At 42.0% G+C, this 143519-nt stretch overlaps 3 protein-coding genes across 3 annotated transcripts in view; all 3 read left to right on the top strand.

Moving 5' to 3' along the window:
• Positions 1–2517, top strand: part of LOC119826017 (C-type lectin domain family 4 member E-like) — a 17752-nt gene extending 15235 nt beyond the window's left edge. The window contains 2 exon segments of the mRNA XM_042055940.1: positions 1836–1925; positions 1928–2517. Coding sequence (XP_041911874.1) covers positions 1836–1925; positions 1928–2517 — 680 coding nt within the window.
• Positions 2518–55347: 52830 nt separating this feature from the next.
• LOC119826781 (pyroglutamylated RF-amide peptide receptor) lies at positions 55348–83583 on the top strand. The gene is made up of 6 exons (XM_038348266.1): positions 55348–55687; positions 74737–74895; positions 76593–76654; positions 80604–80839; positions 82410–82507; positions 83177–83583. The coding sequence occupies exons 1-6, from the start codon at positions 55348–55350 to the stop codon at positions 83581–83583; spliced, it is 1302 nt and encodes a 433-aa protein (XP_038204194.1).
• Positions 83584–105153: 21570 nt separating this feature from the next.
• Positions 105154–120263, top strand: Samd7 (sterile alpha motif domain containing 7). Its single transcript, XM_038348425.1, has 7 exons — positions 105154–105254; positions 106383–106507; positions 107489–107567; positions 109149–109759; positions 111885–112003; positions 115982–116092; positions 120147–120263. Exons 1-7 carry the CDS (start codon positions 105154–105156, stop codon positions 120261–120263), a joined length of 1263 nt encoding a protein of 420 aa, XP_038204353.1.
• Positions 120264–143519: the final 23256 nt, after the last annotated feature.

Here is a 143519-nt window from a genome sequence, read left to right on the forward strand (position 1 = left end):
GCATCTTCCACAAATGGTGTTGGCATAACTGGATGTCAACGTGTAGAAGAATGAAAGTAGATCCATATCTATCACCATGCACAAAACTCAAGTCCAAATGGATTAAAGACCTCAATATCAATCTGAACACACTGAACCTGTTAGAGGAGAAAGTGGGAAGTACTCTACAACATATGGGCACAGGAGACTGTTTCCTACGTATAACCCCAGCAGCACAGACATTAAAGGGCAACATTGAATAAATGGGACCTCCTGAAGCTGAGCAGCTTCTGTAAAGCAAGGGACACTGTCACTAAAACATAAAGGCAGCCTACTGACTGGGAAAAGATCTTCACCAACCCCGCAACAGACAAAGGTTTGATCTCTAAAATATATAAGGAACTCAAGAGACTAGACTTTAAAATGGTAATTAACCCAATTAAAAAATGGGGCACTGAACTGAACAGAGAATTCTCAACAGAAGAAGTTCGAATGGCCAAAAGACACTTAAGGGCATGCTCAACCTCCTTAGCTATCAGGGAAATGCAAATCAAAACAACATTGAGATACCATCTTACTCCTGTCAGATTGGCTAAAATCAAAAACACCAATGATAGCCTTTGCTGGAGAGGTTGTGGGGTAAGGGGTACACTCATCCATTGCTGGTGGGAATGCAAACTTGTGCAACCACTTTGGAAAGCAGTGTGGCGGTTTCTCAGGAAATTCGGGATCAACCTACCCCAGGACCCAGCAATCCCACTCTTGGGAATTTACCCAAGAGATGCCCAACCATATTACAAAAGCATTTGTTCAACTATGTTTATAGCAGCATTATTTGTAATAGCCAGAACCTGGAAACAACCTAGATGCCCTTCGGTGGAAGAATGGATGAAGAAAGTGTGGAATATATACATATTATAGTACTACTTGGCAGTAAAAAACCATGACATCTTGAATTTTGCATGCAAATGGATGGAAATAGAAAACACTATCCTGAGTGAGGTAACCCAGGCCCAAAAAGATGAACATGGGATGTACTCACTCATAATTGGTTTCTAGCCATAAATAAAGGACATCGAGCCTATAATTCCTGATCCTAGAGAAGCTAAATAAGAAGGTTAATCCAAAGAAAAACATATAGTTTTCCTCCTGGATATTGGAAGTAGACAAGATTGCCGGACAAAAAAATGGGAACTTAGGGGTGGGGTGGGATGGGGGGATGGGGGACGGGGGATGGGGAGAGAAAAGTGTGAAGTGGAGGATGGGGAGAGCTTGGGGGAATAGGATGGTTGGGATATAAGAAGGGTGGATATGGGAACAAGGAATTATATATCTTAATTAAGGGAGCCATTCTAGGGTTGGCAGAGACTTGACTCTAGAAGGGTTCCCAGGTATCCAGGAAGATGCCCCAGCTAGTTCCTTGGGCAGCTGAAGAGAGGGAGCCAGAAATGTCCAGATCCTATTGCCATACTCATGAATATCTTGCACATCACCATAGATCCTTCACCTGGTGTTGGATGGAGAAAATGACAGAGCCCCACATTGGAGCACCGGACTGAGCTCCCAAGGACCTGATGAGGAGCAAAAGGAGGAAGATCATGAGCAAGGAAGTCAGGACCGTGAGGGACCTTGGTGTTTGCCATCTACCCCATCGTTTCCTCTTCTGTGGTCTGGAGTGAGAAGTGGCATGTTGTCCAATGAACTCCCTGTCCTTGTGCAAGAAGGGAAACTCTGACTTCACTGTACAAAGCACATGAACACTCTGTTATATCGGATCTGTCAGGGTTGTACTGTTCAAAACAGGGGAAGAAGTCACCTTTCAAGACTCACTTTCCACGGGCTCTTATTAAACTGAGAGGAGGAAGGAAGGGAAGACAGAGAAGAGAGAGAAGTGTTTTCACCGAAATTGTCTGCCTCCCAGCACACAGAGAGAGGATGCTTCAGGAATCCCAAGTGCTTCCATGGACCATGGCTTGGGCCTCCATCCTGTTTCTCAGTGTCTGTTTCATCACCAGATGTGTTGTAACATATCGCAGCAGTCAAATTGACGAGCAGAAGAAGCTGCTGTCCCATGAAACTGTGAAGGAGCTCTCCTGCTTTGGTGTCACGTCAGGTTCTGTCAGGAGCTGCTGTCCTTTGAACTGGAAACGTTTTCAGTCCAGTTGTTACTTTTTCTCTACGACCACCCTGACCTGGCCATCAAGTTTAAAGAATTGCTCAGAAATGGGCGCTCACCTGGTGGTTATCAACACACTGGAAGAGCAGGAATTCCTTTTTAAGACAAAACCCAAGAGGAAAGAGTTTTATATTGGACTGACAGACCAAGTGGTGGAGGGTCAGTGGCAATGGGTGGATGACACACCTTTCACAGAGTCCCTGAGCTTCTGGGATGCTGGGGAGCCTAACAATATAGTTTACCTGGAGGACTGTGTCACCATAAGGGACTCTAGAAATCCCAGGAAGAATTGGAATGATATACCGTGTTTTTACAGTATGCCTAGGATTTGTGAAATGCCAGAAATAAATCCTTTGGACTAAATGCAAATGAACACAAAAGACATGATTTGAATGCATAAGGAGGAATAAGAGTATAGCAACACCCAAAATCTAAAATCTAGCATGAGAAAATATCTATTATAGATTATAAGGACCATATATGTATGTGTTACTCTAATATAAGTAAAGGTGAGGGTTTTTGTTCCCATTGTTAAAATCCATGGTACTGACTGATAATCTCAACATAACCTGCAAATACTATTTTCAGAACATGTGGAGTAATCCACTAATAAATACAGCAAGAGGAAATGGAAAAAAAAGAATCTACAATATAGCTCCTCCCAACTTCATGTCTTTTTTAAAAAATTAATAATCCAAACTTCCAATTCATGCTGTCCATATATGCTCAGGTATGGGGCCATTCCCTGGGATATGGTCAGCCTACCTGTTGTCACCCCATCCAAACAGTGGCTTTCCCTCTGTCAGCAGGCTTCAACTGCCAATGGCTCCCTTTTGGGAATTAGGCTTGGAAGCCAGTGTTCTCATCTATGCTGAAATTTTAACTGTCTGATCTTGTGCAGATGACCACAGAAGCTACAAGTCATGTGTGTAGCAGCCTCGCCATGTCCAGAAGCCAGCATTTCATAGTCTCATCATTATCATTTGGATTTTGCAGTCTTCCTGTCTCCCCTTCCACCATAGTCCTTGAGCCTTGGGTTGGAGGAGGTTGGTGTAGATGGCCCATCTGGGACTGGACACTCGTAGTCACATCCTCTCAGCACTTCTGACTAGTTATCAATCTCTGCATTATACTACCCTTAAAAAAAGAAAGAAACTTCTCTGACCAAAGTTGAGAGCAGCACAAATCTCTAGGTAGAAACATAAATATTTTGAAGGCAATTTAATAACGTGACCTTTAGAAATGCAATAAAAGTTGGTTCAACTCTCAAGCCCTCCCCAGACAAGGACTTTTGCTCAAGTTTACAATACAAGACATGAAATCCTTGCTGTGTAATCTGTCTCAAACCCAAGGAGAAAGTGAGTAGTTAGCCCCATAATGGTCATGCCACTATTACACTACTGGGCATATCTTTCCTGGCCAGTCTGTACTGTAGCATGCAGAATCCAGTGTTAGGTAAGACTGTTAGTGACTTTTCTCCCCCAGATACCTTCCCTTTATGGAAATTACTGGAAAGCTATAGAGTTCCTGGTCAGCTTGAGATTAATTTCTGGAAAACTGTTGTTATTCAGAGAGTATAATGTGGGCATCTTAATGTTCAAAGTGTTTTTCCCATAAGGAGATTAAATTGCTTTTAATTTTCTACTTACTGAAGGGATGTCAGTGAATTCATCTAGAACATTTGATAATATCTTGGGCCATAGCATTTTAGTGTTATGGAATATTTAACTACGCAAAGATGTGTTACACTGGTTAATGCTTTGGAATATTACCTTAACTGTGTAAAGGTATGTAAGTTACATTTTTATCTTCTGCATTTGTTTAATTATGTAAAGACGTGGTGCTCTTTCACCTTGCCTAGCTAAGGTACCAGATTAGTCTAATAAAAAGCTGAATGACCAATAGCTAGGCAGAAGAGGGGTAGGTGGGGCTGACAGGCAGAGAGAATACATAGGAGGAGGAGTCTAGGTTCAAGAGAAGAATAAGAAGAGGAGAAGGAGAGAATGAGGGAGAAAGAGAGGACCACGCCCAGGGCCAGAAGCAAGGCAGCCACCAGTCAGATATGGAGACAGCAGGAAAGCAGGACACACAGAAAGAAAGGTAAAAAGCCCAGAGGTCAAACACAGATGAAGAGAAACAGGTTAAGTTATAAGAGTTAGCAAGAAACAAGCCTAAGTTAGGCCGAGTATTCATAACTAAGAATAAGTCTCTATGCCATGATTTGGGAGCTGGATGGAGGACCTACAAGAGAAAGCCTGGTGTATTTTAGCATTGACTTTTTGTAGTATTTTATTTTATTTTTTTATTTTTTTTCCTCATGGTTTATTTTTTTATATTTAAAAATTTCCATCTCCTTCCCTCCTCCTCCCCCCTCCCTCCCCTCCTTCTCCCCCTTCCCTCCCCTCCCCTCCACCCATACCTCCCCTCCCTCCCTCTCAAGGCCAAGGAGCCCTCAGGGTTCCCTACTCTATGCTAAGACCAAGGTCCTCCCAACTCCCCCCAGGTCCAGGAAGGTGATCGACCAAGCTGAGAAGGCTCCCACAGAGCCCATCCAGGCAGAAGAATCAGAGCCCAGCGCCATTGTCCTTTGCTTCTCAGTCAGCCCCCGCTGTTGGCCACATTCAGAGAGACGGGTTTGGTCGCATGTTCCATCAGTCCCATTCCAACTGGAGTTGGTGATCTCCCATTAGTTCTGTTCCACCGCCTCCATGAGTGAACGCACCCCTCACGTTCCTGACTTTCTCCCTCATGTTCTCGCTCCTTCTGCTCCTCATCAGGACCTTGGGAGCTCAGTTCAGTGCTCCAATGTGGGGCTCAGTCACCTTCCCCATCTGTCGCCAGCTGGAGGTTCCCTCACGGTCCTGACTTTCTTTCTCATGTTCTCCCTCCTTCTGCTCCTCATCAGGACCTTGGGAGCTCAGTCCGGTGCTCCAATGTGGGGCTCTGTCATTTTCTTCATCTATCGTCAGGTGGAGGTTCTATGGTGATATGCAAGAAATTCATCAGTATGGCTATAGGAACTGGCCTTTTCAGGCTCCCTCTCCTCAGCTGCCCAAGGAACTAATTGGGGGCGTCTCCCTGGAAACCTGGGAACCCCTCTAGGGTCAAGTCTCTTGACAACCCTCAGGTGGGTCCTTAAATTAAGATATATGCTTCTGCTCCCATATCCACCCTTCCTATATCCCAAGCACCCCATTCCTCCGAGATCCCCCCATTCTCCCCTTCACACTTTTCTCTCCCCATCTTTCCTTGGCCCAGTCTCGCCTAACCCTCAAGTTCCCAATTTTGCCTGGCGATCGTGTCTACTTCCAATATCCAGGAGGATTACTATATCTTTTTTTTGGAGTTCACCTTCTTATTATCTTCTCAAGGACCCCAAATTTATAGGCTCGATGTCCTTTAATTATGGCTAGAAACCGATTATGAGTGAGTACATCCCATGTTCATCTTTTTGGGTCTGGGTTACCTCACTCAGAATAGTGTTTTCTATTTCCATCCATTTGCTATCTTATATTTCTTTAATATTCTTATTTTAAGCTTTGGAGAGAAGAACAAGGTGGTTTCCAGATTATCAAATTTTGTTTTTTATTCAGTTTTTATGTATACCCACACAATTTTAATAAAAAAAGAGGCATTAGGTAGGGACTAGTTATATTCATGGAATATTTCTTGTCATATAATGTGACTGCCTTGACTCCTGAGAATTGACTTTTCTAACCTAAAACGGAGAGGGAATTACTGATGCATGAAGTTATTGTTTTTCTGAAATTAATCTACTTTGGGCTCCCGTGTGATAACATGGGTGGAGCAAAGTCTGCTCACACCGTCCCCCCACACACAGGAAAAACAGAATGGGGTAGGAAGGAATTGGGATAAGCAACGTAAAATTAATAAAAATTCCAAGCAGTACCATAGCAAGTACACACGAGGAGAGATGTGATGGTTTCCTGTAGCTGTGGTTATAGAGCAAAGACCATGTGAAGAGGAACATCAGGAGCTCTTCCACTGAGGAACACAGACTCAGTGCTTGGGCTCCTCCGCTATTCCACCATCTCGCTTCTAATTTGCAAAATGGTTTCCCTCTTACTTGGGCAAACTGTAAATAGCCCAATTTTCCTTTATCAACTTATATCATAGTTTAAGAGATTGAAGGTTTATGAACCTTACTGTCCTCATTAACATGAGAGTGAACTGAAAATTTTATAGAGGAAGGGAGGGTGTTGGTTAATTACAACTCTGAGACAGCACCAGTGCCACCAGATCAGCAGTATGTGTGTCACTGTGGCTCTGTGAAGCAGCTATAGGTGCTCGGACATCATTATGAAACTGTCCCCGAGGTGCAGTGAGCTATCTTCATGGGTTCTACAGCAAGTCTGTATTTCTTATTTTATAGCAATTAAATTATTAATAGGGGCAATGACAGGAACTCTAAAGAGAGCCTATGTGCTTAGACACTACGCTACTTAGTGTTGTACAAGGAAGAAAATGGATAATTATTTTCTCCAAGAATCTCGATGGGAATAAGCTCATGGGCTTAGGCAGGAATCCAGACACTCCACAGACGAACTCTAAATACCAGTTGTACCATGAGAAAAATTAGGAAGGTCACACACCGAGCTCCTCTTACGATGATGCCGAGTCAATCATTCCCTGTGTAGAGTGTGTTTGACCTCTCTCCAGAGCCAGCTACCCTGTCTACTCACGGCCTTCTAGGTGGCATTGCCAGAGCCGATTTCCCTAGCTTCTTGGGGAAGAGAGAGTTGCTTTCGAGATGAGTTTGAGTGAGAACAGGATACAACCTCCCCATCAGGGGTCCCCTTGCTCTGCTAAGCCTTTAGCACCTGTTCACTGAAAGGTGTCTGTTTTGGGGCTCAAGGGGGACTCTAAGGTGGAATGACCTCTTTGGTAAGCAGTGACTGAAGACCACAAAAAGTTAGACAATAGATTCTTGAGCATCTTGTGAGGGACCTGGTGGAGAGTGCTGGCCCATATGACCAAGTGGGGTCCCATGTTACACATTATAGAGGAATGGAGAGGGTCCATGCCACATGCCGATTAGTTATCTAGAGTACATGTTGTTTTTATTTTTAGTTTTTTCCTCCTATTCCTGGGTAACAAAGAAAGGGGGAAATTGCATTACAAAGGAGAAATGTGTGCCCTTAAGGATATGAAAAACTGGGAAAGAGGACCGTATTTAATCAATGTTTGTTTATCATATAGAGAGTGGTACCAATGACCCCTGACAGTTTAGGGTCTGGTAGCCTGGGACCTGCACATAGAGTCAGCTGTGAAGTAAGAGAGAGACACAGTAATCTGAGCAGTGTCTGGCCTGGATTCTAACACTCAACAGCTTCTCTCTTCCTACAACGTCTCAGTGTGCTGTTGGTGGCGGGTACCATTGGCTCTGTGAGGGTGGTGCAGGAGGAGGCCCCAGTCTTCACACAACAGGCACAGCGTTCGCTGCCTCTCCATAAGTTTCCAGAGTACCACTGCTCACAAACAGACATCATCAGGTGACCACTGAAGAACAGACTAAAGAATTACAACAGAGAGAAAAGACCGCCGATCTTATCTTATGTGTAAGGACCAAATGAAATCGGAAATCAAGTCAGGATGAACATCATGTGATTGCTCAGGTTAATCCTGACTCAATGTTTATAAGTTGTTGCTATCATAATTGTCATTTTACCCCTAAGGAAACTGAGGGGAAAGTGATACACCCCAAGCTTTTTTTTAGATTATAGGAGATTCTGTAAATAAAACCTGGTTAGAAGAACATGAGATAAAAGACAAGTAAAAGCAAAATGGGAAATTATAAGGAAAATGGCAGAAAAAAATAATCTTTTAAATCATCGCCCCCCTGAAGACCAGCAGTTGTATAGTTATGACAAAGCCTTTGTAATTGGTCTACAGTAATAAATGTGTGCCCTTTGGATTATAACACCAGTATTCAGCAGGCCCACGTCTGAGATGAGAATGGCAAACCTGGCCTTACAGAGAGCGTGAACATATGATAGCAGGATGCAGGAAGCTTCTGAAATAGTGCGCAGAAAACGTTCTGCAGACATACACAGTATCTCCTCATAGGATGAATTAATAATTATGGCAGTAATCACAGTTTTACCATGAGATTCCTTTTTTAAAGGAACAGGGTAACTCTTGTTTTAAATTCTCTTCAGCAAACCTATTTTATGCACATTGCTCAAGTAGAGGCAGCTTCTTTCCAGCCTCCTGGCAGTACGTGCCCTTGACCATGGTCTTCCCCGGAGGATTCATGTCATCTAGACAGGCACAGTCATGAAAACATCCTCACATCATGTCTGCAGAGAGTAATTATTGTAAGTGCTGCCTCCCTGGGCTGTTCAAGGCGTTTCAGAACCAGTTCGTCACAATTGCTACTTAGAGACTGATAATGGGCACCTTCTGGACATTAATCTTGTCTCTGTTAATTCTTTTTTTCTATGGGCCTATAAGAGAAAAATATCCATTCAATAAGAAAGTTTTAGTCTATGGCTTGTGTTACTTGCTGTCCTTGTTGGTTTTCAGTGGGATCCTTTAGTTCTTCCTTAACCTTAGCTTAGATTTCTCATCAGCGCACATAGAGAGATACAGCTGCCTGTAGCATTATCATCCTCTGGACAACCTAACGCTTCCCTGCATTTTTTGGGGGGAGGGGAAGGCTTTTATGTACTTTCTTCTATTCCCTAAGATTGCGCTTTGGGGAAATTCATTAATTAGACCACACAGAAGAGACACACCTCCTTAGTCCTTTGATTTCTGTCTGTGGCATGAGAAAAGCACTTTGTGTTCATTTGATTTCAGTTGGTATCATGCTTTTAGTGGAACAGGATTTCCAGTTGCTGTTCTTTTTCTTTTTATAAAGCTCCATGCATTGAAAAACTATTAAAATAAGGATCATGCTTCTCTTCTGTGTTAGGAAAACCAACCAGCAAATAGTTATTTAACAAGGCATTTATTATTCTAAATACCCTCTCTCAGAAAAATATTAACAAATATGTCCACCTCCTGAGATTTTAAATTATCTCAGTGGTGAACAGAACGCCTCCATGCTTCTGCCAACGTGGGCTGCCAATGAGATGGCACTGGCGTTACCAGCCTGGATGCCTTAGTTCCTTAGCTCCATCTGCCAAGGGATGCAACCCATCCCCAAGGCCCCTGACATCCCTGTCATCTTTCTCCAGGAGACTCTCAGTTGTGCTGGGAGCCAAATCTCCTCCAAGAACCTTTGGCCTTATTCTTCTCAAAGTAGAGATGGGGATCCTTCCGGCCTTCGCTCTCTCTAATTTCAGTTCTGTCCTATTTAAACTCAGTCTCCTGTACCGTGCTTGGTTTGATAGAGAGCTTCAGTTGTAAGAACAAGACTCTTGTGAGGTTACGGCCAGCCTTGCCAACCTCGCTCAGCTGCTGAGATGGCCTTTTTCTCAAGACTGTCTGTCTTGCTGAAGCGAACAATTCCAAGTAGAGACCAGAGATCCATCTGCACGCAGCCCCCACAGTTGTATCACCCCCTCATTTTCAAGCCCCGCCCCGCCCCTGTAAGGGTCACAGCCAACTTTCCCCCTGCAGACCCATTGGTTCCCAGGGGAGAGAGAGACTGCCCCGTGTGCTAATAGACACAGGCTCATCTGCTAAGGCCAGACTCTGTCTCTTTACTGTGAGCTCAGAAGGCTAACAGGTTCCCCATACGTAATAAATCCTCCAGTCTACCCCAAGCTGCTTCTCTTTCTTGCTCTCTCCATGAGACTGAGAAACAGAAATAATGGATTTTCTCCATGTCTCAGACTGTCATCCCAGGAGCTTACGTAGGTGTTTCTGGTCAGTGTGGTTAGTGAGTGAGGATGGACGGGAGTTGGAGATTTGCCAGAGGCAGCTGGACCCGCCATGCTACACCGGTGTAAGCAACTGTTAAGTGGTCATCACTGTGAATGATTTCCAAGAGATCTTTGTTTTTATTACACTGTTTTTGTTACACTGTTGCTTACTTAACCAATTTTACTTTTGCCAGTGACTGTCAGAAATAGATAAAAATCTAAGAAAACTAGGAAGGAAATAGTAAAGCTGCTTAGTAGTTTTAGAGAAAAAAGCAATAATTACTAAAAATATTTTTAAAATAATGGAAACACAAGGCAATAATTATCTCTAGATAATCATCTCTAGTTAAAACATTTTATTTTCTCAGATTACTGCCCAGTTCCTTTCTTAATGCTTCCATAAGGTGCAATTAAACCTGTGAAGAGATGTAAACAGAGGCCTTTCTGGGATCAAGATATAGTCTGGGTATTGTTGGGTCCACAGGCGTCGCACAAAGATGGGGGCAGACCTCCAAAGTCTACTAAACCAGAAGCAAACTTTATTCCAGGAAATAAATTAAAAATTAAACAATAAATCTCCATGGGGCACAAAAAGCTTAGCTAGCTGAGACCACAGCCAGAGATGGACTTGTAAGGCTGTGGCAAAACCGGTTTCTGAACTCCCCCTTTTTATAGCAGGAGGCAAAGACATTAGGTATAACAAAGGAATTTTTACAATCTTGAGGTAAAACTCAGATACAAATTTCCTTTTTTACAATTTCCATGAACAGAATTTTTGGTTAGACTAGTGTTTGTATTTAGTCCATTGTTTCTCTCTGGCACCTCCTGATGGTGTTTACTGAAGCTCTGCACTCTCCTGATACAGCCAGGTTTGTGTAGCAGCAACACACAACCAAAATGTCACGTACATCCCGTCATTTAAAAGTTAGCTCACATCAGTGGATGGCCATAAGTGGCCTGGGGATGTCTAAAAGGTGGCCCTCAGTTTGCAGAGGGAGCTGTCAGTTGTCAAGCAGAGTAACCACTGTTAATAGTTAACCCTTAAACTGCTGAGAAAGCTGCTGACAGCCTGCTCTCATTCTCCTAGGCTTACAATTTTGTATTTTTTTATTTCTACATTCATATTCCTAGAATCTTTATTTCTCTATTCTCATTCTTGGACTCTTCAGGCATTATTTTCATTACTAGAGTTTTATTTGTAAATATAATCTTATATCAAAGCTTTTTCTTCTTTATCAAATTCTACCACCTAAAGCATGACTTGAATATATATATATATATATATATATATATATATATATATATATAAATGTGGGGGTATCTTATATGTAGTCAAATCATGCCTTAGGAGATGGGATTCAAATAAATATTTTAATAGGTAGGTAGGTACGTACGTAGGTAGGTAGATAGATAGATAGATACATACATACATACATACATACATACATACATACATTCTCACTCTGTAGTCTTGGCTGCTCTAGAACTTGCTGTGTAGCCCAGAATGGCTTCAAAATTTGTGGCAGATCCCCTGTCTTTGCATCCTAAATGTTCAGATTACAAGTGTAAGCCATCAAATCCTGATATATAGCTTTTGTTTCTTGACTTTTAAGCAGACATTTAATGGGTTTATTGTGAAAAGAATTCTCAGTTTCCTCAAGTTTTTCTTTCTCTTCCAAAGCTACACCTAAATACATGAATCATCTTGATGTCTGTTGACACATTGTCTTCCATTGTCACTATATAAATAAATAATAAATAAATAAATGTCACTGTATAAATATGGTCCATCACTACAACCTAGCAGGAATTCTGAGTATGCTGCCTGCATTGTCTGAGGCAGGCACCTGTTCTCAGTCTGAGTGACTTCCCTGAGCCCCTGGATCATCTTTGTGTGGAAAAGCTGCTCTTGATCACAACATCATGTTGTTTTCCAGTGGTGTGGACTGAGTTAAGAGTCAGGACACATCATGCACAGCTGCTTCCCTGCAGTTCGTCCTCTGTGTTCCTCTCACTGTGGCTTTTATGTTGCCCTTTGTGCCCGTGGCACTTCAGTGACTGATGTATTCGTGCCACACTTTGTTATGCTCTCTGATACTTTGAGATTTAGTTCAGGTGTCTCATACACATTAGTTTGTTGTTTTTGTTTTTGTTTATTCTGGAAGGTCAGAGGTGTTTTGAACTGGGCTAGGAAAGAAGGATGAGAAGAAAGCAATTCCTTTGTTCCTTTAACTGATGTGCAAGTATGTATGGGCAGATCCCTACGGCAGAAGAAAATGCTCTCTGCTCTCTGAGAAGGTGCTGTCTGTGGCAACTGGGTTTGGGTTTGAGGAGACACACACAGTGTGAATGCAACTCATTTACTGGGATTGGAGTGGACCTGTGGCTTGTTTTCAAAGTAAAAAAGGAATGCAGCCACGGCCTAGGAGTTAGGGAGGTCTCCCCAGTGAGAGAGAACACTCAGGTCAGGGAAAAAGGCCCTGAAATGGGAGGGCCCTCAAGATGAAGGACCTTATCAACAGCGACAGATGTTGGTGTGCAATTCCTCACCCACAGTTCCAAGGTTGAGGACTTCTATACATGTGTTTGTCATGAAAATGTGTTTGAAGAAAAAACTGTCACAGGAAAATTTAAGCCATTTTAAGTCTTTGTCTTAATAGTGTGATTATTGATTTTTCAGTAGGAATACTGACATGTTCAGAAGTAAGAAAATCTTACTTCATTAGTGGCATGCAGTGATTTCTGGTGTTTCAGATTTCTAAGTTCAAAAAAGAAAACCTGAATTCAAACCCACACCTGCCAAGGTTTGTGGACCTGTGTGAAGTCTTGGGAACAGATTTCTCAAGTGACAGTGTCTTAGTTATGGTCTTTATTACTGTGAAGAGACACCATGACCACAGCAACTCTTACAAGGGAAAGCATTTAGTTGAGGTACTGGCTTACAGTTTCAGAGGTTTAGTCCATTATCATCATGACAGGGAGCATGGAGGTATACAGGCAGACATGGTGTTGGAAGTAGACTGAGATACTGGGCATAGCTTGAGCATATATGAGACCTCAAAGTCTCCCACAGTAACACACTTCCTCCAACAAGACCACACCTACTCCAACAAGGCCACGCCTCCTAATAGTACCACACCCTCTGGGGGCTGTTTTCTTTCAGACCACCATAGACAGCATGAAAATTGCTGTGATGTCTCTGCAACACCCTCCCCCACCCACCCTGTTTGGCAAAAGCTAGAACGTTCTAGACTGTGTAACTTTATCCACTTTAATATGTAATTTCACACAGCAGGGAAGCTCCTGAAAGAATGGCAGGAGAAAGCATGGTTGAGATTGCTCTGGCTGTTGGCTGAAGACAAGCCCACTCTTGGCGTGAGGGACAAGACTTCACCTGAACTGTGAAGACCCTCCATCATGGGGACATCCAATGCAGCCCTGAAGGCCCTGTGAATACCATCTCCACCCTTGTGAGCAGTGACAACACCAGACCTGTAACAGTTACAGAGTAGTCTTCACAGTGCACTGTTAGTGTTAGTAGGAAGTGCATATTCCATACAGCCACACACCACAGAGTGACACTCCTCACGTGATGGTGGCCCCATAGAATGGAGCCAAAATGCTCCAGTAATTTCTTGACATTGCAGCAGTAGCACAGCTTGTCACTCACACAGTGACAGCGGCACTGATAGCAACAAAGCCATCTAGCTGCCAGTCTATAAATATGTAGCACGGGTGTTGAGAGTCTGTAATGTGATGATACGTATTTCTACTAAGGTTGATAGTATGTATTTCTGATTTGTGTGTTTTCTACACTTTCTGTGAGCATTTTACAGTGTATTTATCTTACAATGAAATGTTTTCTGTGGACCAGCATTCCCCGTCACACTGACGCTGCCCCACACATCCACTTCCCACAGCTCCTGACTATAGCAAAGGCCTTCTCCAAGGAGGCCTGCACCTCGGAGGTTTGTGTGATGAAGCTGCCTGGTGACACAGCTCTCAGATGCCATCATGAACACAGCAGCACTGGGCGCACTGTTCTTCAGTCACACCTTCTCCTCCACTCCCATTTCAGGGGGGTTTGTTGTTCTGTTTGTCTTTCTTTTTTGGTGTGTGTGTGCATATGCATGTGTGTGTGTGCGTGCACGTGTGTGTGTGTGTGTGTGTGTGTGTGTGTGTGTGTGTGTAAGCTGCGATGCTAAGGCAGGAACTCACTAGGTAACCCACCTTACCTGTAACCCATGGTTTTCCTGCTTCGTTTTCCTGAATGCTGAATTCACAAACATGGACAATGCCCAGCCGTCCCTTCCCCTTAGATACAGAATATGCTAGCGATCGCCACGTTTGTGGTTTTGTCTATAGCTACAAGACAGCATGGTTTTATGTCTGACCTAGAGAAGACCCAAGTGCCACGCAGAATGGACACAGCAATGTGGTCACAGAAGTGAAAGGTCCGCCTCTCTGTGAGGGAGCTTGCTGCCTGGTGGAGCATGCGGAGAGAACACAGTGGTTTTGCCAGTACTCACATGGTGGTGAAGTGCGCCTGTGTAGGAGGAGCTAATGCAGTGCAAATTCAGTTCAACCTAATCCACCACCCTTGCTTCAGAGATGAAAATAATAAAACCACATGACCTGCGCTTTCTTACGACTAGGAGTTCAGATTTGATTTTGGATTTGCTAACTGGGTGTTCTCCCATGAGAAGTGGAAATTAAAAGTGAGGGTGAGCAATTCTGCTGCTGCTGACTTACTTCAGTCTTGAGCTTCCTGATTTATGCCACTTTCCCTTTTTGCTACCTGACTGCTCTGGGGTTGGCAGCAGTGCTTTAGGGTGTGACAAATGGCGTTCTCATCATGAGTGCCTCTCTGTGTCTTTTAAAGTATTCCTGAAAGTTCATCCTCAAGTTGGTCCTTGAGCTAATGCAGTTGTCGATGTAAAAACAAACAAACAAAAATGACCACTCTAAACTAAAAGGGAATGTAAGAGAGTTTATTTAGGAGCCAAATTTGAATCAACGCAGCCTGGGAACCCAGATTTAGGTTACCCCTAATTCCATGTTCCAATGTAGAAGAAGCATTTGCATGAAGTTTTAGAGTTTCACAGAATGAACAAAGTCATAAATGAAGGCATTTTTCAAATACATTGGTAGTAACATCAGAAAGAGAGTTACAGCAGGACGGTGGAGCTCTCTTATAGGCCTCAGATGCCGTCTGATGACATTCTTAGCTTGTGGGCTGGTGGCAGCCAGGGGTCTGCTAAATTATTAGGCTCCAAAAGTCTTTATTTTTCAGTCACATGATGTTACCTTTAACAGAGAGGTGAGCAAGAGTTGGCTCTCCAGGGGTAAAGTCAGCCAGAGATGAGATAGTAAGCCTCTGGGCCCGCAGCCTCTCAACCTCTCCACATCACAGGCATTCTAGCCAACATATTTGCAGAGCTCTGTTGTTGACACAGGGCTTCTGGAGTAAATCCCTCTCCACTGTGCTAGCTGGAGAAATGACACTTTCTCTACCAAGTGCTGATTAACAAAAGTACCAAGGAAAGCAGCCTGCTTAAGAATTTGTAATACAAGACAAGAACAGAGAACCAAATAAAATGATGTGAGAAGAGGCAGCAAGAAAAAAAAAGATTGGGTGCAAAACATGGTCATTAAGAGAAACTCACTGTTGTGAGCTGAAACCCAGGGTGTAAAGGTATGACCACAGAGTGATATCACTAGAGCTCAGAGAAAGCCAAAAATAGGTACCCTCACTTTGGGGGAACAAAAGTAGAAAGGCAGGCATGTTTCACCTCAGATGACGATGGGTAGAGGCTCAAAGACCAGATGAGGCCATGCAGGAAAATCCAATTGCTAATCACGTATTATTTAGACGAAGAAACTAAGACAAAACTGGCAAACAAGGTGACAGAAATGACTCAACACAGGAAGACAGTACGGCTGGTGTCATGAATACCCATAATGCCAAGGCAGTGGGTCATTCTCAGAAAGAAAATAAAGAAAAATTAAGCCAATTTACAGATTAGATACAAAAGATTATTTAAAGATATAAGCATTAGAAAGAAGGATCATCAAATGAAGAAAAGCTTCAGAATAAAACCATTGCGGCATTTTGAAATGTTTTATATGTTTTCCTTTTTGAAGATTTTGCAAAAATAAGCTCCATATACAAGACCCATTGCTTCGGCCTCTCTCTTAACCTTATGTGTCCTGGCTTTAGGTTTGGGGAAAGATAAAGCAATTCCGCAGAATTCCCCCGTGGTTCATGTCTCTGCATCTGCCTTGAGTTCCTGCCCTGACTTCACTTGCTCACTGTAAGCTATACAAGAAAATAAACATTTTCTTCCCCAATTGTCCTTAGTCACACTTTGCACAGGGATAGGGCAAACTGGTGCACTATCCACGTACTAAGAATGAGGTTGGGCGAGTGGCATTCTCAGCCTGTTTAATTGCATCAGTGACATTCTGGAAACCTGAAGAGATGGTTTTCTGATAGGATGGCTGCTTGTTTTCTTTTTCTCCCCTTCAGAATGCCAGAACGGAGTCTTTACATATCAAATCAGAAGTCCTGGTTCAGAACCCCACACAGGAAAGCAAGTGAGAAAACCTAACGAGATTCTATGCACATCTATCTAAGAAACATTTCTACAGCTATGTAAAAATATTATCTCATATGACTCACAATGTGAAGGTGACTCTGTCCTTACAGCAGATTTTAAGGTAAAGTGCTTTGATGGTCTCTCGGGGACTACGCTGACCAGGCTTCCATGTGTTTGTCGGGATCCAATTCAAATGAGGAGTCTGGGTCCGTCATGCTGTGTTGTAGTCGCCAGTGTTGCCTCACACGGTTTGCCTGAAAATAGAATCCGTGATGGGAATCACAGGCGTGTAATCATACCTGATGTCCGGAGGGTTATACAGTGCTTGTGAAAGCACCGGTGGGATCGTCAGCGAGTGTGACCCCAGCATCCTCTCTGCTAGCGGGGCCATCTAATGGATGCCAAGGTCACTTTCCACTTCAGCGTTCCTAAACCAAATTAAAGAAAAAACTTCCTGCCTTGTTTATTATTCTGGTTTGACTGTCGAGTCGTGTAACAACCGTTTCTTCAGACAAGGTCGCTTCCAGCGGGAGCAGGGCCTTGCTCACCCCAGGGTTTCTGCAGTTCCTGAGTTCTAAGCAGAGCTCCCAGCGTCTGTGCGATTTTAGAGTTGCGGTTTCTGTAACCATCAGATTCTCCAGCGCTAATGAGCAAACTGTTGTTTTGTTTTCTTTTCTTTTCCTCTGGCCAGAGTAACTGTCTGCTCCTCAGAATCCAAATTAAAAGCTGACTTCCAGTTCTGTGACTCTTGGCACTTTCAGACATTTTTTAAAAATTCCTCCGAAGTGGCTCCGAAAACCTTAAACAGACTTTCTGTGGTTTTCTTGCCAAAACATCTGCTTGACCAATTATTTTCTCCAGATTTAGCAGCTATTTATCAGTTTACTGTATTTTTGTGGTCATTCCCGTGGGTTGAATCCATAAAACAAATATTACAGGTTTAACTCTGTCATCTCCCAAACTTAAACCAAAACTTTGATGTTTTCCCATGAACTCTCAGTCTGTGTTTGCTTAGCTGTCATCAGTGGATAGGTTATCCATGTATGAGTTCATTATAAAATTATCTGTTTAATCATCAACACTTTGCTCTTACAGCAAGAGAGTCAGTGTTGATATAAGGAGTTCTCAAATTTGATTATTCTTGAGTCCTCAGGGAGTTCCCTCTGCATCTGATACCCACAGTCACCCCTATCATGACAGCGCCTCAGGAAGGTCAGGGCTGCATGCCATATGTGTTAGGGTTGTCCAGATTCCCCTGCCTGCACGCTGGTTTCTCACTATTGTGAGAACCATCTGCTAACTCCAGCTTGGCCTTGTGAAAAAGGGTTCATTTTCTGAAGCGAGAACATTCAAGGTGAAGTCTCCTAGCTACAGCTGAGCTCCCGCCTGCTGAACCTGCCTGGGATCCCTGGTGCCATCCTTCATGAGGAACACAAACATCCACTCACTGTAGAGGTGGAATTTGTAGTGTGCAGTCCCTGATCTTCACTTCAGCATTGGTCCAGCCAGTGTGCTAACTTATTTCATTGATGACACTGTCTATTTCTGTACTCTCTGCCCTTACTTTGTATTCAAACCTGGCACGCCATTGATATGAATCAGTGGTCCCTTTCTAAGCCCCATTGGATTGTGTTGTTCAGGATCCTATTTCCACCTCCCAACCTGGACTGGCCAGCCGCTCTCAGATCCCCCGATCCCATTGCCTCTTGGACCTAAGTCTACTTCCGGGTTGTCCTCAGTTCATTTGCCAACCTTCCTGAGTGTTTTTTTTTACTTTGTTGCTCCTACTAAGACTTATCCTGGTGGCCAACTCTACCCTAGGGTCTAGGTATTCCTAGGTCTGTCTGAAGCTTGACAAAATCCTCCCTGCTAGAGCTATGGCTGTTATTATTCATATGGCATCTGGCTTTGGACTGAACTATGTCATATGCTTCATATGTGAGGAAACTGGCATAGGCTGCACTGTTAGTACAGGGTCTGGGTCCTGTGTGGTAAACCATGCAGGACCACATTGCACACAAGCACACAATCTCTTTCCTGTCTTCTCTCTCCAACTTTCTCTTTTCTCCTCCCCTCCCGTCTTCTTTCTCTCCCCTTCTCTCTCTTCCCTCTCCTCTCCTCTCCCCTTTCTTCCCTCCCATTCCCTCCCCTTCCTTTTCCTCTCCTCTCTTCTCCTCTCATTCTCTCCTCTGTAAGTCACTCAGGTTGGCCTGGAACTCATGATCCTCCTGTCCCAGATTCCAGAGTGTTGGGGCTACCAAACCTTACTAGATATCAACATTGTTAACCTCCATATTTTAAAGATTTAAAATGTGCTCTTTTGTGTATATATTTGTTATGAAAAAGATATAAAATACAACCAAAACAAAAAAGATAAAAAGATGACATTTATACTGTTCAGAAATAATAATTCTTTAGCTCTTCAGTTACCATATTTAAGGATTAATACACCTATTAAATTGAATTACATCATCTTTTCTCAGATCAAACATTAGATAAGTTAAAATATACTGTAAAAGTCCCCTAAAAGGACACCCAGACCTCTCTAACATTCATTATGGTATCCCTTTTGTACTTCTGAATGATTGGATCTTTAAAATTGAGTGCATAATTGAAATAATTGATGTGAGCAATAGCAAAATAAGTTTGCTTTCCAGTAAATAAATGTGGGGGATAGGTTAAAGAATTATTTTATGTATATGAATATTTGACTGCATGTATGTCTGTGTACCACATGTGTGCCTGGTGCCTGCAGAGTCCAGAAGAGGGAATCAAAGTTCCACACAGCTGTGAACTGCCATGTTTGATACTCAAACCAGAGGTCTGTGGACAAGCACCCAGTACTCTTAACCACTGTACCGTCCATCTTTCTAGCACTTTGTGGAGGCGAACTTTAATAAAATTACAACATTTTCTTTCACTTTTCAGTACCAAACTCACAGAATTCTTTTAAGTCTGTCACTGATTTTTGCATTTGACAGAAGAAATAACAGTAGCTACTGTCAACAAACCTGTTACATGTTTGCTGAGCTGAGCCTTTTACATCTTCATATTGTTACTATCTAAAAAACGAGAGAGAGAGAGAGAGAGAGAGAGAGAGAGAGAGAGAGAGAGAGGAGGAGAGGGAGGAGGAGGGGGCAACTGCTTCCTAATTGTGGTGGTTTAAATGAGAATGGCTCCCATAGACTCACATGGGAATGCCTAGTCACCAGGGAGTGGCACTCTTAGGAGGCGTGGCCTTGTTGAAGTAGGTGTGGCCTTGATGGAGGGAGTGTGTCACTGTGGAGGTGAGCGATTTGAATGCGCAACATCCTGCCCAGCATCTGAGTCCATCTCCTGTTGTCTTCTGATCAAGATGTAGCCAGTACCATGTCTACCTGCCTGCCGCCATGCTCCCTGCTATAAAGATAATGGACTGAACCTGTGAACTCTAAGCTGCCACCTCAATTAAAGGTTATCCTTTACAAGAATTGTTGTGCTCCTGGTGTCTCTTCACAGCAATAGAAACCCTAACTAAGACACATGGTCTAAGTAATTATATAGTATATAAAGTTTTTGTTTGTTTGGTTGGTTGGTTAGTTTGTTACCCAAACAGTGCCACCAATGTAAGTTACTTTCCTAATTGAACCACAGTACTTAAAAGTGGTTCTGTGAGCGCCATGGTAACATAACGCAGACACATGCCTTTGGTGATTTACCTAACAGGAAAGAGTTCAGCAAACATGTAGCCATTCACAGCTCATAAAACCAACAGGCTTGAGGGAAACAGTCCTTGTCAGGCTTGGGACAGGAGTTAAAGAGCAAATGGCTCTACACTGGATAAGTGACATCTTCACAATATTAAATTGTCTAACCCATAAATATAGGATATTGTTTCACTTTTTTGTCTTCTTTAACTAAGCAAAATTGTGTAGTTGCCTGTACATTTTTCACTTCTTGGTAAAGTACAAAACTATGTTTAATTATTTGTATTGATGCAATTGCTAATGGAATTATTTCCCAAATGTGATTTTTTTGCATTAATTTGGAATCCTGCAACTTTCCTGAATTCATTTATTAATTCTAACATACAGCGTTTAGGTATAATAATTTTAAGCATAAACTAATTCCAAACATCTCATATGGATATTAATTTATAAAATATTTTTTTTAATTATTTAATCTTTCTCTCCCTGTGGAAGCACTTTTCACAAAAGGATTCCAGTTCATCCTGAAGTCACTGTTCTTACGTGGTTCTGTATCTGTTCATGTGAATGTGTGACTTTTCTAGAACTGAGTGAACATTCGAGATCAATGCCTTACATAGCAACAGAGCCTGCTCTACATGCCCCATGACCTTATGATGTTTTAGGATGACACCGCAGGAAATTTAATATTACATCTCCACCTTTTTTGTCAGCACCTGCTTTAGAGACACTGGACAAGAGATGATGTGCTTTCTCTAAATGATGTTGCCTTGGTTCGTGAGCATCTCTGATGCTGTATGGAGTGACCAGAGGTCCCTCCTAGAGATGGTAGCAGTATTTTCTCAAGTTTCTTACAGTCACATTTTCCACCACCTCTCTCCTTGTTATCCACAATTCAGAATAGGGAACTAATTCTCCTGCCCATTTTTACCTTTTCTTATACATAGTTCCAAACAAATGCTGCTTAAATAAAGCAATATTTCAGCAACAGTTCTTCTGTTTTTTCTCCAGGGGGTGTTCCAGATGTCCCAAGGAGATTCCAAAGTAACCTCTGCTTCTCTCCCTCCCTGACTCCCTTCTCCTGTTTTGAAGAGGGCTGGGTATGCCTGGGTTGGCAAATTCAATTCAACACAGCTTCTGCCCACAGTGTCTACAAAGCAGGAGTGGATGGTACCCATTCCAGGGTGAGTTGGCTTTTAAGAAAGAACTAAATTTTCCATATTTCTTCTGTCAGTTGAAAACATGGCTCTTCCCTCAAATGGAATAACAAACACTTTGTTTTGCACCAAATACAAATGATGACAGTCTCAGCACACAGATTCGGGTTATCACAAAGACTTTTTACCTGCACGACAGTTACATGAGATTTAATTAGTTGCAAAAACGAAAGCTGTAAATCAAGGTCTTTATCAAATACGATGGTAGGGGGAGTGTGCTGGAGAGGTGACTCCATGGTTCAGAGCAAAAGCTGCTCTCTCAGAGGACCTGAGTGTGAATCTAAGCACCCATGCCAGCCAGCTCACACCTGCCTGTAACCCCAACTCCACAGGAATCCTATACTCCCTGAATCAATTGAGCAAAGCTCATGTGGACTCACAGAGACTGAAGCAGCAAGCACAGGGTGTACATGGCTCTGCACCAGGTCCTCTGCGTATATATTATAGCTTTCAGCTTAGTGTTTTTATGGGATTCCTGAGTGTGTGAACAAGTGGGTTTCTGATCCTTGTGCCTGCTCTTGGGGTTCTTTACCTTCTGTTGGGTTGCTTTGTCCAGCCTTAAAATTATGGTTTTTATCTTGATATATTTTATTTTGACATGTTTTGTTGTTATCTCTTAGAAGCCTGTTTTTTCTAATGACAGACAGAAAGGGAGTGGATCTGAATGGAAGGGGAGGAGGGAAGAAACTGGGAGAAGTGAAGGGAAGGGAAATGAAATAAGGATATATTGTATGAAAAAGAATCAATTTTCAGTAAAAGAAAAAAAGCCTATAATGTTGCGCTCAGGAAGTAGCCACAGGTCATCTTCCACTATATAATGAATTTGAGGCTAGTCTGGGCTACATCAGGAGTTACGCTCTCTCTATAAAGGTTTTCTTATAATTAAAAGACTATTAGACACATGGTTGGGTAGGCAAAGAATGCCTATTAAGTGGATTAAAGATTCCTTGAGATAATATGACTATGAATCTCCAACATTCCACTCTTCACAATTAAAATTATTATAATTTTGTATAATCTTCAACTCCAGTGTGTGCAAGCACATGTGTGCATATGAGTGTGTTCTGTGAAGTCTACCTAGCAGTTCTCCCTGGTGTTCATGGTCATATTTCGTGGATGTGGATGCCAAATGTTTTTCTGGGTCCCACAGAACTAGGGCTGCTCATTTGTGGGATCTGATAAAATGGGGCCACCTTAGGCAGAAATAGTTGCTCAGTCATTGAGGAAGAAATTCCCAAATCATATTCCTATTACTAACTGCGGTGATGCAGGTTTGATGTTTTTATCCTTTCAGCTGGTGATACACTTCATCTGTAACATATAACATCCTGTGTTATCCCTGACTTACCGAGAACACAGTCTGTCCTAAAGCAAAGGTCGCAGGTGAAAGAGGAGGACCTGAGCCAAGCATGTGTCCTGAAGTGCTGCAATCTGTACCAGACTGACATGTGGTTTTTCCCTCTCTCTGTAGTCACTTGCATTCTATTGAATATTGTGTTCGATGCATGGAAAGTTTGAAATAATTTATTGTTATTTTAACATCAAGGAACTTTTTAGAGTTTGCTTGCTGTCCTGATGTCATGAGGAGTGGCTTGTTCTGGTTTTGGAAAAGATTTGTCTTTAATAGCTAAATTTTAAGAATTCTTATTCATAGAGTGCTGGGCAATAGCTCAGCTTGTTAAGCGCTCAGCGCCAGCGCAAGCAAGGTCCCGAGTTCGAACCCCGGGTCCGTGAGATTCTGTCACAGAGCGGTTCTGTGTCCCGTGTTTGTGTGTGTCTGTGTGCTGTGTGTGTGAGCGTTTTCGCACTGTCTTGTGGGGAAAAAAAGAATTCTTATTCATAGTTAATACTTACATTTGATTTGTTATCTGGGTATTACATCATATTCTAGCACAGAGGAAACAATTGGATAGTCATGGTACAGAAGAAATCAGATGACAATGTGGTGTCATTTTGAATTTCTTAATAAAATTGCCCTTTTCCTATTTATCAAATATTATTAGTGGCAGTTATAAGAACAAAGAGCCAGGTGTATAGTCAATTGGGATTTTCTATATTTCGTGGGCCTAACTAGATTTTTTTCACAATAGGAAAGGGAAACGTGGCTCCAGAGGTGTTTGAAATCCTGCCCTCTACTTGCCATTGTCAAAATTCAAACGTGACTATTACACTCCAGTTTTGTGTAGCAATTTCTCCTGAATTGAAATACTTTATCTTGGAGGGAGGACAGATGCACATGAGACCCAGGAAGTAAACAAACTGACAAGTTGAGGGGAGGGTTAGGACTTAGAGGATTCACAGACCCATCTCTCCCCAGAGTGACATAAACAGTAAGAAACGCTGAGAGATTCTCCACCCTGACCTGTCCTGGGGACCTCAAGGGATGCGGGGAGGGGCGTGGCTTCTCAGGGATGCCTCTGCCAGAAAGAAGCTGTCTGTGTTTGGTGAAGAAACCCGCACTCAGACTCTTGTAAGAGACTCAGATAAACTAACTGGCTCATCAAACTGGACTTTGGAGGAATCGTTCCTTTTGTCTGTCACTGGTGTCTGATGTGGGGTGAAGAAAGGCTTCTCCTCAATCAGGAACAGTCCCACAAAGTCCAGGTAGTTGTATGATGGAACACCTTGAGGCGTGTTTAATTTGGAAATGAGTTAGTAAGGCATAGTCTCTTAGGCTACAAGCTTCCTTTTCTGAAATAACCATCTGAATATATTTTTAATGTTTGTATTTTTAAGATGAATCCTTTTTTTGTTTGTTTGTTTGTTTTTCGAGACAGGGTTTCCCTGTAGTTTCTAGAGCCTGTCCTGGAACTAGCTCTTGTAGACCAGGCTGGCCTCGAACTCAGAGATCCACCTGCCTCTGCCTCCCAAGTGCTGGGATTAAAGGCATGCGCCACCACCGCCCGGCTAAGATGAATCCTTTTAAGAGATTAATTTTTATTATTTTTGGGATGTCAGTGGGCCTAAATTTTTTTATAATTTTTTAAAATTTTTCCTCAGAAAGGGTAAGGGGTAAGTTGACTCCATGGGGAGTCGACTAAGCCTGGCACATCAAGGTGAGACATGACCAGGCGCCTCCCCACTGCATAAAGGCATCCCACCATAAGGAATGGGTTCCAAAAAGCCAGCTCATGCAGCACATGTTCTTTTGTCTTGTTGACTATGTCCTTTGCCTTACAAAAGCTTTTCACTTTCACTTTTCAGGAGGTCCCATGCACTGATTGTTTCTCTCAGTGTCTGTGCTGCTGGTGTTATATTTAGGAAGTAGTCTCCTGTGCCAATGAGATCAAGGCTACTTTCCACTTCTTCTCCTATCTGGTTTAGTGTAACTGGATTTGTGTGATTATTTTGATCCATTTAGACTTGAGCTTTGTGCATGGTGATAGATATGGCTCTATTTGCATTCTTCTACATGCTGACATCCTGTTACGCCAGCACCATTTGTTGAAGATGTTTTCTTTTTTCCATTGTACATTTAAACAATAGGTAGCCACAAACCCAGCCTTATAGAAAGTACTAGAAGGAAACATCAACCCAAGAAATCCAACAACACCCAAAATAGCACAGACATCTGACAACCCTCCACCAGCACAACTCAAAGAAGGAAAACATACAAACACTACCACCAGAAAAAAATAACTGGAAAAGAACCACTGGTCATTAATATCACTTAATATCAATGGACTCAATTCACCTATAAAAAGGCACAGGTTAAGAGAATGAGTACAAAAAAGGATCCAACATTCTACTGTTTAAAAGAAACACAACTCAACCTCAAAGACAGACACTACTTCAGAGTAAAGGGCTGGGAAAAGGCTTTCCAATCAAATGGACCAAAGAAACAAGTGGATGTGGCTATCCTAATATCTAACAGAATTGATTTCAAACTAAAATGAATCAGAAGAGATGGTGAAGGACACTTCATACTCATAACAGGAACAATTCATCAGGAAGAACTCTCGATCCTGAATATCTATGCCCCTAATATAAAAGCCCCCACATATGTAAAAGAATCATTACTATATCTCAAAGAATACATTAAACCCGACACTCTAATAGTAGGAGATTTCAACACTCCTCTCTCACCAATGGACAAGTCAACCAGACAGAAACTGAACAGAGAAATAAGAGAACTAAGAGATATAATGAACCAAATGGACTTAACAGACATCTATAAAACATTCCACCAAAACAGAAAAGAATATACCTTCTTCTCAGCATCTCATGGAATCTTCACAAAAATTGATCACATAATCGGTAACAAAGCAAACATCCATAAATACAAAAAATTTTAGTAACTACCTGTGTACTATCAGATCACCATGGAATAAAGTTAGAATTCAACAACAATTCTACCCCCAGAGAGCCTACAAACTAATGGAAACTGAACAGTCAACTACTGAAACACCCCTGGGTCAAGGAAGAAATAAAGAAAGAAATTAAAGTCTTCCTTGAATTCAACGAAAATAAAGACACAACACACCCAAACCTATGGAACAATGAAAGCAGTGCTGAGAGGAAAGTTCATAGCATTAAGTGCCCACATAAAGAAAACAAAGAACGCACATATTAGAGACTTAATTGCACACCTAAAAGCTCTAGAAAAAAAGAAGCAGACTCATCCAGGAGGAGTAGAAGACTGGAAATAAACTGAGGGCTGAAAACAACAAAATAGAAACACAGAAAATAATCCAAAGAATCAGGGAAACAAAGAGCTGGTTCTTGGAGAAAATCAACAAGATTGACAAACCCCTAGCCAAACTAATCAAATGGCAGAGAGGGAACACGCAAATTAACAAGATCAGGAATGAAAAGGGAGACATAACCAGAGAGGCAGAGGAAATTCAGAGAATCATTAGGTCTTATAACAAAAGTCTGTGTGCCACAAAACTGGAAAATGTGAAAGAAATGGACATTTTTAAATAAAATATATTAAAATATAAATACCATATACCAAAATTAAATCAAGACCAGGTGAACAATTTAAATAGACCTATAAGTCACGAGGAAATGGAAGCTGTCATCAAAAACCTCCCTAGATGGTTTCAATGCAGAATTGTACCAGAACTTCCAAGAAGGGCTAAATCCTATACTCCTTAATGTGTTTCACAAAACAGAAACAGGAGAATCATTACCAAACTCCTTTTATCAAGCTACAGTTACCCTGATACCAAAACCACACAAAGACTCAACCAAGAAAGGGAATTACAGACCAATCTCACTCATGAGCATCGATGCAAAAATTCTCAATAAGATTCTGGCAAATCAAATACAAGAACACATCAAAAAAAGTATACATTATGATCAAGTAAGCTTCATCCCAGAGATGCAGGGCTGGTTCAACATATGAAAATCTATCAATGTAATCCATCATATAAATAAACTGAAAGAAAAAACCATATGATCATTTCATTAGATGCTGAAAAGGCATTGACAAAATTCAACACCCCTTTATAATAAAAATTTTGGAGAGATTAAAGACACAAGGTTCATACCTAAATATGATAAAAAGCAATATACAGCAAGCCAACAGCTAACATCAAATTAAATGGAGAGAAACTCAAAGTGATCCCACTAAAATCGGGAACAAGACAAGGCTGTCCACTCTCTCCTTATCTCTCCAATATAGTGCTTGAAGTTCTAGGAATATCAATAAGACAACATAAGGAGATCAAGGGGATTCAAATTGGAAAGGAAGAAGTCAAACATTCGATATTTCAGATAATATGATAGTGTACATAAGCGACCCCAAAAACTCTACCAAGAAACTCCTACAGCTGATAAACACCTTTAGTAATGTGAACATCAACTCAAAAAAAAATCAGTATCCCTCCTATACACAAAGAACAAAGAAGCAGATAGGGAAATCAGAAAATATCACCTTTCACAATAGCCACAAATATCATAAAGTATCTTGGGGTAACACTAACAAAGGAAGTGAAAGATGTATTTGACAAGAACTTTAAGGCTTTGAAGAAACAAACTGAAGAGGATACTAGAAAATGGAAGGATCTCCCATGCTCTTGGATTAGGAGTATCACATAGTAAAAATGGCAATTCTACCAAAAGCAATCTATAGATTTAATGCAATCCCCATCAAAACCCCATCAAAAATTTTTACAGACCTTGAGAGGACAATAATCAACTTTATATGAAAAACAAAAAACCCAGGATAGCCAAAACAATCCTATACAATAAAAGTACTTCTGGAGGCATTACCATCCCTGACTTCAAACTCTGTTACAGAGCTACAGTAATGAAAACAGCTTGGTATTGGCACAAAAACAGAGACGCTGACCATTGGAATCGAATCAAAAACACAGATATTAATCCACAAACCAATGAACACCTGATTTTTGGCAAAAAAGCTAAAATTATACAATGGAAGAAAGAATGCATCTTTAACAAATGGTGCTGGCATAACTGGATGTTAACCTGTAGAAGAATGAAAATAGATCCATATCTATCACCATGAACAAAACTCAAGTCCAAATTGATTAAAAACCTCAATATAAATCTGAAAACACTGAACCTGATAGGAGAGAATGTGGGAAGTAGCTCTGCAACACATGGGCATAGGAGACCACTTCCTACATATAACCCTAGTAGCATAAACAATAAGAGCAACAATGAATAATGGGACCTTCTGAAACTGAGAAGCTTCTGTAAAGCAAAGGACACTGTCATTAAGACAAAAAGGAAACCTACTGAATGGGAGAATATCTCACCCACCCCACATCAGACAAAGGTCTGATCTCCAAATATATAAAGAACTCAAGAAACTAGACATTAAAACTCTAAATAACCCAATTTAAAAAAATGGGGAACTGAACTGAACAGAGAATTCTCAACAGAAGAAGTTCAAATGGCCAAAAGACAATTAAGGGCATGCTCAACCTCCTTAGCCATCAGGAAAATGCAAATCAGACCAACATTTTTATTTGGATTTCTGACTTCCCATGCTGATTCTTCCTGAAGAACTCATTCTAACATCTTCTATACAGCACTTCTGCTGCCTATGGATTTCTGCAGACTTAGTTTTATCTTTATTTCTTGCTTTTATCTTAAGGACAATTTCTCTGAACATAAAAATTCTAGACTGGCATTTCTTTTCCTTTCAAAATGTTGATGGTCTCACATCACCTTTTTTCTTTTTCTTTCTTTTTAATCCAGCTTCTTGTGTAAAGTCTATTGATGTGACCATCTGTGTTCCTGGGTAGGGCAGGTGCCTAAATTTGTCTTTGGTGAAGATATTTTTTTCACATTTGTTTTTCTATAGTCGTTTGTGATTAATGATTAAAATCAGTTGCTTAAGAGAAAGGAGAGACATAGCGAAGAGAGGACATAGTTCCTGTTGGTGGTGTTCTCTGGGTTGATAGGTCTATGCACTAATATTTATTATTGATTTTAGAAACTTCTCAGGCATTAATATTTTAAATGCTTACATATCATTCTCTCTTTGATTTCTTTCTGGCATTGTTACAATATAGAATGCCATCAGAAAACGTCTATGGTATCTAATATTTCACTCTGTTAGTCTCATTTTTTTCTCTGTGGTTTTAAAGTTAGTGATTTTTCTATTGAAATTTAACAATGATCATTTTCTTTTATGCGTGGTTGCTGGATGAGTCTATATTTTAGAATATTTTTGTGCTTTATTGTAATGTTTTTATTCTTACTTAAAGTCCTCAGATCTCTGTCCTTATTCCTTATCTGTTAATATATGTTGCTAACTTTTCTAATATAGCCCAGAAGATATTTTACCTTGGTCTTATGAATGCCCAGTCTAATGATATAGGTGCCAGAAGATTCCAATTCTTGATGTGTCCTTATTTTTGTCTTTCTTTTGTCTTTCTTTTTCATCTTGGTCTATCCCAAACATTTCTCACAGAGAGTCTGACTGTACTGTTCTTTTGGCTATAGTTTACTGTGGTCACACTGGAGCCTATAAAGGGAAGGAGTAAATACTTCTGTCACAGACTGATTATATCAGTTCCACAATCATAGAAATCCTGTTGCCCCCTGTCTCGATTTCTTCTGCAGTGTAGCCATTAAACCTTCTCTAACCCCCTTGCTTGCCTTCTCTTTTCCCAGGCTTCAATGTTCCCAACATTATTCTGCTGTAACCAATCTTAAAATAATATTTTACATCATTTTTCCATTTTGTCTAAATAAAATTAAAAAGTTTTAACTTTAATATAATAAAACTATACAGTAAAAACAGTTATTAAGTAAGAGTTTTTAAAATATTCAATCCACTTGTATTTACCAAATTCAGAGAAAATACTACATTGTCTATCTTATATTAGTGAGTCCAAATTTTTATATCTAACTTACTTTCCATCATTATAAAGAAAATTATAACTCTAATTATTTAGTCTTAAACTCCCTCAAAGACCCAGAATGATGTAATATTACCTAACAACAGAGACACCCTTCTGCCTGTACAGTCACCCAAAGTTCCTCTGCAATGCTAAGACATTTATTGTCATCCTACAGGCTTGAAGTGTCTATCAGATTTTCAGTGAAGCAGGAAATTAAAGAACTATCCTACCTTGTATTGTCAAAGTTCATCAGTCACTTCCCTCTGCATCCTGCAGAATGTCTGACAGACTCTTCCACAAAGCAGGGACTCTGAAGGACCATCCAACTTTGTTTCAGCAAAGTTCAGTAGTCAGTTTCCTGTGGGTCCCACATGTCCAGTTTGTACAGCATATTGTCAAACAGTCAAGGCAAAAGCAATTTCCTGCCCAAATGGCTAACTTGCCACAATGAAAGCAAACTCTCTAAGGAGTCTCCTTGATGCCCATTATTACCTCCAAAGGAAATACATGCTACCAGGAGCAAATGTGTCTCCTGAAAAACCTTAGGTTATTAACCATCTTAAATGCCATAAACTGTGGATCTTTGAAAAATCATCTATATGTCTAAAATATACCTATTTAACCTTGAAAACATAATGTGACTACAAGTTTGATGATTATAGATTAACTACTAACCTCATTTCTTATTTATACATTGCATTTTAAATGAGCTGCATAAGCACAATATCTAAACAAGAGTAGAAATGTATATACAGCATAAGAAAAATAATTTAAAATTTGTATCAATATACCAAAATCTATGTCAATGCAAAATATCTGGGATTAATAGTTGTCTTTTTGTCCTATATTCCTGCATTCCCCTAAATTATATCAAACACTCATAACCTACCAAATAACCAAAGGCAACCATCCTAACTATTGGGAATGTGGGCATCGTATTCTCTAGACTGCTTCTTGTTGTCTGTGGGCAAAAGCATTTCTAGGGGGCCCTGGGAAAATTAGATGATGACCAAGTCCTGGAAGACCAGTAATAAGCTTTGTTCATAGATATCACCTGCCAAGATTCAGGAGGATTCTCTTAATCAAACCCAGTTCATATTATTCCATAAGGAATCCACAGTCTTTTGTCTCCTGTGGGAATAAAACTCCAAAACATTTTGATTTCTATTTGACAAGTATATTTTTGACTTCTTTTTAAAAGATACTCCTAAAGAATCTAGGTTGGTTCAACTCTGCAGTCCTGTTCACAATCCCATGTCTCTCAGCACCTGTCCCTTGCCCAACAGCAATAAAAAAAATTCAAACTCAACAAGATACTATATAGGATCCAGACTTCTTGTGTATTTCCCATCTCTACTCGTGGCTTATTATTTTGTATCACTTTACTTCTCTCTTAAAGACATTATTATAGTTGTGAAGTACAATAGACAAAGCCCCAGGGCACCACCAGATTCATCCAACCTCTCTCTGTGAGACAGCAGGCCTGGAAACAGAGTGTGGAGGGTGAAGAAGAGCTAGCTGTTGACCATTAGAAGTCTAAAACCTCTCCTGAAATGGTGAGACAACACAAATAAGTCACACCAGGCTAACCCAGAGCAGGGCAGGTCTGCCCTCTGAAGTCTTCCTAGGGCTGCTTCTTGTCTTTGGCAGGAAGTCTTCCCACATCTACAGTCTTGATGTAGGTGTGTCTGCATGCTGTCTTTTCTCATCTAGCTCTGCTTCCTGCTTTATGGGTCTGCTGAGCACAATAGTACTGAAGCTAAGATCTAATGCCATATGCTCAGAGACGCTATATCTTGTTTAAATCTTCTTTAGCTGACCTTTTCTGATCTCAGTCTGTGGGAGGAGGAAGAAGCATTGCTTTATTGCCCCTCACCTTACCAGATGTGGGCTGGCTAAGAGTGAATTTGCATCCCCCACATGGCATCCAGGCAGAAGAACAGGACATGCTAGTTCTGCAGGCCTCCTTAGTCCTTAATGCCTCCAAAGTTGAGGATTGTTCTGCTGCTATGGGTGAGGTGAAGACCCAAGGTCTCTTTCCACACAGTGCTCACCGACACCAGAGTGTGAGAGGCCTTGTTCCTAGCAGGTGAAGAAAACATACCAAGCCGTAATATGGTCTTGTTCAACAGTGCCTGGTGGGGATCATGGGATCCTCACTGTGGCCCACTGGAGAAGGAAGACTTGACTGCCCACTTGGGCTTCAGCTATGTGTTCAGATGTTTGGGAATTATGAAACCATCCTGCCCCTGTTCTGGTCCTGTCAGTTGGAGAGCAACTTCAGGGCTTTCCACATCATTTCCTGTTTGCATTTCCACATTCCTTAGTTCTGTACCACATTTGGATTAGAGAAAGCAGAAAGTCAGCCCAAGAACTCACCAGCAACTTCTTTGTTTTCCAGGCCCCTCGGCAGATCCATCCTCTCCTCCTGCCTCGCATGGTCACTTTGTGTTTGTTTTGTAGAAGTTGCTCATGTCAAGATGAAAAACTGAAACCAGGGAACAACAAAGGGTAACAGCTCAAGTCTTACTGCCAACATAACTTCTTTCTTCAGCACTTTCACTAGAAATCCCTTCTCATTCTTCAGGGGCGCTCTGCTGTGCAGGCCTCTTGGGCTTGCAGAGATTCTGGAACAAAGCTTTTCTTTAGCATTCCTTAAGACTGCCTCAATTCCACAAGGAACTTTATACTCCCGCCAATGGGCAGATGCCACTCTGTCTCTGCATCCCCACTCAATCAAACTGCCTCTCTATCTGTCTGTCTGTCTGTCTGTCTGTCTATCTCTTTCTCATTTCCTTTTAAATTTCATTGACTTTACCTCCACTAGTGTATAATCTGCTGCTATGTATGTATTTGTATTATGATATCATTATTCTTAAGAAAATTTGAGAAAGAGAGAGAAAGAATATGATGATGGATGAGTAGGGAGATGTGGCTAATCCTGGAGCAATTGGGGAAGGAGGAAAACACCATCAAAATACAATGTATATAGAAATTTTAATAAAAACATGGAAAAAGAAGATGCTTTCTGATGCCATCTAGTTTGACAGTTTTAGTTACAGTGTCCAGGTGTAGGAGGAGGAACCAGAAATCGTGCCTCCACTTTGCAGAAGTCCTGGGCTTCTTTTGCTTCTGTTTGTTTCTTGCCTGAGGCAGAAGGTGAAGGCTTCCCTTCCTCTAAAGGCCTTTTGTAAAAATTTCTATTCCTCCTTTTCTTTCTCATGATAGAGACGATCAGACATCCCTTCTGGGTCCTCATCTGTCAGAAATGATGTGGAGGTTCTCTTTCTTCATTTGCATACTCATTACTATACTGGGGACATGTAAATTTTTCTATGTATTTTGAATTTCCTTCCCTATGAAGCTGCCTGTTCATGCAGGACATCCATTTTGGTAACAGGTTGCGTCCATTTGTTTGTTTTCCCAGGGGTTTCCCACCATCGACAACACAGTTCCCTTTTGAGCACTGGAGAGGGTTGATCACTGTGCTCATTCCCTGTTTTCAAATGTCACCTCAACTCTGGTTTCCAGCTAGCCAGTAGTGACCATATTCACGGAGCTGGCCACAGCCTCTTCTTTGTCAGTATGTTTGCTCTTGGTTATAATTTTTCATTTCTGTGTGTGAGTTTAAAGAGACGTGTTGTAATTTTTCATTGTTCAGCTGTGAATCACCAGTCCCCAGAGCACTGCAGAGCATCTCTGGCTACCTAATTAATATACTGAAGTGTATGGCTGAGATTAAGACATGCACCTGGGCTATTCATCAACTATCAAGAATCTCTATACAAGCCCTCGAGGATCTGTGCAGCTTTGATATTCTGTGAATTCTCAGAAGGCACGGCTTGACCCTTCTGCTAAGTGTTTCAATCAGATATTGTAATCAGTATGCTTTTTAATGTACTTTGATCCTGACACCTGGTAATGCTGATTCTAACAGCCTGAATACGGATAACAGAATTATGTTAATTACAAAGTGCATATGATATGTACGCAAATAAAATCTGAAAGATCCTCACACTTGCTTTTCCTGGAGAAATCCACAATTCAAGACCAGTTATTCATCCACAGGCAAATGGTTATTACTCTATCTACGAAGTCTCTCCTTGTCCCGGAACATATTCCTCAGGTTTTCATCCTGTACTTATTCCTCTGGTTCTTTCCTATGTGTGATCCTGAAAGTAAGAGATATTGAAAAGAATAATACTTAACCAGATATAAACATTTTAAAGGATGAACCTATACTAAGATGTCAAAATGTTAGAAATTAGAAAAACACTTTCCACATTCCAATAATCAAAGGGCTTTGCTGTATTAATATTGAATATTTAAAGTACTTGTAATAGTAAAGGAATCAAAACTTCCAAGACCTATCTATCTATCTATCTATCTACCTACCTACTTACCTACCTACCTATCTATTTACTTATGGTTTTATTGAGGCAAGGTTTCCCTGTGTAACAGTCCTGGCTATCCTGGAACTCACTGAGATCCACCTCCCAAGAACTGGGATAAAAGGCATGAGCCACCAGCGCCTGGCTCCGAGTTTTGTATTTTGTAACTATGAGTTATCAAAAGGTATCTTTGTTCTTAAAAAATGAATTTTTATGGGCCAGAGGGATGGCTTAATGGCTAAGAGCACCAGCTGCTCTTCCCTCTTCCAGAGGACTGGGGTTTGATCCCCAGCACCCACATGGTGGTTCACAACTGGCTGTGAATCCAGTCCCCCTGGATCCAGGGACCTTCTCTGACCTCCACAAGTGTGCAGACACATATGCAAGCTAAACACTCATTCACATTGTTTTCATCAAAAAATGAAAAATTAGTCACAAGTAAATCTGTTTTTTTAAAAAAATAAATATTTACTGTGATGAAAAGATAAAGCTCAAAACTATCTCTGGACTATAACCTGTTTTTTTTTTAATGACTTGAAAATTTTATGCTTTAGCCAAAGAATCAAAGCCTGGCTTAAAAGTGGAATTAGGACATGGTCCTTACCCTCTGTCTTCTTGTTTTCACAACCAATTTAAGGCACATGGAGTGGGAGCTGAGGGTGTTGAGGAAAAAAATCTTCTTTTATACATTTAAAATCATGATGTATTAAGGATTAAAACCGATTATTTGGATAAACTTACTTGGTTTATTGATTTATTTTGGGGAGAGAAAGTCACTCTGGTAAGAACACATTGATCTCCTTTGAACCGTAATAAACAAGGACATAAATGAATAGTGACCATGTGCTATGGAACAGGTATTCAAAGTTGGGAGGACTTGCCTTCCCATTTCTGTGTCCATTATAAACGATCATTTAGTAATGGCACTGATAGTAAGGGAATGAAAGCTCAATACACTTAACACGTTTTTCTCTTTAAGACTGAGGGTGATGCAGGAGACTGAAGAGCTGCAGAAGCCTGCTCTGGAATTCAGGGCAGACTTTATTGGTAGCTTGGTGGTGTCTGTGCAGCTTGCTGTGGTCTTTCTTACCTAGCAAGTAGTGTGGAAATCATCCCTTGCTAAACACCTTTCTCCAAAGCACACCCCCACCACGCACATACCAAAAAGTCGAGTTGGGCCCTGATTTTGGAGTATGGGGCTCTGAGAAGGGGCTGTTCTCAGTTGATTAAGGGACAGATCTTTTAGAAATACTCGGTACACTGAAGAAGAAAGAACAGATGACTCATCCCAGACAAAGGGAGACACAAGAGGAAGCTTGCCATGTCCAGACAGAGGGGATGGAACCTGGATTGTCCCTGTGAGGTACACTCCCCTTGCTGCTATCTGTCTTCTGGGGCTTGTCCAGTTCCTCCTGGACAGTTTCTACATCCATACAAGAGACATGAGGGAATTCAGCTCACTCACTTTTCCACAGATCAGTGAACCATTAATTTTTAAAGTTATTATTGAAATCTGTGAGTCAATTTTAGTCATTGTATTGTTGACTTTTGGTGGTGATGTGTTCCTAGTGGTACTTGGTTTCAGTAATTATGGCTTTATATTTATTTCCATAGTCTCTTGGCTGTGCTTATTCGTCTTTTCAGCCTAGAATGTTACCTTTTATATTTTCTTTAGGTTTGAATTGTTGGATATATATGTTGTTTATATTGTAGAAAGATTTTCTTTCTCCTGCAATTATGGCTGATAGTTCTGCTGGGTTTATTACTCTAGATTGGCTGCCACAGTCTTTTAGGACTTGGAACACTTTGTTCTTGGTTCTTCTGACTTTCATAGTTTCCACTGAGAAATCATGTTATTATATTTCCTTTTCATGTGACTTGTATTTTCCTTTCAGCTTTCAATACACATTTTTTGTTGTATATACTTAGTATTTGAACTATGATGTGCCCCGTTTCTTTTTTCATCTTGTCTATTTAGTGTTCTCTGTGCTTTTTGTGTCTGTATGGGTATATTTTACCTGAGTTTTGGAAAGTTTTCTTTAATGATTTTGTTGAAGATTTGATCTAAGCCATTGACTTGAGATTCTTCTCCTTCTTCTAGGCCTATAATTTGAAGGTTTGGTCTTCTTATATTGTCCCATATTTCCTGTGTTTTCCTTTCTATATTTAAAAAGAATTACACACTCCATGGCTATTATATGTAGTTCTTCTACTTTATCTTCAAGTCCTGATATTTTATCTCTTGTCTGATTCTTTCTACTTGTCGGGTTTTCCTAGGTTTTCTAATTGGTTTAATGCATTTTCAACTCTATCTTCATTTTAGCTTGAGTCCTCTTCAATTTGTGTATCTCTTTATTGAGTTCCCTTTTCAAATCCTGGATTGTTTTTGCCACATCTATCAGCCTTATTGGTGTGTTTTCCTGGGTATCACTCAGGAATTTATTCTGATAAAAATCTTTTTAATTTCATTGAGGTGTTTCTTTGTATCTTCTTTATTTAAGATCCTTGAATACTTTGTCAAAGGTTATGACTATAGTTTTAAATTATGTATCCAGAAGTTTATCTACATAATTCTCCTTGACAAATTGGATTGGTAGATTGGGGTGGAGGGTTACTGTCTTGATCTTTCATATTGTGGTGTTTTGGGGTGATATCTGAGCACGAGAACTCATTTTATTAGTTTTGTGTCTGATATGAATAGAGCGATTTGGTGCAAAGGGATGTGTGGAGCATGTTGGGTCTAGAGCTTGGAAATGATAGAATGAAGTCAGATGTATAAAGGACACTGAGCTGATGTACAGGATGTACATCTTAGCCCAAACCCAGAGTGTGGGAGTGGTTCTGTGAGTTGGGGAGGGCACATGAAGGGGAGGGCCAGGTAGACTCCACCTGGTTATACTCTGGAGAAGCATAGGCAGGGTCTGGCTGGATGCAGAGGTTGGATGTGGTATGGAATGTGCCTGTGAGTCCTTAGGAATATTTTAAGCATTTTGATTTTTTTCTATTTTGAAGGCTTATACAATGATTTTACAGCATATAAAATGACAATAAGAGAGATACTTTTATTATTTAACTGTGTTACAGCATAGAACTTTTCCAATAGCATCAGGAGGTAGATTTGTAGAGGCACAGCATGTACTTGAATATATATACCTAAGCTCGACCTTGTCACTTGAGGATGTTAATTTAAAAGAAACATGGTTCATCTATGTTTTATTTCTTAAGAGTTCTGGGGATTTTGAATAATGGAAAAGCTATTTTTATTCTTATTTTTACAATCCTCTTTGCTAATAATCAAATTTAAAAGCTAATACCATAAAAACCACTGTTTCTGAACTCACCATTTTTTTCATTTTTTTTATGGGTCTAAGACTAAAAAAGAGCATAGCAAAAGCATTCAAAACACCTCACAATGAACATATGGGAACTAAGGTGCCTGTCATTGACTGGTCCTTTGGTATGTGAAGTCATGGTCAGAAGGTGTGTGTGATCCTAACCCCTCTCCATGCCTACAGCATCTTCAGCCAGCCCTCCTCTAGGAATCTGAAGTTGTGTTGGGACTCAGTACGTAGACAATTATTGAATTGTCCAGTTTCATGTCATCGTTCTCTACTATAATGTTATTTTAAAAATCGTGATGCCTATTTGACAGCAAAAGCCGTTTTTTAACCAAATAGAGAGAACTATGTTTCCCTTTAAATGAAGGATATCCTGTTAAACCATACAAATCAATAGTCCGTAAATCCACAGCATCATATATGGCTATAATTTTTATATATTACTGTCTTCTTGAAATTTCCACAAACATGTCTGTGCTTACAATTAGTAACATAAAGAGAAATCTAACCAGTATGAGATGTATGTAAGTGTGTTTAAAGAAAGATTGAGTTCTTTTTATGTTTTACATTTTATTATTTAGGTTTAAAAACAGAATCTCTAATTCAGGCTGTTCTGGAACTAGGTATATAGTGATGAACTTGAATTTCTTTTTTAAAAAATTGAGAGTGTATATGTCTGTCTGTCTCTCTCTGTGTGTGTGTGTGTGTGTGTCTGTGTGTGTATGCGTGTGTGTGTGTCTGTGTGTGTGTGTGTGTGTGTGTGTGTGTGTACAGATGAGAGAACAATTTGCAGGAGTCAATTCTTTCCTTCACCATGTGGGTTCAGGAACTGAACTTCTGTCAGCCATCTTGACACACTGAGCCATCTCAGCAGCTTGGATTTGAGCTTCTGACCCTTTTTCATCCAGTTTCTGAGTTCAGGGTTGCTGATGGGTGCTGCTGTACCCATTTCATGAGTCTGGGGCCAGGGATGGAGTGCAACACTTCATGCATGTTGAGACAGGAACTCCATCTACTGAGCTACATTCTCAACCTGAGGGGTGATTTCTAATAAACATTTGGAATTTTTTATTTATATCGTGGTGTCTCACAGTCCCAATAACCTCTATTAATATCTTAGGCTGAAGTATTTACATGCTGTAGGAATGTGTACTTCAATGTACAAATGTCATTTTATTTACTGAATACATTTTGAAAATACTGTGGTGACTCAAAACTCTACTCTCCAAGAAATAATGTCAACGACATCACTGTGTGCAGGCAAGGTAATCAGGAGCCACTACCTTGCATAGAAAAAAAAAGGCACTTGTCCCATTGGCCAAACTGCAGGTCTTCCAGGCAAATATTTGTCCCTGAAACTCTGGAAAGGTACTGAATAAATGTGAGGCAGGTGGATTAAAATGACAGAGCCTACTGGGACTGGGGAAGGCTTACCATTCTCCCTTACTCTGGCAAAACTACAGTATAAGTCTTTTCAGTTCTGCTCCTATTCATATAGAAAGGGAAGGATGCCTTCCCAGCCAGCAGAAGAGAGGTCAGAGGAAGACCACCACTGTCCAGGAAGTTAAAATGGGTAATAGAGGCTGAACAGATCTACTGAGGTGAGTAAGTGGCCACACAGCCAGACAGTCCTGGGGGACTGAATCCAGGCCCCCTCCAATGCCCCAAGCTTGGCTCGCCATCCAGCAGGGTGTGTTCCCTGCTGATGGCTTTCTTTACCCCATTCCACCTTGCCCCCAAGCCTGCCTTTTTATCAGCAAGATCCTTAGAGCCCTACAAGAGACCTGCTGCTGTGCTGAGGGGATCCAGAAAGGAAGAGATAGGCAGGCGCCAATGCAAGAATTTCTCCAACATCCTGAAAAGCAACATAACACCAGAATCCAATGAAAATGCAACAGGAAGACTTGAACATCCTAACCCAGAAGAAGTAGAAGAAATCGACCTTAAACGTAACCTTAAGAAAATGATGGAGACCCTTAAATATGAAGTAAAAAACTAGGAAGAGAAGATAAACAAAAACTTAGAAGAAATTAATAAATCCCTCAAAGATACCCAAGAAAACCAAGAAAAAGCAATCAAACAGGTAAAGGAAACAGTTCAAGACTTGAAGACTGAAATGAAGAAAAGACAAACTGAGGGATGGCTGGATATGGAAAATCTGGGTAAACAATTAGGAACTACAGAGACAAGTATAACCAACAGAATACAAGAGACAGAAGAAAGAATCTCAGGCGCTGAAGATACTATAGAGTAAATAGATGCATTGATCAAAGAAAACAGAAAATCCAACAAATTCTTAACACAAAACATCCAGGAAACTTGGGACATCATGAAAAGACCAAACCTAAGAATAATAGCGGTAGAAGAAGGAGAAGAATTCTGGCTCAGAGGCACAGAAAATATATTCAACAAAATTATAGAAGAAAACTTTCCCAACCTAAAGAAGGATATTTCTATAAAGGAACAAGTAGCTTACAGAATACCAAATAGACTGGATCAAAAAAAATCCCCTCACCATATAATAATCAAAACACAAAACATACAGAATAAAAAAAGAATATTAAGAGCTGCAATGGGAAAAGGTCAAGTACCATATAAAGGGAAACCTATCAGAATAACACCTGACTTCTCAATGGAAACCATGAAAGCCAGAAGGTCTTGGATCTATATGCTATGGACACTAAAAAACCATGGATGCAAGCCCAGACTACTATACCCAGCAAAGCTTGAATTCACCATCAATGGAGAAAACAATATATTCCATGACAAAAAACAGATTTAAACAATACGTTGCCAGCCTTACATAAAATACTAGAAGGAAAACCTCAACCCACAATATACAATAGCACAAGCATCTGACAATTCTCCACCAACACAACTCAAAAAAGGGAAACACACAACCACTACGACCAAAAAAAAAAAATAATAACCAGAGCTGACAACCACTGATCGTTAATATTGCTTAATATCAATGGACTCAATTCACCTATAAAAAGGCACAGGTTAAGAGAATGGATATGAAAACAGGTTCCAACATTCTGCTGTTTACAAAAAACACACCTCAACCTCAAAGACAGACACTACCTCAGAGTAAAGGGTTGGGAAAATGTTTTCCAATCAAATGGACATAAGAAACAAGTGGGTGTGGCTATCCTAATATCTAACAGAATTGATTTCAAACTAAAATAAATTAGAAGAAATGGAGAAAAACACATTGTACTCATAACAGGAACAGTTCATCAAGATGAAGTCTCAATCCTGAATATCTATGCTCCTAATATAAAAGCACCCACATATGTAAAAGAAACATTACTAGAACTCAAATCAAACATCAAACACTCACACATTAATAGGAGATTGCAACACTCCTCTCTTACCAATGAACAGGTCAACCAGACAGAAACCTAACAGAGAAATAAGAGAACTAACAGATGTAATGAATCAAATGGACTTAACAGACATCTATAGAACATTCCACCTGAACAGAAAAGAATATACCTTCTTCTCAGCACTTCATGAAACCTTTCCAAAAATTGATCACATACTCAGTAACAAAGCAAACACCCACAGGTACAAAAATTTTTAGTAACCACCTGTGTCTTTTCAGGTCACCATGGAGTAAAGTTAGAATTTAACAATAATACCACCCCCAGAAAGCCTACAATCTCATGGAAACTGAACAGTCAACTACTGAACCACCCCTGGGTCAGGGAAGAAATAAAGAAAGAAATTAAAGTCTTCCTTGAATTCAACAAAAATGAAGACACAACATACCCAAACCTATGGGACACTATGAAAGCAGTTCTAAGAGGAAAGTTCATAGCAATAAGTGCCCACATAAAGAAAAGAGAGAAAGCTCATATTAGAGACTTAACAGCACACATAAAAGCCCTAGAAAAAAAGGGACAGACTCACCCAGGAGGAGTAGAAGACTGGAAATAATCAAACTGAGAGCTGAAATCAACAAAATAGAAACAGAGAAAACAGTCCAAAGAATCAATGAAAAAAAGAGCTGGTTCTTTGAGAAAATCAACAAGATTGACAAGCTCCTATCCATACTAATCAAAAGGCAGAGAGAGAACATGCAAATTAACAAGATCAGAAATGAAAAGGGGGACATAACAATAGACACTGAGAAAATTCAGAGAATCATTAGGTCTTACTACAAAAGCCTGTATGCCACAAAATTGGAAAATGTAAAAGAAATTGACATTTTTTAGATAAATACCATTATACCAAAATTAAATCAAGACCAGGATAACAATTTAAATAAACCTATAAGTCACGAGGAAATAGAAACTGTCATCAAAAACATTTTAACCAAAAAAATCCCAGGACCATATAATTTTAATGCAGAATATGAACATAATTTCCAAGAAGAGCTAATACCTATACTCCTTAATGTAATTCACATAATAGAAACAGAAAAGTCATTGCCAAACTCTTTTTATGAAGCCACAGTTATCTTAATACCAAAACCACACAAAGACTCAACCAAGAAAAAGAATTACAGACCAATCTCACTCATGAACATCGATGCAAAAATTCTCAATAAAATACTGGCAAACCAAATCCAAGAACACATCAAAGAAAAAACCATCCATTGTGGTCAAGTAGGCTTCATCCCAGATATGCAGGACTGGTTCAACATATGAAAATCTATCAATGTAATCCATCATATAAATGAACTGAAAGAAAAAATCATATGATCATTTCATTAGATGCTGAAAAGGCATTTGAAAAAATTCAGTACACCTTTATGATAAAGATCTTAGAGAGATTAGGGATACAAGGATCATATAAAAATAAAATAAAAGCAATATACAGCAAGCCAACAACTAACATCAAATTAAATGGAGTGAAACTTAAAGCGATTCCAGTAAAATCAAGAACACGACAAGGCTGTCCACTCTTTCCATATCTCTTCAATATAGTGCTTGAGGTTCTAGCAATAGCAATAAGACAACATAAGGAGATCAAGGGGATTCAAATCGGAAAGGAAGAAGTCAAACTTTTGTTATTTGCAGATGATATGAAAGTGTACATAAGTGACCCCCAAAACTCTACCAAATAACTCCTACAGCTGATAAATAACTTCAGTGATATGGCAGGATACAAGATCAACTCAAAAAAAAATCAATAGCCCTCCTATACACAAAGGATAAAGAAGTGGAGAGGGAAATCAGAGAAACATCACCTTTCACAATAGCCACAAATAGCATAAAGTATCTTGGGGTAACACTAACAAAGGAAGTGAAGGATCTATTTGACAAGAACTTTAAGGCTTTGAAGAAAGAAACTGAAGCGGATACCAGAAAATGGAAGGATCTCCCATGCTCTTGGATTGGTAGGATCAACATGGTAAAAATAGCAATTCTACCAAAGGCAATCTATAAAATGAATACAATCCCAATCAAAATACCAACAAAATTCTTCACAGACCTTGAGAGAACAATAATCAACTTTATATGGAAAAACAAAAGACTCAGGATAGCCAAAACAATCTTAGACAATAAAGGAACTTCTGGAGCTATTACCATCCCTGACTTCAAACTTTATTACAGAGCTACAGTAATGAAAACAGCTTGGTACTGGCATAAAAACAGAGATGCTGACCAATGGATTCAAATCAAAGACACAGATAGTAATCCACAAACCTATGAACACCTGATTTTTGACAAAGAAGCTAAAATTATACAATGGAAGAAAGAAAGCATCTTAAACAAATGGTGCTGGCATAACTGGATATCAACATGTAGAAGAATGGCTCTGGCTTCCGGCTCCGCTTCTGACAACTAGGCTCCCTTCCTGATTGCGCAGAGGGCTGTTGTCTGGGACGGTGATCTATGGCACCCAACATGGGGCTTGAACCCACAACCCTGAGATTAAGAATCTCATAGTTGTGTCTGAGAGCTGCTTGGCCTGCAAGGGGACCTGACAGTCTGCCAGAGGATCCATCATTCTTTGGGGTGGGTGAGGAGTGAGTGCCCGAACCGCAGCAGCTGCCCGGAGAGGGACCACAGACACTCCACAACTCCCCCTGCCACCAGCACACTTCCTGCTCTTCCTGCAGGGGTTATTCTCCCCGGATACTGCCTCTCTCTTCCTGTCCCTTCCGAGCTTGCACCCAGAATCCTTCCCCCCCTCCCCCTGCCTCATCCTCCCGTCTTTGGGGCCACAAAATCCCACAGCTCAGCCTGTTTGGGCTCTGGGGACCTGGAATTGAGTGCACCCAGGCCCGTGGGAGGTCCCCTCCTACATTGGCCTGCCTGGGGCAGGGTAGGCCTTTGTCTGAGAGCTGCTTGGCCTGTAAGGGGACCTGACAGTCTGCCAGAGGATCCATCATTCTTTGGGACACTGCAGTCCTGATGACGACTTCTGGAGATGCACTTTCATACCTCGCTGACCTCTCAACACAGTAGCACCAGTGATATTTTCTTAGTTGTTCTCAGGTGTCCTGCTCTAGTTCTAAGGCCATCCACCCAAAGGGGTCAGACTCTGGCCTCCAGGCAGGTCTGAGGATTTCTGCGGAGGGGTGCGGGCTACTTCAGATTGTGCTGCCAGGTTCGCTGTGTGGTATTCCATCCCGCCCTGCCCCCACCTTGGCCCTTATGTCTGGGCTGCGACCCTGGGCTGCCTGGAATCCCTGATCCTGTGCACTGACATTCCATCTGAACTGGTGAGTGAATGCGGACCCTGGGGCAACCTGCCGTGGAAGAGAGCACAGACACCCTACCCCCACGTCCCTCTGCAGGCTTGTGTCTGTTTCTCCCATCCCTGTGTCTCCCAAGCTTTCCCTAGTGTTCTCAGGTGTCCTGCTCCAGTTCTAAGGCCATCCACCCAAAGGGGTCAGACTCTGGCCTCCAGGCAGGTCTGAGGATTCCTGCGGAGGGGTGCGGGCTCCTTCAGATTGTGCTGCCATGTTCGCTGTGTGGTATTCCACCAGTTCAGTTCCACCTGAACTGGTGTCCTGCTCCTGATCTAAGGCCATCCACCCAGAGGAATCAGACTCTGGCCTCCAGGCAGGTCTGGGGATTCCTGCAAGGGAGTGCGGGCTTCTTCAGATTGTGACGCAAGGAATAGGTCCTCCTCTGACACAGGGGAGATCCAACCAGTTTCAGTCACAGCAAAGATTGGTCTAGGACACCAAACGCCTCAGGGCTCCTTTTGAAGGAAGAGATGGGCAGGCGCCAATGCAGGAGCTCCTCCAACAACATGAAAGGCAACATGACATCACCACAATCCAGACATCCCGAAACAACAAGAATTGAACACCCTACCCCAGAAGATATAGAAGAATCCGACCTTAAACAGTACTTTATGAAAATAATAGAGGACCTTAAACAGGAGGTAAAAAACTGCCATAAAGAAATGGAGTTGACAAACAAAAAGGTAGACGAAATAAATAAATCTCTCAAAGATACCCAAGAAAAACAAGAAAAACAAGAAAAAGCAATCAAACAGGTAAGGGAAACAGTACAAGACCTGAAAAATGAAATGGAGGTATTGAAGAAAACACAATCTGAGGGACGACTGGAAATGGAAACTCTGAGTAAACGAACAGAAACTTCAGAGACAAGTATTTCCAACCGAATACAAGAGATGGAAGAAAGAATCTCGGACTCTGAAGATACTATAGAGGAAATAAACTCACAGATTAAAGAATTAAACAAATCTAACAAATTCTTAACACAAAACATTCAGGAAATCTGGGACACCATGAAAAGACCAAACCTAAGAATAATTGGGGTAGAAGAAGAAGAATTACAACTCAAAGGCCCAGAAAACATATTCAACAAAATTATAGAAGAAAACTTCCCCAACCTAAAGAAGGATGTTCCTATGAAGGTACAAGAAGCCTACAGAACACCAAATAGACTGGATCAAAAGAAAGCATCCCCACGCCATATAATAATCAAAACACAAAACATACAGAATAAAGAACAGATATTAAGAGCTGCAAAGGAAAAAGGTCAAATAACATATAAAGGGAAACCTATCAGAATTACACCTGATTTCTCAATGGAAACCATGAAAGCCAGGAGAGCTTGGATAGATGTGCTACAGACACTAAGGGAACATGGATGCAAGCCTAGACTACTATACCCAGCAAAGCTTGCATTCACCATTGATGGAGAAAACAAGATATTCCAGGACAAAAACAGATTTAAACAATACGCAGCCACAAATCCAGCCTTGCAGAAAGTAATAGAAGGAAAATCACAAACCAAGGAGTCCAACAATGCCCACAATAACTCAGGCATCTAGCGACCCTTCACCAGCACAACTAGAAGAAGGGAAACACACAAACTCTACTACTAAAAATGACTGAAGTTAACAACCACTGGTCATTAATATCACTTAATATCAATGGACTCAATGCACCTATAAAAAGGCACAGGCTAAGAGATTGGATACGAAAACAGAATCCAACATTTTGCTGTTTACAAGAAACACACCTCAACCACAAAGACAGACACCTACTCAGAGTAAAGGGTTGGGAAAAGGTTTATCAAGCAAATGGCCCTAAGAAACAAGCGGGTGTGGCCATACTAAATTCCAGCAAAGTTGACTTCAAACTAAAATCAATCAGAAGAGATGGAAAGGGACACTTTATACTCATAACAGGAAAAATCCATCAGAATGAAGTCTCAATCCTGAATATCTATGCCCCTAATATAAAAGCTCCCACTTATGTAAAAGAAACACTTCTAGAACTCAAGGCAGCCATCAAACCACACACACTAATAGTTGGAGACTTCAACACTCCTCTCTCACCAATGGACAGGTCAATCAGACAGAAACCTAACAGAGAATTGAAAGACTTAATGGAGGTAATGAACCAAATGGACTTAACAGACATCTATAGAACATTCCACCCAAATAGGAAAGAATATACCTTCTTCTCTGTGGCTCATGGAACCTTTTCGAAAATTGACCATATACTTGGTAACAAAGCAAACTTCCACAGTTACAAAAAAATATTAGTAACCACCTGTGTCTTATCGGATCACCATGGATTAAAATTAGAATTCAACAACAATGCTACCCCCAGAAAGCCCACAAACCCATGGAAACTGAACAGTCAACTACTGACCCACACCTGGGTCAAGGAAGAAATAAAGAAAGAAATTAAAGTCTTTCTTGAATTTAATGAAAACAAAGACTCAACATACTCAAACCTATGGGACACAATGAAAGCAGTGCTAAGAGGAAAGTTCATAGCACTAAGTGCCCACTTAAAGAAAACAGAGAAAGCACTCATTGGTGACTTAACAGCACACCTGAAAGCTCTGGAAAAAAAAGAAGCAGACTCACCTAGGAGAAGTAGAAGACTGGAAATAATCAAACTGAGGGCAGAAATCAACAAAATAGAAACACAGAAAACAATCCAAAGAATCAATGAAACAAGAAGCTGGTTCTTGGAGAAAATCAACAAGATTGACAAACCCTTAGCCAAACTAATCAAACGGCAGAGGGAGAACACGCCAATTATTAAGATCAGAAATGAAAAGGGGAACATAACCACAGACACAGAGGAAATTCAGAGAATCATTAGATCTTACTACAAAAGCCTGTATGCCACAAAATTGGAAAATGTAAAAGAAATGGACAGTTTTTTAGATAAATACCATATACCAAAGTTAAACCAGGACCAGGTAAATGCTCTAAATCGTCCTGTCAGTCGCGAAGAATTAGAAACTGTTATCAGAAACCTCCCTACCAAAAAGAGCCCAGGACCAGATGGTTTCAATGCGGAGTTCTACCAGAACTTCCAAGAAGACCTAATACCTATACTCCTTAAGGTATTTCATAATATAGAAACACAAGAGTCACTGCCAAATTCCTTCTATGAAGCTACAGTTACCCTGATACCTAAACCACACAAAGACTCAACCAAGAAAGAGAATTACAGGCCAATCTCACTCATGAACATTGACGCAAAAATTCTCAATAAAATACTGGCAAACCGAATCCAAGAACACATTAGAAAAATTATCCATTACGATCAAGTAGGCTTCATCCCAGAGATGCAGGGCTGGTTCAACATACGAAAACCTATCAATGTAATCCATCATATAAATAAACTGAAGGAAAAAAACCATATGGTCATCTCATTAGATGCTGAAAAAGCATTTGACAAAATTCAGCACCCTTTTATGATAAAGGTCTTGGAGAGATTAGGGATACGAGGGTCATTCCTAAATATAATAAAAGCTATTTACAGCAAGCCGACAGCTAACATCAAATTAAACGGAGAGAAACTCAAGGCTATCCCACTAAATTCAGGAACACGACAAGGCTGTCCACTCTCTCCTTATCTCTTCAATATAGTGCTTGAAGTTCTAGCAATAGCAATAAGACAACATAAGGGAATCAAGGGGATTCAGTTTGGAATGGAAGAAGTTAAACTTTCATTATTTGCAGATGATATGATAGTATACATAAGCGACCCCAAAAACTCCACCAAAGAACTCCTACAGCTGATAAACTCCTTCAGTAACGTGGCAGGATACAAGATCAACTCCAAAAAATCAGTCGCCCTCCTATACACAAAGGATAAGGAAGCAGAGAGGGAAATCAGAGAAGTATCACCTTTCACAATAGCCACAAATAGCATAAGATATCTGGGAGTATCTCTAACCAAGGAAGTGAAGGACTTATTTGACAAGAACTTTAAGTCTTTGAAGAAAGAAATTGAAGAGGATACCAGAAAACGGAAGGATCTCCCCTGCTCGTGGATTGGAGGATCAACATAGTAAAAATGGCAATTCTACCAAAAGCAATCTATAGATTCAATGCAATCCCAATCAAGGTCCCATTAAAATTCTTCACAGAGATTGAGAGGACAATAATCAACTTTATATGGAAAAACAAGAAACCCAGGATAGCCAAAAAAATCTTATACAATAAAGGTACTTCTGGAGGCATTACCATCCCTGACTTCAAACTCTATTACAAAGCTACAGTATTGAAAACAGCTTGGTATTGGCATAAAAACAGAGAAGTTGACCAATGGAATCGTATAGAAGACCCGGATCTTAAACCACAAACCTACGAACACCTGATTTTTGATAAAGGAGCTAAAAGCACACAATGGAAGAAAGAAAGCATCTTCAACAAATGGTGCTGGCATAACTGGATGTCAACCTGTAGAAGAATGAAAGTAGATCCGTGTCTATCACCATGCACAAAACTCAAGTCCAAATGGATTAAAGACCTCAATATTAATCTGAACACATTGAGCTTGATAGAGGAGAAAGTGAGAAGTACTCTACAACAAATGGGCACAGGGAACCGTTTCCTGCGCATAACCCCAGCTGCACAGACATTAAGGGCAACATTGAATAAATGGGACCTCCTGAAGTTGAGCAGCTTCTGTAAAGCAAAGGACATTGTCACAAAGACACAAAGGCAGCCTACTGACTGGGAAAAGATCTTCACCAACCCTGCAACTGACAAAGGTCTGATCTCTAAAATATATAAGGAACTCAAGAGACTAGACGGTAAAATGCCAATTAACCCAATTAAAAATTGGGGCGCGGAACTGAACAGAGAATTCTCAACAGAAGAAGTTCGAATGGCCAAAAGACACTTAAGGTCATGCTCAACCTCCCTAGCTATCAGGGAAATGCAAATCAAAACAACTTTGAGATATCATCTTACACCTGTCAGATTGGCTAAAATCCAAAACACCAATAATAACCTTTGCTGGAGAGGTTGTGGGGTAAGGGGTACACTCATCCATTGCTGGTGGGAATGCACAATTGTGCAACCACTTTGGAAAGCAGTGTGGCGGTTTCTCAGGAAATTCGGGATCAACCTACCCCAGGACCCAGCAATTCCACTATTGGGAATCTACCCAAGAGATGCCCAATCATACAACAAAAGCATATGCTCATCTATGTTCATAGCAGCATTATTTGTAATAGCCAGATCCTGGAAACAACCTAGATGCCCTTCAGTGGAAGAATGGATGAAGAAACTGTGGAATATATACATGCTAGAATACTACTCAGCGGTAAAAAACAATGACATCTTGAATTTTGCAGGCAAATGGATGGAAATAGAAAACACTATTCTGAGTGAGGTAACCCAGACCCAAAAGATGAACATGGGATATACTCACTCATAATCGGTTTCTAGCCATAATTAAAGGACATTGAGCCTATAAATTTGGGATCCTTGAGAAGATAATAAGAAGCTGAACTCCCAAAAAAAAGATATAGTAATCCTCCTGGATATTGGAAGTAGACACGATCGCCAGGCAAAATTGGGAACTTGAGGGTTGGGCGAGACTGGGCCAAGGGAAAATGGGGAGAGAAAAATGTGAAGGGGAGAATGGGGGGAGCTCGGAGGAATGGGATGCTTGGGATATAGGAAGGGTGGATATGGGAGCAGGGAAGCATATATCTTAATTTAAGGAGCTACCTGAGGGTTGTCAAGAGACTTGACCCTAGAGGGGTTCCCAGGTTTCCAGGGAGACGCCCCCAGTTAGTTCCTTGGGCAGCTGAGGAGAGGGAGCCTGAAAAGGCCAGTTCCTATAGCCATACTGATGAATTTCTTGCATATCACCATAGAACCTCCACCTGACGATAGATGAAGAAAATGACAGAGCCCCACATTGGAGCACCGGACTGAGCTCCCAAGGTCCTGATGAGGAGCAAAAGGAGGGAGAACATGAGAAAGAAAGTCAGGACCGTGAGGGAACTTCCAGCTGGCGACAGATGGGGAAGGTGACTGAGCCCCACATTGGAGAACTGGACTGAGCTCCCAAGGTCCTGATGAGGAGCAGAAGGAGCGAGAACATGAGGGAGAAAGTCAGGAACGTGAGGAGTGCGTTCACTCATGGAGACGGTGGGACAGAACTAAAGGGAGATAACCAACTCCAGTTGGAATGGGACTGATGGATCATGCGACCAAACCCGTCTCTCTGAATGTGGCCAACAGCGGGGGCTGACTGAGAAGCAAAGGACATTGGTGCTGGGCTCTGATTCTTCTGCATGGACGGGCTCTGTGGGAGCCTTCTCAGCTTGGTCGATCACCTTCCTGGACCTGGGGGGAGTTGGGAGGACCTTGGACTTAGCATAGAGTGGGGAACCCTGATGGCTCCTTGGCCTTGAGAGGGAGGGAGGGGAGGTATGGGTGGAGGGAAGGGGAGGGAAGGGGGAGAAGGAGGGGCGGGAAGGGGGAGGAGGAGCGGAGGGAGGGGGAGGAGGAGGGAAGGAGATGGAAATTTTAAATATAAAAAAAATGTAGAAGAATGAAAATAGATCCATATCTATCACCATGCATAAAACTCAAGTCCAAATGGATTAAAGACCTCAATATAAATCCAACCACACTGAACCTGATAGAAGAGAAAGTGGGAAGTAGCCTGCAATACATGGGCACAGGAGACCATTTCCTATGTATAACCCCAGTAGCAATACACTAAGAGCAACAATGAATAAATAGGGTCTCCTGAAATTGAGAAGCTTCTGTAAAGCAAAGGACACTGTCATTAAGACAAAAAAGATCTTCACCAACTACACATCAGACAAAGGTCTGATCTCCAAAATTTTTAAAGAACTCAAGAAACTAGATTTTAAAATTCTAAATAACCCAATTAAAAATGGGGTACTGAACTGAACAGAGAATTCTCAACAAGAGAAGTTCAAATGGCCAAAAGACACTTAAGGACATGTTCAACTTCCTTAGCTAGCAGGGAAATGCAAATCAAAACAACTTTGAGATAACATCTTACACCTGTTGGAATGAATGGCTAAAATCAAAAACACCAATGATAATCTATGCTGGAGAGGATGTGGAATAAGGGGAACATTCATCCATTGCTGGTGGGAATGCAAACTTGTGCAACCACTTTGGAAATCAGTGTGGCATTTTCTCAGAAAATTTGGGAGTCAACCTACTTCAGGATCCAGCAATACCACTCTTGGGAATTTACCCAAGAGATGCCCAATCATACTACAAAAGCATTTGTTCAACTATGTTCATAACAGCATTGTTTGTAATAGCCAGAACCTAGAAACAACCTAGAATCCCCTCAGTGGAAGAAATGGATAAAGGAAGTGTGGCACATATAAACTTTAGAGTTCTACTCAGCGGTAAAAAACAATGACATCTTGAATTTTGCATGCAAATTGATGGAAATAGAAAACACTATCCTGAGTAAGATAACTCAGACCCAAAAAGATGTATATGGTATGTACTCACTCATTAGTGGACTCTAGCCACAAGCAAAGGACATAAAGCCTATAGTTCATGATCCTAGAAAAGCTAAGTAATAAGGTGAACCCAAAGGAAAACATATATAGATCCTCCTGGAAATTGGAAGCAGACAAGATTGTTGGGCAAAAGTTGGGAGCATGGGTGTTGAGATGGAGGAAGGAAGGATATGGGAGCAGGGAAGAAAATATCTTAATTAAGGGAGCCATTTTGGGGTTGTCAAGAGGCTTGGCTTTAAAGGGGTTCCCAGGTGTCCAAAGGGATGTTCCCAGCTAGGACCCTGGACAGTGGAGGACAGGGTGCCTGAACTGGCCTTGTCTCATAGTCAGATTTATGACTATCTTGAATATCACCATAGAACCTTCATCCAATGACAGATGCAGATAGAGACAGAGACCCACAATGGAGCACTGGACTGAGCTCCCAAGGTCAAGTTGAAGAGCAGAAGGAAGGAGAGTATGAACAAAGAAGTCAGGACCACGAGGGGTTTGTCCACCCACTGAGACGGTGTGCCTGTTCTAATTGGAGCTCACCAAAGTCAGCTGGACTAGGACTGAATGAGCATAGGATCAACTGGACCCTATGAATGTGCCTGAGAATTGGGACCGACTGAGAAGCAAATTATAATGGCACTGAGATTTGTCTCTACTGCATGTACTGGCTGTTTCGGGTCCTAGTCTATTTAGATGCTTACCTTCCTAAGCCTGGATGGAGGGGGGAGAGCCTTGGACTTCCCACATGGCAGGGTACCCTGCCCTCTTTTAGGACTGGAGGAGAGAAGAGGGGGTGGGAGGGAAATGAGAGGAGGGGAAGAAGTGGAAATTTTGAATGGTATTATTTATAAAGCAATAAAAAATACAAAGACAGGTCCTCTAGCTTACAGATCTGAGTGCTGAGGTTGCTCCCACATCCCCAACACACTTGGCGAGCATCCTCATGAAAGACTTTGGGCACAATGAGGAGGACTGTTATTTTAGGTAAAAGTGTTGGGTATGCTCAAAGTCTTATCTAGAACAAAAAGACAAGAAAAAATAAAGAGGATGTAGATTAGAAGTTAGACATCCAAGTATCAGGTTTTGCAGATGGCATGGTCCTTAAAAGAGCCCAACAACTCCAGGAGAAAACTCTTAGTCTGATACACACTTTCAGCAAAGTAACAGGGTACAAAACTGACCTACAAAAATCAACAGCCTTTCCATATGCTAACAATGAACTCATGGAGAAAGAAATTAAGTGGAGAAGAAAAACAAAACAAAAACCTCCAGGAAATGGAACCAACATAAATAATCATTATTGGACGAATGGATAATCATTCATGCATTCATTCAATGCATCCTTGGTTGGAACAAATACACATACACAAATGGAGTTTTCTAGCCATAAAGAGAAAAGAAAAAGAAAATGAAATGTTCAGAAAAATGAGCAGAACAAGAGATCTTGCTAAACAAAATAAAACAGACTCAGAAATACTGAATGTTTCCCTCCACACATAGTAGAGACAGAGAGAGAGAGACAGAAAGACAGAGACAGAGTAGGTCATGAAAGTAGGAAGTAGAAGGGCAACAGAGATCCTCAGGGTGGGGGAGGGGAAAGAAGCTAATGGAATACACGTGACAGGGAAGTAGAAGAATATCTCTTTGTGGACAGAAGGAGATATGTAATGTAAGAGGGAGTAAGGGATGTGGGAAGGCAATAGTGGAGGGGAGTGAGTTGAAAAAAATATGTTTATGAAAATGCCATAATGAAATCCATTACTTAGTCTACTGAATTTAACAGTTAATCAGTAAGAAAACAAAGAATAAAAATCACTAGGAATCGACTACAAAAGTCAAAGCAAAATCAATGCAATCAAAATTATAAGTTTCTTTCTGGGAAATACACTGGTAAGAAAATAAGTCACAGACTATAAGAAAATCTTTGCAAAAAACCTCTTTGAGAAAGAACTTGAGTCTAAAATATAAACAAGCCTCTAAACACATAAAGAGTAAATATCTCAATTAGAAAATGGGCAAATCATGTGAACATATTTTACTAGGGGAGATACTAGGCCCAAGGTACAAGTAAGTACAAGAGGACTCAGTGTCACCGGACCCCTGGAAGGCACAAAGATCCCAACACATCTCTACACGTCCATTGGCACAGCTAGATTTTTTTTATATTTATTTATTTATTTATTTATTTATTTATTTATTTATTTATTTTGGTTTTTTCAAGACAGGGTTTCCCTGTAGTTTCTAGAACCTGTCCTGGAACTAGCTCTTTTAGACCAGGTTGGCCTCAAACTCAGAGATCCGCCTGCCTCTGCTTCCCGAGTGCTGGGATTAAAGGCGTGTGCCACCACCGCCCAGCCACAGCTAGATTTTTTAACTATACCTATTGATGGGGCTGAGGAGACAGCTGCGTGGATAACAGAGCTTGCTGTGCAATCATAAGGACCAGAGGCTAAAACCATGGCATCTACATAACCTCAACCCCATGCTGTGGTTACAGGTATCTAACCCTCCTTAGGATCCTAAGAGCTCGATGCCCAACCAGCCTAGCCAACACAGCAATCTCAGGGGGCAGTGAGAGACCCTATCTCGAGTCATTAATTCAAAGAGGGATAGAGAAATGGGCTAATTTTGCTTTGGCTTCCTCATACATGCACAGTCACGTGCAGTAAACACACACACACACACACACACACACATACATATACTTAAATAAATAATAAATACCAGCAAAACCAAAGACTAATAAGGATGTGAGGAAAATTCAGGCTCACACATTGTAAACAGAAATGTGAGATGGAACTGAAACCTTGGAAAATACCTCAGGGGTCTCCTTACAAATTAAATATATAAGTCACATGTAGGAGCATCTAACAAAGCCTGGCACGACCAAATTACCCAGCAATTGGCCAGTGTTAAATAAACAAGTAAGGGGCAGGAAGGTGTGACTTTGAATGGGAAGGTCATTGGTAGCTAGGGCTAGAACACACACACAGACACACACACACACACCACACACACACACACACACACACACACACACACTGTCCAGTTCCTGGGTCTGTGTTGCTGCATATTAAGTGAGACACAAAGGAGTTAAGTGAAGTGAGGGATACAAGGAACCACTCTGCTATCACTGCAGGTTCCTCTGTGTACGTTCGTTTTTAACTGCGATGGTATGTAGGCTCACCTTATTTCTCACCAGGAGACTCCATGAGGAGTGGAAAACGCAAGTCTCCAGTTTCAACCTCACATGACCAAGGGCTAACAGAAGCTGACAACAGCAGGGGGATGGCGGGCTCCGCCCATCCTCATCAGTCCCAGGGGGGCTCTCCAGACCTGAGGATGCAAAGCTGACTACCTGCTACCGCGTGCACTGAGATCACAGAGTCAGGGACACGGGCTCAGACATCCCCAGGGATTGCAGAACTTTTGTGAACTTCAAACCCTCCTGGGTGACAGCGCCTGGCCCCGCCTCCTGCTCTCCCTTGCCTGTTATGTCTGGGCGCATCCTCCCTCCTCCTGAGCTCTCTGTCAACAGAGACTTGGATCAGCCAAAGCAGAAGACTGGCAGCACAGGCTCAGCATGCAGGCGCTCAACATCACCGCGGAGCAATTCTCCAGGCTGCTGAGTGCGCACAATCTGACTCGGGAGCAGTTCATTCATCTCTATGGGCTGCGGCCGCTGGTTTACACTCCCGAGCTACCAGCGCGCGCTAAACTGGCTTTTGTGCTGGCTGGAGCACTCATTTTTGCCCTGGCGCTCTTTGGCAACTCTCTGGTGGTCTACGTGGTGATCCGCAGCAAGGCCATGCGCTCAGTCACCAACATCTTCATCTGCTCTCTGGCACTCAGTGATCTGCTTATCGCCTTTTTCTGCATCCCGGTCACAATGCTCCAGAACATCTCCGACAAGTGGCTGGGTGGTAAGACAGAAATTGCATGTGCACTCGCGGAAACAGACACACACAGACAAGCACACTGCATTCACACTTCTGATCTCTTTATATTTCTGTGTCTAACTGAATCTCTGTGTCTTTCTTGGAAAGTCACCTTGCAGGCAAAAGGTGGAGGTGAGGGGTTGCTTATATGGTTCAGTCCAGACTTGGTTGAAGTGAGAGGAGTTGCTCAGGGAACCCGTGCCTGTACTTATTTCCAGCATTTTTCATAGTTACAAGGTGAGGGTTCCTCTATTTATTAATGAAATAGCAAAAGAATCACCAACGTTAAAGATCTCTTCTTGTTCTTCAACTTCCAATTTTGCTTACCAGTTACTGTGTGGATTCCAGAAATGTTTCCTGTATGTGCTAGCTAATATCTGATCTCTAAATTTTTTACACCAAATAATATATTTGCAGCAATTTCTACAAATCCTTTGTAGAAATTGTACTAAAAAAAATTGTAGGGAGAGATGTTGAAAGCACATCCCCTCTTGACTTCTAACAGGGAGATGAGATTGCACCCTTATTAGAAGAGGGGCAGAAACATGAAGAATCTGTTGGGTGGGGTCGCTGATGTTGGAACAGTATGTGGACATTGAAGAAAAATAAGAAAAATCTGGGGATTCCTGCTGACTGTGTTCTGACCACTGCCAGGTTGCACCTCAGGAGAGTTTACTGCTTTCACCCATTTTCATAAGTAGCTGTGTTCTTGTGACCACATAAAAATCCCTAGAAAGTGATTTTAAGTAAGAACTACAGCTCATGAGATCTCAACACCATTTCCTCCCTGCTGTGTTGTCTCTCTAGCGCATGAAGGGTGTTTTCACCCCCACCATTGCCCACCAGAGATCTCCTGCTCATTTCCTTGCCACTGCTGCCTTCCACTGGTTTGTGCTGTGTTTATTTCAGCAAGTGTGATGCTGAGTTGTTGGCCCCATCTCATCTGCCATGTGTTTCTAACGATCATTAACTGTGGAGCACACAGCATTGACTCGACAGTGATGATGTAGAGGGGTCGTAAATTGGTCCGCAGATCAGACACTGCCTAGTGAAAGTATTGTGTTTGTACATTTAAGATTGACCACTAAAACTGGCTCCAACAGATTCCTGAGGGGATTCTGGGTCCTTGGATGGGACTTCTGAAGGAAGGGTCTTGAGTTACTACTTCTAAGTGTTAGAACACAGATTTAGAAAGCAGTTGCACCCCTCCTGAAAAGGAGCACAGGCAGTGTGGGATCCTTTAATAGCAGTCTAAAGGCTAGATTGCCCTGAGCTCTAATCCATGCTAATTGGGCCTATAGGGGCTTCAGGTTTTCAATAGAGTATTGAGGAAAAAAACTTTGCAAGTGGAGTAGAGCAGATCATTAGGCCCCTGTTCAGAGAGGGGTTTGATCCCCACTGTGGGCCAGGCACCTATTCCCTGCGGAGAACATGGGGAGGAACAGTTATGGCTAACCTCATGCTTCTGGTTCCTTTGCTTCCGGCTTTATGGGAATCATTTCACTTCAGATTCTAAACGCTGTAGATGTGGTGACATTCTGCACACTTGTTTAGAGGGTTAGTATGATAAAGCATAAGAGTGCTTTGAACAAACTTGTTGTTAGGCATGGTGACACACCTGTAGTCTAGTACTAAGGGAGGAGTAGCAGGAGAATTGAAAGTTCTTGGCAGCCTCGGCTGCATAGTGAGTTTACATGAGGAGAAGCTGGATCACTAAAACAAAGCACAGAGAGGAGAGAGAGAGAGAGAGAGAGAGAGAGAGAGAGAGAGAGAGAGAGAGAGAGAGAGAGAGAGAGAGAGAGAGAGACAAAGACAGAGACAGACAGAGACAGAGAGACAGACAGAGATCATGCTGTGAAAGTATATGATTAATTCTATTGAGAACTGTTTAGTTGGAGATTGCTTATATTTATACAGGACTAGATAAATAACGCTCTATAAGTTGAGTATACAACAGCAAAATTACAGTGCAGATGAGAAGAAAAAGCCACAGACAGGTGTGGAGAGAACAAACTTGTATGCTATAGATGGAATGATAATTGCAAAACTATCATGATGTGTCATCAAAGGAGAGTACACAAGAATGTAAAAGATGAAAATTAAAGCATAAGTTATTTGACAAATCTATTGAAAAATTTCCTATATGGCAAAGTATCACCTTGAGAATACAAGAGTCTATAAAGCCTGTGGTTCTTTTGGGGTCTCACAGAACACAAGAGGCCCCAAAGTAAGTAAAATTAATATGTAACAGATGAAAAGCCACTCTGTGGTGGGAACACTGCCCAAGGAAGTGGTGTCTGAAGAGAGAAGGATGTCCGGGAGAGTTTGTCACTCCGTAGTTTGGGGAGAGAAAAAAAATGCTGTATTTTAAAAATGCTGTAAAAGACATTTGAAGAAAAATCATCAAATGGGAATGATGGAGAGACACAGAAAACCAGGTCACTGCAACTAGGGAAGGAAATGTGTTGTGAAAAAGTCAAAAATATGAAGCCCTGTCATAGGGAGCGGTAGGAAAAGCAAAGCATTCACGTGGGCCAGGTAGGAAAGCAACTCAGAGTGGACCTTCCCTGGACTCACTGCCATAGAGTGAGGACCAAGTCCTGAGGAGTCCCAGGACCTGAAGGCCCTGCAGAAATAACGAGAGCAGTTTGCTGAGCTGCTGGAGCAGAAGGGGACCCCTAGTAGATACAGAGACTGACGTTACCCTGGGCTTCTCGTGGGAACGGTTCACCCTGCTGAACATTTGCCTCTTTGAGGACCTGCGTCTCAGTTTCAAGAACGTATGCAAGCTGCTCACGAAGAGGATGGAGGAGTCTGAAAGCAGCCTTTAGCTGAGACCTGGTGAGGGCTGCTAGAGAAAGCAGCGGAGGAGGATTGACACCTGCTCGAGAGGGCCTGGAGAATGCATGTCTGCAGTGCCCGGAGCCCACCCTGCAGCAGATCAGCACCACTGTGGAGCAGCTTGGGCTGGGAAACGAAGTGGTCTGAGTATGGTTTTACAACTGGTGCCGGAAGGGCAAACGATTAAGTATCCACTATTCCCAGTAAGAGGAATATGAGGTGGCAGGGTCCCTTTTTCCAGGGCGGCCTGTATCATTTCCTCTGACTCCAGGGCCCCGTTTTGGTGCCCCAGGATACAAGAGCCCCTACTTCACCGCACTGTACTGTTCAGGCCCATTTCTAGGGGGAGAGCCTTTCCCTCTTTCCTGCTGTTCCTGTCATTGCTCTGGGCTCTCCAATGCCTTTATACTGAAGTGTCCCACCTGACTGAGGATGGGGGAAGAACCCAAAGCCTGTTGTTGCACCACGACTGTGAAATTGAGTTCTTCAGTTACTAAGGAAGGATTGCAAGCACAAAGAGTGGGGGCCAGAAGGTGGGGAGTGATGGACAGGAGAAGTTCACTAATGTCATTTATTATGAGCCCATTCTCATCATTCTGCAGCTTTGGACACAGAATGAAAAGAAGAAGAGAAAGAAGGAAGGAGGGAGGGAAGGAAAGAAAGAGGGAGGGAGGGAGGGAGAGAGGGAGGAGGAAGGAAGGAATTTACCTCTGAGCAGTGAATCTCAGCCTTTGAACATATGGAATCACCCCTCGGGGAGGTGTAAGGAACACTTGAGCCCACACTAAGAGATTCTGATTTTATGAGTCTGAGCATAACAGCTTGTTTTACATTTTCAAAACTTCCACACATCAGAAAGGATTACAATCTCCAGGCAAAGCTGAAAACCACCATGCAGCACAAACACTGACAGTGTCCGGCTTAGCTTGTTAGGAAGGCTAAAAGTGGAAAAAAGATTGAGGCAGAGGTTTAGAAAGCACAGTGCCTTCCACATATGCAACCTCAGAAAAAGATACAGTGCTTTTTAAAATGTGGGAAAGAACCAGAAATGCTCACGAAATGCAATGGAAGGTTGTGCTAAGTGCAGTCCAACAAGGACCCTGGGGAGATGGCCATTGTGGGCAGTCTGTGGGCTGTACTGAGGCCTTGGCCTTTCTGGACTCGTTCGAGACACATTTGTAAAGAAGTAAAAAATCATTTAAAAAAGATGAGAGTAGGAAACACACAAGTAAAACCCAACAAGGATTATTCTCTTGAAAACTACAGCTGTAGCTGTGGATTAGCACACGTCACTGAGGTTTCCGTCCGTTTGCCAGAGCTACAAGGATCATCTGGGTGGATGAACCAGGAGGTGTGACTCTCAGGTTTTATCAGAATAGCATCTGTCACTCTTCTTCACAAACACAGCTTTGCCTACGGTGTTACAGAAAAGATAACGTGTTTCACTGGAGGGATGGGAGAAGTGCAGGAGGAAGGGAAACAAAGCACATGCCTGAGGTGCTGCCTGGAACAGCTGGTGGGTTTCTTAGAGATGACAAACTCCTGAACTGAGAAAGTGCTTAAAGGAAGTTGTTGAACTTTATTTTACTGATAAGATATTAATTTGTGAGAGCAGTTCAGATCCGTGGCTTATAATGGAACTTTAGTGTATTAATCACTTAGTGAGGAGATGGTGTCAATTACATTTAGTATAATAATTTTCCTTCTTTTGCACTTCAGAAATTTGCATATGACAAAAGTGATGTGAAATCAAGAGTACTACGTGACAATTTAAAGCTCTGCAATAGTCACGAGGACAACTATTAAGCAGTCTCTTGGGGGGGGAGGAAAAGTTCTTGTTTAAAAGAAAAATAATCAAGAGTTAGATGGCAACATTAAACTTGGAAGTGAAGTCAGAAATGTTATGTCATGGGGCTAATCTGAGCGTGCTTTCTCAAATTAGTTCTGTGCATGTTTTGAGAGAAAAACTTGTGTCTTTAATAGTCAAGAAAATCACTAGATTTTCACAGACAGTAGAAGAGGGGAGCAGCACCCACAGGATTCTATGTAGAAAGTCTTCTTTATGTGGGACAACAATCAGAACAGTGACAGGGAAGGGTATCTATATTTAAAAATTGATCTCTACCTCAGAAGATAAAAAAGAATACTTCTTGCTATATCTGGAAAGTTCTAGAAGGGTCCATCCAGCTGGGACTCACTCTTTCTTTAGAATCAGGTATTGTGAATGAAGCTATGGAGTCCTCTGACCAGGACTTAGTTACACACTATAATGGTGGTGGACTGCATGGCCAGCTGGGAGGCCAGGGCCACTCCTGCTTGAATGAGTTGGGTAGAGTAAATTTACTCAGGAAATTTGGGATCAGCCTCATGTGGTACTCTGGTAGTCTTGTGTATTTCCAATGAGGCCATACAAGCAAGAATTTCCCTCCATCTGAGATGATTCTTGGCAGAATGCCTGTAGATACTTCATAGAGCAACACACCACTGCAAGATAGATTCTTGTCCTTGTCGTGTGAGAGATTCTTTCTCATCCATCTCCTACATTTGGTTTCAGGTGAGCTCAGATTGTCCCACCTCACTGTAGACTGCAGCATCTTAGAGTTCCATCATAGCTTGTCTCTACTCTAGCAGAATGAGCCATTGGTGCATGCTGTTAGTCATTTTCTTTCTGTGGACTGGAGGCCTAAGGAGCTGACACTTTATCTGTTCTGTGTTGTCTAACTGGTAAGCTTCCTGAATGTGTGTGGATGCCCAAGGGCTCACGAGTATGGGCTCATTGAGTCCTTGCTGGTTCCATGTATGTAACTAAAACCAGCCACGCTCATGGCCCCAGCAATGACAGTTGTGATCTCGTTAGCCACCAAGATTCCCCAGAATGTGTGTCCCCTGAACAAGGAACTCCAAAGGAGGGCATGTGTCATAGTGTTGGCCATGTATGTCTGTGGGACCAAGTCCACCTAATAGCCAGTAAGCTCTATGATATACGTCTTCTGCCTTTGATTTCATTGGCATCCTCCTCTATGGCCTAATCCCTGCACTAGGCTTTGAGGTTGAGCTTCATCAGTATTATGAAGCTATTCCATGTCCACCCCTCTTGGTCTGGGTAGGGTGACCTGAAAGGACACATGAGATTTTCAAGAATCTACAAAACCCATGTTAGTGCCAATAACATCGTCACCACCACCACTGGATCCTCCACAGGGGGTGTGTCAACTGTTTCTGTAGTTCATGAAAAGAACCATTTTCTGCCTCTCCTTTCAAGTTCACAAATTTTGTGGCCAACCAACTTCTATGTTTCCAGTTCTCCAACCCCTTCCTGCCTCTGCTGAGGAACCACAGACAGCTCAGTGTAAGCTGGGGAACTTTCCTTGCCAGCTCCACCCAGCCTGTGGCACTGAGGAAGACTTAGCAGAAGCTGTATTTTGTTTCCAATTCTGTCTGAAAATGATGGGTTCCTCGTGATCCATCCTGTAACAGCTAGGGAAATGCTTTCTGCTTTCCTCTGTCTTCCTGAAACTGAAACTAAATACATTCATTTCCTCCTGCGTCTGGGTTTAGAGTGAGCCAGTAGAGATCACAGAAACCTTAAAAGGCAGCCTTCCTCATTTCCTGGGAGCAACTAGACAGCTGTGCAGTAAGGCTGGGTCTGTGAAGGGGTCCATCATGTATCAGTTGCTTCGGTGTTAACTATGTTGTATATTACATTGTCTGGCAATGTGAGACCAAGCAGAGCAACTTGGAAAGAATGTCCGATGATGCCATCTAGTGGCTATGACTCCTGAGAACCGTTACAACAATACAAGCTTTACACTTTGTTTTTTTTAAAACAAAAACCAAAAAAATAATATTTTATGTTTATACCCAATAGACAGATGCTAGTCTGAGTCGTACCCAAAGAAGCTTCCCTTTGCAATAAATAATACTGAATGCAGAGACTCATGGCTGCTCAATGTGAAAATTAAATGTTCGTCCCTACAGACAGTACCTATATTATACTGTCCTGTCTAAGGTTCAGGAAACGTGCTCAAAGAGAAGACAGAAGAATGTAAGAGATAGAAGACAGAGAAAGGGGCTGGGAAATGCTGTGTTCTAGGCTTGACACAGCTTTTCAGTCAATCTCGCAGTGGTTACGCCTGCCTCCATTGACTGGGCCTGCACAAGGTAGGGCCTGTCATTAGTCAAGCCTGGACAAAGATTGGTGAGACGGTATCCCATCTTGATGACATACTGGCCACTGGTAGATTCTGAAGAGAAAGCAGGCATTGGCTTCCCTTGGATATTCACAGGAGAACCTGTGACTAGTTCAAAAGGCTCCCATGACTACTTCAAAACCAATATCACAAACAGCCCTTCTTAAACTCAGTGGATCAGAAACAAAACACAAAGATGTAAATATGAGAAAGGGACTCGTAAAGAGTAAAGAGTGATGGGGGAGTTGACAGAGTTAGAAGGGAGATGGGGGAGTGGGCTGAGTAGCGCTTATATATACATCTATCAAAGGAGAAAAATTAATAAGTGTTAGATATAAAAGAACCAGCCCTAGGGCTGGAAATACGGCTCAGTGGTTAAGAGCAATGACTGTTCTTCCAGAGACAAGGGTTCAATTTCCAGCACCCACATGGCAGCTTACAAGTGTCTGTAACTCCAGTCCAGGGGATCTGATATGATACCCTTACACCGACGCACATAAAATAAAGTTAAATGATTTATTTTTTAAAAATGAAACAATGCAGATCCAATTTTTATGGATGAACTTGATTTCAGAATGAATTAAATACTATGTACATATTTTCAACTATAAATTATTACTTGGAAACTCCTCCAATACTGCATGGAAAAGCAACTACATTATCTTAAAGACATTTTTCCCAGAGTAACTGCAATGTATGTAAAACCTCTAGATGGTACAAGTTAGCAAAGGATAGAGTTTGATGTCAAGACAATAATTAAGATATTTGACTCAGTTTCTTCGTTTGTATCCTGGAAGAATGGTTCTTCTTAGGGTTGACGTGATAATGAATGCCCCCATGAGTGAAAGGACTCGGGTCTCGGGTCTCTGAGGGAGGTGCAGTTGTTGTTCACGGAGTGAGGGATAGTGTTTTAATGTTGTGTAAGTTTGTGTGTAGAATCGGTTTGTCCGATAAGTCTGATAAAATGCTAGAAGAGCAGTCCTGCCCGTGCTGAATGCTGACTCACCAGGCTCCCAGGCGGGACCCACCACCTCGGCTCCTCTGGGCCTGAGGGAGGTCACAAGCAGTGCCACAGGGTGTGGGGCAGATCCAGGATATGAAATGACAACATCAACCCTTCAGGGTTTCTCTGCAGCTTTGCAGCCTGTCCTGGATCTCACTACATGACTTCAGCCAGTTTCCCGCCCCTGCTGTGTTGGACTGGCACAATCTGATGCTGTCTTTCACAGGGAAGCCTGATTCTGGCCCAGTTAAGATGGGGGCCTCCCAGAAGACTCCCTGCACAACTGGTGCCCCCTCACCCTATGGATGGATTCCTTACTGCAGCTCAAGCCCCGTGCTTTGATGAGGACTCTCTGATGGCTGGATACTGACCTCGAGAGAACTGAGACCTGTGTCATCTTCTCCCAGGAAAAATGTCCTGGTGACTGGTGGGTGAGTTCCCTGCATCCCCAGGAAGCTATAACGAGCAGATCTGTGACCCCTATAAGTCCTGCTCACTCAGTTTGTCTCACTGGAGCATGAGCACCTTAGCTGCCCAAGGTCACATGTGTGAGACAGTTGGTGATAGAGTCATCAATGGAATTGTCATGGGGGAGCACAAAATCATGGTGAATGGCAGTTGCGTGGCTACAAGCCGTATCCCTGAACACTGGAGAAATTTTTATTTATAACTATTAATATTATTATTATTATTATAACTTGACACAGTTACTCATAGATGGTCCCAAACATTGAAGAAAAGCTAAGTATTACTTCAAGAAGATCAGCATGTTTTAAACATCATCAACAGCATGAAAGAACACTCCTGGAAACTATGGCCACTCACCTCTTCAAACTGTGTACTTACTATGGGCAACATTGAGTGTGTGCCTGGCTTTGTGCTTATGGGAAGCAGGGATCTCACAAGATTACAATTAGTCCTCATCTACTTCACAAATAATACTGCTACCCAGATACAGGAGATACACCTAAAGCAGAAAGCTCTCAGAAGGACAACTGGTCAACCTTAGCTCTAAGCACATGACCCTGGTCTTTCATTCCCCAGCAGACAGCAGTGAGACACAACCCCTGTTGTCTCTGTGTGTGCACAGCTCTCAGAAATTCACCTAGTCCCTGTGAAAACAGTGGCTTTTGCCTCCCTTTCTCCAGGAGGGTCTGTCTCCATGGAGCCTCTCCTAGAACTAGTGTGATAGGCTTGGGGATCCTGCTAGGCCTGTACAAGCACTGAGTAAACACTGTAACCACAATTTACACAATGAAAAACAAACGATTTGTTAAAAGCAATGTTTCATTTAACACAACATTGAAAACATCCCAAAGAATAAAAAGGGGAGGGGAAGCTGGCTGTGGGTCTGGGAATGCTGCTGGGTTGAAATAAGGGGGTGATTCTGTGGGGAACAATAGAGCTGGTGCTGTCTGCAGAGCAGATATATGAGGGACATCTAGAGGAACAAGTAGACCCGGCCAATCCCTGGACCCCCAGATGAAGTTGCACTGTGTCTGCGGACATGGTAAGAGGTCAAGCATCTGAAGCATCCACGACTGCGGGCAGGAATCTGGCCCTGACTGCTAGTCCAGCTGTACACGTGACACAAGACCTGATGTTGCGTTTTCTGCTCTGCAGCTGCTCTGGGTTTGCTGGTTCTGGATTGAGGGTGGCTGTCTTCAATTGCTGGTTAACAGACTTGGAAACTCTAGATTTGGATGTGCAGATCTGCTTCAGCTCTCCGGATCTAAGGATGGAGACAGATGTGGCGTGGATGCAAGCATCTCTAGAAGGGGAAGTGGCAGTAGAGGACAGGAGACAACATGCCCAGGATGATAACTCTTTCTCAGTTTTCCAAACATAGGAGAGACCTTGTCTGCCTAGATTCCCAGATCCTATCCTCCAAAAGATCACGTGCCCAGGCTAGGGTCCAGTGACTGCTCCTGCAAAGAGGATTCTCTAAAGGATCCCCAATCGTTCCTGAGATCTGAGACCAGGTCCTGAGACCTCCTCACAGTGTCAAGCATCTACCTGGTACTTTCTCAATTGCCATTCTCTGAATCATTTGCCATTTGTCCCTGCAATTTGGTATGGAGCTTGTGGACACGGACAAGGACATCTAAGTAGGGCATGTTAAGAATCAAATAGGTTTTTACCCTCTTCAGAATGGACATGTTTGATGTCTTGGAAAAGTCCACAGGGAACTCACCAATCCATGTGTCCAGGAGGATGTAGATGGTGCTGGCGGAAAGGACAGACAGGACACTTAGTGACCTGGATTTTCCTTTGCCACCCCGCCCAAGACTCTGTGCATGTGAGACTGGAAAGGAGAGGATAGCCAGCCCTTAGCCATATGAGTACAATGAGCAGGGCTGAGAGTTAACTTCATCCATGAAAACACTGAGAAAAAATTGTAATCCAACAAAGTCAAAGAAAGGAAGCACACATACATCATTCATATATATTGATGTGAGTGTACACATGCATGCATGCACAAACACATCACTACAACCACCATCACCACCACCACAACAGCAACAACAAAATAACAGGAATCATTGGTCATTGATATCTCTCCACCTCAACAGTCTCAATTCCCCAAACAAAGGACACAAACTAACAGAATGAATGCAAATCCAGGCTCCATCCTTCTACTGCATCCACGAAACACACCTTAACATCAGGGATAAACGTCACTTCAGGGTAAAGGGTTGGAAAAAAGACATTCCAAGCAAATGGACCTAAGAAGCAAGTGATGTAGCCATTTTAAATCAGAAAGGAAGAAGTCAAAATATTTCTATTAGTAGATGATATGATAATATACATCAGTGACCCTAAAATTTCCACTAGGGAACCCTTACAGCTAATAAACAGTTTCAGCAAAGTTGCTGGGTACAAAATAAACTCACAAAAATCAGCTGCCCTCTTATATGCAAATGACAAACTGTCTAAGAAAGAAGTCAAGGAAATAATACCTTTCACAAAGGTCTCAAATATATAAAATATCTTGGAGTATCTCTAACTAAGCAGATAAAAGATTTGCATGATTAAACTTCAAGTATTTGAAGAAAGATTGAGGAAAATACCAAAAGATGGAAATATCTCCTGTCTTACCAAAAGCAATCTACAGATTCAGCAGTCCCCATCAAAATCCCAACACAATTCTTCACAGGTCTTGAAAGGGCAGCGTTCAACCTCATGTGGAAGCACATACACAAAAAAAAGAAAAATAAACAAAAAATAAGATAGTTAAAACAATCAAGAACAGTAAAAGAACTGGGAAAGGTATCACTATTCCCAATTTCAAGTTTTCTTACAAAGCTACAATAATAAAAAACACAATGGTATTGGTGGCACAAAAACAGACTCACTGATGAATGGAATTGACCTGGACACCCATACATAAGTTCACATATCTATGACTCCTGGTTTTTAATAAATAGTCCAGAATACATACTAGAGAAAAGAAAGCATTTTTAACAAATGGTGCAAATAGATTCATATCAATCACTGCACAAAATTAACTCTAAATGGATCAGAAGCCTCAACATAAAACCAGACTCACTGAAGCTGATAGAAGAGAAAGTAGGGGGTTACCTTGAATGCCATGACACCAGAGACAACTTCCTGGACACAACACAGCACAGGAACTAAGATCAAATGATGTATGAGTGATAAAAACTCATAGATGGGTATTGGGGTTCAACCTGAGGATCCAAAAAACAAAGCAGCCAGCCACTGGCTCTTACCTTGACCTTAGTATGATAATGGCAATCCTGCCTCCAGGAATCTTAAAATGAGACTGTGTCTGAGAGCTGTTTCCTCCTGTTTTATAATCCTCTCTGGAACTGGGATTAAAGATGTGCACCATTGGGATTAAAGGCATGAACCTCCTGGTTTCTATGGCAGCTGGTTTGGCTACTGGGATTAAACGTGTGTGTTACCACTGCCTTGCTGTAAGGCTGACCAGTGTGACTGTTTTACTTTCCTGATCCCCATGCAAACTTTATTAAATTACAATAGAAATGCTGCTACAACCAACAACAAATGAAACAAAAAAACTTCTGTAAGGCAAAGGACACCATGAATAAGAAAAATTGCAGCCTACAAAATAGGAAAAGAGTTTTACCAACTCTACATCTGATAGAGGACAATATCATATATAATATCATATATATATGTATATATATGTGTGTATATATATATACATTCAAGCAACTAGATATCAAGTAAACAACCCAATGAAAAGGGGGTACAGAGCTAAACAGAGAGGAAACTCAAATGGCTGAGAAACACTTAAAGAAATGTTCAACATCCTTAGTTATCAGGAAAATACAAATCAAAACTACATTGAGATTTCATTTTACACCATTCAGAGTGGTTAAGATCACAGAACAAATGACAGCTCATGCTCTTGAGGATGTGGAATAAAAGGAGCCTCCATCCATTGCTGGTGGAAGTACAAACTCATACAGCCACTATGGGAATCAGTGTGGCAGTTCCTTGGGAAGAAGGGAATCTACATCAAGACCCAGCTATACCACTCTAGGGCATATACCCGAGGGACACTCCAATCTACCACAATGACATTTACTCAACTGTGCTCATTCTTGCTTCATTCATAATAGCCAGAAACCAGAAATAACCTAGATGCCCCTAAACAGAAGAACGGATAATGAAAATATAGTACATTTATGCAATAGAGTATTGCTCAGCCATTTTTTAAAAAATCATGAAATTTGCAAGTAAATGGATTAAACTAAGAAAATCATCCTGAGTGAGGTTAACCTAGACCCAGAAATACAAATTTAGCAAATATTCACTTACACGTAGATAATAACTGTTAAACCCATTATAATCAGGCTACAATCCATAGAAGCACAGACGGTAGGTATAGAGTAAGTGAGTAGAGGGATCAAATAGATTTTCTTAGGAAAAGGAAAACAGAAAAGATAGCTATGGCTAGAATAGGAGGAGATGGATGGGTTGTGAGAGAGAATACAGGGAGAAACAGCTAAAATTAAGGGGCATTTCTGGAGTACTATGGAAAACTAATACAGCAGAAGGTTTATAAAATATATACATATATGAAAGCAATCTATATGAAACCACCAAACAATAGGGTAGATGGAGTCCCAGCTGCCCATCTCTTGTCACCCAAGGCAGCAGCCAGTACCAGGGTTGGGTTACATCTAATTGACATGTTAGCTAAAGGGATCCATGGGAATCCCCAAACAACTCAGGAAGTGGCTAAAACAGTAGGTTGCTTTCCACAAACTGATACCAAAGGGTTGGCTAAAGACAACACCTACACTGAATGGAGATATCCAGCTGGCATCTACATCACCTTCATCCCTGTGACCCAGCATCTTTGGTACAGGAAGGCACTCAGCATGCTATCAAGAAAAGTAATAGAAACACCAACCCAGCCACAAAAGCTTTGACCTACAATCTGTCCTGCCTGCACGATCTGTTAGCGCGGTAGTGACACAAAGTGTGTGAGAGAACCCAAGCAGTAGCTGATTGGACCTGAGGGCCACAGCACAGGACGTAACTCATTCCTAGCACTGCTTGGGTGACGTAGGACGAAACCAAACACTGCTGGTCTGAAAAGGGGGTGGGAGACAATGGGATAAAATGAGTCCTTTTATTATTTTATCTTATTTTAAAACAATCTTTTTTATTTTACATACCAATCCCAGTTCCCTCTTCTCCTCCTCCTGCTTCCCCAACTTTTATCCCACTCCAGTCTCCATCCATTCCTAAGAGAGTGTGAGGCCTCCCATGGGGAGTCAGCAAAGTTGATCACATCACTTGAGGCAGTACCAAGGCCCTCCTCCTTGTATCTAGGCTGAGCAAGATACCCTTCCGTAGGTAATGTGCTTCAAAGAGTCAGTTCACACACTAGGGATAAATACTGGTTCCACTGCCAGTGGCCTCACAGACTGCCCAAGCTACACAGCTGTCACCCACATTCAGAGGGCTTAGTTCAGTCCCATGCAGATTCCCCCTCTGTCAGTCCAGACTCAGTGAGCTCCCACTAGCTCAGATCAGCCCCTTTGCTCATAATATTGCTCCACCCTCTCTATGACTGAACGCCAGGGGTTCAGCCCAGTGCTTAGTGGCAGATCTCTGCATCTGCTTCCATCAGTTGCTGGATGAAGGCTCTATGATGACAATAAAGGTAATTATCAGTCTGCTTACAGGAGAAGGCCAGTTCAGGCATGCTCTCCACTATTGCTTAGACTCTTAGCTGGGGTTGTCCTTGCAGATTCCTGGGAATTTCCCTAGTGCAAGGTTTCTCGCTAACCCCATAATGGTTCCCTCCACCAAGATATCCCTTTCCTTGCTCTCCTTCTCTGTCCTTCCCCCAACTCAACCTTCCCAATCCCTCATGTTCACCTTCCCCTTCCCCTCCTCCCCTCCCCATTCCAATTCCACCCTCCTTCCTCCCCCCGCCCACACTCATATTACTCAGGAGATATTATCTATTTTACCTTCATACAGAGAGAGAGAGAGAGAGAAAGTATAGAGACAGTAAATGTGATATAAAAAGTACAAATAGTCATAGATTAAAGGAGTAAAGATAATAAAATAAATATTAAATATTAAACTTGTAAAAAGTAATAAAGTAAAAAATAAGCCACATAAAGATAAAATATACACAAAGAGTCTAGATTATGTATATTATTGGGTTTTCTTTAAATTTTTTTACTGTTAAAAAGCTATGTAATGAAAGACATTTCATTGCATGGACTGCTAAATTAAACCAACATAAAGGTATCTTAATTTCAAAATTTGAGTCTAAGGATATGTTGCTTTAAAAAGGAAGTTCTTCTTTTGTTTCCACAAAAGATAAAAACCTGTGGATTAATTCCAGACTAAGTGCTTTGATGGTCTGAGACCCCCCTAAAAGGTTGTGATAAACATCCCCAAAAATACTTTGCCCAACAAAAAACAAAAAGCAGTTTGGAGAGAACAATGCCCATATTCCCAAATATGTCTATAAATGTTTACTTACATTTAAAGGGGGATATGCTATAGAGATTTGCATTGGTATGGATCTTGCTTTATTGATACAAATTTAAGGTAAATTTTGATAAATGTGTATATGTATATTTCTGCTCTTGATTAAGGTATTGTGTTTTGCAGCTCATTTAAAAATTCAATGTATAATTAAGAAATACTGGTTAATAGATAGTCATCTCTATAATAGTCACCTTGTGTTCATATTAGTTAGGTTTTGTAGAGACATAGAGATATAGTTCAATTAGATAGGGATTCTTCAAATCTTTCAAAGATTTAAAATGTTTTAAGAACTTAGTACTTTTCATGACAATGAGATTCATCTGCTCCTGGTAGCACCGATCTACTTCAAGAGGAAGATGGGCATCGAAGAGGCTCCTTATGCAGTCTGTTCACCATTTGTGCAAGAAACTGCTCTTGCCTGGACTGCTTGATGGTATGCTGTATGAACTGTATGTACTTGTATGTATGGACTTGCAGGACCTACAGAGAAAAGACTGCTGAACTTGCCTAAAAGTGAGATGTTCATCCAGGGTTCCTGATCCATGAAAGAGTCTGCAAGACATTCTGCAGGACACAGCAGAAAGTGACTGACAAACAACCAACATAGGTGGAACTGTCTTTGAAATTTCCTGCTCCATGGAAAAGTCTGCTGGATATTATGAGCCAGTAGGCTGAAGATGGATGCCACAATGATACAGAAGAACTTTGGGTGACCATCCAGGCAACAAGACGTCTCTGTCAATTCTAAAGTTTTGGAAAATGCTTACAATGTACTTCCTGTTTACTTAGGTGATATTATATCCTTCTGGAGTCTTTCTTAGAGTTGAAAAATAGTTATAGTTACAGTTTTAATTAGTTATAATAAGAGATAAAGTAGACATAAATATTGTAACTATAATTCTTGCTTGGTAACTGTTTTGTTATATATAGTTTTACTATGTTAAAATAAAAACCTTTTTTATTTAAATAGAAAGGGGAGATGATATGGAATTCCTCTCTGTATGCTGGGATTACCATTGATTAATGAAGAAACTGCTTTGGACCTATAGCAAGGCAGAACTAGCTAGGCAGGAAAAACTAAATGCTGGGAGAAAGAAGGCAGAGTCAAAGGAAGCCATGTAGCCCCACCAGAGACAGATGCTGGAACGTTACCTGGTAAGTCACAGTCATGTGGCAATACACAGATTACTAAAAATGTGTAAAATTAAGATGTAAGAGTTAGCCAATAAGAAGCTAGAGCTAATGGGCCAAGCTGTGATTTAATTAATACAGTTTCTGTGTGGTTATTTCAATTCTGGGTGGCCGGGACGAACAAGCAGCCTCCTTCAACACAGTAGAATCCATGTATGGCCCCTTTAGAGTCCCCCTTGTATCCAGGCTTCTCTGGGGGTGTGGACTATATGCTGGTTATCTCTGCTTTATGTTTAATATCCACAAGTGAGTACCTACCATGTTTGTCTTTCTGGTTCTGGGTACCTCACTTAGGAGGGTTTGATAAAAATGACTCCTAATGACATTCTGCTGTACTCTGATAAGTGCCTTGCTCAGCCATCATCAGAGAAGCTTCTTCCTGCATCAGATGAGAATTAGTGCAGAGACCCACAGCCAGATGTTACACAGAGTCTCGGCAGTGTGGAAGGGAAGAAGTGACACCCAAAAGCTCTCCTCTGAGCACATGTGCACCATGTCATGTGTGCATACAAGACAGAGATAATAATAAGATGATAGCAGATAGTAGTGAAGGAAAGAATTCTAAAAATATATTGTTGATGCACTTAGGTCCAATTCATTAAAAATTTCTTCTGGTATTCCTTTGACCTTGGACTGTATAACATTGTATAAAAAAATCTCACTGAAGGGATAGAAAACTGTTCTGGTTAAATTTTCAATGAACTCTAAGGAATATTACTAATAATTTACTCAAATATTAATTTATTAAAATTAGTTATTTGTGAGGTAACTGATTTACTGCATATTAAACATTCAAACAGTGAAATGGATAAAGGCTGATGTTATTTTTTGTGCAGTTGCAGAAGAAGGTGGTCAGATTTAGGGGTCCAATACAGTCCTGGTGTCTTTCTTGGCCAGCCTACAACGTCAGTGTCGAGGGAACCGAAGGTCAGAAAAGCCTATCAAATGAACAGATGCAGCAATTGGACAAGAAACGCCCAGGAATGATGAACATACGAGGAGCCAAACACATAAGGATCGAAATGACTGTTAGCGAGTGGCCTAGCTGAATAATGACTGATTTTCAATCTTGGAGCCGCTCTGGAGTTCTGGGTCAGACTCATTTGGTCCCAGAGCCAGTCGGTGAGTGAGGCAGCTGATAGGCAGCTGGGCATGCAAGAGGATGTCTCTGGGAGGTCCAAGCTGGGGTTCTGGGTTAGGATTCACTCGGTCCCAGAGCTGAGTAATAGGTGTGGTGGCCGACTGATGTGGGGCCGGAGGACTGGGTCTGGGGGTTCTCACCTGGAATCCCGGTTCAAAATTCATACAGTCCCGTGTTGGCCTGGTGATTAGAGCGGCTGAAAGGCAGGCACACCACTGGCTTTCTGGGTTCCCAGCTGGACGGTAAGAGGTCTGTAGCAGGTGGGGAGTGGGGTGCCTTGATGGGTGGTGGGTCCGGACCAGCCTCTACATCGTCCCAGCACTGAGCAGCGGCTGGAGCGGCTGATAGGCAGTTCTCAATGTGTCTTTCCTATGAATAAAATGAGACCTCCTTGTTGCTATCTATCACGTTGAGATCTTTACATTAGAAAAGTAAAGAAAGTTAAAATTGTGACACATGCCCAGCAGTGGATGGCCAATGCAAACAGAACTCAATGGCGTCTTTTGAAGTTCTTGTCTCATAATGTTGAGTCAGGGTTTTTTTGTTTTTAATCTTAAAGGTCCTCTGTGTATATATTGCAGTTTTGATTTTGTGTTTTTAACGGATTCCTATGTGTGCAAACATGTGTTTCTGCATCTACATGTGTTTCTTGTCCTTTTTCTTTAGTTCTTTTTCTTCTGTTTATTTATTTTGTTTATCTACTCTTATTTGTTTTGTTTTTATTTACCTTATTTTGTTATATTATTATTCCTTGGGTGCTTGTTTTCTAATGAGATACAAAAAAAGTGTGGTGGAGCCAGATGGAGCAGGAGGAACTGGAAGGACTCAGGGGAACAGAAACTGTAATCAGAATATACTGATGAAAAAAATCAATTTTCAATTTTAAAAAGCCAGCCTGTATAGAATTTTAAAAATCATAATGGTTAAAGGTTGAATCTGCACATCAAGTTAGATAGACATGCTTAGAAGAAATCTGAGTCTTGGCTAGGGCTAGAGCTCCATGGGTAGCCTACTTGCTGCACAGTGTGAGATCTTTTGTTTGAATCTCCATAAACAAGGATTCAATGATGTCATTTATAATCCTGCTGCTCCCATGAGAAGATGGGAGGCAGGAAAAAAAGAATCCCAGGGGTCTGTGTGCCAGCTAGGATAGCAGAAATAGCAATGGACACCGTGGAGGTCAAGGACCAGCACGAGGTTATCCTCTGACATCTGTGTGGGCTGCATGACCCATGCACATCTGCATGCGCACACATGAACACACACACACACACACACACACACACATCAATACCCTGAACTTGGATGGGAATTACTCCTTTGTTAGGATTTCAGAGAGAGACAAATGGGAAGAAAACACAAAGAATATTTGAATATTTCCCGGACAATCATTTCGTTCCAACTTTGTTCTTCTGAAAATAATAGTCTGGCGGAGTTTTCTGTTCATTGTTTTTGAGTCAGGGTTTTTCAATGTAGCCCACACGGGACTGGGATTCTCTCTGATTCTCCTGCCTCCATCTCCTATGTGTTGGGATTAGTATGCACCACTTTGCTCTGCCACTCACACAGACTCAGAGTTAGACTCATTTACAAAGAGACAGATAAGACTCTTACAGAACAGCTTTTGTATGACGTGTCTGTTTCCCTGCTGCAGGTGCCTTCATCTGCAAGATGGTGCCCTTTGTCCAGTCCACTGCTGTTGTGACAGAAATCCTCACTATGACCTGCATTGCTGTTGAGAGGCATCAAGGACTTGTCCATCCTTTTAAAATGAAGTGGCAGTACACCAACCACAGGGCTTTCACAATCTTGAGTACGTGAGCCACTTTTCGTCACTTATCAAAATATCTGATGTTATCTGACAGTGACGGTGTACACCTTCAATCCTAGCACTCAGGGAGGCAGAGGTAGGCAGATCTTTGTGAGTTTGAGGCTACCCTGGTCTACAGAGTGAGTTTCAGGACAGCTGGAGATACACAGAAAAACTGTGTCTCGAAAAGCCAATACATACATACATACATACATACATACATTCATTCAAACATACATATTTGATATTAACATTTTAGAAGTGGAAAGATTTGTTTTTGCATATGGCTTCAGAGATTCTAGTCCATGGCAATGTGGCTCTGTTATTGCTGGGCCTTTGTGGTAAAGTAGAAGAACACGGCATGAACATGTGGTGGAGGGGTAACACAGAAGAGCATAGCATGAACATATGGTGGAGCGGTAAAGCAGAACACGGCATGAACATGGGATGGAGCGGTAACGCAGAAGAGCATAGCATGAACATACGGTGGAGCGGTAAAGCAGAACACGGCATGAACATGGGATGGAACGGTAAAGCAGAAGAACATGGCATGAACATGGGGTGGGGCAGTAGCTCACCTGACAACGACCACAAGCACATACACAGAAACCATCCAGGACAGGCTGGATGCCAGTGGCCTAATTTTTCCAGTCAGGCCCTACTTCCTAGGGTACATGATTCTTCATCTATGATTCTTTAGTGGATTAATCCATTCATAAAGTTAGTACCTTCATGAACCAATAATCTCTCTGAAGTCCATGAGCTAGCAGTCAAATCCTTCAGGACTTTGGAGGACATTTAATACTTAAATTGTAACCTTGAGTGAAGACACCAGTGTGCCACCTACAGTGTTAATGCCCGTCTTCATTATAGAATAATATCATATTTGTACAGCAGAAGGTTTTTTTTCCTTCATGAGTATGCATTCCTGTATAATTTAGGGCTTTAGTCTTCTCTGCATTTCCCCCACACGGTCTCTCCTTTAGGTCTACCCTATTATTGGAATATGTTATTGTGGATACAGTTCTTCAGTTTAAGCCTTCTACTTGGAATGCTGACAAGTTAGCTAACGAATGGAGCCATGAGTGGCATTCCCACGTCAACCCTCCTCTGACCTAAGATGAGAAGGCTCTGGGGTACAAGAGCAGAGGATTACAATACAGAACAGGAGGGAAGCCGGGAACGGGGTGTTGGGCGGAGAGGGCTCCCAGTCAGTTCACATAGAGGTTCATGTGCCTGAGAACAGAGCAGAGCCCTGCAGATGCCTGCCCTACAAGGATACGTCCACTCTCTTCATTTTGCTTCAGGCAGCTCTAGGTCCTCAGATTGCTGTAGCTGTCCCTGACCCAGGAAGACATGATGAATACAATATAGCCCAAAAAATCTGCAGAACTTGAAACATGGCCTAAAGTCTAATGTGGTAATAGATGAATTTTCCTTTTTTAGCAATTATAATTGAACGCTTAAAATCTTAAGATGTTTTACAATGGTCTAAACTTATAATAATCAGATGCATGATATACAGCTATAGAATTATCAAAGGTATAAAGTTTGATTGCAAACAATGTCAAATAAATAAGCAAGCCTTAAAAATTTAGTTGGCCTGTTTCATAAAGAACACTGAAGTTACAGCCCGGATAGAGATACAGCCTACCATGGCTATATTTTACCACATTATGATAACGATCATATTTTTACAGGTGTGGTCTGGTTGGTGGCCATCATCGTAGGATCACCCATGTGGCACGTGCAACGCCTCGAGGTAGGTCCAAGCCTGAATCACTGTTTGTACTTTTGAGATACTTCTCTGCCTCTCTGTGAGCATTACCCATCTCAGGAGCATCCCGGCAAGCCTGTACTCCCTCAGTTCCCTCTTTGCCCTTCTCATCCATCCATCTCAGGAGCATCCCGGCAAGTCTGTACTCCTCAGTTCCCTCACTAGAAATGTTTTCAATGAAATGAAATAGCTTTCTCTGTTTTATTTAATTCTTCTAGATATTATATTGCCAAGACATTGATGCATAACATTTTAAAAGATGTTTTAAGGTTGATTTCTCCATTTTCCTACAAATTGAACATGATTTTCCTAGTTTGCTCCATTGTTTTAATATAATTGAGAATCTAATGAGTGTTCTATATTTTCTTTTATTGAAAATAGATTTTTAACATATAATTTTTCTCCCTCTACTCCCTCCAGTTAGTTCCCCCTCCCCCTCGCATTTGGATCTTCCTCTTTTGTCTGTCATAAGAAAACAAATAGGCATCAAAGGAATAATAACAAAATATAATAAGATAGAAAAGAACTGTTGCAAGAGGTCTCTTGGTTGTTTCCCGGTGGTCCAGCAGTTCAGAACCAAAATAATCACACAGAAACTACATTATTTAAATCACAACTTGGCCAATTACTTAAGCATATTGTTAGCTAGCTCTTACATCTAGAATAACAGATCTACATTATTTTATATTTTATCATGAGGCTCCTGGCCTACTGGCAATGTTTCAGAATGTCTGTCTCTGGCAGTGGCTCCAAGGCTTCTCCTCAACTCTGCCCTTCATTCTCCCAGCATTCAATTTAGTTTTCCCTTCATAGCTCTACTCTACCCTATCAGGCCAAGCTAGATTCTTTATTAACCAATGGTATTCACAGCAAACAGAGGGGAATCCCACATAACCTACTCTTTTCTGTTTAAATAAAAAGGAAGGTTTTAACTATAACATAGAAAAATTACATATAACAAAAGAAGTATCAAGCAAAAATTACAATTGCAATATCTACTTTATCTTTTATCATACCTATCAATTCTTCAACTCCATCAAAGACTCCAGAAGGATATAATATTACCTAAGTTAACAGAAAGTGCATTGTAAGCAACTTCAAAACTCTAGAAATGACAGAGACATCTGTCTACCTGGACAGTCACCCAAAGTTATTCTGTATTGTTGGGGCATCCAATCTTTAGCCTACAGACCCATAGTATTCAGACTTTTCCATGAAGCAGGAAATTCCAAAGACAGTTCCGCCTATATTGCATTTTCCCGGTCACTTTCTTTTACAAGCAGTTATCAGTGTGAGACAGCGTCTGGTTAGAGATGAGGCATGGGTGCTTTTCTCCTTTCAGCTCTAGGACCTCAGCTGCTGCAGACCCAGGCAGGCCCTGAGCATGCTGCCGCTGTCTTTGTGAGTGCATATGGGTGTCAGAAATCCTTTGCCTAGAGATCCTGCTTCCTTGATGTTCTCCATCCCCTCTGGCTCGTACATTCTTTCTGCCTCCTCTTCTACAGGTTCTCTGAGCCCTGAGGGGAAGAACCTGATGGAGATCTACCTTTTAGGGCTGAGTGTTCTGAGGTCTCTTACTGTCTGTGTAATGTCTGGCTGTGGGTCTCTGTACTTGTTTGCATTGCTGCAGGAGGAAGCTTCTCTGATGATGGCTGAGCAAGGCACTGATCTATGAATACAGCAGAATGTATTAGGAGTCATTTTATTGCTGTGTTCCTTTTGTATAATGGCAGCATTTGGCTTTCCTCTAGGTCCCTGGACTATCTGATCTCAGGTTCTTGGTCACCAAAGTAGCATCACCTATTGGTTCCATCTCTCGTAGTGGCCTTAAGTCAAAGCAGACATTGGCTGGTTACCCCGAAAACCTCTGTGCCACCAATGTACAAGTGTACCTTGCAGGCAGGGTGCCAGTGTAGATCAAAGAGCTTGTAAATGGGTTGGAGTTTCTGTTTCTCCTTAGCAGTGTGAAGAGTACCTTCCAGTACCAAGAGCACTAGCCAGCAGGGGTAAAGGCTCTAGGCAGGCACCCCTCAACTTCTCCATGTTCAATGAATTGTGTGTGTGTGTGTGTGTGTGTGTGTGTGTGTGTGTTACTTTCAGCAGATTAGCCTTGCTGTCAATTTGTGGAGAGAAATCTACAGCCTTTGCAACAGCCTGGGTTTTTTAAGGTTCCCTTGGCATTCTGGCCAGCAGTTCAATTAGATGCAACCCTTTCCCCAGCATTGGAAGATTTATCTGGTGATGAGAGATATCCAGTTAGGGTTTTCTCCCCTGTTATTTGGTGATTACATTTAGATCACCCTCATATATATATATATATATATATATATATATATATATATATATAATTTGAGAAGCTTCTATTATTGCTCTGGGTGGTGGCTATGCACACATTTAATCCCGGAACTTGGAAGGCAGAGGCAGGAGAATCTCTGTGAATTCGAGGTCAGCATTGTCTACAGAGTGAGTTTTTAGGACAGCCAGGGCTGTTACACAGAGAAACGCTCTCCTGACAGAGAGAGAGAGAGAGAGAGAGAGAGAGAGAGAGAGAGAGAGAGAGAGAGAGAGAGAGAGAGAGAGAGAGAGAAGCTGCTACTGTATTAAGTTTCCATACAATTCCTAAGTGGACTTTAATTTTACTGTCCTTCCCCATTTTCCTTCCCCACTACCCATCTGATCCTTCTGTCTTTCCACAACTATCTATTTTGGTGTTTCTTAGTCTTTCTAATGCTGAAACCCTTTACTACAGCCCCTCATGTGTAGTGACCCTATCCATAAAATTATTTCATTGCTATTTCATAACTATAATTTTGCTACTGCTTTGATGCTTTGAATCATAATATGAATATCTGATCTGCAGCCCCTGTTGGGGTCATGACCCAGACTGAGAACTGCTGCTCTATTTTCACCCCTTCACTATATTTTCTTTTATTGTTAACTCATGCACAAAATGTAAGAGATTAGTTGATTCTCTTTCATAAGGCTTTTCTTGCCTGCCTCATCTTCCCAGGTAAATTAAAATTTGAGTAGGAGAGCATCTTACCCAATCTCTTTCCTCCTGCCTTTGTCTGGTGGGTTCAGCCATGTGTGAGGACTCATAGTAAAGAAAGCCAGGGGTTCATTTGGCCCAACCTGTCTGTTGATGCTAATTTGAACATCTTTTCTCATCTAACACAAGCACCAATCTTCAAAGACAACAGGGCATTGCTCACAAAACCCCTAACAAAACTTATAAAATGATAGACTCTTGTCTACTTTTTAAAACAGAAAGGCAAATATGGAATTTTACTAGTCATGCCACAGCCTTCATGAGGATACTAAGTAAAATCTGATTCTCTAAGTCTGTTTCCTCAAATGAGAAAGCAAAGTAAATTAGTTTAATTAATATTAAAAGAGACAGCAGGGCCGGGCTGTGGTGGGCACGCCTTTAATCCCAGCACTCGGGAGGCAGAGGCAGGCAGATCTCTGAGTTCGAGGCCAGCATGGTCTACAAGAGCTAGTTCCAGAACAGGCTCTAGAAACTACAGGGAAACCCTGTCTCGAAAAAAACCAAAAAAAAAAAAAAAAAAAAAAAAAAACAAAGAGAGACAGCAGGCAGCAGATAGTCTTCTCAATAGATAACACGGTAAGTGTGTTCTTTTAGCTCACCTAAAAGTGGTGAGAAAGGGAAATAAAAGTTGAGACAGTCAAGAAATGAAAAAACTTGTACAGACCTCAATCCCATTTCAAATCTAAAAGCATGAAATTCTCAAAACCTAAGCAGGTTAAGTGAGAAAACTCTTTTACTACAGAATAACAATAAAACAGCGATTCACATTTGCAATAATCCCAATGGCGAATCTGAAAAGTCTTTAAAATGATGTTCTGTGATGATACTTGACTGCTTCTGATGTTGACCACTCGTTCTTTCAACTCCCTGTTCCTTATGACCAAGATTAAGTATGACTTCCTATATGAAAAAGAACATGTCTGCTGCTTGGAGGAATGGGCCAGCCCCGTGCACCAGAGAATCTACACCACCTTCATTTTTGGCATCCTCTTCCTCCTGCCTCTGGTGCTGATGCTTGCCCTCTACAGCAGGATCGGCTACGAACTCTGGATCAAGAAACGAGTGGGAGACAGTTCGGTGCTTCAGTCCTCTCATGGGAAAGAAATGTCCAAAATAGCCAGGTCTGTCTCATTCGGTGCTCACCTCTGTTTAAAATTTTCAACAAGCTGTGCTAGAAGGAACAGTTGCCAAGGACACCAGAACTCTTGGGTGATCTAGTCAAAGTAATCTAAATTGGAGTGTTTAAACCCTTGAAGCTTTGTGCATTTTAATGTGTGTCAGAAAGATGGATCAAAATCTCAAATCAAAAGTGAAGCTGGGAGTAAGAAGAGACTATGGAGCATAGTTACATTTTCATCTTTATATAAATATGATTTGCAGAAAGAGCTATGAACGTGTTTCAGGGCTGTGTTCATGAGAGTGGCTCTGCTCACTGTCACCTTGCTGACCATTGTGACAAAGATCTGCATTTTAGCTCCCCTCCCCCATTTCCTTATTATACACGGTTGTATAATGACATTCATCCTTACTTCCTACTATTCATAGACAGTGCTGACATATATAAAAATGTTTTAACCTCAGCATATTACTTATATTAAATGGTTAGTGTTGAAATTTGATTTCAGCATGAAAACTATATTTTTTACCTTATTCATTAGTATCCGTTTTAAAAGATTATGATGCTGCATACACAACACACAAGATTCACTTTACATCTGCACTGCACGGCTATTCAGATGAAAATGAGTGAGGCCTCCTGTGCACGTCCAGGGATTTGATGGGTTGTAGTTAAATCTTTCTGTGCAGTGTCCTCCAGCGCCCATTTGTATAAAGACAGTCCTTTCTGAATATAAGGGGTTCCCAAGACTTCATCGTCTTGGGAAATTTTATTAAGTTAATGATACTCTTTCCTAGAAGAAAGGAATTCTGGAGTTGAAAGGAGAGGTGCCACGTATGAACTTGTAAAATATACAGCAAATATATAGTTCAAGTGAAGATATAACTCTACCTTATAAGAAAAATAAAGAAATGAGTTTGAATTGCTGGTAAAACAAGAGTTTTAATACAATCCTTGAAGCTTACTGTATTTGATAAATATTGATATTTTGCTATCAAAGAAATGAGTGGTTTTCAATGCCCAGTGAATTAAAGATCACTTGCTAAACTTAGGCTCCTCAATCCAAACCCAAAGTCCGTCAGTAACTAGACATCAGGAGCCTTCAGGTTGCCACACCTTCTGCGTTAGCTCATTGATCTCTGTGAGTATTAATGATAGAATCCATATCAGTGATCTAGGAGCATGCCGGACCCGCAGTGAGCACACAGGGATCTAGGAGCATTCCAGACCCGCAGTGAGCACACAGGGATCTAGGAGCATGCCGGACCCGCAGTGAACACACAGGGATCTAGGAGCATGCCGGACCCGCAGTGAGCACACAGAGATCTAGGAGCATTCCAGACCCCCAGTGAACACACAGGGATCTAGGAGCATGCCGGACACACAGTGAACACACCATAAGCATGTTCAGTACATAAAGACCATGAACACAAGGGTGAAACAAACAGGAAATGGCCATAACCTACCTGCTGTTACATTTGAGTGGCCTAGGCTCAACCTTTATTTTAGTCTTGCTGTTTTAACACATTTTCCACAGAAAACTGAACCAAAGCAATGCTTTCTCGTGGGTCTAGGAAGAAGAAGCGGGCTGTCGTCATGATGGTGACAGTGGTGGCTCTCTTTGCTGTGTGCTGGGCTCCTTTCCATGTTGTTCACATGATGGTTGAATACAGTAAGTATATAGCATTCTCCTTAGATGCTCTGGTCCATTTCCTGCTAGAATAGACAGGAATGGCTGTGAATCTGTTGCTATTCGCTGGCTTAATTATACACCAAGCCTCGAGCCTGCTTCTTTCCTGTTACAAGAGCTCTAGCTCCCTGTGTGGTGCATGGCTCTCTGTGACAAGGACACTTAGGAAGTGTTCTTTACTCGTTGTATACAATAAAGTAAAACTTCCAGATTCTTTCATCATTCCTAAGGGAGCAACATGGCATCTTATAAATCTTCTGTTTTTACAACTTTGACTTGCACAGTTTCAACTTAACAACACCTGGGCTTTCAGCCAGCACCTCTGGGTATTCTCCCTGATGCACCAAGACGTTACAGTGTGACTGTTTCTGCACTGCAAGGGAATGTTGGAAGGGTAACTCCTGCTTCTAGTTTTCACAACATTTGAGTTATTTAGTGTAAGTACTGTGAGCCCAGTAGCATATGCTGGACACCAGCAGTGTTTGTAAGAATGATCGTCATGAAGGCCATGTGTTCCCAGGCAATTGTTCCTCTCCCACAGTGGGCTTCAGAAATCTGCATGCCTTTTGTCTTTGACAAAGTCAGGTGATGAATAGTTTTTAGTTTTCTTAAGAAATTCAATCCACATTCTAAAGTGAAATTCTATTTCAGGCAATTTTGAAAAAGAATATGATGATGTCACGATCAAGATCGTTTTTGCTGTCGTACAAATAATTGGATTTTTCAACTCTATCTGTAATCCCATCGTGTATGCCTTTATGAATGAAAACTTCAAAAAGAATTTTTTGTCTGCAGTTTGTTATTGCATGATAAAAGAATGCTTCTCTCCAGCCCAGAAGCACCAAAATTCAGTAATTTCTATGACGCAGAAGAGAGCAAAGTTCTCACGACGACAGTGTCCAGCAGAGGAAACCAAGGGAGATGCTTTCATTGATGCCAACATCGAAGTCAAATTGTGTGAACAGCCAGGGGAGAAAAGGAAGCTCAAGCGACAGCTTGCTTTCTGTACTTCTGAACTTTCTGAAAATTCAACTTTAGGCAGTGGACAAGAATTGTAATGATAACTTCATAATTAATATTATTTGTATGGAAAGTTCTTTTGAGCAAAGATCAAAGACTATTTTTAAATGATGGCAAGAAGGAAAACAAAGCACGTTTTCCATTTAAACTGACAAAAATGGACCGAACATGCTGACATTGTTATCTTTACTTAACGACCAAACATATGACTTCAGGGATGACAATGAAAGTTGTGTGTGTTAATATGTATTTATCTATAAATAAGTAATAAATTCAAAGTAGAAAGTCATCCCAATGGCTCCCAAAAGAAGAATGACCAAATAGACAATGCTACATCAGTGGGCTCTATATTTTCAAGGAGCATTGATGGTCATGTGTGCGGGGTAAAGTAATTTTAGTAACGGGAAACTATGCATCCAAGGACTTCTAGTGTGTGTGTGTGTGTGTGTGTGTGTGTGTGTGTGTGTGTGTGTGTGTGTGTGTTGGGGTTTGCTCGTATGTCTGTGTACCATGTGCAGGCCTGGTGTCCATCGAAGCCAGAAGAGGGCATCAGATCCCTAGAAACTGAGCTGCCCGGTGGATGCTGGAGTCAGAATTGATATATGGGTCCTGGGAACAATACCTGGGTCCTCTCTTTCATTGGATCTTTTACTACAGCCAAGCCTATAAAATTCCTTTATTTGACATTCCATTAGAAGTTATTTTTTCATTCTAAATTCACAAAATGAATCTTCCAACAATTTTGTTTTATTGCCCAAAGCTGAGCACACAGCCCCTTAACTCCATTGCCTGTGAGAGCAGCAGACCCTTTAACCAAAATGGTGAGAAGTCAGTGCTGTGAGCAAAGACAGGGAACGAGTACCTGCTTTTCAGATGCAGTATCTAGGGTTGTATGGGGTCTGTGGTAGAGATACTGCTTTTCAGATGTAGTATCTGGGGCTGTATGGAGTATGTTTAGAAAGAACAATGGGACACTATCATTTAGTCAGATATTAACATTTTTAATTTTATTTTTTAGATAAAGATAACATACTTATATTATTTCTCCCTTCCCTTTCCTCCCGCCACACCCTCCCATATACCTTTTTCTACTCTCCAATGTGTGCCTTCTCAGTGTGTCTCATTCACCCCATTGTTGGTGCAGGGAGAGACATAAGGAGAGAGGGAAAAGAGAGGGTCCTGCACTGGTCTAATCCCTTAAAAGGATTCATATTAAAAATACAAATATAAAAATATATTCAGATAGTTATTTCAAAAATGGAAGCTTGAGGCCTAAGAGACTATACCTTACCAACTCATTTCCAAATTAAACACGCCTCAAGGTGTTCCATCATACAACTACCTGGGCTTTGTGGGACTGTTCCTGATTGAGGAGGAGAAGCCTTTCTTCACCCCACATCAGACACCAGTGACAGACAAAAGGAACGATTTCTCCAAAGTCCAGTTTAATGAGCCAGTTAGTTTATCTGAGTCTCTTACAGGAGTCTGAGTGCAGGTTTCTTCAACAAACACAGACAGCTTCCTTTCTGGCAGAGGCATCCCTGACAAGTCACGCCCCTTCCTACATCCCTTGAGGTCTTCAGGGCAGGTCAGGGCGCAGAATGTCTTAGTGGTTCTTACTGCTTGTATCACTTTGGGGAGAGATGGACCCGTTAATCTTCTGAGTTTTAGCTCCCCCAACCACTTATCAGTTTGTTAACTTCTTGGGTCTCATGTGCCTCTGTCCTCCCTCTAGGAGAAAGTATTTCAATTCAGGAGAAATTGCAATACAAAACTTGAGTGTAATAGTCACATTTGAATTTTGACAATGGCAAGTAGAGGGGCAGAACTTCAAGCGACTCTACTGGAGTCACGTTTCCCTTTCCTATTGTGAAAAAGATTTAGTTAGTCCCTCGAAATATAGAAATTCCCAATACTGTACACCTGCCCCCTTGTTCCTATAGCTGCCACTAAGAATATTTGGTAAAAAGGAAAAGAGCAATTTTATTAAGAAATTCAAAATGACACCACATTGTCATCTGATTTCTTCTGTACCATGAATATCCAATTGTTTCCTCTGTGCTAGAATGTGATGTAATACTCAGATAACAAATCAAATGAAAGTATTAGCTATGAATAAGAATTCTTAAAATTTAGCTATTAAAGACGAATCTTTTCTTCAACCAAAACAAGCCACTCTCATGACATCAGGACTGCAAGCAAACTCTCAAAAGTCCCTTGATGCTAAAATAACAATAAATTTTTTCAAGCTCAATCAGTGTAATATCACCCATAAATTGTTTACATTCAACTTCCAGTGGTTGATTTACAAAATATTGACATAAAGCTGGGCTATCCAGCGTTTTTCCAGGAGCACTTTTATTGCTATCTCTTTACAAGTTAGCATTATCATAAATAGTCACTGGAAAGGCAGATTTTTCTCTAGCCTGTTCTTGTAAAGAAGCAATTCTGTAAATCAATAACTGTAGTAGGTCAAATGGGATCCTAAAATTTGGCAATAGTAAAGACCCATCAACTTCAGCTTCTCGTCGCCCTGAAATCCCAACGCCCTTTCCTGGCAATTTTGGCTTTGACTCTCATGGATCCTGACAGCTTTGCCAGAGTGCTTTTCCCACTGTTTCCAGACCTCCAGTCCTACAGCTGGAGGTGCTTTGTCTCTCAGTATGGGAGCAGTAACAACTGGGCAGCTCTACCAGCAGCTTCTGTCCATACAGGCTGTTATCATAAGCTGTCTCAAGAAGCGTTAAGACAATCTCTGAAGGGTTTTAAGAGGTAAAAGGCAATACTCATGGAGCATTTTTATAAAATATTAAAAAGAGGATCCTTCTTTATAGATCCCAAGTAACATGTTAGCCAGTTTTTAACAGTGTGCATCAAGCAATTTACCTGTATTTTACTTAATGAAAAAATAATTTCTGTAATTTTTATGAGTGTTACCTTAGTAGCCATATCATCTAGTAACCTAACAATCCAATCTGTTTCAGGTACTTCATTTTTCTAGAAATTAACCATGAATTTTTAGAAAACTACTTAAAAATGAGAACGAAATTTTCAGTAACGATAAACAGACAAGACCATATCCAATAATATAATTTAAAATCAAGGATTTTTGTTCTTTTAGTTCATTTACTATGAAAATTAAACATTCATTTAAACATTAATTAGACAAGAGAAACATGCATCCTCCATACAATGAGTTACTAATATCTTTGAAAAGTTAAATAGCATTAATTTAATACTTTATGTCCTGACAGCAATTGTTATTTCCAATATTAGGAAAATATAAAAACATTTCCCAAGAAGAGACCTTTAATACTGAGTTATTCTGCTCTGAGGGAAAAACAACAACAACAAAAAAAATTTTAACCAAAGTACATACAACAGAATTCTAAGCTCTGGACTTTCTGCTGATGGCTTAGGCTGCAGAAGGGAGGCTGGCTTGTTTTTATTCAGATGCTTCAGCTGTGTGCCCCCAGAGACAGAGAGGAGAGAGAGAGAGAGAGAGAGAGAGAGAGAGAGAGAGAGAGAGAGCTTTGATTGTTACCTACTCTCAGTTTCCACCAGAGAGAGACACAGGGACAGAGAGACAGAGACAGAGAGAGACACAGGGACAGAGAGACAGAGACAGAGAGAGACAGAAACGGAGCGCTCTGAATTTTTACCTACTTTGAGCTTCCTAGAACGGAAAGAGCCTTTTGACACACAGCGACTGTGCAGAGGGACCAAGGGGTGAGTGATCAGCCACCCAGCTGGACACTCCAAACTCTAGGCCCTTGGTAATGGAGCAAAACACCGGTCCACCTGCCTCAGCTTCACTAGCCAGCCAGGAGTCAAGCCTACTGAAGATAAGCTGCTCCAACCTCCCCCTTCCCCAATCTATTGGACTCTGTAAGCTTTAAGTCCCACTCTGGCCCCAAACCCACCCATCCCCCACGACCTTAGATGATCTCTGATGCATAAACTGCACAGAGAATCAAGAGATGAGTGGTCAGCCACCCAGCTGGGTGGCCCAGCCTCTAGGACCTAGGTACCAGGGCAAAACCCCGGACACCTCCCTCACCTGGCTCAGCTTCACTAGCCAATCAAGAGGGAAACCACTTGCAGGCAGGCTGTTCTAACATGCCCCCCTATTGATCAGACCCTGTAACCTATGAGTCCCACTCCACCCCTACACACACACACTCCTGGAGACCTCAGCGGCTCCCTGAGACACAGATAGCAATCACACAGTGTAGACTAAGAGTGGCTCCCTAAGACAGATACAGCAACTGCAACAGTTGGTCCAAGAGGGGTCCTGGAGACAGGACACTGCAAGGATTGGACTAAGAGGCAAAGACAAGGCCAGCACCAACTTGAGGCAGAGACGGGTAGGCACCAATGCAAGAATTCATTCAACAATCTAAAAGCAACATGGTAACACCAGAACCCAGAGGTCACACAACAGGAGGACTTGATCATCCTAAGCCAGAAGAAGCAGAATATGACCTTAAATTTAACTTTATGCAGATAATAGAGGCCCTTAAAGAGGAAATGAAGAATTCCCTTAAAGAAATGGAGAAAAAGACAAACAAAAAATTGGAAGAGATGAATAAGAAATCCAAGAAACCCAAGAAAAAAGAATCAAACAGGTGAAACAAACAATTCAAATACTTCAAGACTTGAAAACTGAAATAGAAGCAATAAAAAAAAAAAAAACACAAACGGAGGAAATTCTGGAAATGGAAAATCTGAGTAAGCAAACAGGAAGTACAGATGAAAGCATAACAGATTACAAGGGATGAAAGATAGACTCTCAGGAGTCAAAGATGTGATAGAGTAATCAGATTCATCAGTCAAAGAAAATGTTAACTTCAACAAATCTTTAACACAAAACATCCAGGAAATCTGGGAAACCTTGAAAACACCAAACTTAAGAATGATAGGGGATAGAAGAAGAACTCCAGCTCAAAGGCACAGAAAATATATTCAACAAAATCATAGAAGAAAACGTTCCCAATTTAAAGAAGGATATGCCTATGATGGTAGGAGAAGCTTACAGAACACCAAATAGACTGGACAAAAAAAGTCCCCTCGCCATATAATAAACAAAACACTAAACATACAGAATAAAGCAAAACTATTGAGAGTTGCAAAGGAAAAAGGCCAAGTAACATATAAAGGCAGACCTATTAGAATTACAACCGACTTCTCAATGGAAACTCTGGAAGGAAGAAGGTCTTGGAAAGATGTGCAGCAGACACTAAGAGACCATGGATACAAGCCAAGACTACTAGATTCAGCAAAGCTTTCAATCACCATTGGTGAAGAAAACAAGATGTTCCGTGAAAAACCCAGATTTAAAAAATACCTATCCACAAATCCAGCCTTACAAAAGTACTAGAAGGAAAGTAGCAACCCAAGGAAGCAAGCTACACTCACAAAAGCACAGGCAACAGATAACCTCACACCAGCAAATCCCCAAGAAGGGAAATGCACAAATACTACCAACTAAAGAATCAGGAACTGACAATCACTGGTCACTAATACCTCCTAATATCATGGATTCAATCCACCTATAAAAAGACACAGACTAACAGAATGAATACAAAAAGAGAATCCATACTTCTACTGCATACAAGAAACACAACTCAACCTCAAAGACAGACCTTACTTCAAAGTAATGGGTTGGGAAAAGATTTTTCAATCAAATGGACAAGCAGGTGTAACTATTCTAATATCAAACAAAATAGACTTAAAACTAAAATAAATCAGAGGAGATGGAGAAGGACACTTCATACTCATCACAGGAAATATTCATTAAAATGAAGTCTCAATCCTGAACATCTATGGCCCAACTACAAGTGCACCTACATGTGTAAAAGAAACATTACTGAAGCTTAAATCACACATCAAACCCCACACACTAATAGTAGGAGACATCAACACCCCAGTCTCACCAATGGACAGGTCTGTCAGTAAGAAATTTAACAGAGGAATAAGAGAGCTAACAGATGTCATGACTCAAATGGACTTAACAGACATCTGTAAAACATTTCAGCCAAACACAAAAGAGTATACCTTCTTTTTAGCACCTCAAGGAAACTTCTCTAAAATTGACCACATACTCAGTAACAAAGCAAACCTCAACAGATAAAAAAAAAAATTGGAATAACCCCCTGTATCTTATCAGATTACCATGTCTTAAAGTTAGAATGCAACAACAACACTAATTGCCGAAAGTCTACACACCACTGGAAATTGAACAGTACTCAGTGGAATGACCCATGGGTCAAGGAAAAAATAAAGGAAGAAATTAATGACTTCCTAGAATTCTGAATGTGCAACATACCCAAACTTATGGGACACTATGAAAGCAGTGCTAGGAGGAAAATTCATAGCTCTAATTGCCTACATAAAGAAAGTGGAGGGGCTGGAGAGATGGCTCAGAGGTTAAGAGCATTGCCTGCTCTTCCAAAGGTCCTGAGTTCAATTCCCAGCAACCACATGGTGGTTCACAGCCATCTGTAATGGGGTCTGGTGCCCTCTTCTGGACTGCAGGCATACACACTTTCAGAATATTGAATATATAATAAATAAATATAAAAAAGAATGTGGAGAAATCTTATACTAGTGACTTAACAGACACCTGAAAGTCCTAGAACAAAAAAAAGCAAACTCACTCAGGAGGAGTAGATGACGGTAAATAATCAAATTGAGGACTGAAATCAATAAAATAGAAGCAAAGAAGAAAATACAAAAAAAATCAATGAAACAAAGAGCTGGTTCTTTGAAAAAAAATCAACAAGATAGACAAACCTTTATCCAAACTAATCAAAAGGCAAAGAGAAAACATCCAAATTAACAAAATCAAAAATGAAAAGGGGGACATAACAACAGACATAGAAGAAATTCAGAGAATCATTAGGTCATACTTCAAAAACTTGTACTCCACAAAATTGGAAAATGTAAAAGGAATTAACAATTTTCTGGATAAATATTACACACCAAAATTAAACCAAGACCAGATGAATAATTTAAATAAACCTATGACCTGTAAGGAAATAGAAGCAGTCATCAAAAGCCTCCCAACCAAAATAAATCTAGGGCCTGATGGTTCCAGTGCAGAATTCTACTAGAACTTCAAAGAAGAGCTAATGCCTATATTCCTCAAATTGTTCCACACAATAGAAATAGAAGGAACATTGCTCAGTTCTTTTTATGGGGCTACAGTTACCCTGATAATGAAGCCACACAAAGACTCAGCCAACAAAGAGTTACAGATCAATCTCCATCATGAAAATACTCAATTGATGCAAAATAGTCAATAAAATACTGGCAAACTGAATTCAAGAACACACCAAAACAATCACATACCATGATCAAATTGGCTTCATCCCAGAGATGCAAGGATGTTTCAACATACAAAACTCTATCAATGTAATCCATCATATAAATAAACTGAAAGAAAAAAACATATGATTATCTCATTAGATGTTGAAAAGCCTTTGAAAAAATCCAACACCCCTTCATGATAAAGGTCATGGAGATATCAGGGATACAAGGAATTTCTTTTTTCTTTTTTCTTTTGGTTTTTACTGGTGTTTATTCACATTCTTACAGCAAACAGGGAGAGGGCCTCTTTTGTCTACACCCTTACCAAACCTTTTTCTTTTCATCTTTGACAGCAGCTATCCTGACAGCTAAGACACAGATAACTGGAAATTTGCATTTTTCTAATGATTAGGGTTAGAAGTACTTTTGTTGTTGTTGTTTTTGACAAGGAATATTTCTAAACATAATAAAAGCATTATATAGCAAAATGACAAAATCTAATTAAATGGAGAGAAAAATCAAAACAATCCCACTAAAATCAGGAACAAGAGAAAGCTGTCCACTCTCTCCATATCTATTCTAGTACTAGAAGTTCTAGCTAGAGCAATAAGTCAACAAAAGGAGATGAAGGGGATACAAATTGGAAAGGAAGAAGTCAAACTTTTGCTATTTGTAAATGATATGATAGTAGACATAAGTGACACCAAAAATTTGATGAGGGAACACCTATAGCTGATAAACACCTCAGCAATGTGGCAGGATACAAGATCAACTCAGCAGTCCTCCTATATATAAATGATAAAGGGGATGAGAATGAAATCAGAGAAACATCACCATTTACAACAGTCACAAATAACAAAATACCTTGGTGTAACACTAACCAAACAAGTGAAAGACCTATATGACAAGAACTTTAAGTCTTTGAAGAAAGAAACTGAAGAAGATATAGAAGATCTCCCATGCTGTTAGATAGTTAGGATCAACATATAAAAATGTCAATCCTACCAGAAGCAATCTACGGATTCACTGCAATTCCATCAAAATCACAACACAATTTTTCACAGACCTCAAAAGAACAATACTCAACTTCACATGGTGTAGTAGGAGGCCACTTGTTTGTTCCTGGCTGCCCACACTCAAAATAACCACAAAGAAACTGTATTAATTAAATCACTGCTTGACCTATTGGCTCTACCTTCTCATTGCCTAGCTCTTACATCTTCATTTAACTCATTTCTATTAATCTATATATATCACCACATGGCTGTGGCTTACTGGCAAGGTTCTGGCTCATTTGTTCCCGGCGGTGGCTAAATGGTGTCTCTTTACTCTACCTTCTTTCTCCCAGCATCGTAGTGAGGGGCTGCGGGCAGGCCTGCTTTTCGTCCCTCCCAGCTCTGGGCCACCTGGTTAGCTTATGCCCCAAAATAACAACACACACACTGTATTCATTTAAACACTGCCTGACCCATTAGTTCCAGCCTCTTATTGTCTAATTCTCACATCTTTTTTTTTTTTTTTTTGGTTTTTCGAGACAGGGTTTCTCTGTAGCTTTGAAGCCTATCCTGCAACTAGCTCTTGTAGACCAGGCTGGTCTCGAACTCACAGAGATCCGCCTGCCTCTGCCTCCCGAGTGCTGGGATTAAAGGCGTGCGCCACCACGGCCCGGCTTAATTCTCACATCTTGATTAACCCAATTTTAGTAATCTGTATAGCACCACGAGGGGTGGCTTACCAGGAAGATTCTAGCCTGCATCCATCTAGGAGAGGAGAGTCATGGCGATTGTCTGAGCCATTTACCTCACTTCCTTCTTCCTGTTCTGTCTACTCCACCCACCTAAATTCTGCCCTATCAAAAATCCAAGGCAATTTTTTTATTAACCAATGAGAGTCCTCCATCATCAGCATTTAGTTTAGTTTTCCCTGCCTACCTCTATTCTGCCCTGCACAGGCCCAAGACAGTTTCTTTATCAACCAATGGTATTCACAGCATACAGCATGGAATCCCACATCACCTCCCTTTTCTGTTTAAATAAAAAAGAGGGTTTTTAACTTTAACATAGCAATTATATATAATAAAACAGTTATCAAGCAAGAATTATAGTTACAATATTTATATCTACTTTATCTTTCAGATAACTAAGGAAAACTATAACTACTTATTTTTCAACTCCATCAAAGACTCCAGGAGCATATAATATTACCTAAGTAAACACTGAGTACATTGAAGGCAACTTCCAAAACTTAGAATTGACAGAGACATCTCACTGCCTAAACAGACATCCAAAGTTCTTCTGTACCATTCTGTCTTCAGCCTACAGGCCCATAGTATCCGGCAGACCTTTCCATGAAGCAGGAAATTTGAAAATCTGTTCTGCATTGTAATGGCAAAGTCCATCAGTCACTTGAATGTCTGGCAGACTCTTTCATGAAGCAGGAATCCTGAAAGACTGTCTCACCTTTTTTAGGCAATTTTAGCAGTCATTTTTATTACTCCAAGCCCATAACTTTCTCAGTGAATTTTTTAGTGGGGCTATTAAGAAAAGTAAGACAATTTAAAATTAAGGGGGTTAAAGAAAAGATAATGAAGACCTCTTGTGTTTATTGTCTTTCTTACCTTACCATTTCCAAAATGCTCATTCTGTAGGAGCGAGAGATAAACCAAGGTCTGGAGATGTAGCTCAGTAGTAGACTGTTTGTCTAGCACACGTGATGCTTTGAGATTGGTCCCTGGAACACACATGTGTGCACATACATGCACACATGCACACGTGCAAGCTCAGCATAAATATATGAACATTACACATATGCATGCACGCACACACAGGAACAAAATCTGTGGAGCTGCCATTATAACCATAGTGATTAGTCATGTGCACGAGCTAAGGCGTGCTCACTGTTTCTGCCTCAGTCATCTCCATGAGCAAGCACTCTATAAGTGCTCTAGTCCACACAAGGCTTATGCCAAATGTGGCTGTATACTCATAACTGGAAACATGGTAAAATAGCAATAACAGTTTTATGACTAGTTATTACTACAATATTTTTAAAAATCATAATCTTGCTGGGCAGTGGTGGCACACACCTTTAATCCCAGCACTTACAAGGCAGAGGCAAGTGGATCTCTGTGAGTTCGAGGTCAACCTGGTCTACAAGAGCAAGTTCTAGAACAGGCTCCAAAGCTACAGAGAATCCCTGTCTTGAAAAACCAAAAAAAAAAAATCATAATCTCATTGAGCTGAAGGTTTTAACTATTGAAAGTTTTAATTATTTGCCACTCCAGTTCTCAGGAGAGTGAGGTCTAAAATGAGGGAGACTAAAGTCTCGTGTATTAATCAACCTTATTCAGAGTACCACACAGTTTCTACTCTGAGGATCAAGAAGAATCACGTGATTGAGGTGTTCAGTCACAGGACTAGCCCATATGACAAAAACATGTTTTTCCATAGAGGCTCACGAATAACAACAGCTAAAGTAAACTCCCTCCTACCCACTATACCTGGGAGGAGCACAAAACACATCCCTAGAGCAATGCTGTGTTTGTAGAAACTGAGGTCACAAGATTCTTGTCTTGCTTTCTTGGGGTTTCTCACAGGCACTCAGAATTCTTGCACCCCAAGAATGGAGTCCAAGACTGTGTTCCAACAATTCAGGGTTTAAGTGTAGTTCCTGGTTTGCTTAGATCTTGGAATAATCACCATCTGCATTTCATCAAAGAAGGAAAAACACAGATGGAAAAGAAAGGTTTTCTCTTCTGTCCTCAAAAGTATTTAATTTACAAAGAAAAATATGTCCTTGTAAAAAATTAAACAAATAAGTAAACAACATTAGCATATTGTGTTTCTATATCTACAAGCTTACCTTTTGGAAAGGAGAACTCAATGGTGTTAATGAAATCAACTTCAAATGCATGTGGGGATCAGATGTGTCAGCATCAAATGGCTCCGTAAGACCCTCAGATCCTGTAGTTTTCAGCATGTCCTTAACTGCGTCTACAGGATGGCACTGATGTGAGAATTTTAATTGTAATCAATATTGAAAGCCAACTGTATTTTTGTATGGCAATGATATAAGTGAAATAGCAGCCCTGCCTTCTGGGAGCCTGAAGGCTACTCTCTCAATAAGGACATGCTAACAACTCCGGTCATTGAAAGAGGCTAAGGGTGGGGGAAAGACTGATTTTGATCTTATGTTTCTTTTTTTCAAGTATCTAGCTGAGACATTTGTTGTTAAGGTTAGACTTGCTAGAGAGACACTGAATAACTTAGCTCCAGATATCCCCTGGTTAACAAGACAGGGCCACCACTACAGAATCCCAAAGCTACATTTATGTCTGAGTGAGGCTAAAGGAAGGTGCCTGACAGTAGAGGGTGTTCTGAAGTACTAAGTGGGCAGAGGAGAGAGTTTCCTTAAGTCCTGACTGGCTCTTGTCCCATGGTTCCTGTGGTTTCCTGGAAGCACTGGCCTGGAGCAGAGCCCTGAAACAGTCCTGGCTTGCCATGGCCAGGCCAACAGCCAGCCTTGGCTAGTTTCCCAGAGTCACTCAGGGTTCCAGAGACCTAGAAGCACCTCCACAGACTCAGATGACATAAAAGGAGCAGAAAGCATCTGGGAAGTTTGCTAAGGTGGCCACTAAGGCTCTGGCAAAATTAACGCTGTGGCTGAGAGCTAGGTTGTGGACCCTGTAAACCAGGGGGAGGGGACATGGCAGTAAGAATGACCTTCTGATGAACAGGCCTTGTAATATATGAAACCAGTGCCGGGCTATCAAAGGACAAAGCATGACCCCTCAACACTATCTAGTGGCCCTTCTCCCCACTCCTACTTCTCTACTGTCTAATGTCTTTCCTTCTTTAGAAAAAAAGTCTCATACATTCAAAGCTGGCCTCAAATTCACTAGGGAGCCAAGCATGACTTTGAACTCCTGATCTCATCGCAGGCATGGGCCACCAAGCCTGGTTTGTGCAGTTTTGGGTCCAAGACAGACTCTCTGAAAACTAAGCCACACTGCAGCACAGTACTAATTCCTTGTGTATCACGATGACCATCCCTGCAGCACAGAAGCCCCTACAGGAGGAAATGGGTTTCAGTGCTTCTTAGGAGCAAAGTGTGCTGGTGGGATGATGGGGCAGAGGCTTGACCTGTATCAGCAGGAGTGTGAGGCAGGGGCTTGTTAAAAGCCACAGACAGGAACAAGAGTACACTACACTGGAGCAAGGGGTGGCTTTGACCTTTGAGTCCTGACCCACTATGACCTATTTCAAAAGACAGAGCTCACCTCCCAAGTCCTCCACAGCCTTGAGTGCATCACCACAAACTGGGGTGCAAACTTACAGGACTCCCCTATGATTAACAAATAACCACCATCCTTACCCACCTCTCTCCCTGCCTGTGAGCTTCCTGCAAAAGTTCCCCAAACAGCCGAGGTCCTGTAAACTTTCCATCCTCACTTTGGCAATCATGATTTTGAGAGGTCTCCTCAGCACTCTAGAGGGAGGACCCTATACGAGAGGCTGGAGCAGCTGGGCCTGGGGAGAAGCTAGGGAGGAGCCTATAGGAGAGGAGCTAAAAGATGAGACTATAGGAGAGACTGGAGCAACTGGGCTCTGGGGAGAAGCTAAGTGAGGAATCTTTAGGAGAGGTGGAGCAACTGGGCCTGGGGAGAAGCTAAGGGAGGAACCTATGGGAGAGGTGGAGTAACTGAGCCTGGGGAGAAGCAAAGAGAAGAGACTATAGGAGAGGCTGGAGCAACTGGGCCTGGAGAGAAGCTATATTGCAACCAGAGTAGAATTAATGCTTTGACAACTGTAGCATAAACAGATTGGGATATACTAATTGAGTTCCAGAAGTCAGTCACATGTCCAGTCAGATCCCTCCACCTTTCTGGAAGCTTCTGTTTCTCTCACTCCTTCCATTCCACTTGCCAGAGTTCATTCCTTAACAGGTTCAGAGGTATTCAGGAGTAGGAGCTGGTGTGGGGAGTAAAGATGCAACACCCACAGGTGGGATCTTGGGGGTAAGAAGAGGCCACAGGTCATCTATAGTTTGGTCCTGAGCTTCCTCCCAGCAAGCGCAAAGAGAGCAACATGCTACTTCCATGATTCCTGCAATCCTACTGTGGCCTTATTTTTAGGAATAATCGCAATTACTCTTAGTAATACAAGCAAGAAAAGTTTACCTTGTAGATTTCTAACAGAAAACTGCATCTAGATGAAGGGCATAGAACTGTTTGTATTATTTTTCTGTTGGTAATGTTTAAGATACTAAGCTGGGCTGTGGAGAGAGCTCAGCAAGTGAACTGCTTGCTTTGCAAGGGTGAGGTCTTGAGGTCACCCAGAACCTGCTGTAGAAAGCTGGGCCTTGTTGCCCAACACTAGACAGACTCTGGCTTTTATATGCATTTTGTTTGGATTTTTTTTGTCTTATTGATTTGCCTTTTTATCTTATTGATTTTTATTTTGTGTTTTTTGTTGTTGTTTTCTTGATTTTTTTAAAAGAGAGAGAGAACATGAGGTTAAGTGGGTAAGGAAGTAAGAAGAGTGGGGGGAGGGTAAAGAATATGATCAATACAGAGCTAAATTACAATACAGTACTAAAAACAGCCTGGTATTGGCATAAAAACAGACAGGAGGACCAATGGAAGCAAATCAAAGACCCAGATATTAATCCACACACCTATGAATACCTGATTTTTGACAAAGAAGTAAAAAATATAAAATGGAAAAAAGAAAGAATATTCAACAAATGGTGCTAGTATAACTGAATATCAACATGTAGAAGAATGCACAAAACTCAAGTTCAAATGGATCAAAAACCTCATCATGAAACCAACCACAGAGAACCTCATAAAAGAGAAAGTGGAAACTTGAATGCATTGGCACTGAAGACCACTTTCTAAATATAACCCCAGGAGCATAATTAAAGAAACAATTAATAAAAAGGACCTCCTTTCGTAATTTGGAGGATGTCTTATAGAGATGCTAATTCATGGCCTTCGTGACAGCTAGTATACTTGCAAACAGATAGATGCAGATGTGACAAGAGGCCATTCACCTGGTTACCTAGGAGACAGCCTAATGTATTTCCCCGCTCAATTGATGGGATGATATATAAACTCTTTGGAGAATAAATGAGGGAGCTGGCCCTTCAAGGATGACCGTAAAAAAAAGGACCTCCTGAAACTGAGAAGCTTCTGTAAAGCAAAGGACATGATCAAGAAAACAAAATGGCAGCCTACAGAATGGAAAAAGATTTTCGCCAACCTCACTTCGGAAGGAGGGCTGATCTCCAAAATATACAAAGAACTTAAGAAATTGGTCATCAAAAGAACAAATAATTCAATAAAAAATTGGGTACAGACCTAAACAAAGAACTCTCAACCGATGAATCTAAAATGGCTGAAAGACACTTAAGGAAATGGTCAACATCCTTAGTCATCAGAGAAATGCAAATCAAAACAACTCTGAGATTCCATTTTACACCTGTAAGAATGGCCAAGTCAAAAACAGTGATGACAACTTATGCTGGAGAGGTGGTGGGGTGAAGGGAACACTCCTGCATTGCTGGTGGGAATGCAAGCTGGTATAGTCCCTTTAGATATCAGTATAATGATTTTTCAGAAAATTAGGACACAACCTTCTGCAAGACACAGCAATACTACTTTTGGGTATATACCAAAAGGATGCTCAATCATACCACAAGGACTTGTGCTCAACTATTTTTATATCAGCATTATTTATCATATTCAGAACCTGGAAACAACCTAAATGCCCCTCAACCAAAGAATGGATAAGAAAAATGTGGTACATTTACACAATGGAGTACTACACAGCAGAAAAAATAATGACATCTTGAAATTTGCAGGCAAATAGATGGAGCTAGAAAACAGAATATTGAATGAGGTAACCCAGACCCAGAAAGACAAATATCATATGTACTCACTCATAAGTGGTTTTTAGACATAAAGCAAAGAAAAATTAGCCTACAATTCACAATCCCAGAGAACCTAGACAAAGTACCCTAAGAGAGACATATATGGGTCTAATGAGCACAAGAAGTAGAAAAAGACAAGATCTCCTTAGTAAATTGGGAGCATAGAAAAGGGGAGAGTAAAAGTGCAAGGGAGAGGAAGGGAGTGGAGCAGAGAAAATATGCTGCTTAATAAAAAAATTAAAAAGAAAAATGATCAAAATATAGTATATGAAAAATTACTAAAATAAATATGTAATAATAATAATAAAGCTGTGTCTGGTGAACCCCCACTTGTAATCCAGCACCGAGGAAGTGAAAACTGGAGGGCTCCCGGAGCTCATGGCCAATCAACCTAGTCTGCCTAGTGAGTTCCAGCCAGTGAGAGACCCTGCCTCAACAAAATAAAGGAACAGCATCCCAAGAAACAACAGCTGAAGATGACCTTTGACCTCCACACACAAGCTCTCGCTCACACACACAAGCTCTCACACTCACACACTACATTTTAAAGGTGAAATAAAACAATTCATTGCCTATGATAATAGCTAGAACATAGCGTACGGACTAGAAGGAATTATCTAAGTGTTTTACTTATACCACCGGCTTCATTTCTCAGAAAGCACTCTGTGTGGCTCTTCAGAGATGAAGACACTGAATCGCAGTAACTTACCCATGCAGCTAACAAATGGCACAACTTGCACTTGACTGTGTCCTTTGTGTCCCCACTGCTGAGCACGGCTTCAGGAGCAATGACCTGTGGTAAACACAGTCAGTCCTGGTGACGAAAAGCCCTGATCTTCAAACCGGAAACTAAAGTGTTAAATGTACAACAACTTTAAATTTTTATATTAAAATCTTGTTTTGTGTTTTGCTCTAGTGTATTACAAACTGGACACTATCAGTTATATATTATAAACTGTATTATAATATATGGTATGTTATTGTAACAAACCATATTAACTTTTGCTGATCAGTTTCTTTGACAGTGCCTGAAACACAGAGGTTCTTTGTCAAGGCTATAAATGTGTCTCAAGCAAAGGAAACAGGACATACTTTACAATGTCATGTCCTCTTTCTATAGAGCGCCAACTCTCTCACCTAGGACGTGAGGGGTTTTTCTGACTGCACGTAAAAGCAGAAATAGCTGCTGGATCTAAGAAGTCCATCCTTTAGATGCTTAAAATTAAATCATATGGCTCTATAGAAAAAACTTTCTTTCCTCACTTGCAAGAGAAACATTCCCACTCGAAGCCTGTTGGGAATACAGAATGAGAAATCATTGTGTTACTTATCCTCAGATATTTTCCTTTCTATTAAACTGAACAGTGGTATTGGATGAATGCCCACAAAGCATCTTAAGGGCTAAGGAAGGATTATGCTAAAGGCTAAACCCTGAGACAGGTTTACGTACCCTGCATTGCACTTCTCTTGGGCTTAACATCTTTTAGCCTATCTGCAGAGGATGTAGGAGCGCAGAGTTGCTGCTGGGAAACAGAATTAAGCAACTTAGTTGAGTTCATATTTAAGTCAAGGTTTTCTTCCAGTAAGACATTTCAGAAGGGGTTCTCAGTGGGGGCAGCCACTGACCACCCAAGAAGCTGCTACAGCAGAAGGGCAGAGGTTCTGGTGGTCCTCAGAAGGGTGACGCTAAAACCAATCTGTTGAGAGGACGTAAGTACACAAATCTTGTGGGTCTAGCTACTGAATCATTCAAACTACCTATGCTTAGCAAAATACTGCCCACAAAAAGGACATTTTATCACAGAAATTGGTTAGCTTTATAAATTTCATTGGTTATGTACTAGTGGTATGGCAGTTAATATTTAACTGAAGTTGCCCAAAAGTAAAGGCTTTCTTCCATTTCTGCCAGATAAACACTGCCTGGCTTTGTTTGGTTGACGAAAGCAGATGTGGAAGGGAGTGTTTTCATAGATCAGTTCAAAACTGACTTTGAAGTGTAAGCATTTGGTCATCTCCGAATGGATAATCTCTTTACGTTACTGCTGTGCAGTTACCATCCATTTCTGTTTTGTTAGCATCTAGCGTGTACAATAACAAGTTGCATCGTGACATTTCCACACATGTAATGTACTCTGGGCACATTCACCCAGTCACCCTTGCTCCTTCTCTTCCCACTCCTTTGAACCCTCCTTCCCAAACAATGCCCATTCTACTTCTGTGGCTTGGGTGTGTGAGAGACTAAGGGCTCAGTTAATGTGTTACAGGCTCATGGAGGAGGGGTTATTTATGAGTGTGGGCAACTTACCAGAGCCTGTACTGCTGAAGAAAATGCCTTTTCCTTTGCCACTGTCACTGATTGCTTGTAGATACTTGGGGAGGGTGTTTTGTCTCATTGAGACAATGTTGTACTATGGGTTCTAGGATAGTCTTGAACTCATGACCTTCCTGCCTCTGCCCCCTGTCAGGGATTTCAAGTATGCACCACCACACCCAGCCTTATATTGCTTTAATGTCCTCTATCACTATAATTAATTACATTTAAAAGTTATGTTGTGTGAAGCATAAACTATCAGATTAGAAATTTTCAAGGAAAAATACTATGGAAATATCAATGATAACCATGAAAAAAATCTATGCTGCTATTTCTTAAATCATTCTCTAACTAAAATACCTAATATTCAAGTCAATTTTGTTAGTAATTCTAGAATTTCACATTAGCATATATACAAGCTCACATATGCTGGACTTTGCTTCACAACACCTAAACTGTATTGACTCCAAGCAGAAAATATACAATTTCTACTTGATTAGTGAGAATAAAGTCTTATCTTTTTATTTTAATAATCTTGAGTGTGCCTGGAACTTGATATTTCAAGAAGGCAAGGATGTTCCTAATGTCAAAGAGCTTTCTAGAATGAAAAGAAGCCAAAGAGAAGGGTAGCATGCATGCAGCTATCTGTCCTCAACAACACTTCCCAGGGTATGCGAGGTGAGATGCATTCAGGAAAACGCTAAAGCATATGCTAGGCAAAGGGGAAATTCACTAAAAATCATGCTGAGTGTTTCAGAAATAACTGTCTTTGTTGGGGGTGCTGCTCGTCATTATTGCCAATTTTTCTTTATTCTGTGCTAGGATGTCAAAGCAAAGATTTATTGTTTTTAAAACAAAAATAAATCACACTTAAGTCTAGTTGCTTTTTAAAGTAAACTGTTAGTGATATAATTCAAACGAGCAGGAAATAACTTTCCAGGGGCTTGAGAGGTGGCGGTCAGTGATTTAATGCTACTGAAGCTGGAGGACCTCAGGTTAGACCCCTGGGACTCATGTACAAAACCGTGAAGTGGCACATGCCTGTAATTCCAGCACAAGCGGTACACGCCTGTAATCCCACACTAGTAGCAAAGACAGAAGGATCCCTGAAGCTGTTTGCTAGCCAAGCTGGCTAAAGTGAAATACCTTGTCTCAAAAAATAAGCTGAAGAGCAATCTAGAAAGACAATATCCAACATATCTCTCTCTCTCTCTCTCTCTCTCTCTCTCTCTCTCTCTCTCTCTCTCTCTCTCTCTCTCTCTCTCTCTCTCTCTCTCTCTCTCTCTCTCTCTCTCTCTCTCTCTCTCTCTCTCTCTCTCACACACACACACACACACACTCACTCACTCAGATCCAGGACGTGGCAGCTCAAACCTCAGAGTTTAATGAGCAATTACAGTTACAGCTCAGCCAATAGAAAACAAATACAAAAACTGTGCTTGGCAACTGTGCACTGGGCAAACATTCAGAAAAAGTCAGCTGATTTGCAAGGGTCCATTTCCCAAAGTGCAAGTCTTACTATTGCTGCCTGATGAACTGAGAAAGAATTAGCACTAGCTAAGTCATCTGTGTGCCTTGGGAGGGGTTTGTGGAGGGTAAGAGTCTGAAGGCAGAGATTAAGGCATCTTCATCCTGCTAATGTGCTGGCCATCCAGGATTAGGGCCCTGGGTCAGGGAAATCCACCCAACTGCAGACCTCAGCATGGTATGCTCTGCGTGGGGATTGCCAGGCACGCTCTCCTCTGAAGAATACCACCTGCTCGGTGATGTTACTCAAGAGCCCTTCAGCCACTGTAGCTGAGCTGCCTGCTCACAATCTGCTAAGATGTGTGCAAAATAAAAGAGGTTCCCCCAAAAATACAAAACTTAACATTAGAAAGTTTATGGATTGACCATAGAGCTTAGCAACCCCCAAAGTGGTGGTTTTGGGAAAATGTGTACTTGGACTTTCCAGTGTCTACCTGGGGGATAAAGAGAAGTTCTGGTCACCCTCAGAACTTCCCCTTGAAAGTGTTCTCGCTGTGTTTGCTTTACAATACCATTTGATTTGGGGCAGTGCAAGTGTTCTGTGAGATATCATAGCTATAGTTACATGCCATTATACTTTTGCCAAAACCCATAGCATACAAACCAAGAGTGAAAGACAATGTAAAGCGTGGACTCGGTCGGTTCATTGATTGGTGCAGATACACATCTCCAACAGCATGGTGATGGAAGGGCAGCTGTGCTTGTGTGCAGGGAGCAGAGTGAGCGGAAGCACTGCGTTCTCCACTCCACTTCTTGTGCACAGAAGATTGCCCTAGACAACCAATTATGAATATATAATTAACAAGCTGAGGCATTTACATGGCGTGAGGAGCATCCTGAGAGAAGATAATGCTTGTTTTCTTGTGTGTGTTATTATTATTATTATGTGTATCTGACATGTGTGTGGAGTGTGGGCACATGCGTACTCCAGTGCACATGTGCACAGAAAACTTTAGGGAGCCAATTACAGAAATACAGTAGAAATAACCAATCAAAAAGAACTTTAAAATTAGGGAAATGAAGGGGGAGTGGCTGGGGAGAGAGGAGAGCTGGGTGCAGCTGGGAGGAGTGGAAGGAGGGGAAAATGTGGTTGAGATGTATTGTATGAGAGAAGAATATATTTTCAACAACCACAGAAAAACACAAGCGGACAAAGCTAGGGCTGGATGACCCAGGTACTTGAATTTCCCATATGATCAGATTTCTATCAGAAAAAGAAATTAAAGAAACAATAGCATAGTTAAATGCTGTTACATTTTCAGTTTTCACACCATACAAATAAATTATAACTATTTTAAAAATCCAACCAAATGATACACAGAATGAAAAAAATGAAAAAGAAATAAGAATCGCTCCATGAAAATCAGAGTATTTCTGACTTTTCTTTTTTCTTGCCCCAATGAAGATTAAGCCCGGTGCCTCAATCATGCTGGGAAAATCCCCCCATTTTCTCCTGTGGTCTCAGATGTTTAAGATGACGATTGAGAATGAAAGAGAAACTAAAATGAATGACCTGTTTAAGTAGTACTGTTTAATATTTAAAATAATCCCAAGGATGCTAACGGTTAAGAGAGCATAAGGCAGCCAGCCCCCCTTTCACAACAATCCATCTCTGGCCACAGGCTGCTGAAGGTAACATATGCAGACATGTGTTTATATACACGCGAATAGAATTTGTTCCCTCGTTCTGATTAAACCATCTCAGGCAATCAGCCCATACCCGCCCAAATCAGATGTCTTTTCAGTCATTAAGAGGACCTCTCTCCCCATTTTCTGTTTGAATCTTATCAACTATATAGGAATATTTTCCCAAAGACCAAACATCCGGGAGGGCTTGTACACTTCCACTCTGGAAATAGGAAGGATGTAAATAACTTGAAAGAAGAAGCTGTATCCCTGGAATCTTACAGGGCTGGTTCCATGTTATGATTTCTTGTGATGTGGTGTGGCATTGCCTTGTGGACTGGAACAAACTCCAGGGCACATTTATAAAACAAGTTCTACAGAAAGTTTCAGTGACTTCCTTTGGGGGATTTTTGTAGAGTTGAAGTTTGGTGCAGTTCATCTTCTTAGGTGCTGTGAAGAGGTTGTCCTTGTGTTTAAGAAAAACTCGAGGAATTCACAAAAGTACAGGCATGGGGACCAGAGTTCAATGACAAGAACCCACATAAAGGCAAAACAAACAAACAAAAGCAGGTGTGCCATTGTAACCCCGGCGCTGGGAAAGCCAAGACAGGAAGTCCCTCGGGATTACAGGCCAGCCCCAGGTTCCCAAAGCACAAAGTGGGCAACTCTTGAGGAGCAGGCGCCACCTTTGTCTGGATGGGCGCGCGCGCACACACACACACACACACACACACACACACACAGAGAGAGGGAGAGAGGGAGGGAGGGAGGGAAGGAGGAAGGGAGGGAAGGAGGGAGAGAGAGAGAGAGAGAGAGAGAGAGAGAGAAGAAAATAATTTTCAGTAGGTACTGGTTAATGTACCTGTTTCTTTTTCGAATTCCATCAGAGTCACGAGATCTGATGACAAACCCTATGATGCCTGTGAACCCTTTATTGACAGCATCAGGACATCAGAGGATCCCACTGCTTCCTGCACCGTTTGGGCCCCCAATTGTGGACAGGTATTTCTCTCCAATATAATAGAGAATCAGAAGAGTAAATGAATTAGCATCAGAGTTTGGGACAATGCTAGCATTAGCATTAGATGCTAGACTAGACCAAACAACATTGGGGTTAGCTCAGTGAACTGTGCCACGACTCACAGCTCTCTTCTGGTCTTCCCTTCAAAACGTAAGACTCTACTTTCCCTTTGAAGTTCCACGTCCTCACATGGCTGCCCTCTGTGTGCACATGCAGGGTGCCCTCCAGAGTCCCGCTCCTCTCCCTAAGAGAACCAATCCTATCAGATTAAGGTGGCTCCACCCTAAGTCTGTAACACCTGGATTGCTTGTCACCTAATCCTTCTTTCAATAGCATAGAAATTGTCAGCATTTTGGTTATACATTCTGGCAATATTTTAGATTCCCCTCTTTGTGATATTTTGGCATTCTGAAGATAAAATAAAACCCAGTATCTGTCCTTGTTTGTAGAAGGTGAACAATAAATAAGTTGCCCCCCCCTGGGGTGGCCAAACATTCATCCTAGTCGGCCAATACTACCAAGGGAGCATTATATGAGCAGACTGTGTGCTCAGAGCATAATGCCCGTTGTGAGTACTCCAACCATGGCATTGACTGCAGTGGGTCTCTTCCCAAGACAGCCCTGAGCTATCTTGCTTGCTGTGCTTCTTCCTCCTACTCTTCCTCACCATGCTTCTCTGTGACCACAAGAGTTCGGGGCTTCGCACTTTAGACCCAAGCAACTCTTACAAACCCCAGGACCTAAGTGAATTGGTTACTTTTGTGTGGCTGTGAATACTACACCTGATTTTGGCTATACTTCTAGAAGATTCTGTCTACCACAGCAGGGAAGGTCTGCCACAGCAGAATAATCCACAACATGCTGGGCCCCAAAAGAGAGGACACTTGCCTTCTGCCCACTTTCTCCTTTGATTTCATCAGACTCCCACGAGATCCTGCCCTCAATAACCCTCTTGAAATGCCCAAGTGAGCCTGTCAAGAAGTGTGCTTCAATTTTCTAGATGATTCTGAATTCTATTAACTTAACAATGAACTTAGATCATCACAATAAATAATAGAAACTTTGTATAATTCCAGCCATAATCTGCTTATGTCTGTTTTCCCTCCTAGAGATGTCTTGTCTTCCAGTGTGGCTCCAGCTGGAACAAGCCAGTTTTGTGTTCCTTCCCAATCTGGATCCTCTTTTGTTCCCAATGCAAATATGCTAAACCCGCTGTCGGGTCACTTCTACCCAGGTATGAGCGATGAGTGTGTGGCTCCAGTCTGTGGAGCCCTGTGAACAACTGTGGGTTGTTTAAGCGGCTGTTGATGCTCAACTCTGGAGACCTGAGCAGCAATTAAGCCTTTGCAGTTTATGCACTTGCTTTCTAGATGAAGCTTGTGCTGGTACCACTATGTGAGCAAGACTGAGTTGCTTAACCCATCCAAGCACCAACTTAATCACGAATGAGGGCAGACTTGCAACATTACCGTTTTTCTTATGTTTCAAGTGAGGAACTGAGGGATCTGAGATTTAACTGCTTCGGGCATTTTATGACTTGTGATGCCGGGATAGCATAGCTCCATGGCAGAGCATCTGACTAGCACTCATGAGGACCAGATTCGGTTCTCAATACCCCAAAACCAAACCAAACTAATGAAATAGCACATGGCCTTATAAGTCATAGTGAGAATTTAGCTTTTATTCTGATTTCATTCTGGAGATGCTTAATACAGTATAATACTCAGAATATATAATAACGTGTTACATAGTTAAAAATTGCTGATGGATTTCAAAAGTCTACACCATAAAAATAATAACGATATGAGATGATGAATATGTTATTATCTTGATCTAACCATGCTTCCAATATAAGCATTTATCAAAGCATCACATTGGACCTTAGAAATGTCCACCATTAAACAGACAAGAAAGAAACATCAAGGAGGTATAAGCCATCTTCTCCCATTTGAAGTTGGACAGGAAAACGCCACCAGTCGTGAGACTGGCAGTTCAAGGAAAACGCAGAAACCTATCAGGTTCCAGCTAACCAGCAGAAGATTTCGATACCATTTCCCCCATTCCATTCCAGCTAAGGGGTAACTGCAGATCCTGTTTTGAATTATTTTACTATTTTCAAGTGCATGCCTCTAATTTGTTTGTGGGATGGGGTGTTCTCTCCCTCTCTCCCTCCCTCCCTCCCTGTCTCCCTGCCTCCCTCCCTCCCTCCCTCAAGGCTGGGGCATTTTACCACCTGAACCCACAAAGGCAGTGGCCACAAGGAACGAGATGTTTGAGAGACATCATACTGCCAGGTAACTGAATAACATTGTTTGATTTGTCTTCTATTCAGTCCCATGACTGTTCATCTGAGCTGTCTTAAGTAAATTAAAATAAATGAATTAAAATTAAATAATTAAAATAAATAAATTATCAATACATATAAATACAATAGAAGTACATACAGGCATGATGACAAACGCATGCCCTCTATACACACACACACGCACTGATCATTTACAGAAAGTACTTCAGGTGCATTGTAGAATAAATTATTCAAGCTTTCTAATAATAAACAGAAGGTTAAAAAGCAGACAGTGGGGTCTGGGGATTAAAAAGTTTAGTGAGGATGCTTGCTGCACAAACAGGAGGACTTGAGGTCAGATCCTCGGCATCCGCGTACAAAGCTGGGTGAGACCACACGTGTTTTTAATCCCAGGGCTAGAGGCAGGGATCAGCGACAGAAGATTTCTGGGGTTTGCTGTCCTGTCAGCCTAGCCAAAGCCTGCTAAGCTGCCATCTGAGTAAAAGACCTACCTCGAACAGGATAGTCAGGTAGGAGGACACAGGACAGGAGGACATCCAAGGTCCTCCTACAGTCTCTGCATGCATGTGCACACGTGCTCAGGCACACACCACACACACCACATGCACATACCTACCCGTGCCACTCGGCACAGCAGAGCTAAGAGTGGATGGATCTGCATATTCAATAGCTTTCCATTGACCCATAATACAAAATCCTGGCTGTGACTCCTCTGAATCCCCATGGCATTTCTGTCTTAAATGGTTTCCATTCTGGATGAAGACAGGAGTGAATTGCTCTTCAGATGATGTCATCAGAACCCAGGACATCTCATGTCAACCTAACGAGGTCTTCTGTCATGGCCAGCAGCAAATAAAGTACACCCATAATTAACAGAGCTCGGACTCAGGGAGAGGGGAAGGTCCCAGTGGTCACAGACCAATGGGCAAAGTGGAGTGAGCAAAAGCAGGCTCCCTTCCTTGTCTGCCCATCCGTGTGCAGTGATCTAGACCCAAGACAAGCACCAGCTGCTTGAGTACCACTAACTATCAGTATGCTGTGGAATTAGACACCTCGATGAAGTTTAGTGTCTGACAAGAAACTACTGGTGCTCCATCATCCCCTCACCCGCTAAGGCTCTGTGCACAACAGGTAAGGCCCACAGCAGAGCCTCAAGCATGCACTATGACAGTCGCCCGACCCCTCCTATTTCAGGCCTCCTCCCAAAGCCCATGCTCCTCCTGCCTCCATCAAACAGGTTCAGACAAACACTATAAGCATAGAGACCAGCTAAGGGAAGGCAAGGGCCTCCTAAAATTACATTTCTTGGGCCCCAGGATGGCTCCTCAAATCAAGGTGGTTGCTGCCAAGCCTGCCAATCTGAGTTTGATCCCCAGCATACACATAATGGAAGGAGAAATCCAACCCCATCACCATTAACCTCTGACCTCCACACATACACGATGGCATGCATGTACCCACCTCTCCACGCTCCAAATAAATAATAAATGAATAAATAAAGAAATTTTTAAAACTATTCAATTTCTAATGATTGTCTGGAGTCATGTAAACTATATCATTTTGTTTTTAGGGCAGAAATGGAAATGTATTCTCTTCACCAGCAAAGGAGGATGGAAAGAGTTAATCCCAAGGGACTGGCTGGTCTAGGGATACCCCTTTTTTATGGATCGAGTTGCCTGTGTGGTCCTGCAGGCTTCCAAGGCAGGGGCACAGTACCTGCCAGTTATCCGCATTTACACAGAAGCACCTCCAGACACCTTCAGGGAAACCCTATTCTACTGGGAAATAGACCACACTTTACAGAATGCTGGGGCCAGAAGTACCGACTCAGGAGAGGCTCAGTTTATCAGAAATGTCTAGAGAGCAAAACTGAGAGTTTCAAAAATCAAGCAGAAGAAAAGGACTCAGGTCAGATGCCTGTGGTTCCCTATGAAGAGGAAGAGGATAGCAAAGACCCAGAAATTGAAGTAGACAACAGTGAGAAGTCAAAGGAAACTGATGACAAGCCAACCTGGGGTGTCGCCAACCCCTGCATAGAGCCGCAGCCACGTCAGACAAAACCCTCTTCCCCAGAAGCCAAGGCTCAGGATGGTGGGAAGGAAAAGCCCTCGGAGAAGGTCTGTGAAGGCCGTGATGAAAAGAATGGGCTTGGTCTGCAGATTTCCATATTGCCTCTGCCAGGTAGGTGTCTGGGATCAAGGGCAGGTCCTCAGCAGCTCCAGGTGACCAGGGCTTCCCATTGCGGAGGAAACTGTGACAGCCATGCTTCGTATTTTGGACTTCATTTTCATTTTCAAACCCTCTGTCTATCTCTCTCACCTTCATTTTTTTAAAAAAAGAGGTATTTATTTTTATTTCATGAGCATGGGTCTTTTGCCTGTGTGTGTATAGGGCACCATGCGTGTGCAGTGCTTGCAGAGACTGGGAAGAGAGCACTGGATCCTCTGGAACTAGAGCTACAGGAAGTTGTGAGCTGCCTGGGGTCCAAACCCAGGCCTGCTGGAAGAGCAGCCAGTGCTCTTAACTGCTGAGCCATCTCTCCAGGTCCTTCCGCCTCTATTTTCTTAATCTGTTTTAAATGCTGTCTTGAAGTCATTTTATTTGGTCACTTCTCATAAGTCATATTAGAAACACTAGTCTTGATATTGCTGTATAATAACCACTTTACACAGATTAAGAAAATAAATATAGGAAACTAGGGAGACTTTTAATTAAAATTTTAATTTACTCAGATGGTGGTGGCTAATGCCTTTAATCCCAGCACTTGGGAGGCAGAGGCAGGTGGATCTCTGTGAGTTCAAGGCGAGCCTGGTCTACAAGAGCTAGTTCCAGAACGGGCTCCAAAGTTACGAAGAAACCATGTCTCTAAAAACAAAACAAAACATAATTTAATTGTTAATTTTTTAACATGAACTAGAGGTCTATTTTGTTGTGGATTTGGGGGTTTTGCTTTGCTTTTTACTTATTTATTTTTCTTTATGTTTTTTATATTTATGTATTTTTTAATATTTATTTATTTTTCTTCATATTTTTCACTGATGTTTTGCCTGCATGTTTGTCTCTGAAGGTGTCAGATCTCCTGGAACTGGAGTTGCAGCAGCAGACAGTGAGCTGCTGTGTGGGTGCTGGGAATTGAACCCTGGTCCTCTGGAAGAGCAGTCAGTGCTCCTAACCACTGAACCGTCTCTCCAGGCCCAAGGGCTTTTGTTTTAAAGTATAAATTCTATCTCTCCTGTATCCAAGTGTAGAAAAACTGACAAAAGCATGAATGATCAGTTTTGAAAATATCATTGCAGTACAGAGAAAATCTCACATTGGATAGCTCTCTAGAACTTATTTGGAAAGAAAATGAAAACACAGAGGTCTGGCATGTCTCTGATGGTTCTGTCTTCCTGTCTGTTGCCGTGATAAAACAGCATGACCAAAAGTGACTTTAGGAAGGAATCTATTCAGGTTACAGTTTTCAGTCACAGGCCACCACCCAGCAAAGTCAAAGTAAGAACTCAAGAGAAGAACTTGAAGGTGGCCTGCTTGCTATTCCACACAGCGTTCCCTCCAAGGAAGGAATTCATTTCCCAGAGAAGAAATGTGGCAGGCACCATGACAAATATGGTGTGCAGTCTAGCAGAAAAGTTCACAATATGAGATAGCTTTTCTTATCTGGTTCAAGACCACCTGCCTTGGGGTTGGTAATGCCCACAGTGGGCTGAACCCTCCTACATCAGGGAACAATTAAGACAATTCCCCTAGGGAACACCCACACACAACTAACCCACACACACCCGCACACCCACACACCCACACACCCACACACACACCCACAATCTGTTCTAGGCAATGCTTCCATTGAGACTCCCTTAGCTGATCTTAGGTTGTGTCAACTTGACAGTTAATGTGAACCTAGGGCACAGGTACAGCTGCCACACCGACCACTTCACTGTGAAGTTCTTCATTTGGGTTCAGACCATGATGGGCACAGGAGACCACCTAACATGGATATTGCAGCACTAATATGGAAGATGAAGCTCACGGGGCCTTTCTGTCAGCACCTCAGAGACCACAGAGCAAATCAGCCCCTTGTCTGTTCACCTAGAGTGACGTCACTGAAGAGACCTTAAGAGAGGGCAATAAACCACCTGTCAATGTGTCTGAACATCTTTAGGAAGTTCAAAATCGTTCAATAAAAACGGAACACCTGTGGTGACAGACGTTAGTGAGTTCGTACAGTGAACCACAATCCTGTGTTTTAAGTGTCTCCTCCTGAGTGGAAGCTTCACACCACATACGACTTTTTCTCACGTTACAGGAGCACAGGCACTGGGTGCACTCAGCAAAGCCTGTTCCTCGGCTGATATTCAGAAGTGGACCATAGATGACGTCCATGACTTCATCAGAAGCCTGCCAGGGTGCTCAGACTATGCCCAGGTAACTCCGTATTTTTGCAAAACTATGAAAACTTGAAACTATTTAATGCACAATGAGTTTTGTCAAACTTCCTTTTTCCCCTGGAAGGGAAAATTCCTGCTAAAACCCCCATTTTTTACACCATTTCTCATTGGAGAGATGGCTATGACTAGTAGACACAGGTACTGGAGAAGCTCTGGGAAGCAACTATTTAGCTTAATTTTCTACCCTGTCTAGACTCATGAGAAGGTGACTCGGAGACTAAATATCCAGAAAGAATGAGAAATATTTACTATAGTGCCTAAATAACGGAAATATGTACTTTGTCCTAAAAAAAAAAAAAGACAAAAGGGGCTGAGGAGACAACTCAGTCAGTAGACTGTCATGCAAGCAAAAGGACGTGAATTTTCAGTCCCCAGAACACACACATACACAAGATACACAAGCACATACATACATAGACACACATACACACACAGACACACACACAACAGGAGGGCTCAGCATAGAAAAAGCTTACTGTAACAGTGTAAGGACCAGAGTTCTTAGCTCCAGAACACTTATAACCAGATGTGGTCATGCACAACTATAATCCAGTGTGCCGAAGAAGAGATAGGAGGTAGAGACATGAGAATCCCCAAAATCACGTGTGTCAGAGACCCTGGCCTAGGCATCACCAAACAAAAAGACTATCTCAAGTATGGTAGGAGCAGAGTACCAACACCTGACGTTGTCTCTGACCTCTACACATGCATTGCATGGTGTGCACATTACGTTCACACACATGGATATGTACATACACACAAATGCCAAAGTCAGGCATTGTAACCTCAGCACTGGGGCTTAGGGTGAAGACAATGGATCCTTGGGGCTTGCTGGCCAACCAGACTAGTCTGCTTGGCAAGTTAGCAGTGAATGGGAAACCCTGTCTCAAATAACAACGTGGATGATATCTGAGGAATTACATTCAAGTTATCTTTAGACCTTTATGTGTGTGCACACACATGAGCACAAACACACACACAAGAAACCAGGAATAATGGCATACATCTGGAATCTCAGCCCTTGAAAGGCTGAGCCAAGAAGATTGAGAATTTGAGGCCATCCTGGGCTGCACAGTGGGGACTTGCCTCAACAAACGAGCAACAAAGAAACAGTCTTGCTCCTACAACAGTATTACCGGTAGGTGATGCTTGGTGTAAGTTGTGCCCTTGTGGGCAGACAGAAGTCATACAAACATCAACACCTCAAACTTGGCTGGCTCATTGTGTCCAAGTGGGTATCAGTAGACCAAGAAAGTCTACCACTCGTTTCTAGAAGTTTCTCAAATGTATCTAGGATGACCACATTTTGAAGTTTTCTCCCTTTGAGCTACTGCATGTGACATCAACTACGGAAGGCCAGCTGCCCTGCTAAGCACCCACTGCTACTCTCTGAGAAATGAGGAGATGCTAGTGCATTCTGGGTACACAGCCCCAAAGGACTGTTTCCCACACAGTTCTCACAGGAACCTTTGCCAAAGGTGCCTCCTAGGCTTTGATTCACAGCCCCATCCTTTGAAAGCTTTTGTTTAACTCCCCAGGACTGGTCAGCTCTCCGCCCAGCACCCTTTTCTGGATGCTCATCCACCTTGCCAGCCTTGTGCAAATGGAATCTTTAGAAGATGTCTGGGGTCAGGTGTGATGGCGTACACCTGGAATCTCCTCACTGGGAAGCCGAGGCAAAAGGACTGTGTGTTCAAAGCCAGCCTCAGCTACACAGTGGTACCTCCCCCTCACCTGAAACAAACAACCAAACCTCTAGAGAAATAAAGCCACAAAAGGAGCTCAGTCTTTACATCATACATACTTTGTCAGTGCTATGCTACTGCTTACTGTTGGGGTGGAAGCGTCGCCTCAGTCCCTGGCATCCATATATCCAAAGAGTCTGGAACGTTTGGGTGGAAGTTCCAATCACAAGACCTGTTCCCTGAGAGTTGTCTCAGTCCAGACTCCACCTTGAGAAAGCCCGTCAAATGGTGACCCCTCCCCAGTGATGCTCAAGACCACTCCCACATTTATTTAAACTGTTCCCCCTCCCCAGAACAAACATGTTTCTCTCTCTGGTGCTGGAAGGCCACCTGGGAATGATGGTGTCCATTAAACCTGGGCTTTTTCTAATTTTGGTTGATTTGGTCTGATTTGGAGTATTGCGTCTACAGAGAGGTTTATCGGACTTTTCATCTAGAGGTTTTATTGTAGTTTGATGTTGTTTGTTATATTCTCTAAGAAAGAAATTTTAATCAAAAACCAAAAGTAATAAATTAAATAAGGAGATAAAATGATTTGTGACTTAACTGTTTAGGGATGGCCAGGAAACATTGTAACAGTTTATTCTAAGTAAATATCTAGTTCTGGCATATAAAATATTTGTCTCTAAAAATATCTGAAATTGATAAGAAAAAGTATACATTTATATTGTAGATTTGGCCCAATCTGCACTAATAAGAAGGATACCCCATGTCTAGCATGTCAAAGCTCCGTGTTCAATCCCCAGTACCCCATAAACTCCTGCATGGTGGTGCAAACCTGTAACCCCAGCACTGGGAAAGTAGAAGAAAGAAGATCAAAATGCCAAGGTCATCCTTGACTGCATAGCCAGTTTTGGGGCCTGACTGGGCTTTATGAGACCCTATCTCAAAACAACAGTAAAAATAAACAAACCAAGCTATTCAGAAGTTATCAGTACCTAAGTCTGTCACAACCACAAATGGCTGGTCTTGCCGAATGTGGCCAGAAATGTAACCAATTTAAGCAACTGGAAGAGGATCATGTGTTTGGTGTAGCACAGGCACCTGGAGAACCAAGGAGACAGGATTAAGGGAAAGATGAGGAGCAGAATCTCTTGAGACGAAGAATGGCCAGGAGGTGACATGAATACAAGAGTATCAGGCTGCATCTGATCAGTGGGGCTGTTGGGGAGGAGAGGAAGGCAGGTGTGGAGGTGGAGTGTGTATTGTCATTCCCATCAGCCTGGAGTGCTATGGCAGCCCTCTTATGTGTTAATGCAACAGCAAAGAGGAGAGGAGGGAGACTGCAGAAGGGATCCCCTGTAAGTCCCTACAGAAGAAATCCCACTATGGGCCCCTACCACGGGGTGGGGTGGGGGCAAGAGAAGGAGCTTCAGCAAACTCTTAGATTAAACAGAGAGGTAGGAAGACTTCAGGTCTATTGTTCAAGTTTACAGGAAATTCTACCTACCATTTCCTTTTCCTCTTCTTTATAAATTAGAAGGTTGTCTGAAAATGAAGGGGAACCTTCTGATGTCTGAGGAGAGGGGAGATTTAAAGAGGAAGCTCAGGAGTGAGCACGGCAGGTTTCTGAGGCAGGGAGAAGCTGGACATTAGGAAGTTAAACCACTACAGACAGGCACACTTCTTCACATCCACTTCCTTACCTGCCTGGATATCTACCCTTCTTCAGCAGGCTCCTAGCTTCCAGGAGGAGGGTGTGGTGCATTGGCTAGAGTCAGAGCAGGATCTGCTAGGAAGCCCTGGTGGGCAGTTCTTCCCCAGGCTCTCCTTCCCTTTGTCCACCATACACTTGGCACAGAAGACAAAGGCACTGCATCTGGCTGCATGAGGGGCCATGTTGTCTGTGATGCCTCTTTCCCCATCCCTTTATGCCAACCATGTTCCCATTTGCTGATTTCCCTGGGACAACATTCACCGCGCTGCATCAGGGTTGCACAGTAAATGAGACGCAGATACTGCCCTCAGATAATTACCCCAGGTTGAAGTGAGTCCCACAAACGGAACTATTGAGCATTCCAGATATTATTAAAGACATCATGGCACTGGAGCACAGACAAACCAGCAACAAAGAGAGGTTTATATGGCTCTGTGCCACCTCCAAGCGGCCTGCTGTATGCACATACTCCAACACCAAACCCTCTGTGTAGTAGACACTGGCTTTACTTCAAGACTCAGCAACCAGGCTAATGATTTTTGGGTTTCTTCAGGTATTTAAGGATCACGCAATTGATGGAGAAACACTGCCCCTTCTCACTGAGCAGCATCTTCGAGGCACCATGGGGCTGAAACTAGGACCAGCACTAAAAATTCAGTCTCAGGTATGGCAACTGCATACAATAGTACACAGCAATCATAAAAGCCCAGGAGAAATGGGTCACATTATGGTGTTGTCATGTTAATATCTAGAATACTTATTTAATCTCCTCTTTAGCCTTTCCCCCTCTGTAACTGAGGATGTGATTGAAGTGAGGTGAGCTTAATGTGGAAGGGTAGTACACACTTCTAGATGTGGCAGGGAGGCGGTATGCGGCTGTGTGCTGGTAAGCAGTTAGCAGTTCTGTCTCTTTATGAAGAGAAACAGGCCTGACCTGTAGCTTTCATAGTGTCAATGACCCCTACAGACTGACAAATTCATAATTGTCGGTGGATACAGAACTGGGAAGAGACACATTGCAACACCTCATTTCTGAGTACACCATATGTAACAGGCACGTTGTATCTCAGGTGTAAATATCCCTAAGAACATAGATAGCAATAAACAGTAATTATAGATAAATTAGGTTTAAATCAAGTAGCAATGTGCAAACGGATATTTTTTCTCCTGACAGCCTGTTTCTACATACCCTGCAAATAATTGAGTTGGAAGCTTAAATTAATAAATTATAAATTAAATTAATAAATTATAAAAGCTGGACCAATAAACTCAGGCTTATTACCAACTAGCTCTTACATTTTAAGTTAATCCACTTTCCTTATTTACACTCTGTCACTTGTTGCTGCCTTTATTAGCATGGTGCATTCATCTCCTGCTCCCTCTGTGTCTGGCTGGTGACTCCTGACTCTGCCCTTCTCCTTCCCATCATCCTTAGTTTGGCTGTCCTGCCTATACTTCCTGCCTGGTTGCTGCCCAATCAGCATTTTAATATAGCAATTGGAGTGGCAAATCTTTACAGATCACAGGAGGATTATTCCACAGCAGCAATGAGTTCTAAATATTTACTACTTCCATTTGTCAGATAATTAATTTTAAGCTTATTTAAGTTTTAATGATGACATGTTTTTAAAAACTAGCTTGCAAACTTCCTAGAAAAGAATAAAAAGGTAATAATTGGCTCTTGAGAGTTGCCAGTACCATCAGCTGTCAGTGATGACTTCACAACCAAGTTCCTCTGGTTCTTCTCCCTGCTTCTGCTCTTCCCAAGCCAGAGTTACTCACGTGCCATGAAAGTTGACTCTTTATACCTAAAGCAAACCATGCCACTCTTCCGCTGCACACCCTGTGGTAGCTCCCCAGTTTCTTTAGAGTCCAGGGGAAAGTCTAGCATTCACACTCCGTTTAGCAGCCCAGCACTTCCTTCCCCGCCCACCAGTAGCACCTCCAGACACCTGCTCACTTGCTGCTGGGGCTCCTTGAACCCCTTCAGACATATTCTCTACTAGGGCACTCATCATCTCTGGAAAGTCCCAGCCTAATATCCTCATTCTTGGTCCCCTCATCTTTTGGAAGGTTTTGCTTGTTTGACTTTCCTTTCTTATTTATTTTGTTGTTGTTAGTTTTTGATTCTGCTTTGTTCTGAGACAGGATCTCACTCTATATCCCAGGACAGGATCAAAGTCACAGAAAATCTCCTGCCTCATCCTTCCTGGTGCTGGACTATAGTCGAGAGCTAGCAAGCTTAGTTCTTACCTTCATCTTTGCTCAATTGCACCTCCTCACTTAGATTGCTGTACCCACCTTATTTAAAGCCGCACCCCACCCTCCCAGACTGCTGATGCTTCTCTCTGCTCGTTTTTTCTCATACACTTTTGCCCAGATCATAAACAGATCTATTGGTCATATACAGTTTTAATTGTTATTTCCCTCTGTCCCCTTTAGAATGCATGTTTCATGAGAGAAGGAAACTTTACTCTTTTGTGAGCTCAGAGCATACAAGCTTTTCTAATAGATCAGTTTCTGTTTTAAAGAGTGGACTGTCTCAAATGAAACAAAAAGGCAGCAATTAGTGTGCAGCTAAATTTATGCAGGCCTGCCTGTGTTTGCCAGAAATATTTACATCAGGAACTAGAACTTCAGAATGTCCTTTCAGGGCCAGAGAGATGGCTTGGTTGGTAAAGCGTCGCTACATGAGCATGAAGAACAGAGTTTAAATGCTCAGCACTCATGGGAAAACAAAATCACTGGGCACGGTGGCATGTACCTGCAATCCTAGGGTGGCAGAAAACAAAATCACTGGGCACGGTGGCATGTACCTGCAATCCTAGGGTGGCAGAAGGCAGAGGGCCCCAGAAGCACACTGGCCACCTGGACTTCCCAAACCCACCACAGCTTCAGTGGGAGCCTTTCACTGAAATATAAGGCAGAAAGCAACCGAGGAAGACATTGTGGACCTCTGGCCTTCACATGCATCCCCTCATATACATGAACATATATACATAAGCACACGCACATGAACATGAACACATACACACACACATGGACATGTACACATATAAACACAACCCCCCAACTTTTAAAAGAAAGAATATCCTGCCACTATCATTTTTGTTTGCCTAAAATTTTTAGGATATGGAAATTCTTTATCTTTAATTCTATGTGAATAGGTACTATTTCTACACGTGGCATCCTGTATGTGCCTAGTGCCCATGGCAACCAGAGCAGAGCACCACATCTCCTGGAACTGGAGTTACAGACACTTGTGAGTTGCCTTGTAGGTCTGAGGATTGAACTCGGGTCCTCTAGGAGAGTAACGAGTGCTCTAAACCCCCGAGCCATCTCTCCGGGCTGGAAGCTATTCAGCAGAGCACAGTAGCACCCAGCTGTTTTTCCAGGATTTAGGACACCGAGGCAAAAAAGGCAATGAGTTTAAGTCCAGCCTCAAAATAAAAGAGAAAGAAAGGGCTTCTGCTGTGAACACCTCAACACCTAATGTTTTGCCAGGATTCTGTTGTGGGCTTTGTGTTTGCTTGTTTCTTTTAACTTTTCATTATAGAATAATTTTAGAAGTAGTGAAGTTGTAAAAATAAGACAGAAAGTTTACCCTGCTCTCCCAGTATCAACACAACATCTACCAGAACAGGATCCTTTTTGTCGGAACTAAGAACTAACACTGATACAGGGTGGAACTATTTTTCAGTGACTTCTTTTCGTTTAGCAAGAACAGTATCTCTCTTGACATACTTACAGACAGTTTAGGGGTCAGTTCTGCTGGACTTTGATTTGCTGTTGTTCCTTTCTGGGTTCCCAAGTGATAGCTTTTCCTCCCTGAAAGCCAGCAGAGTGTTAGATCCAGGTACCATCTGCTGACTGGGGAAGCCCCCATCAGTAGCAGTTGTCAATCAAAGAGACAGTATGAAGTCCTTGTCACTGGGAACCAAAGTAGCAGAGTTGGAAGTCCCTGGTTAACACCTAGGGATTCAGAGAGTAAACAAGCAAAAGTTTGCCATTGACTAAGATAATAAGGTCTAGGTACCCAAAATAGAAATTGAGGGCAATCCCCATGATCTTGGACATGATCAAGAGTAAAGAACCACCCTGCTGCCAGGATAGAATCCTAGAGGATGGGTCTGACTGAGCTGAACATGCAAGGGAAGAAGCTGGATTTGGAAGCAGGATTTTATATGCAGATCACAGGAGCTTTGGAGTTTGAATCATTCAGATGTGGCCTGGTTTCCATCCAGGGCCAAGTTTATTGAAGTTGGGGTGATGGAACCCCAGTGTAGGTACATCAAGGTACCAACTCCCACAGCTGCCCCATTTGTAATTCACTAGTGACCGGTAATGTGCTAACATGATTTGAAGAATTTTGGCCTAATCCAGAAGAAGAGCTGGTTAGTTTTGGTGGAGGTGTAGCAGAGGGGAAAGGTGGGATGGTCCTAGAACGAAATTGACACAGGAGCAGAAGAACCACAGCAGGACCAGAGAAGAAAAGGAAATTTGGAGCCAGTAGACACCCAGTTTACAGCTGTAAATATCACACGACTCTAAAAACCAAACAAGGCTTCCCACATACCAGAAGTGCGACCTCCTCTATCTATATAGATGCTCTGTGTCTGAAATTACCTCAGCCTTCCGCCCCCACCCCCCACGGTTAATGCAGGGTGAGTTATCAAAAGAATTCAGACTTAATTACTATAATTATTTTGTCTTCAAAGGTATCTCAGCATGTGGGAAATATGTTCTATAAGGAAATTCCTTCACTCCCCACCCATGCAAGGCAAGCATTTGACGATCCAGCAGACACATCCCCTCTTTTGGATATTGATTCCTAGAGTGACGGGCTGAGCATTTCTTCTTCCACAGATATAATGATGCCTAAAAGAACTGAGCAAGACAGTTTGAGAAATTAAAAATGCTCAAAGACAAATAAGTCACTCCCAGTTTTCTAGAGTTGCAGATGTTACTAGAGATGTGTGACAGCTTCCTGTGGCCAAGTGGGGGACATGAAGAGGAAGCCCATGCTCCTAGCATTGTCGTGGGAGGATTTCACCCAACAGGCTTCTTTCCTGCCAAGCTGAAGCAACCAAGCACCACGGTTCTGGAGAATTGTCCTTAGAAGAAAATGCTAATGGGGATGAGAATTTACAAACATCTTGCAAGCTACAGTCTGTGACATCTCTGTGAGGAATACCCTGCAGCAGCTGAGAGAAGAAACTGAAGAGCAACTCCTTCTCCTCACTCCTCCTATTGCTCAGCCCTGGTGGAGACACAGGCTCTGATCTCAGGGGGCAGAAGAGAAGCTGACCACAGACACCGACCTTATCTCAAGATGGGCAGCGTCTAGCCTGGGGTAGGCCCTGTGAGGGTGGAGTCAGGATTTGTTGGAGGGGTGAGGAGGAATCATCTGTATACAGCAGGCTGGAACTCGCAAGAGGGGGTGATTGTTGAGGAGACTGTGTCTGCTCCATGTGGAGTCCCAATCTTCCACTTAACATTTGACAGAAAGACTAAAGGAACCCAGAGGAAAAGACAGCAGTTCCATCGGAGAGGGGACTTAGCTGCAGGCTGTTCTTCATTGTACAGCATGAGAACAAGTGTCTGGTTTTAAAATTCACAGCTCTTGTGAACTAACCCTCGCAGGAAGCCTTTCAGGAAGCCCCATTGTCTAGTGTGCTTGCCATGTGTAAGCCTTGCCCTTAGAGTAAGGCTGGCCTAAAGAGGCCTTCCTAATGAAGCACATCCAGAAGGCCTCACAGGGATCACTCCCGTGCCTTCTGTCTGATTTCTATGCCAGTTTTCATCTCCAAGCAGCCCTGGGTAGAGAGCCACGTGACTAGACTTGACAGTGGACACTCAGAAGCCTGCCAACAGCCTCGTGCCATTCAGGCACATGAATGTGGCATAAGTCTTGGCCCACAGCCTGAAGCCAGCTCACAAGACCCTGATCCAGGCCCTCAGCCATGCCTCTGCAGGTTCCTGACCACAGCACCGCTACAGCAAACATGTTTTTTTCAACCACTGTGTTTGGAGTCATTTCACAGCCATGGAGAAGCTAAACACACAGATCTCACCTAGTGACACAAAGACCACACTACTGAATCCGCTTTCGATCTGGACGTTGGAGTCCAAAACCCTTTCCGCAGAGACCTTGCTGATTTACTTGGGTTCTGCTGCCTTTTGTTTTTTCCCCCACAACACTTTTTTTATATAAAACTATTTTACAACATTCCTATGTACATGTTGACATCAGTGTGGCTTTAGACTTTGACACTAGAAAGGAGAAGGCCAATAGAGACATCGAGGGCTTCAGTCTCAGACCGTGGATGTGTCTCATGTGTGACATGTGAGTGGAAAGGGGGTTACTGGAGTGGGAGGGCATCCGAGGGCTGAGGGGCTAGAGACAGAGGATGAAAAGGCAACGAAAATAGTCCGTGTTTGGAAATCCCATTATCAGACCTAAACCTTTGTGAGTTAATTTTAAAATTAATTCTAAAAACCCTTTCATACCACCAAACCTGAGAATTTCTAGCTTAATCTCTTGATCCCTTTGCTGAGGGTCAATCAAAAAGAAGAAAATACCCACAAATTTCAATTTTTTTTTAATTTCGCTTAAGATGACAATAAGCTGGAGGAGAGCAAGCACTGGGATTTTGATTAATGTAACTTGCAGAACCTCAGTCTCTTTCTCTTTTTAACTCATCTAACCCTCAGTGTAAAGAACTATCTGGACATGTTACCTGCTAGGAGTCCTGGGCTCCAGAAGTTCCATGAAATGTCCACTGTGGCATAGCAGATGCTGGGGAAAGAGGTAAAAACTAACACACGTCATTGATTCTCTGGTGTGGTAAAGGGATCACCGCTTCAATCCACATCATAAATTTCTTATTCCTGCTAAAGAATCTGTCAGGCTGGGGCTGCCTGATTCGAGCGGATGTGTGTCAGTGTTGCTCAGAGGAAGACACTCAGATGTGCCAGCCACATCTACACCAAAAGCACTCAGCTTAATTTTAGATCCTTGCATTTGAAAAAGGAATCAGAGATGGTAACAGAAGTCTGCCTGGCTCTGACAACTCTTTATCAAAAAGGAGACTGAAATAATCTGCCCAAGAAGCTCCCTGCTCTCTTTCTGGTTAGAATCTACTTTTTTTTAATTACAATTATTTATTTTATTTATGTGTAGGAGTGTTTTGCCCGCATGTACTTATGTGCACACACGCATGTCTGGTGCCCTTGGAGGTCAAAAGAGGACATCAGATCCCCTGAAACTGGACTTATGGAAGATTGTCAACCACCATGTGGGTGCTGGGAACCAGTCTCCCATCCTCTTCGAAAGCAGCCAGTACTCTTAACCCCTGAGCCATCTCTCCAGCTCCTACTGGGTGCTATTTAATAAAAGGGCTACTTCAGTGACTGGGATTGTTAGGATTATGCTGGCCTGCCCTGTCACCTAGCCAGCCCAGGGACCTATGAAAGCTTCATCAATATGCAGGTGTGGAGGTCCCTTTAAGAAGCCATTCCCCTTCTTTCTTCCCACCAAGGCACTTTCGTCTTGGCTCTCCCCAGTCTCTCTTCCTCTCTCTCTGTTGTTCTTCTGAAGAGGCAGCTTTCTCTCTCTCTCTCTCTCTCTCTCTCTCTCTCTCTCTCTCTCTCTCTCTCTCTCTCTCTCTCTCTCTCTCTTCCCTCTTTTCTTTCCTTTGTAGACAGAGACTGCTCATTCGTTTCCTGGCTGCCCCAACTCGAATAATGACATAGAAACTATATTAATTACAACACTGCTTGACCTATTAGATCAGGCTTCTTATTAACTAACCCTTACATCTTAAATGAACCCGCTTCTATTATTCTGTGTATCACCACAAGGCTGTGGCTTACCAGGTAAAGTAGTGTGGGACTATTTTATTATAAATTGCAACACTCCTCCTTGCTCCTTTTCTCTCTCTCTCTCTCTCTCTCTCTCTCTCTTTCTCTCTCCTCTCGTATCCCTCCCTTCCTCCCCCCACCCTCCCAATACCCTCTTCCTAAATAAGACTCCACACTCCCTAAGCTCTCTCTGCATGGTGTATCCTGTTTCTTGGTCGTGGTCCTTACTGGCCATGAGACCCACCAAGGGCCCACTCTGGCTGTATCTTATAGGGATGATTTTGAAGGCTGAAAATTTCATTTACATTATTGCATTATTCACTATTTTATTGCTGTGAAGAGATAGCATGACCAAGGCAACTCTTACAAAGGCAAGCATTTTATCGGGGACTGGCTTACAGTTTCAGAAGTCTGGTCCATTATCATGATGGCAGGGAGCATGGCAGCTGACATGGTGCTGGAGAAGCTGTTAAGAGTTCTACATCTGGATCCACAAGCAGCAGGAAGAGGGAGTGACACTGGGCCTGGCTTCAGCTTTTGAAACTCAAAGCCTACCCTCAATGATATTTCCAACAAGGTCACGGGTCCTAATCCTTTTCAAATAGTGCTACTCCCTCATGACTGAGCATTCAAATAAAGCAGCCTATGGCGGTCATTCTTATTTAAAGCAGCACAATTACCTTACAGACTTTTCAATTTAGATTCTGTTGTATGACACGTTTGTCTGTCTGTTCATTTGTGTGCTCATCACAGTGTGTGAGTGTGAGTGAGAGGGCAGCTTGCAAGCATCACCTGTCTTCCTCCTCCCATGTGAGTCTTGGAGACCAAAGGCTTGTCAGCCAGCTTTGCTGGTTCTTCACCTGCTGAGCCATCTCGCTGGTCCTAGGAAACATGTTCAAATCCTCCTCTAATGCTGTGTTGCTCTTGAGCACCCTCCACTCTCAATAAGCACAAAGTCAAAGATAAATCACAACAATGGAGAACCCCCTTTGTTGGAAAATCAATCACAGGATGTTACTACTTTCTGGAATATTTTGCTCAGAGGAATTGAATAAATCCTCCTAAAAGCATCAGAGCTACAGAGAAGAAATAAGACAAGGTCTTTCAATGTAGACTAGTCTGGTTCCAAACCTGCAATCCTTCTCCCTAACGTGGCGTTCTGGGGTTACAAGTGCACCCCATCATATCACAGCAGTAGGTTTCTCAATCTGCACACAGGTGTTTCACTACAAATGTAAGGAAGTTTTGTTTACAGAGAGTTGAGGTCATTCACTGTACTTGTCCATCCTTTCCTCTGCAAGACAAATCCCTCTTTCCACATATCCACACAAAGCCAAAGGTCTCTGATGTGTCTGCTAACTGCTGTGAGGTGTCATTGTGTGACTGCGAGAAACTAATTTCACCTGAGATGATTCATGTGAACATTGCTGGGTGTCATTTTTAACATGCTTGTAAACGGTGAACATGCTTTTTAAAAATTATCTCTCAAATACGTTTGGAACCTTTGGCCCATTTTCCAGTGATTTTTATTTTGATAGTTGGAATTTTTAAGTGTGCTAAACTGATTGTTAAATTTAATTAAATTATTATTTTATTCCTAGTGTTAAGAAGATATTCTCATCAAACATAATAAAACAAGAGATTCAACATCGTTTCACTGCTTAAAACAAATTATTATTATAGTCTCAGTATAGATTAGTATAGATTGGTGGGAAAGTAGGAAGACAAACTACAATGTATACATTTCTATTTGTTTTCAGATTATCTGGGGAAACATTTTTGATACCTTTCCCCAAAACAGCTATCAAATTAAGTTAATTGGCCTGGGGATGGAATGTAGCATAGTGGCAGAATACTTAATTAGCATGCTTAAGACCCTCCATTGTGAGTACTTAAAAATGTTTTAGTAAAATTAAACTAAATATTCTGTAGTAACTATTTAAATGAGTCCTTTTTTAACACATGCAGTGTTGAAAATCTCTCGCCAACACTTTCAAAAATAGCTGGGAAATCATTAGTATAGTTGGCCTACAATTCATCTGCTCAGCAGAGACTTCTGGAGCCAGGATGAGTGTGGCAGGATGAGCATGAAAAGGGGCAAGTGCATCCTACCTTCTCAGAGCTCACGGTCCAGAAGACACGTGTGTCAGAGTACTTATTGTAGGCAGAAATAGTCTGTGTGTGAGTGTGTCTGTGTGTGCGTGCAGCTAAATCAAATTTAAGGAAGAGAGTATCAAATGGACACAAATTCTTTCTTCATCCGTTCCCTCAGCCTCGTCTCAACTGTGCAATAGGGAATAAAGTGTGCTTAGCAGTGTCAGGCAGCTCTGCGTTCCTTCTGAAATCACTGGGCTTCTACACACTTCTTTTTCCTTTCACAGTTGCACTGAAGCTGCTGCCACAGCCTAACATTGGCTCAGGGTCCTGACACTGAAGCCACCACCACAGTGTAACAATGGTTTCAGGTCCTTTAATACTTAGAAATCCCTCAGTGATCAAGTCGGCTGCCTGGGTTTTTCTCAAAACCACTCACTTAATTGAGCAAGAAAATAGATAAATATCCAAAGCACAGGAAACAGAATGAATCAGTAAACATTTATTTATTATTTCACACAGATATGAGAGGCCCACCAGCAGTTCTGAAGCATGGTTCTAAACAGGACTAAGATGCAGCATTTTCAGTCCTTGAAGAGTATAAAAAGAGTCATTATTCCAGGCCTGATGACTTTTCTTGTACTAAAGGAAAACACTGCTAGATTTTATTTCCACCCATTCTTTAGTAAAATGGCATTCACAAAAGTATTCAAAACACCACTTACTACTCAAAATACTTCCCTGCTCTTCAGAAAGCATATCTTTGTGTTGTTGTTGTTGTTTTGTGTTGTCTTTTTCCTTTTTAACCGTATTCAAGATCAAGCCCACGACCTCATATATGTTAGGCTAGTGTTCTATCCCCCAACCTACTCTGTCCCCAATCCTGAGAACTTTCCCAAATTACTAGTTTAATTGGGCTACTTCTTAGGAGGTATTAGTTACTAGCACCGTAAATCATTAATTGAGGGGTTATGTTTTTAAATTAGGACAATACAAACTGTATTTAAAAATCCACAAACATTAATATATGAAGAGAACTAAGTCTGGGTAGATGCTAAAAACACAGTAACTTTAAAAACAGTATTTTTAATTTGTGCTATCAACTCTCATCTTTTGAGTGGCTACCCATCAAGAGCAGTGCCGGACTTTAGGCAAAAGAGGAGATGCTGGGGAATCTCCTTCAGCCAATGGCCTTTGAGAGGCTGAACTAGGTTGGGCGTGGCCTTGGGTACCGAAAAAGTGCATGCTCACATGACTGCTCTGTCTCTCTCCTCTCTTGCCTGGATGCTGGATTTGGTTCCTGTTTCCTGTTTTTTGCAGAGGACTGTGATCTGTTAGTTCCCCCCTAAATAAAGAACGCTTTACTATACTCAAAAAATCTTTATACTCCTTTAAAGTATCTAAAAACCTAAATATTCAATAAGTGAGACTGAAAGATTGAATAAGGCAAGGTGATCTCTACATGCTATAATGATCATAAAAGTCATTTCTTTATAAACCATTTCTTACATCCCTCAGCCCTTTGGAAAACAATGGAGTAAGTTCTAGAGCAGTCGTGCGTATGCCCAAGGTTCTCCAGATCTTCTGTCCATCACGGTAACTACCCATAAGGCTGATTTCACTAGACAACTTCAAACAGCCTATCTTCCCCTGAATTCCACTCAGGTTCAGACATGTATGGTTGTTGGAAAGAAGATTGCCCCCAAAGAAAGTGGTACTACTAGGAGGTGTGGCCTTGTTGGAGTAGGTGTGGTCTTGTTAGAGGAAATTGTCATCATGGGGATGGGTTTTGAGGTCTCTTTTCTCAAGTTTCACTCAGTGTAACTGTCATTTGACTTCCTGTTGCCTCTGAGTCAAGATGTAGGACTGATGTGGGATGTCCTTCTGTAAATGTGCTGTGTTTATTGCTTGGTGAATAAAGGTGTTTGGGCCAATGACATAGCAAAGTAAAGCCAGGCAGGAAATCAAAACGGGGGGGGGGGGGGCCAAACAAAGCGATGACATGTAGCTGCCAAAGGAGACAGACACCAGAACTTTACTAGGTAAGTCACAGCCCTATGGCAATACTCAGAATAATAGAAATGGGTTCAATTAAGATGTAAGAGCTAGCTAGGAATATACATTAGACATTGGCCAAGCAGTGTTGTAATTAATATAGTTTTTGTATTGGATTATTATGGGAAATAAGCAGTCAGTCTCTGATTACAAAATGATGCCCACTGTTCAGCAACGTACATCTTCATGAAGCCTAAAAAAACTTTTAAAGAAAGCACTTCTAGGGCTGGAGAGTTGGCTCAGAGGTTAAGAGCACTGACTGTTCTTCCAGAGGTCCCGAGTTCAATTCCCAGCAACCACATGGTGGCTCATAACCATCTGTAATAAAATCTGGTACCCTCTTCTTGCCTGCAGGCATACTCGCAGACAGAACAATGTAAACAAAATAAATAAATAATTATTTAAAAAAAAGAAAGCACTTCTAGACGCACAAAAATGGGAGTCACTTGGAGCTTCTTGGTATCTGCATTTTTTTCAGACAGGCTGTGTTTGCTGGCAGTGTGCAGAGGCATGGCTCCTTTAAAAAAAGTTTCCTGACTGACCATTAGCAGTAAAAACTGTGAGGCTTCCTTAAGAAATGGCTTATTGGTTCATGCTGGCAATACAAACAGCTCTGACTCTTTTGGGAGGTCCTGCACTTAAATAGAGTTAATAATTGTATGACCTTGATTGGAACCTTAGCCATGAAATTGTGAACTCCTGGAAATGCTGCCAATCAGGCTCAGTGATTTATCAGACCTACAACATTATGACGGTCATATCAGGAAGATTAATGACAAACATTCCCTTCCCTCGGAATCCTGTGTGCATCGACAAAGCTTATATAACGTTGATGCTCTTTTGAAACCTGTCATTTGACAGTGGTATTAGTAAAAGCTAAAATTATAGTACATCTTGGGGTACTGAAAATGCAGCCCTGCACACCAAATTTCCTAATGTAGCAAGATGAAGGATGCTGAAGGAATGGGGGGTTGGGGAGGTGTCTTGGCTGGGCGTGAGGTGGACTGGCACGCAGGTACATTTGTGCGCATGTGTGTGGAAGGGTGTGCGTGTGTGCATATGTGCATGTGCCTGTGGGGGGGGTGTATGTGTGTACTTGTGTGTGTGTGTGTGTGCATGCATATGCGTGTGGGGTGTGGGTGTGTGTGTGCATTCGGATATGCCTGAGTGTGTGTGTGTGTATGTGTGTGTGTGCGTGTGTGTGTGAGAGAGAGTTTCCTGGCAATGAAGAGGGAAGAGGTTTATCTCCTCATCAGCTCACAATCCTGTGTGTTTCTTACTAGCAGAAAAAGTACTTTTTGCACAATCTAAAATTTCAGAGTGCCAGCTTTCACTTTTGCTCTTTGCCCTCTCCCCTTTGAAGTAATAGCACAGACAGTATTTTTAGAAGCATTTCTTCAGCTTTCCTACTACTTCCTGTCAGTTTCCTGCATCCAGGGTGCTTTTCCATGGAGTTATTTGCTATTTGTACTTACGCTACATATTCAGGGTTATCTTTTTTCTTCTAAGTAAAATACTAATCTCCCTTCAAAAAATTTAAATGACAGTAATCCTTTCACAGCCCTCAGTGCTCTACAAAATCACTAAGCAAACTGTGAAAATTGTGTGTGAGATCATGTAAAGTTGGCTTTCCCCTCCCAAGCTCCACAGGTGCAGAGCCACGTTCCACATTACATGCATCAGCTGGGCAACAAAGGCTGACCTACTCAAGAGCCCCGAGCTGGGTGTGGTGGCTCACACCTGTAACTCAACACAGAAAGTTGAGACAAAAGCTGGGAGTCCCAGGCCAGCCTGGGCTACAGTGTGAACTCTATCGGAAAAAGAAAAATAACTCTTTTGGCTTTAAATAAAGATGGAAACACTTTACCGTGTGTTGTATTTATCCAGTTTGTAACCCTGCCACGGACCGGCTCAGTGGAGCCTCTTAGACCGTGGGAGAAGCAGGGTCTGGGTACTCAGGAAGGCATGAGGTCGGCGATGACAGAGACAGAGACAGAGAGAGACAGAGAGAGGGAGAGAGAGAGAGGGAGAGAGAGAGAAAGAGATTAGATAAGCTCTCGGCGTAAGCCATTTTTTACTGGAGACCTATAAAATTCGAGGATTTGGCCTCTGCAGGGAATAGTCCATTTGAGACAACAGGAGTCCTAGCCTTGGCAATAACTTCAACATGTTAGGCTCTCATGTAGGTTAAATGTCTTCTCCCAACATTTCAAGATGGCGTGTATCGAATACAGATGCTTCGAATAGCACTAGATTCTGTAAGCTTCACCAAGACAGCTCTGGCTTTAAAATGAAAGTGAAATGGAGACTAGAGTTTAGTTTTGTTGTGGGATTTATCATTTACTGTTATTGATTATTATTTGATTTATTTTGAGATGCTTTTAAAAACTGGTAGATGTTTCTATTTGCCCAATTCCTTTTAAAAAGATTTCTTTTTAATGATGTGTATACATGGGTATGTGGGTATGTGCACATAATTGCATATGCCTTTGGAGGCCAGAAGATGCTGCCAAATCCCTTGGAGCTAGAGTTACAGGTGGTTGTGAGCCTATAATGTGGGTACCGAGCACTGAAGCCAGGTCGTCTAGAAAGCAGTTTATACTCATGACTACTGAGCCTTCTGAGCCATCTCTCCAGTCCCTGAAGTTTCTTATGAAAGCAAAAGTAGTTGACTAGCCTAAGGACCTCCATGCAAAGGGAGTCTGTAGGGTTGGAGTTCTCACTGCAGTCTGGTTTTGTGTGGAATCGATGTGTTCAGGGAGGAACCCACAGAATGTGAGGAGGAGAGACTGCATTGCATTTGCCTGGTGTGCTGGATTTCTCCTTGGGGCTCTTCCTTTCTTGTTTCCAGAAATTCTGTCAAAACACTTCAAGCAAAAAGAAAGGTTTACTTCCCTGGTAAGTATGCAGGGCAGTAACGAAAGCTTTCCCATTTAATAATAAGCATTCACAAGATTTGAAATTAATAAAGCTGTTCAAAATTTCTAGGATGTTTAAACTGGTATTTTTTAAAGTTACTGTAAATTATATTTCAGTAGGATGGAATCTGACAGGTAACAGAGACACCCACTAAAGAAAGTTCTGTGTGGCCAGGCCCATATCCATTGGAATCTGACAGAGTAAAGACCTAATTCTCTGTCCAGGGGAATACTATGCACTGCTTTAGCAATGAGGCATGAGAGTATTGTGTGTTTGGTACCCAAATGTGACTACCAAAGCATCTTCCTTTTACTCTAGCCTCACTCCCACTCGCCTGATGTAGAAATACTGTACATGCACAGATACACAACACACTACACACAGGTATGAACACATACATGGACATGCATGCACATCCATGATGTTGGGGGTGTACAATCTGCAAATAGCCTAGAAAGCATTGGAGCACATGGATGATGCATTCTTAATTCTTATTTTGCATGTCGTTCTCCCCTGTTTTGATGTTTTTGTATAAATAGAATTTGCTCTTTTAATTGAGCTAGTGAGGTGATAAATGTCCAAGAAAATGCCACACACACACACACACACACACACACACACATCCCATGCCTCGTGGGTCCCTTCCTCTGGGCCTGACTTTTACTGGCACTATGTGTCATTCTAGAGACTTGTCCCCCATCAGTGGCAGGTCTGCAGGTGCAGGTGCTTTTGCTCAGCTCCTTTAGTGTCCCAGGCATGGATTTTATTAGGCAAGGTGGAAATGTTCCTTTGAACACGAGGGGCAGCGAGAAATCAGGTGAGCAGCAGTCTGGAGGGAGAATCTTGACTGTAGGTGCTAACGAGAACACAGTATGTAGGTTGCCCCCAAGTGGGGCAATTCCAATTTTAGACATGTCCTGCATCCTGTGTACTATGCTCCACACAGGGCTCCTTCCAAGTTCACTCAGACAGAAGACACTGTGTAGTGTCACCAGGTGGGATTGTCTCAGCAGTCCCAGCTGGTCTAGTTCCTTCAGGCACAGCACCAATCCCATGGACGATGCATCTTCCGACAGTTTCCTTTGTGCCAGAGAGCAAGTGTAGGTAGCAGGGATGGGAGTGCCTGTGTTGCCTTTGTTTTCTCTGTGAAGTGGGAATGTGAATGTGAAATGTCCAGAGCTGCAGCTGCCTGGACATCCTCCCTGGCCCTTACTTCAGTTCTGCTTGGTATACACGTACATAATCAGTTATATATTCTCAGGCTGCAAAACCACTTTGTGGTGATATTATAACACACACACACATACACACACGCACACGTATGTATCCAAATGAAAGACTATTGTCATGTCTGTGAGGCATTGTAAAACCCAGCTAGCTGTGCTCATTGCTAGGCTGTCCCACCACATTATGATATCACAACCTATGATATTATATTTATAAAGGTATCATATAGTGTCTGGCATGTGGTAAGAAGTGCTATAGGAAAGCTTTGTGCTCATGTATCTCATGAAAGTCTGATTTTTGTGGCCATTTTTTGATCCAATGAAACAAGCAGTTTCACGCAGCTCAGTCTCTGTGTGTTGCCCATTTCTTGGTGCCTCCTGTTGAGCTAGAACTCGCATCACTAAAGTCTAACCACCAGATTAAGCTGATCTCTATAGCAACAACACACATGCATATGATTTATTTCCCAATTGAAATATTTTTTTAAAAAAATAGACAAATCACAAGTATGTTTCCAATTGCAAGACTGTTTCCATGTCTGTGGAGCATTGTACAATCCAGCTGGTTGTGCTCCTTATCAAGCTAATGACTGTCTGTCTAGACACTGTAGTGATGAGCTGCTGGCAGGCCTGCTTTTCGTCCTGCCTGGCTCCTGCAAGGCTAGCTTAAAACCCAAAATAACAACACACAAACTGTATTCATTTAAACACTGCCTGGCCCATTAGTTTCAGCCTCTTATTAGCTAATTCTCACATCATGCTTTAACCCATATTTAGTAATGTGTGTAGCACCACGAGGTGGTATCTTTCCGGGAAAGATTCAGCATGTCTGAACTGGTGGTGGGCTCCATGGTGTCTGTCTCAGAGAGGAGAGGCATGGCAATTGCCTGAAGCGTCTGTCTAACTTCCCTTCTTTCCAGCATTCTGTTCTGTCTACTCCACCCACCTAAGGGCTGGCCTATCAAATGGGCCAAGGCAGTTTCTTTATTAATCAATGAAATTAACACAAACAGAAGACTCTCCCACATCATTTCCCCTTAATCTGTTTAAACAAAAAAGGTTTTAACTTTAACATAGCAAAATTACATATAACAAAACAGTTATCAAGTAAGAATTACAGTTACAATATTTATATCTATTTTATCTTTTATCATAACAAAGGAAAACAACTATAACTATCTATTCTTCAACTCCATCAAAGACTCCAGAAGGATATAATATTACCTAAGTAAATGAGAAGTAAGCAAATTACAAAACTCTAGAAATCACAGAGACATCTCGCTGCCTGAACAGTCACGCAAAGTTCCTCTGTACTGTTGGGGCATCTAGCTATGCCATTCCTCTCCTTGCATGGCAATTTAAGGGTATGGATGCTCTCTTCCACTGAGCTGGGTAGCCCAGATAAGGAAGAATGTTCTTTTGTTTTGTGCAAGTTACTGTGTGTCAACTGTCCCCAGGCCTCAGCCAGAAGCTGTACCTTGTGCCTGCCTTCTCAGAGGCACTTGGATTTGTCTCTGTTCTGTTTGTAATATGCACAGGGATGGGCAATTAATTATGCTGCAGGCCAGGTGGCACAGCACCGCTAGAATAATGAATTGCCCAATGCCTGCCAAAACAAGTCACACCATGGTCATGAAGGAGACTTATCTTTGCCTCGCTCTCCTATCATGCTCTCTTCCCTGCTCATCTCCAGCACTCTGTCTTGCCAGTGGTAATGTGAGCATTTCCCCCTTTATTTAAGTTCTGAAGTGTCTTTGGATCCACTAATTTATCTAAAGCTTAAACAGGGCCTGTCAGAGACGTTTAGAACCTCTCAACACAGGCAGTTAAGCAAAGCTTACAAGCAGCTTTGGGTCTATATGATCAAGAATTTAAGAATATAACTATTTCTCTTTAAAATGGAATAACTCCAGTACAAAATGATACCGACAGTAATATGAAATAAAGTCCTCACCAAACAGTAATCAAGGGACTGGCCTGGTCATGTGACTAGACAAGGAAAGATACACAGGAGGTTGGGATGGGATGATAGGGGCTCTGATGTGAACAGGAAGGCTAACAAAAAGTCTTCTTTACTAACCATCCCTTCTTCCTGCTGTACAATTCCAGGAAGGCCTAGCCAGTGAGACCTCCCAATTTCCTACAGTCAAGCTCTTTCTCTTCGTATTTCCTCTACTATTATTTTGGATATACATGCATATATGTATGTATACTATATGTACATACATGAACACCTAGGCATAATATAAACATATGCATACACATGTACACATATACACAGCTATAAACACACACAAACATAAACATATACACACACATATGATCATTTGCAAATATCTTAGCCTGGAATCATCTGGAGTCATGCTGTCCAGAGCTGATGTGATGAGCATAGCTTCAGAAACTCTGCCTGCCGCCTTTCTGCCCTGGTGTCATTCATAAGTTGGCATATGACCTCAGGTTGGGGACGGGTGCTGTAACTCTAGACACCATGTTTGTATTCAAGGCATGAAGAAGTTGAAAGGAGCTTGTAGGACACCACCAGCTGCATTAGATCCCTACCTTGGGAAAGCATAAGCTTCCAGGCTTGTTTGTGTTTGTTTCATTGGTCATAGTTCTGGCCACAAATGTAACCCACTGCTGGGATGCCAGGATACACAAGTGCACCTTTGGGGTACCATGAAATGGAAGTGACAGTGGGAGTGGGGTTCAGGTTAGCCAACAAATGATTGCTGCCACAACTGCATGGGAGAAAACCATGACAACCAAACCAGGAGACCAAGGACCCTCACCCAACAGTACATGCAAGAAAAATCCATATGCTTGAGCCCCGTTGTGCACCAGATTTTTTGCTAAGCAGCATTTCTGAAAACATGCATGCCACCAGCACCTCCTGTGCCATTGAGAAAGCTAGGCTGGGCAGCATTCTGCACGTCACTAAATCAGGAACGTGGAATCAAAACTGGCTGTGTCTGCTTTTGAAACTTGTTCTCTCTACCAACCTACATTTCCTCTAGGAAGCTAAGGCTAGCTTTGCAGCATAGGAATGGGACGTCACTGAATCTCTGTTCCTTTGTTTCCCCAACACCTCTATCACTTGTGGACAAAGTAAGAGTCAGGGACAATTATTTCTGGGTTGCTGACTTAAAGATAAATTCTCAAGACCTGGCATTGTGATAACAGAGCCAGCTCCATTTTCTATATGGACTCAGTGATCTGGGGGAAGGAGGTCTGTGAAGACAGCAGGCAGCCTGGATCATAGCTGCTTCTTTGTTCATTCATCACATCTATAAATAGAGTTTACTATCTACCATACTGTCCAGTCAACAAAACAAAGACCAACAAAACACAGGCTTAGTGCCCCTCCTTCCCTCTCTCTCTTTCTCTCCCTTTCTCCATCTCCCTCCTTCTCCATCTCTCTCCTTCTCCCTGTCCCCACCCTGAGTGTGTGTGTGCATTATGTGTTGAGGCAAAGGGCATAAAGAACACAGACTGCGTTAAACTAGTGATGTGCCAATAGACAACATGGTGAGGACCATCTCCTGTGTGAGCGGCTAAGGCGAGAAAAGCCAGTGGTTGGCCCAGCAGAAGGAAGCTGCCGAGATCCAGACTTTCTAGAGGGTGGAGGGAGAAAAGAGAGGCCAGCTTGCATATCCCCGTGGGTCTGTCCTCTTTGCCACCTCTCCTCCATGTGAGAAAGTTTGAACAGAAACTCAGAAACAGAAGTGAGCCTGGCTGCGCTGTAATTTTTCTCTCTGTGAAGGATGGCCTGGAGCCCTCTCAGCTTGGTGCCATCATTTCTTTTCAAATGTGTGAACTGTCACACCAGCACAAAACACCCTGGGCCTGAAGGCCATTCTAGTCCACCCCTACCATGGCAGTTAGCAGCAGAGAGCCTTGCTTCCTCATGCTCCAGAAATGCTCTGTTCCTAGGCTTTTGGGAAATGGCTGGAGAAATAGCAAGTCCTGAGGGCACTGGAGCACTATTAGAACAGCACAGGGACCTCTGATGCTGACCCTCCACTTCCAGCTCTTCTCCGTTTCCTGTCTGACACCACCCATACAGGGAGTGTCTTGATGTTCTCTCATGTTCTGAAGCCACTCTGTGTGCCAACTGTAAAGCCAGGAACAAGAGAGCCATGTTCTCATCTTTGTTGCATTACACGCCTGAGCCAACACAAGAAACGGTCATTTGCTGGAACATACACATTCTTGGAGTATTTAAATCGTCTAGACCTCTGGAAAAAATCCAGAAAAGGAGCAGAGAGCAAGGACAGCAGTTGACTCCCCGCACTGCTGTGTTGGCACCTCAGCCCAGCGCCTCACTGTCCCCATTGCTACCTGCTCTGAGGGGACTGCACTCTGGAAGGTAGGCTAGGCACCAGTATATACCTTTGTATATCTTAAGGAACTCTGCTCATATACATGCTACTGAGAAATCCAGTGCAAGGGAATGACTCAGCATGTAGTCCATGACTCCCTTCCAATTATACCCTTCCTTTCCCCCCCCCCCACACTTTCTTGTGCCCTTGACATTTGTTTGATGGGGATAGCAAAGAAGCTTCACTTTGGTATTTATAATTTGAGTGCAAAGGAGAATTACAAGGGAGAATTTTGAATAATGTACATAAAACCCCTAAAACCCTGGGAGTGTGACGGCAGATGATATCAGAATGCAGTCCCTGCACCGGAGCCATCTTAGGTGTTCTTACCCATCAGCTGAGAGGAGGGAGCAGCAAGCATCCTTCTGGACTCGTTTCATGGTTTCCTCCTTGTCTTGTTGACATTGGCCATGACATACTTAGAGATCACCACACAGGGATAGAGAGACATGGAGATTCCTTCCAGTAAAGCAGGAAGCCCTGGTCATGGAAAACTAGGACTAGAACATGACAGTCAGCCAAATGTAAGAAGGCAGGTAAGAAGCAGTTGGGAGACAGAGTTCAAAGCCAGCCTGGTGTACAAGATATGGTTTCAGGATAGGCTCCAAAGCTACAGAGAAACCCTGTCTCGAAAAACCAAAAACAAAAAGAAGGCAGGTTAGAGCTGAAGACCTGCCTTCCATGGCCGTCTGTAAATGCACTAGAGAGCATCTGGCTGCCTGTACTGAAATGCACACGAAGTCCCCCTCAGAACCTCCCATCCTCATCCTGTCGTTGTAACGGGTACATTGTTGCACACTGGACACGTTGAATGTAACTAATACCTACTAAATGGTTCGGCAGTTCTGAGTTTATTTAGAAAGCAGAAAAGCTTGTCCCCAAGACTTAGACACCAGGGTTTACAACCATTTTCTGTAGAGTAGCCCAAGCTGGACACACTCCAAATAACTCTCAGCATGTGTATCAGACTCCAGCACATCTGCTTAGTAGAATACTACTAAAACGACAAAAAGACACAAAGTTTCAAAATATGATGCAACCAGGAGAGCCTTCCAGAATGTTTCATAAATGGGAAAAAAACAAACAGATGCAAAGGGCCACCTACTGTTCTGTTTTTTCTATAAAATTTGGAAGATATAATCTACAGTGACAGAGAGCAGATGGGTAAGTTACCTAGAGAGTGGAAAGAGAGCCTGGAAAGAAGGGGAAACCTACAAGGGGAGAGTGCAGTCTTCTGGGGGGATGATTGCTGCCTCGACATGATGGCGGAGTCGCAGGAGTGCCACACCTTAGCGGGTGGTATCTTCATACATGTGCAGTGTACTATGTAACAGCTATTACCCAATAAAAGCATTGAAAGAAAAGCTGTGTCTGATACGGAGAGCAGATGAGAGGGGGAGCTATCTGGGAGAAGGGAGGGAGCTAACAAGAGTGTGGAAGGGGAAGAGAGGAGGCTGGAAGAGAGATGGGAGGAAAGTGGATGCTAGGCAGATGAAATAGTATCATGAAACCCTTATTTTACGCAAGTTAAAAAACTGGAAACAGCAAAATTTCCTATGGCTCTCCTGACATGTAAGTCTCAGTAATAAATTAACTTTAAAAACCCTTATATATATTTTCATACATTTATTGGGAACATACCATATGCCAGGCACCAGGAAAAATACATGCACAGAAAAGCAAGTGTGACTCCTCTGGCTCTGCAGCTGGATGGGAGAAATAGGTTTGTAAACAGACAGTGGGTTGACTTCCCCACAGGCAGTTCTGAGGTCATTTCCAGGTTTAACCAAATTGTCCTCTGTTAATTGAATTTGTGTGTGTATCTGTGCTTTCTTGTTTTACAGAGTGATTTGTGGTCTTTGGGAATCACCACCATTGAGATGGCAGAAGGTGCACCCCATTAAGTTCCTTCCCTGGCTAAAATTTGCGGCTGGTTGGTCCTGCGGGTCCTGCAGGCTCCTTGCCAGGGCTGCAGTTGGACTCCTTCTGCTCCACTGAGCCTGGCATGGGTCTGCTGTGGCATATTTAAGGAGCAAGAGGATCTTAAATCAGCCAGGATGTCTGTTCGTTTCAGAGCAGCGTGGTTTTGCTAGGAAAAAGAAAGCTAACCTGGGCGAGTATTTTTGCCTTACTCACTGTGGGGCTCACTCCTGAGGCACTCAGCCTCACACAGAACTTGGCACAACCACAGATAATGTCAGCTCCCATGTACAGAACTCCAAAGCTCAATTCCTAGGCTCAGCTTTCACAGCACCTACATTCAGAGGCTGCCCCTCTTCTGGAAATATTAGGATTTTGGATTTAAGATGCCCCTGCCCATATAGGAACAGTGTCCTGAATGCTTGCAATCTTGAGGCCCTCACAAGTCCCCTGGAACTTTGTGCAAGCACCAAAGAAGACCTCTGGAAGCTGCTGCAGTGGTAGAGGATTGAGGCTGTATCTCCCAGAACTCCCTGACTGTCCCCGTCAGTGCCAACCTTAGTAGACACCAACACGCCCTTTCCTGGAAGACATGGGTTCACTTTGCAGGCAGCTGTGATTCAAGCAACACCCTGATACCTAGCTGTCCCTGCCTGGGACTACAGGACAGTCTAGGACCCACCTTCCCTCCTCCACCCAGGGCTAGGATTGCGTCACTATAGCCTGACTCTTTCCTGGCCCCTTCTCCATCCCCCAGGAGTGTCCTTGCATGAGCATTCCCACACCTTCACACCTTCTCATCTGCCCCTTGCAGGCCCAGGGCTGAAAAGACCTGCACAGACATTCATGACCGCTCATGCTTAGACTTAGGGCTCTCGGCGTCCTCGCTGCCCTCTTATTTTCCTTAAGTTCCTTGAATCCATGTGCGGCGTGATTGACTTGGAGTGTTCGTTGACAAAATATCCTTTGCTCACGATGACATTTATGAGTCGCCAAATTCAGATACCACGCTCTTAAAGCTGTGTTATCATTCTGAGTGGTGGACAAGACTAAAAATAAACTACTCACAGACTCCTCTGGCATCGAGGGAGCATATATTCTCAATCCTGGCACCAAAAAAAATGTATTCTCACTGTTAGAATGTAAACAATAGAATATGTGGATTGAAATAAGAATGTAAAGTGTGTTCTCGATATTGTGTATATGAGCTGACTTCATCCCTTGGTCATCCTGAGGCTGACAGATTTAAAACTCAAGACACCCCATGCAACCTGAAAGCTGCTCGGGACAGCCTACAGACAGGAAAAGATTTTCACTAACCCCACATCAGAAAGAGTTCTGATCTCCAGAATATATACAAAGAACTCAAGAAATTGGACACCAGAAGATCATATAATCCAATACAAAAATGGAGTCCAGACCTAAACAGAGAACACTAAACAGAGGAATCTAAAATGGCCGAAAGACACTTAAGGAAATGGTCAACATCCTTACTCATCAGAGAAATGCCAATTCAAAACAACTCTGGAGATTCCATCTTACACCTCTAAGAATGGCCAAGATCAAAAACACTGATGACAACTTATGCTGGAGAGATTGTGGGGAAAGGGAACACTTCTGCATTGCTGGTGGGAATGCAAGCTGGTACAACCCCTTTGGATGTCAGTGTGGCGATTTCTCAGAAAATTGGGAAACAACCTTCCTCAAGACCCAGTAATACCACTTTTGGATATATATCCAAAGGATGCTCAATCGTCCCACAAGGACATGTGCTCAGCTATTTTCACAGAAGCTTTGTTTGTCATAGCCAGAACCTGGAAACAACCTAAATGCCCCTCGATCGAAGAATGGATAACAAAAATGTGGTACATTTACACAATGGTACATTTACACAGCAGAAAAAAAAAACAACAGCTTGAATTTTGCAGGAAAATGGATGGAGCTACAAAACATTATTTTGAGTGAGGTAACCCAGACACAAAAAGCCAATTATCACATGAACTCACACATAGGTGATTTTTAAACATAAAGCAAAGAAAGCCAGCCTACAAACCACAACCCCAGAGAACTTAGAAAACAATGTGGACACTAAGAGAGACATACATAGATATAATCTACATGGGAAGTAGAAAGTAGAACAGGACAAGATCTCCTGAGTAAATAAGGAGCATGAGGACCTTGGAGGAGGATTGAAAGGGGAGGGAAGATGCAGGGAGGCAAGCAGAGAAAAATGTAGAGCTCAATAAATCATAGAAATGAATTAATGAATGAATGAATGAATAGATAGATAGATAGATAGATAGATAGATAGATAAATAAAAAGAATTCGCGGTGTCACGCAGGCTGGCCTCAACTTTGACCCTCCTTTCTCCTCTCTCCAAAGTCTCACTTGAGATGTGGCCAATCTTTTCAATGTCACAGAGTTGCACACTTTTAGTTTTTGTCTAAAGTCATTAGACAGAGCCCTGTTAGCCAGGATGAATGTCCAAATGAGGCCCAGATGTGACAGTGGCTTTCCTGAGGAGCTGGGGAGGCTTAAGCATGGAGGTTATACTTAGGCATAAGGCACCACACTTGGCTTCTAAACATTGCTTCACAGATGCTGATTTCCTGGCCTCTTGCTGGTTTTAATCAGTGAGAGCAACAGGCAAATCTGCTGGGAGAGATTCTCCTTCCTTCTAAAAGGTGGTCAACAAGTAGAACTGATTTAACCTTTTCTCCTCTTCCTGTTGTAAAAATGAGGTTTGGAGCCACAGCAGCCACCTTGTGATGATGAGGTAATGAGCCTAAGAAGGGACACGCTAAGGACAGTGTGGCAGGAAAACAGAAGGATACAGGTCCTGCCAACTCACCCCATCATACCCACAGGAATAAAGCCCAACTGTTAAAGCCATGATGAGGGCTTTTTGTCACTTGCCACCAAACTAATTCTCAACTGGCACTGACAGCTGCACTGAACAGATGCCTAGAATATTAGGGACCAATGTGCAGCAAGTTCTTAGAATACGACCCTCCTTTGCGCCTGACAAGACTCCAGCCTAAAGCCTGGACCTCTGAGGGTGATGGGACTGCTGAGGACACCTAGCTTTGTAAAAGCAACAGTAGCAGTGTCAAGCACTCTGCCATTTCTCCTGATCAAACAGTGGAAACTGATTTTTCTCTGGGGCAGGTATCTGTTCAGATTTGCCCATGTTCTTTCCAGATTTCCCAAAACACTGGTCTCAAGCAGTTGGTTTTTGTTTTTTACTACCTCTTCTCAAATGAGACACACTGCGTGTCCCAAAGATGGTGATAAACTTTTCTTCATCTGTCCCCCACTTCAGCTCTGCAGCCTGGAACAGCGCCTGTAATGAACCACCTGCATGAGTCAGTCACTCTTCTGCTTTCCCAAGCACTCTGTACCTTCCTGAACAGTGAATCTGCCTGCCTGTGCAGCAAGTTAATGGGTCACATACGAAGCACAGAAATGACACAGGAGCTCATGTTTCCAAAATGATGGCAGGAATATCCTGTCTTCTAGGAGATGTCGTGGTCTGCGACAGTTCCTGCCATCTCGCTGTTGAACACTGGTTTACAGACAGGAAAGCAACTCAATGAAGAGTTGTCTGGGTTTTGTTTTGTTCTACCTGTAGTTGCTGTCATGTCTATAGCACGTGGCAAAAAGCAAACTCCATAATTCCTGTTTACATCAGTGATGTAAGCAGAGTTAGCTATAGAACACCTCGTTACACAGCCACACAGTTCATGGTGAAATGCTTAATGTTGCAGGAGAGCACAGTGGTTGGGATCTATAGGGCACTTATACTTTTGAAACCACCCGAGTATCCATATTTACTTTTGACATAAAAAAATAGAAATAATCACAAAGTTAATGCACAAGTTAAATAAATTTAACCTACATTTAATAAATTACAAAACTTATACATGAACGTTATGAAATCTAAGGTCACCTGAGGTGTACCAACCTTTACAAGGTCATACCTTTTTAGTTACTGGGTTGTGTGTTTCTTTTGTGTTTTTTGTTTGGTTTTTCAGACAGCATGTCTTTAGCTTTGAAGCCTGTCCTGTAACTAGCTCTTGTAGACCAAGCTGTCCTCGAACTCACAGAGATCCGCCTGCCTCTGCCTCCCGAGTGCTGGGATTAAAGGTTTGTGTCACCACCACCTGGCTTTTAGTTATGTTTTAACAGATGTAACCTTGTTAAACCAAAGGAATGTAATTTGCCTGGAGATGGCCTTCTTCCTCAAGGACACTCCAAATAAAGACAAGACAGGACAGTAACTTGCCTCTTGATCTTGGTGGTACAGGCATGTGATTATAGTGATCTAGAGCTATTTTTTATTTTACCAACAGAGAATTAAAAGATAAGATCCCTCCATACATCTTTGTGCTCAATAAACACAATTCCCCTTACCTCCTCTCTCCTTTCTCTAAGAGTCCAATCCTATGTCCAGAGCAAGAACTGGGCAAGAAAGATGACAGACATCAGTTTTAACATTTTGAAAATATTAAATCAGTTTAACACATTTAAAAAAGGTGAGACTGAGGGCTGTAGAGACGGCTCAGCAGTTAAGGGGACTGGCTGCTCTTCCAAAGGACCAGAGTTCAATTCCCAGCACCCACATGGCAGTTCACAACTGTCTATAACTCCAGTTCCTGGGGATCTGACACCCTCACACAGACAGACACACAGGCAAAACCCCAATGCACATAAAATAAATAAATTATAAAAAACATTTTTCAAAAGATTTAATTGATTTAACGTGTTTAAAGTAATAAGAAAAAGTGAAGTATTGCCTGTGAGTTCAGTTCCCAAGTGAATGATTCACTGTGGCTTTTCAGATTCCCAAGATAACAGACCTGCCTCAGTGCCAAGTATCAGTAGAGAAAACCTCCAAAGCCCTCTGTCTCCACTTCTGCCACAAGGAGACATCACAGGTCCCACCTCTGAAGCCAGTCTCACTGATTTTGCTAACAGGTAGAGAGAGGGTGGTGTGTGTTTACAGTGTAAAAGTGAAAAAGCAGACCACCATATTGCATGATGCTTGGGGCCAGAGAAAATGGGTAAAGTCAACATACACACATCAGGTGTACACATAAAGTGGGAATAAACGACTACAGAAAATTAAAATGGTTAACAGACCTGAGGGCAGAATTCAACTTTACTGTCTATATCTTGTCTGTATTCCCCCAACTTTCTACAGCTACAACGGTCTAAAATTCCCACAGTGTCATGGGAACTTGCATCTAAGCGCTATCAATTTGACCACTTCTCTCTGGTCTTGAAGGCTCTAAAATAATAAGTCACCTAGTAAACAAACGCCAGACTTGAAGTGGCCTGCAGTTTCCTTCATCCCAAATCAGCCTTGCTCTTTCCATCTTAACTGCCATGGGCTCTTCCTGCCTTCTGGATTCTGAAGATGACTTCTGAGCAGGCTCCTAGGGGAGTGGAACACATCCCAAGCTTTGGGAAGGCAGGGGTGTAACCAACCCCTCACGCGGAGAAAGCGCTGGTGACTGAGGGTCCCAACCATGCATCGCTAAATGCGCTTCTAGCTGACTCCGCCGCTGTCTTTCATCTTCTACGTGGAACCTCACGGAACTGAGAGAGGCGCGGCGGGGCTCGCTGGGGCAG

Source organism: Arvicola amphibius, chromosome 11, assembly GCF_903992535.2.
Source record: "Arvicola amphibius chromosome 11, mArvAmp1.2, whole genome shotgun sequence".
NCBI classification, from domain to species: Eukaryota; Metazoa; Chordata; class Mammalia; order Rodentia; family Cricetidae; genus Arvicola; species Arvicola amphibius.

What these genes read in the sequence shown, in the direction of transcription:
- Samd7 (XM_038348425.1), top strand. Translation starts at nt 105,154, where the DNA reads ATGACAAACCCTATGATGCCTGTGAACCCTTTATTGACAGCATCAGGA. An exon ending in TTCCATATTGCCTCTGCCAG is followed by an intron (nt 109,760 to 111,884) that starts GTAGGTGTCTGG and finishes CTCACGTTACAG; the next exon opens with GAGCACAGGCACTGGGTGCA. An exon ending in GGTGCTCAGACTATGCCCAG is followed by an intron (nt 112,004 to 115,981) that starts GTAACTCCGTAT and finishes GGGTTTCTTCAG; the next exon opens with GTATTTAAGGATCACGCAAT.
- LOC119826781 (XM_038348266.1), top strand. Translation starts at nt 55,348, where the DNA reads ATGCAGGCGCTCAACATCACCGCGGAGCAATTCTCCAGGCTGCTGAGT. An exon ending in CTCCGACAAGTGGCTGGGTG is followed by an intron (nt 55,688 to 74,736) that starts GTAAGACAGAAA and finishes TCCCTGCTGCAG; the next exon opens with GTGCCTTCATCTGCAAGATG. An exon ending in GGCACGTGCAACGCCTCGAG is followed by an intron (nt 76,655 to 80,603) that starts GTAGGTCCAAGC and finishes CTTATGACCAAG; the next exon opens with ATTAAGTATGACTTCCTATA.